Source organism: Haliotis rufescens, unplaced genomic scaffold, assembly GCF_023055435.1.
Source record: "Haliotis rufescens isolate VD_foot unplaced genomic scaffold, xgHalRufe1.0.p SCAF_19, whole genome shotgun sequence".
In the NCBI taxonomy this organism is placed as follows: domain Eukaryota; kingdom Metazoa; phylum Mollusca; class Gastropoda; order Lepetellida; family Haliotidae; genus Haliotis; species Haliotis rufescens.
Window position 1 is genome coordinate 9662772 of NW_025963879.1, and position 144179 is coordinate 9806950.

Below are 144179 nucleotides of genomic sequence, written 5' to 3' on the forward strand. Positions count from 1 at the left end.
AACGCGGCGCTCAGCAATATTCCAGCTAAATGACGGCGGTCTGTAAATAATCGAATCTGGACATCCGGTGATTCATATCATGAGCATCAATCCACGCAATTGGGATACAATGACATGCATCAACCAACTCAGTGAGACTGACCACCCGATCCCGTTCGTCGCCTCTTACGGCAAGCATGGGTTGTTGAAGACCTATTCTACCCCGGATCTTCGGGATGTCTATAGAACCAAGTAGGATATCTTTCTTTACCTTGGAGTGCTTGTGAAGAAATCCTTATCGACCATCACGTGATGTAGGTATTAATTTTATATACTTATTAATTGTTTGTCTCACCATGTTAGCTACTCCCCCTGATCTTATCCTTGAGCTCCTGTTTCTGGAGGAGGTAACATTGCCTGTAACATCAACTGTATCACATTCTTCTTCTGTCGAGTAGCCTAGTGGTTAAAGCGTTGGCTCATCACGCTGTGTTCGATTCCCGACATGGGTACAATGTGTGAAGCCCATTTCTGGTGTCCTCTCGCCATGATATTGCTGGATTAGTGCTAAAAGCGGCGTAAAATCAAACTCACTCACTCTCTCATGGTGCAGGGGGCTTCTTCCTGTTTATGTAGCAGAAATGACATTATCATTTGAATATTGCTTACCAGACACTTATGATAAAAGTGGAGGATGTTCAATGATACTGATAAGTATGTAATAATAACCTGGGTCCCGTTCCACAAAGCATACGTAGCGCTACGACAGTCGTATGTCAATGTTAAAGTATTGGAGTTACGATCGTCTTAGCGCTTTCTGGAACGGGGCCCTGGTATTGACCAACAATTCGAATATCGGAAACCTATATTACTGAATTACTGTCACCTTGATCTTGACCTTATGCATTGGTCACATTACTTTTCGGATCTTGGCCCTGCGGTACAGATAACTTGTACCGAGTTTCAGTAACCTAAACTTTATGGATAAATGATCTCAACGTTGTTTCTTTCATCTGACTATAACATTGAAGATACCCTTACACTTGACAGAACTGAAGGTCACTAAATGTCTATTGCTTTTTTGTTTAAAAATAAGGCTATAGACTTTTAGTGACCTTGACCCTTGTATGCGTGTGTTTTTAGTAATATTCAAGAGAAATTATAGACAGGTAAACACGGAATCAAACCCGGATCTTCTGTGTGATGAGTCAACACCTAAATCATTAGGCTACATCACTTCCCCTGTAAACAGAAAACGTTATCCTGACCTACACGGAATTGCTTAAATTGATAGACAACCCTATCTGGATGCCTGCATTTTGAAATGTTAAGACTTCTTTCACATTTAAAAGTTATACGATATACAATCATAAATATCATCTTTTTACAATAACCTCAAAGTAAACCAGTTTTAATTAGAAAAAGGGAAAGAACCAATCGTTCAAAGTAAAAATGGTTGGATAATAAATACAACAAAATTATTTTTCATTTGTCCACGACCGTCAGATAGTGTAGAATATTGTAACGAGAATTCCTTTTTCATCAAGGTTAAAAGGTCACGTGACTTCCTGTTTCAGCCAGGTTCGTACACTTTCAGGTTACACAACCTGTTATACCGTTTATTCGTTTTAACAGCTGAGATGATAATATCGTCCGTGGGAGGGATACAACCAGGTACCCTTTAGGCCACGATGTTACAGACTTCGTAGCGACTGAGGTTTCCAGTTCAGTTGACAGTCTGTATATCTCCATTTTCTGTACAAGTTTTATTCAATTCAGTTCATAATTAAAACTCTTCATTGGACTGTATCATCTTGTTGTCTGGTCTTGCATTTCGCTAGTTTTGACGTTCGCTACTTAGAAGATTCTTGGGATATATTTTTACTAAACCTCCTCTCCAAGTTCTTGTGTTTATTTTGTCAGATTTTTAGCTGTGGCAGCATCCTGTTATGTTATCAGCTGGAATTATCGACCAGTCTTTGGCCGTACCGTTGTAATAGCAATGCTTCTGTTACAAACCACTGATTTGTAAGTGAAACCACATATGATTGTCAGAAACCCGTAATATCAATCTCAATAAAATCAAATCTTAGTTCTCGCTATGCTAAACAAAGATCTGAGGACATCCCATTACGGGTCACGTCAGAACCTTTCGCGAAGTTTGAGGCGTAACGGGATGTCCTCAGATCTTTGTTTAGCGATAGCGAGAACTAAGATCTGTTTTTAATGAGATTGGGGAGTTTTTTCGGTCTTGCTTCACAAACGGTATCCGAAACGTCAGTATAGTAGTGTTATCAATAAATTGTGTCTACTTCAAGCCCAATATTTCTCAAACATGGTCGATCTTGAGAGACCATGGATACCTTTACTCATAAGCATTAACATTTTAAATCAATCGGAAGCTCTGCGTAAGTGGATAAATGTAAGACCAACAAGGGCAAAAGTGAGCGTGGCTCACTAATACCCCCGACCCGCCTAGTGTGTCAGTAGTTTCGAATTAAATAATGGATAGCGTTAGGGTTTGAAAAATTCATTAAAAAATGGAAAATTAATAAAAACATTTTTGTTCTTTTGACTGCCCCCCTCCATATGACACAGATTATAATTTATATGTACTAAGTTTGACATGAATCCACTGAATAGTTTAAGAGAAATCACGCGGACAAAGTTTTCGGACGGACGGACGGAACCTTGGTATAATTATATACCCCCGACCTAAAAGGTCGGGGGTATAATAAAAATACATAAATGAATGGGTAGCATCATAAAAGTTATTTCATACACTAACATCCTAATTCAACATGAGTATATAAGATTGATCATGATCATATGTGTTTACAATAATCAAAAGATCAATGAAACATTCGACAAGCATAATACATTCAAATGTTGTCAACCCGCAACAAATAATGAACCACCGAACGGGTATGGGGGATTTTATGCCACTTCACTCGGTATTCCCGCAGTATCACGTCAGCAACGAAGCTTCATGACCATCACAAGCAGAGAGGCGTCTTAGATTTTGACAAGACTAGTGAAATGGTAAGATGAAAACACCATTGTCTACACCTGTCATGCCCTAATTTAATCTTTCTTGGGTGACAATATGCCAATATCCGATGAGGTTGATGTGTCAACCTACAAAACAGTCTGGGTAATCTTTGTTACTTTAATCTTGAAATTCTTCACCACAATTGCACCCATTTAGAAGACATCTTGGATATCATATTCATGTGTTCCACAAATGATGTTTAGATGACCATGTTCCCCCATTTGTCATATTCACAATCAGCCTCGGTGTAGGTTTTTTTTACAGCTGACAATGAAACGTGCAGACACACAAAATTGCCAATGTTCACAACAGTAATGTGAGTGGCCATATTACTGATTAACATTTTTGTAGATGAGACAACATATTTCTCATTTTGCCTTATTGTCTGCTTATCTTGAGCTGCACACAGTTGCCATGGTTTATGTTAACAGAAAATAGATGAGTTGAACCTATAGCATAAAAACATATGAACATGAAGCAGATTTCTTTGGATAAAAATGGATGTTTTCATGATACTTGAGATACTTGAGTTTAAACATCTTTTGACAAATGACAGTAAATCAAATATAACAAAAAAAGAAATCTGAAAACATCATGCTGGTGCTAAAGTATTAGAAACTGGGGAAAGACAAAAAGAAAAATATGTTGCAGAGATATGCGAGTTAGTGAGTGTGGTTTTACACCGCGTTTAGCAATATTCCAGCAATATCACAAAATGTTTTAGCCACATGTATTAGTCACTTATATGTTTACAAGAACTCACAATTCCACACCTGTTTCGTGGCACACAGAACTGCAATGCACCAATTTAATTAGTATAGCCCTACAAAAGACCGGCTTTGATTTTTTCAGCAAGTCTTGAGCAAATATCAGTAAAACATTCCCTAATTGGAATTAAAAACTTCCCAATTCATGTTAATATTGTTAGGACTCATGATATGGCTTTACTGCTTATTTTTATATTATTGGAATATTAAAATACCTGAGAAATTAGTGCCAATGGCACTTGGTTTATAATACAAGATAAATGCCTGTATTGGTGGCAACATATTAATGATGTTAATGATGAGTTCAAGTGTGTATTTTTGGAAAATATAATTAGGGGCTCATCTGCCGGCTTGAAGCATGATTATTTTAATAAATACATTGTATTAGCAACTGCTGTAATGCAGCCATCATGTGGGAGATGGTTATTGTGAATTGAGGCACCTACTGACAAATCATAACAAGTGAAGCCACCAGATTATTGGTGCTGAGTGATAGGTGATGGCCAGCAATACATTGGAGAAACCCTCGGACCCCTAAACACCAGACGTCTGTCAACAAACTATACCAGAAACCAGCTTTTTCCAAACACATCCTCAAGATCATAAAATCATGTGCGAAGCCGACAAAGTCCTGTCTACCAACAACTGGCAACACAGAAAACTTCAAGAAGCCATTGACATCAAGATGTACCAGCCAGCCATGAACCATGACCAGGGAACTATGTGCCCAGTGTTTGGGATTTATTGCATCGATCCTTGTTGGTGCTAATTATTTAGCTGGCTTCCATTTGTCCATTGCTATTTCCGTTCTATTACATATCAGTGCTATAAAAAAACCAGCCTCCCGTTTGCCCATAACCAATCAGTGATAATTTAAGTCCTGGCTTTCAGTTGTCCATCATAATCAACTATCAGCACTAATTTACTGTTAATTGTAAACCTTCCATTTGTCCATTGCTAATCACATATCAGCGCCAATTATCTGTTGGCTTCCCTTGTTAAGTTTCCATCTTTGTTATCTTATTACTTTTGTTGTTCTTACAGGTATACATATATGAGTTCTCTGCCTCATAGCATTTATTCACCCGTTGAAGGAGTAAGTATATATCCTTAAACGTTGTGTTCTTCTTAATAAAGGTCTTTGCATTTGAACCAAATACACAACCAGGCAGTATATTTCTGCAGGCATCAAAGTGACATGGCATTCTCGTTTGATGAAGATGGACAAAATTAGCTGCCACACTATCATCAAGTATCTCCCAACTGAAACTCAACACCTGAACTTTATGCTGCTGCTGCTGCTTCCTTTGCCACAGCTGAATTCAAGAGGGGAAGAGAGCCTTGAAGATGATCCAAGCTCATGCCTGCAACAGCCACCACTCAGGGAAATATTGATAAAATATATCACATGATTATAGACATGATAGACGATCACAAAGGAAATACAGTAGGCATCTGTCATGAACGAGATGAAAACATATTGAGGAATGATCTGAGTATGACAAAGGTATATGCTGGCTTCTAAGGCTTCTGACTCCTTTATCAGAAGTAATCTAATTTCATCATTTGTCATGAGAATTGACGTCATTTGAAGCAGGTGCAGCTGATTTTGATGAGCGATTTGTAACCATGGATCAGCCAGAGACTAAACAGTCAAAGCAGTGGAAACATCTAATGTCTCCTCCAACAAAGAAGGCGATGTCTGTTCAATCGTCAGGCAAGGTGATGGCCTAGGTTTTCTGGAATTCCAAAGAAATCCTACTGGTCGACTATCTCCTGAAAGGTCAGACCTTTTATGGCCAATATTATGTTAATCTGCACAGGCAAAGGTGTGTTGTTCTACCAGAACAATGCACCCAAGCACACAAGTCTGTTGTTGACATGGCTGCAATGCATGATTTGGCATTGTCAGACCTCCAACTCTTCCCAAACGTGAAGAAACAATGGACTGGCAAGGATTATGCAAATGATGATGATGTGATTTCTGCTGTGGAGAATTTTTTTTGGGAAATAATTTGGAAGCAACACCAAGTGCATCTAGTTAGGCTCAGAACTTTTCAGCCACCTCTCTTACAATATACCATTTCACTGTTATTAAACTATTGGTAACATATTAATCAAATCATTTTTGTTGATTGAACAATAATGAATCAAATGATGACATTTATACCTCCACAAATTTTCATTACATATTCCTCACCATCTAATTACTTGTGCACTATGGTGTCTGACTGGGGACAAGAACATCAGAATTCAGTAACAGTGAGTGAGTATGGTTTTATGCCACTTTAAAACATATTCCCACAATATCACGGACACCAAAAATGAGCTTCACACATTGTACCCATGTGGGGAAATGAACCTGGGTCTTGTGTGTGACAAGCAAACGCTTTAACCACTAGGCTACCCCATCCCACGAATTCAATAAGAACAGAAAATGGTAAACACGTTGAGATGGGATCATGTCAGCAAAATGCTTCCGCTGATCTGAACATGACCCTGCTTGTATCTGCACATTATGCTGTATGTAAGATTAACATTATGTGAAGGCCATTTTTAATTATTAAGTAATATTACAATCTCTCTTCAAGCAGCTTCATCTTTTGTAGAATTCAATATTTTTGTCATGTTCCTTCATTTAATATATTTGACTTGAGAGATCATAATTATGGATATTATGTTGAATGGGTTTGGGAGCAACATATGCAAGTATTCATTCTTTCTTATGAGAATTTTTGGCTCGTGCCATATGAATAATATGTTATGAAGAGTGACATGCTTCCTTTTTCTTTTGGCTCATATGAATTCTTTGGCTTGTAAAATATGAGTACAGGTGTTTACTACCTTAAGAAAATATCACAAGTTGACTGGATACATTCATACTGAATCATGATTGACTACTTATGTAGTATTTGTCCAAACGTTTGAATTAAAGTATACATGTGGCATCTCATATATTTTCAATAGCTTTTTCTTGTCCAGAATAAAAAAAACTTGTCCTCAATACAGTAGTATTTTTTTTCATAATTATCAAGTACATTGTACCCAGATGAGGAAAATCCTGTTAATGTTGCACACCCTCACATGATCCGTGACCGCAAAGGGATCAAATTGGTACTTAAGGGGATTTTCAAATCCGTTGTAAAAAAATTGTCATCACTTGTCATATATGTATTCAAATCATATATCCACTACATTAATTTTAAGCCATTTTAGGAAAAAAACTGACCTTGACCTTATGTTGGTTACACACTACCAGCTTAAGATCACAGCCCCACCCACAGGAAGAGGTTCATGTTGCACTGATCTACAGCTAACAGCTAGGAGACTTGACCCTCAGCATGAGCATTCAATGTCAAATCCTTCCTCATAAAGGAGACATACTTTACTTAGTATCATATCCTTGAGATGTCCAACCACTGTATGGTTTCAAATACAAAGCGTGGCAGTGACCGTCTAATTCTGACAAAACCACAATATCTATTTAGGTCCCCAGAAACCTTAATGCTTGCTGTGAGAGGAGATGAAATGCCTTGTTGACTTGATTGCTTGCAGGTCTTTGGATCCCATTTGTGAGGATCAATGCTCCTGCATGTCAATCGCTGGATTGTCTGGTCCAGATGTATTTACAGACCGTCATATCTATGATATAGCTGGAATAATGCTGAATGCAGGGTTATGAAACAAAAACACGAAACTTAATCTATTTTGACCTTGGCAAATGCTATCTATGTCAACTACATTTAGACTACAGTTACTGCAAACAGCTTTGAAATAAATGATCAGTCAGAAGTACATGAACATGAAATGTTCGGACGATCAATCATGATTGATTGGTTTCCCTACAGCCATGCAATGATGTATTGTAAGTGTCCACATAAAAACTGTGCAAAAGAAATATCTAATTAATCGACTGATCAGACTATACCATACATGCTCCTAACTGTAAGAAAAATGTTGTTCATCCATATATTTTATCCTTACTGGTACTCCAACTGCTAAATAGCTCTCAAAGAAGTATCCCCATACAGCAGGACTCTAAGGGTTTGAAGACCCCAATACAGCTTTTGTGAGTGCTTGCATTCCCACATAGTAACAGCATCATAGTTACAAACATTGTACAATATTCTTTCTGGTTTGTTTTTTTCAGTTTACATCAACTTTTTCTTGGTAACCAACTTTTGAACATTTGAAGCGCCTTAATATGGAAAAATTGATGGCAGAGTACTCCCATTTCAAGTGAGTAGACCATGGATTTCATACATCCCTGCAATCGATGATTGTTGACATGGATATTCCAACAAGAAAACAGTCCTGCCACAGGTGGTGAGGATATGTACGCGATATTCCGGTTGATGTATTTAGATACCAGTTATTACAAGGTTCTTCAGATATCAATGCCTTAACTGAGGTTTTGATGGGACAAAGTGATTTAATGCAGATGGATGACATCAGGTCACCGACTGAAAAGCTAGTGGATTAATACAAGATGACATCATATGTGTTTTCATACTGACCTGGGATAGTGAGTGATATGGTTTTACGCCACATTTAACAATATTCCTGAAAGTTCATACAACATGGCAGGGTACACCAGAAATGGGCTTCACACCTTGTACCAATGTGGGGAATCGAAACCAGGTCTTTTACCATGAGGCAATCCCAACGCTTGACCTGGGATAGGTCCTCTGTCAATCACATAAGCCCCAGGCAGGCTGTATTGGCCTTGGACATGCTGTATCGGCTTTGGACAGGCTGTATTGACCCTGAGCAGGCTTAGATGGCCTTTGGTAGGCTGTATTGGCCCTGGATAGGCTGTACTAGCCAATACCGCCTGCCCAGGTTCAAAATAACAGACCAAGGACCATAACCAGGTAAACATGAAAACACCCATATAATAACATAGTAATCAGATATTTCAATTCCAATATGCAACCATTCATTCAACCGATACATAATCACACATAATGAAAATATTTACATATGAACACACTGGCCAGTTTCCATTTAACAATGGTATATATAATAAAGACATTTCAAATCACGATCATACACATGATAAAGGCAGGTACGTTTAAATTTGATGTGGAATATCAGGGAAATGCCCAAAACATGTGACCAATTATAACTGATGATTGATTGTTTATAACACAAAAGATTTATAACATCATCAACGATGAAATGACAGCGGATTCACAACAATAGTCATCAAAGCAGTTCTGGTCTGCTGAAACAAAATGAGGTAATAAAGATACTCATGGTGGTTTCACAGTGTTTGGTCAGGTAGTCAAACATGTCTAAATTTTTAACAGTCACTATTGAAATCCAAATATCTAAACTAAAGATACTAGACTTTTTAAAAACAAAATGACCAATATCAAACAAGTAACTAAACGAAACATGCTGAAGATAAAGAAATGTTTCTTATTATGTATATCCATAACCCAATGTCACAAGTAATATTGTGTAACACTATTGCCATACATTTTGTTTTAATTCATTACACCTGTTTCCAATTGTTTCAAAATATCAATTTATCTTTTGATGGCTTTCACAAAACAAAGTCCATCATAATGGTGACTAAAATCCACATTAAGTATCATTATTAAGCAATCTTATCAGCTGTATCTGAGAAACACTTTCAGAAACAAGAAAAGTGGTGGCATTACACATGTGCTGAATGGAAGCAGACCCATCAGTGGCAATTCCCAACTTGTCCTGAATGTCCCTCACCTTGATACACATTATCATCTCTTAACTTCCTTAAAGAAAAATTGATATGCAATTCTAATCAGTAACCATGGTGAATTCTTCATTCCTATGAACACATTACTAAGAAAACTGTTACTAGGACATTAAACCTAATTTCCAAACAATTTCTGTTTACCTTTTATAGATCACTCAGTGTTCAAAACCAAGTCGGGTTTTGTAGTCCTTGTTGTTGTAGTCTTCTATGGTATTTGAATCTAGTGATCCCTGAAATTGTTAAAACTTAACATTTGTTATGACAAGAAACCCATGATTTATTTTTTTAATAACAGTCACTGAAAATTTCAACGTTGTGTTGGACCAGCAGCATTTTTGCCATGTGTTTTCCACGACAAAGACACGGTTTGAGGTTGGTTTGTGTTGTATTTATATTGGTCTCCACAACCAAGAGAAACAAGGTGTTGTTGCCGATGATACATCCACTTTTGACCATCTCACAGTATGGTAGTACTAATTTCACTAGATATATGACTTAGAAACTGACTATCACACATGTATAGCCTTATCAGTGTGAGTGATGACATTTCAGTTAGGTGAGCTAAATTATTAAAGATCTACCGGGTATATCTAGGTGGTCCCTTATTCATATACTGCAGCAGAATCGTACTCAAATTTCTAATTTCTAATACTGGTCCTGTCTGAACAGATTGGACCTAACCCCATACAACCAATGGCACCTACAAACTACAGTGAAGACAGGATTTTAATTGATTTCACTCCTTTGGTTGCTACATGGTTGAAATAATGCCAATCTCATTCAAATCTGATTTTACTTCTCGCTATCGCTAAACAAAGATCTGTGAACATCCCATTACACGTCAAGTCAGAACGACCTTTTGCGAACTTTGACCGATGAATGAAAAGACAAAACCAGAAGTCAACATTAACCAATCAGAAGCAGCTTTTTCAAGCCTTATGGCATTGTTTCAAACCATTCCATACTTGGCTTCCAAAAATATTCATTCCAAATTTGAAAACTTAAACCAAAATTTTGGAATTTGTAATAGATGGCTGAGATTGTACGGCCGTACTTTCCACTGGCTATGGAAAGTCTCTTTCGTTTCATATGTTTACCCCATTGAAACGAGAAATAGAGTATTTTGGTGGAATCAGTCGTACGACCCATAACTCTCATTTGTAATATCCTGTCTTAACCTTTTTGAGGTTGCACAATTCGAAACCACATCCCAACTGTAACTTTCCCAATCTGGAAAGCGACGCTCTGATTGGTCAAAAGAAAGGTTGTTCTGACGTGACCCTTAACATGCTTAATATGATGTCCTCAGAACTTGGTTTAGTGGAAGCGAGAGCAAAGATCTGATTTTAATGAGACTGAAATAATGCCGACTAAACGTTGAATTCTCACCCTCTCACTCTTTCAATGTGATCTTCAAAGTGAAAAACATAAAGGTACAAGTATCTGTACAGAACATTGCATAGAAAGTCTAAAATATGCAAAATCCATGACACATATGTCCTCACTGGGGTATGTATGTAGATGGCATGAGGATAGGTCCAAACAGTCAAATCTGTCTTCAGAGAGCTGACAGAGCTCCCAAATACAAGCTCCAAAATACCAACAAGATATACCGGTACCACATACGGTGCAATAACAACCAATCTCATTAAAATCATATCTTTCACTCCGACATGTTACATCTCTGCATGAAGATCTGACTCCCCTACCCTACTACATAAAGGTCATGTCAGGTGAACTTTGTGTAATCAGACAGTGTCTATATTCTTGGTACAAGTGAGCAAAGCATTTAGGTCATCATATCTGATTTCTGTATCTTGGAAACAAATTTAAACAACCAGTTCTGAATGTAAATGTTAAGGCCATGGCATCATATTGTTGTTGACATGTTAAACACTGTCATTTCTGAGAGCCATCTACACAGAAGGAAGAACTATTGAAGGAATGTTTGTGTTAGTATGTGTTTAAATTCTGTTGTATAATCAAGGTGGCAAAGAAATTAAATTGAATTGTTTTTAAGAAGCTGACATCTGACTGGCACAAGAAGCCATGTATCCTTCATTTCGACCTGGTGGTCAAAGTTTGCTCAAGGTTCACCTGATGCGACTTTCTATGGAGGGGTTGTCAGATCTTCACAAGAGTGGTATTCAATATTGTGAGGAAAAGATATGATTCTATTTAGATTGCATAACCACAAAGTGAACCATACCAATATATGGATGGTTAGCTGTTCCTCATGTTATGATGAAGAGATTGAACATGTGAACGAATATTTTTGGTTAAATTATTAAATATTTAATTCATGTTATGTTTATACATGTGTTGTGACTTACACATAAGCTGTTTTGATTATCTTTACTAGTAGTCATGGTGTAATGACAGAGCTTAAACTTTGTACTCAATATGTATGGAGATATTGCCCATTCTGATTCAAATGCAAGTGAAATGCTAAAGGTGTTCCTTTCTAAATCAAAATGCTAATCAAGAGACGCTTTCCATACAAAGTTGAACAATCAGCAATGGTCAGAGAAACACAACAATAACAAATCTTACCAAAACTTACAGAAATTTTATGTTGTAAAAACTGGAGCATACATACATATCACGGTGCTATCTGCACTTGCATATCAGGACTGTATTGTTCAAACGGAACACTAGGGAAAAGCCAAACAAAGCTGTTGAAGTATCAGATCCAAGATACGATGATAAAAGAAACTCACTCCATTCTAGGAAGTTTTCACAAACTAAGGTATATTAGCATGAGGGGAAATGAGAATGGTTTTCAATGTTGTTGCATACTTCAACTTAAGTCAAGATATCAACTGAAAGATATGAAAATGGTTAACTAATGAGACTGTAGTTGTGGTTTTGTGCAGATCCATACAAACATTGGCATTTTCTCATATGAGTCAATATTGGTTTTCTTCTATCCAGCCTTTTAAGCTGGTTGGCAGGGGTAACTGTTGAATATGATCATATCGTGTATACTGTCTAATGACAAACCGACACAAATACTGTAAAGACCGAACTTGTGTAAATCTGGACACAGGTTTAGTCAGTCTAACAGGGAATGAAGGGGCCCCCGGTGAACGTGATCTTGAATAGCAAAAGATACCAGTCTGTGAATCATTCATAGAATGTTCTATCAAATCCACTATGGAGGGGTAGCCTTCTGTGTCAGGCTGTGCATAGAAACTAAACATGCCATTACAGTGCTCTATCCTTGTATGAAGAGTCCTGCCATATGATCGAAAGCTTAAACTTAACAAGTAACGTTCATCAGAACTATCTCTCACAAGAAAAGCACCATCTGGCTGGTTTGCCAATTTTTCTTCTGCTTCATTTCGTGTGATAGGCCCCCAATACCAGCCAAATTTTGATAAGCGAAATAGTTCCTGTGTTAGACTCCACACTTTCGGTTGTTCCAATAGATCTTGACATGATATTCCATATTTTTGAGACAATTCATAAGGTTCACATGCTTCATAAGTTGGTATCTCATGACACAATACATGAGATCCACGGATATTCCGTCTGCAGTGCAAATCTGCATCATCATAATCGTCACTATGATAGTCTTCTGATTTGTTGGGACCATCTGGGTGGAATTTTGAAATATCTTTCGTTCTACAACTTGCCTTCTCTTTTCGTACATCCAGATCATGGCTGTCCGTGTTGGAATGCATTTCACTGATCTTAGGAGACGTGTATGTTTGCCCATTTGAGTTCAGACTGTCACAACTTTGAGACGCTGTAGAATTTGACCTCACTGACTTGTCACATAACATAAACAAACGTTTACCTTTCTGTTTGGATTTCTTTGTCTCACATTTCACTGACATACTTTGGCACTCTTCTATATGATTACCTTCCGTTCCCTCCGTTTTTCGATGAACACTTGGTGTAAACTTTCGCCTAAGATTCCAAAAAAGACCAATCTTATCTCTCTTTCTGTGATTCACATCGGATTCGGTCGTTGTCTGGTCGTCTGCATAGCTTTGTTGTGATAACACTTGTGAGTCATTCTGCAACACGGCATTGGGACTATCCGAGTCCCCTTGCTTCTCCCGACCGAGTTCGTTTTTTGGCGATGCACCACGCGGGCGTCTCTGTCCCGAGAGCTTTATACCTTTGAAACTTATTTTCTTCATCATCTTCCAGGTTTATATACCACAAAAGATTGCATTGCAGCGCATATATTAAAGCAATATACAGCACAAAACAAGTATCACCTTGTTCCTTCTAAGGGTGAAGCCACTAGGTCTATCTCTGAGCATGCGCATTCAGCACCTTCCGTATTTTGGCTTCTGCAGAACACGCATTGTTTTGTTTACAATTCGATGAAATCCCAATCAGAACTTATCGTGATCATAGTAATTTTCGGCTTATATCCGAATTATATAATAAACAAGGAGTTTCTTACTGACATTTAATATTTTACTTAACTCTATTACCCAAGTAATTATACCAATGGTCTGACCCAAGGGTTTTAACTGCTGAACAATTTGAAAATGGATGCGCCCATGGATTCGGACGAAGAAGATTCGTTTGTCACTCTGGGGAGACCTCTTGAAATATACGATGATGGTAAATGGAATTTCGTGAGCATTTTACTTCACTGGATAGGAGACGCACACGTCACGCTTGGCTTTACTACTGACGAGTCCATTTTGTCGTGTTTTGTAACCACGAAGACAGCTTCAGGTTTACTCTTATTTAGCAAAGTGAACTTTTATGACGCTTCATTGGTCAGTGCGGTCATAATTTGGGCAGTATTTATATTTAAGTTTTAGGAACGATAACTATTTTTCAGAACCCAAATTATTGATGAAGAAAGAAATTCTAGCCACGTAGGCTTACATATATATTTCTTCAGGTGTATAAAATGAACTGTGTTGACTAGTGATGTCGCGATTGACTGGTGCATCGTAGGCAAACTTTGTACAATGGGATACCCGATACACTTTATACATTGATTCACATTTGCCCCATATGGATTTTCCATGTTGATCTCGTAACGATGTCAACAAACAAGTACAAACTATTGTTTTAATTTCTAGTTTACACCCCGATAACATGTCTGACTTGCTTTCCTTACTGCCTGTCATAATACAGTGGTTGGTTTGTTGTTAAACGCCACACTTAGCAATATTCCAGCTATATGATGGCAGTCTGTAAATAATCGAGTCTGGACCAGACAGTCCAGTGATTAATATCATGAGCATCGATCCACGCAATTGGGATTGATGACATGCATCAACCAAGTCAGCAAGCCTGACCACCAGATCCTGTTAGTCGCCGCTTATGACAAGCATAGTCGCCTTTTAAGGCATAATACAGAGTGTAACCTTGATTGTTTCTTATCATAGTGTTTGACACCCGTATCACGACATCCCCAGTGTTTATGTGCAGTGTTCACACTTGTCATGTGTATGTGAAATTGTCATTTGGCATTAAGGTGTGTCCCAGAAATGACAGGGTCTAACGTAATGACCTAAATACAAAGTAAATGGTTTCTTCTTTTTCATACAAATACTTAGGGGTTTATGTGTTTGCACAACATTCCTCCATAACCCATGAATACCAATGTCCACATTGCAGTGTAGTCACTTTTCTTTAACACCAAACCAAGCCACAGTTTTGGGAGCACCTTTAGAATACAGTACCACAACTTCTGGTGAGGACGGTCTCTGTCGTAGGTCACATGTCTCAAAGACAAGCAGCCAGTTTTTGTGAGAATCCGTCGAACGCGAACTCGTGACCTTCAGATTGTTAGCCCGACAGCTAACCGACTGAGCTATGTCCACACTGTGAAACAAAGTGCAAATTTACCTAGTCATGCCTACGACATTACGGAACTGAACGAAAAGGGTCGAATACGTGACGGACACTTACGAAGGTTAGGGGTAGGCATGGTGTCTTGTGACTTTCGTGACACTTACGGATGATCCCAATGTCATTTGGCACACTCGTCCCATTCAGTAATCTACAAGATACCGAGTGGCGAGGATGATCCTATATGGCGCGAACTGAGACGTCAGACATGGTATTTAATAATTCGTCGGGTGGATTTTGTGACAGTAAAGTGTGATAGGGAACACTGTAAGGATGATGTGGTTAATAGTAAGGTACGAGGGAGGCATGTGCATGGCTAGTGACGACACAACGGTGAGTTCGCTTTTGAATCAGTACTGAAAAATGTAGCTGGTGAAAGTGGCTTGTGTGAATGTTCAAGGACAGTTTCCAGTAGCCAAAGTTTTCAACACAAAACCATTTCATCCTTTTCACTCGACATTTTTGTGTGAAGAATATTAGGAGCCACTATATAACTATATAATCTATGATAGCCACTGAACCGGTAGATTTACCTAACCCTAATGATCGTAAAGGAAAGATTGATCGTAAAAGGGATCCAAGGCCTGAGGACAGAGTTCGGGTAATCTAATAGCCACCAAACGGGGACCTAACCCTAATGATCGAAAGGGGGTCATAGGTCGTAAAGGGAATCCAAGGCTAAGTATAGAGTTCGGGGTAACCTACCCTAACAGTAGCGATATTTGGATGTGTTCAGCACCAATAAAATATCCCTGCATAAACTGCATTCTTGTGCATAATAATGAAAATTAATGAAGCGAAAAAATAATATATGTATATTAGTTCCCATTTATAACCATTTTGGCCACTTGAATTACGAGAAAAACGAAATAAATTTTTTTTTAAAAAATAAAAGTGCTTTCGTAAACTAGCGCTTGCTATAAAATGCGCCGCCGCAGGTTATATTTTGTAAAGAAATATTCCACCTTTCCACACCGCTTGGCGTATTCAATGACATTTAGTGTAGAGAAGATAGAACACTGGGAGGAGCTTATGCACACTCGATGACCCCTGACGTCACAGGGCCTTGTTTCGCCGGTGTGACTGGCAACAAAATACTACAAATTACGTCATATTGTCACGTGTTTGAAAAGTTTGTGGTACTGCATTCTAAAGGTAAGGCCAGTTTTGTTTTAGCAAGAGGGAAACCAGTGTGCCCTGACCAATGAGCCATCACACAAATTGCAAATATCCTGTGCATTGCTCGTCATGCCAAAGACCCGGGTTTGATTCCCCAAATGGGTGAATGTGTGAAACCCATTACTGGTGTTCCTCGCAGTGTTAACATGGTTAATGCTGGAATATTTCTGAAAGCATCTTAAAACAATACTCACTCTCTTGCTGCCATCTACTCAAAAACAAACTTTCAAGATCATGCCAAGGTTGGGCTTGCACACAATTCATGGATAGTGTAGGGCCCATTTGATTTCCACAAGCTATTGAAAGAAGACTCAAGTCGCCGGTCAACTCAAACATTGTTTTCAGATCAAAACAATAACTGACAACACAACGGTATTACTATGATGACATCATCACAACACTCATACAACCATTTCAAACAAGGTTAACATTTGCGTTCTATTTATAGAAATACTTACGGGTTTAGAGTTACCTCCCTTACATCATTCCTCCCTCTCAGATACAATCATACATACTAAGAAATTAGACATTGATTAAACAGATAATAATACAGTATTATTTACAGGTAAGCATAAAACAGGTTAATTTGAAAATTACAAATTCAACACTATTAATAATTAATTGCATTTACATATTGTCAAACATGCCAAAAAGGGCATTTTCACTAGAAATACAGTCAATGTAAACATGATAGTCACTCTGCCACTTTGGGGGCTGGCGATTCCAATTGGAATGTCTCTGGCAATTGTCTGTTGAATGTTTCACAACACTTGCTTGGAACACATCATCAAGTCCCAACACAATGTCACTTGCACCTCCTGGAATGTTGATGCTGCCTGTAGAGTTGTCAATGTCCGGTGAATCTGAAGATTGACATTCATTGTCCACATTCACAACACAGTCCCTAGCACTATCACTACCACAACTGCTTGTAGTCAAGCAGTCCGGTCTCTCAACATGTCTTTACAGCTTTCGATGATTGATGGCACGTGAGAGGCCATTTCCTTCACATGCGTGAATACGGTAAGTATTTTCACCGATTTGGCTATCAACGCGGAAAGGCCCTTCCAATCTTTCTGAGATGAGTTTCCGCACACTTGCTCAGGATGATATAGCCACACTTTTTCGCCTTCTTTGAATGGAGTAAACATGGTATGTTGTTTCTTTTCACACCTCTGCTCTTGATCTTTCAAAATCTTCTCTCTCACAGTCTTCTGCAAATCCAATAATTCACTCAGTTTAAATAGTCACTGGTTTCTGATTTCCGCTTACATCGCTGTCTGTTTTGTCTCTAGGGGATTGGCCAAACACAATCATGAATGGGGTCTCTTCTGTAACCTTATTTGTTGATGTGTGAATAGCTGACAATGCTGACAGTAATTTCTCATCCCAATCCTTTTGGTCATGAGCTTCTATTAGAAGAGCAAGTCTTTCAGCTAGAGTTCTTTTCATTCTTTCAACCTGTCCACTGCACTGTGGGTTGTATGGAGAGGTTCTTGTTCTTTTAATGCCGAGCTTGCTGCACAACTCTTGGAGCAGTTTAGCTTCAAAGTTCCAGCCTTGGTCAGAGAGTGTAGTTCCTCCGGCAGTCTATAGCGGCACACAATTTCGTTATATATCAGGCACAGCAAATGCCTCTACCCTTCATACTCCTGTTTGCCTCACTGCCGCTGTTGATTTGAAGACAGCAATAACAATAACAATGCAATAACAGGTGAATCATCAGAAGTGGGTGAAAATGTTGCAACCACCAATCCAGCAGTTAACTCTGTTGTGGTATTGTAGGGGTTCTGTTATAACGCTAATTTCAGCACCACAGTCAAAAAGCCAATTCAATTTGTATCCCCCTAATTCACCTTCAGCTTCAATTCTTCTCGCATTTTGTGAATTTACACATGTCGCCGATACCACCTTGGTTGCCAGAGAGTCTCGGCTATCCTCACTAGCAACATCTAGTTTTCCTGACCTCTTTTGCCTGAGACTGGAAATCTAGCTCTACAGTCACTTGCCATATGACCCATTCTTCCACACCTGTCACACTTGCCGTTAAATCCTCTCCTCCCTTCCTGCTGATTGCAATTACATGCAAAATGTCCCAGCTGATTACACTTGTAACATCTATCTATCTACCTTGTATTATTTCTTGAAACTGCTGCCACTGAAGCTGATAATTGTTCTTGATAAAAATTAGTTATTAGATCTTCTTAGCTAATTCCAACAAAATAGCATTTTGTCCCTCACTAACACTATTCCCATTTGATTGAATCATGTTAATGCAAGCAGTTTCCCTCACTACTTGTTCTGCTTTCCTAACCAGTTCATCAAAGGTTACATCATCTGACACTAGCCATGATAATTTTTGTCTCACCTCAGGTGTCAGTGCTCTCCTGTAATGAGCAATCTGTAGTGCTGACCGTGATGCATCATCAGTAACATCCGGAAATGCATTGGTAACTAGATCCATGATTGAATATTTGAGTTTCATAGCAGTTTCTCCCTTCTTCTGCTTCCTATTTGACAATTATTGTTGAAAAGACACTGATGATCTCGCCGGTCTGAAGCGCTCCACGAATGCTAATTTTACTGATGCATACCTTGACCGTTGATCCGCCGATAATGTGGTGAAAAACCGCTTCGCCTCACCTTTTAATGACAAATGAAAGCAAGCATCCTTCTTCCTGTTTTCCATGATGTCTTTCACAATGAACATACTTTCCAGATGGCTAAAATGACTATCAATATCTCCAGAATCACACTCGTCCCACTGCGATACTCCGGGCATAGCCATTTCCAAGTGAAAATTTCCGTTAGTTCACTGCTGCCACCAATGAAAGAAGACTCAAGTCGCCGGTCAACTCAAACGATGTTTACTTGTTCTGATCAAAACAATAACTGACAACACAACAGTATTGCTATGATGACATCATCACAACACTCACACAACCGTTCCAAACAACGTTAACATTGCGTTCTATTTAGAGAAATACTTCCGGGTTTTGAGTTACCTCCCTTACATCACTATATAATTATGTCAACTGTATATATTCAATAGGAACATAATGTATGCATTACAATTTAGGGACGGAAAAGTCTACTTGTAATTAATAAATGTGCCTCTGATAATATGTCTTCAGTTTCTCAATAAGATTCAGCCTTTATGTACAAAGCCATGTACAAAGGCATTGCTAGGATGGGTTGATGTAAAGTGAAGTGAATAGGTTAAGACCTTGTAAGAAAAAGGTGTCCGTGTTACTTATTTTATAATGCAGCGGCAAGAAAAAGATCTGACTCCTCCTTGTTTTCCGATTCCTTACTCTCAACAAAAGTATCATAGTTTTTGTGTGTATCTGATCATGTTAATGGGAAATGTTTTGGAAATATGTTGGGTATAACAATGTCCAAGATATTCTCAATATTTACCTTGACAACACTTCTGAAGGCTTGTGCAGAATCAGCTATGCATTTGTAGCCAATATATGTCAGAAAGCAAAACAGGTAAATATCTGTAATTCGTTGATATATGCAATTTCATGTACGTATACACTGGACTCTGTCTAAATGGAGTGGTTAGTGGTTAAAGCGTTCGCTCACCATGCCGAAGATCCGGGCTGATTCCTCAGATGTGTGAAGCCCATTTCTGGTGTCCCTTGCTGTGATATTGCTAAAAGCGGCATGAGACCATTCTTAAACATTTTGTCTAAACTGGCATCACCTGGTAGTGGAAAGGAATGCCAGTTTCAGTCATAATGCTAGTTCATGCAGAGAATGCCGATCGTCGATGAGATATGAGACAATGTATTTCCCTGTCTTCTATATTTTATTTACAGATAATACAAAAACTCTCATGTAACAACAAATCACATCATAAAAAAGGCACTGACATTGCTCAGTACTTCCTTTGTGTTTTTATCTAGAACTATTTTCTCACCAACTGCTTCCAGATCTTGTTTGTTTCGAAAGTATTGCCTCTTCTGTAGCTGTGTAGTGCTTGATTCGCACACACATTTTCGGGAACATCAACTAGTAGTAACAAATGTTATATTTGGGAAAACACTTTCTTAGTAAAGTACAGATTCTAGTACTTTTGGGGGTTGAGTCCCATCCAGGATTCAAACCCACACTGCTAATCATCAGCACACAAAGTCAGCGATCTAATTCACCCAGCCACCAAGGCTTCCATAAAAATGAAAGTCGACTAGTGGTAGTGCTTACGCATTGTTAGTTGATTTTTTGTTTATGGCTTATGAGTGATTGTTAAAGTGCAAATCTCATGGGTATATACAACTTTGCAGAAATGGATAGATCATAACATTATCAATGCAAATATCGTATTGAAAACATTGAAAGCAGCGTGTAAATAAGTTTATCAATTTCAAAGGCAGAAATGAAAATACAGCGGAGGCAGGGCCTTTATATAAAGAGGATCTAAATATGGTCATGTTTCGAGAGATGAAAACAAGCAACCCTCCATTCAAAGTCAGTTGTAAACATCTAGGCAAAACAAAATGGTTCTTCACCCTTTTTAACCCTTAGACAAACTATGTACTTTCCTGCATACGAGTCGGATTAAAGGATTAAAATATACCCCTCATTCTTTCAAAATGTGACAAAAGCCATTTATATCACAATTGAGATCACTTTTCAGTGAGAAAATGATGTGCGAAACATGCTATTTCTTCAATTGTGTTCATTGTTCACATTTCAGTGCTTTCTTTTATTTTGTTTTGAGACCTTTGTTTGTTTAAAATATTCGCTGTGTATAAAATTAAGAAAGATGAATGATACTTACGCTGTTCCTTTTTGCAGTAAAATAAATCATAACTTGCCGATATGCCCGACTCTGACAATGACAATAGCTTTCACGTTATCATGGAATGTGAATGTTTCTTGGAAGATGAATTGGTGATTTCTGAGGAAGAAGTACAAGTGAACCCCTACATGTTTGAACCTGTGACCGACAATAGTGACGGAAATAACTAGGATGATCACCATGGATCACAAGAGATTGCAAAACATGGATTCTTTAGTTTGTTTGATCTATTTTCTCCCAATCACAATATCATGTTACAAGCTTTGAAATAACATGACAAAGATGAAACAACATGTCCTAGACTCTGTGAATCTGTGTGTGTTGATTGCTAACGCGTTGCAATACACTATACACATGAGATTTATGATACCTGAACTGATTGCTGGCATGCATAATGCAAAAATCTATTATAATCTAAATTATTAAACTTATCCTATCTCACTCTTTGCATTTCATCCTTCTTCTTCCGATCCCTTGTGTGGAAACATCCTTGAACAAAGTTTCAAGCTTCTGAGCTTCATTTGCCCAAACACCCCAGCAACACCATGGCGACCCTCCCAGCAATCAGATCATGCACCCGAATCCCTTGCAGACTTGACCTCTGTCTCATCATTCTCTTTCTCTTCGTATCCCTGCATCTTCTTCTTCTTTACAAGTCCAGTTTCCACCCTTGCCGAACTAGGCTGGAATTCCTGGGCTCAATCGTAGCACCACTAGTGGCTATTACGAGTTATGTCCATTCTATGCCTCTCCCATATGGACCAATCAGATTCCACCTCTCGTATCGCATGCATTTGCTTCAAACAAAATTGTGGCGCCCAGTCAAGACGATCTGATCGATCAAGATCTTTTTTGTGATAAAACGGTTCTTACTTCGTTAAGTACATCAAATCACGTGAGCACCTTGATCAAAAACATGAAAAGATTTGGAAAATATCTGTTGACAACGAGTTCGCGATGCACATCGTGCAATCGACCAAACTCTGCCTGACAGTTTACGAACCGGATTTCGATTTCGGTGCACGGTTTTGATTGGACTATGCATAGACTCGTTAGTCCAGGCAAAATGTAACTCCATAATCCCCGCCAAGTTCGGCAAGGGTGGAAACTGTACTTCTGTAGTCAGTTAACTCTCTTGCCTTGGGAAGATGATCTCCCTGTGGATACATGCTTTTTTTAAAAGAATATTTAGGCCTATATTTTTCTCAAAATTATGGGAGTTTGGGTCACTTCTTACGCCTAAGATATGGGCAAGGATCATGCAAAATGGCCAGTTTGCACGAAGTGTTGCCACATATTTTTTCGCCGGTGGATCCTCACAAATTATGCAGTGACTGTCGGGGCGTCTGTCAGCCAGGTTTACAGTGTTTGGAATGCACTCATCTGTCCCAGAAGGCATTCACTGACTATTAAGAAATGCCAGAAGAGAGGCATTGATCGCCGATCAAATGTTATAGATTCAGAACACAGACCCTCATTGTCCAAGAAACCCAAGTGTGTGACGAAGACTAGCAGTCGTCAATCTGTAACATCCGTGGTTAGGCAACCAACACCAGCCACGATCACTTCCCTCTCAGTGGAAGAAGATACAGTATTGGACAGTTTTTTTTTCACGACAAAGTTACCGCTGTTTCTTCACAATCTGTTATCAGTGATCCGCCGACTATGACGAACTCCCAGTCAACAAATTCGTAGGACACACTTTTGATGCTGGCAGTAAAGACCATCTCCATCTACTCAGACCCTATCCATTGGAAGTCAATCATCGACTTCGGAGGTTGTAGTTCGACCAGTCAATCCTGCTACGAAAGGCCTCTTCTCTACTCCGATAGATCCAGTTACTCCGGTTCCACCTATTTTGCGACTAATATTAACTCTAGTCGGATAGCGACAGCACCAACAGGACACAGGAAGAGTAGAGAGCGATTTCGACCCAAGGATGATTGACATCGTGACAGGGGTCGACATTCAAAGTTGACTTTGAAGGGTGGAATTCTACAGATAGGTCGACATCTAACCAGGGTCCAGCCTCTAAGGGTCAACATTTGTCAGATCGATCTTCAGAGGGTCAACATTCTACAGAGAGGTTGACATCGAAGGGTTGACATTCTTCAGAGAGGTCGACATCGAACCAGGGTCGACCTTCTAAGGGTCGACATTCGTCAGATAGATGTTCCAAGGGTGAACATTCTTCAGAGGGTCAACTTTCCACGGATCAATATGACAGGGTCGACATTCCAAGGAACGTGCTTCCTCCAGTCATACATCTTTTAGATCGATCTGAGAAGACTCTACATTCTACATATAGACATTCTTGGGTCGACTTTCAGATCACTCCCCTTCAGGTCAATCATCTATAGAGCACACTTTGACATCGAAAGCCAAATGAGAACCATATTGGTTCAGATCGTCATCATTCTATGGATCGACCTATTATTATGATCATGGCCATATCCATTCTACATCACCTCGACCGATTACGTTCGTCGGACTCAGACTCTCAGTGTTATCCTTATTGACACTCATCTCAACTTTACGGATACAACAGGGATATCGACTGGGATCGACATCGATCTTCATCCCAGCGATACCAGCCCCTGTGATACTACCGTTATCCCACATCTGATCGATATTGGGATCATCGATATCTGCCCAACCCCATTACACTTTGACACCGGATTACTATCATGATCTGCTCCTCCCGATTGAGATCGACATCGACATGAGGATGGACAGGAAGATCCACATTGACCTTCCTTTCATTCACGTTCCAACTGATATACATCCAGACTAGTGATCACCCAGCGATCACCCGACAAGTAGCATTCCCTGTCAGTGGCGCCTCCTTCTCAACTTACTGTGACGTATCATTTGACAAGTACAGTTCATCCAGCGACTGGGCCCTTACTGACTTCATGGGATTATAGAGATCAGACTGCTCTCTTGGCTTCGCAATTTGGATCTCTTTTATAATACCTATGGGTGGCCCATCAGCAACTCTCTGAACAATCAACTGTACCTAGCAGGGACATTACAACCACGACTACATCGCAGGCGGCCCGACATCATGACTACACTATGCCTACTATTGATTGTGATCTGTACTATATCAAGTTTGGACTGGAAAATCCAGTGATTGACATCATGAGCATCAAGCTATGTCTTGGGATACGATGATCTGCCTGGTCCTGTTTGTCACCTCTTACAAACATGGTCACCTCTTATGGCAAGCTGGAGATACTGAAGACCTATTCTCTACCGGGAGCTTCACGTATCTAGTCCACGCACCCGCCAGTTATGGATCGTCTTACGCAGCTCACTGAAGATAAATCACCATATAGATTATGACGATTGAGACAAACAGCTACTCAGCGTGCTTCTCTTCACTTCTCCAGAAGGCTGGAATGCAGTGTCTGGAACGCATGCAAATTTTCTCACCAGGTTTAAATAGTCAGACAGATCGACATCATCCTGAGGTTCAATATCAAGTTGCTTCCAAGACATGTATGACAGTACTCATCGCTCCAGTCTTATCATCGACAATCTCTCAGCCTGATATGCAAGTTTGGTACATATTATGTCTCCTGGTGTACATGGCTTGTATTGTACCACTTATCCCACATAATATTTCTACGAGAGTAATATTGGCCCTGCCGGGGTCAACCTACACCATTCAAACAGGAAGACAATGTTTTCTGACATATGAGGATTTTTTCTAGCATCATATAGGGCTCAACTTGCTACTGCACCAGTTTCGACCCATATTCTACAAGGAACTGTCTGCCTATACCCCGTTATTCTTTGGAACTCAGAACACCGCTCCTTTGTATGGAGCTTTCGAACACATGTTCGGCAAGACAGCACAGTGTTTCTGTTGCTGCGCAAGGTTGAGTCACATATCACGTGTCAAGATTTCCCTGTTTGAAAACAAGACCGAGATGCTGGGACAGACTGACCTCAAGGGAACCGTGCAGTGCATATACTCTAGTATTTCGATGACTACGTGTGAAGTCTTGAAACAATCTTCTTCGCACCTCATTTGTCGTCGCTTGATACAAGATGGACAGGATTTCGTACAGCTCCAAGGGATAGAATCCATTGCTTCATCGCCACTTCTACACATCGACATACCGCCGATCAACCAGGTAGGACAAGTCATCCCTCACCTATTCAAGACGGAGTTGGCGAATATAGACGTTTGATTCAGCATATACTCCTAATGTTCTCTACGTCCCTTCAAGGCACAGTCTCTGGTACTGTCGCAATTCCACGAGGTGCCGATCACGCGGCTTCGTGCGACCATTCATCCAGAGAAATATATAATCAGTCAACTAACTTGGACAAGCGCATGGTTTCACCACGTCCTGTCTCCTTTCTTCAGGTTTCGCCGGGTTTATCCACCATGGCTACTATTGGCTCTTCCGTACAATTTCGACATCCTCTACTGGTCAGCCTGATTGATCGCGGTCATTTGAATCTGACTCGACACTATCGACACTCGTCTCGAAGCTATGGATGTCCGACGCCGCTTCAGTTGTTTGGTATATCAACAGGATCGTCAGACGGCAGAACTCTGGTTGGCAATAGAACTGACCCTCCACACCAACAATCCTGAATTCAAGGTCTTTCTAGCGATCTCTCATTGGGTGGAAGTTCTTTGATACAGTCCGACAACACCTCAGTCGTTTGGTACATCAACAAGATGGGATCCACCAAGTCAGCCTCCCTGTTGGCCCTGATGATGGACTTCTTTCTGCTGATCGATGCATTGGGCGTCAACTCCCGAGCTTGACACTTTCTGGGAGTATGCAACGTCATAGCAGACTCCCTGTCCAGTCTGGATCGACCATCCTCGACAGAATGGCCTCCTCATCCGAAGATCTTCAAGGAGACTTGCCACCTCTTCCAACACCCGAGATCGACTTATTAGCCACCAGGTGCAAAACACAACTCTCCAGATTTGTCTCTTCTCTCAATTCCGGATCAAGAGGCATGGGAGTAAGACGCTCTGGCCATATCATGGGAGAATCTCAACACTTACGCTTTTCCACCAACAGCGCTTCTACCACGAGTAATGTCCTATGCAAAAACACACAGGCGCTTGTTATACCCGATTACATTACTCTGTGTCCTGGTAGTGTAGTGGGGTTTTCAAGATCACTCAACAGCAGTGATTCACCCATAAAATCACAAGAAAATATCTCCAGACATGGATATGTAACAGTCCTAGGATTGAAGTATGTTGGCTCCAGCTTTCTTGTGTACCGATACATCTCAGGTTACAAGACGAATACAGACTAGGGTAATCTTTGACCCACTGTCCAACCGTGGGATAAATGCATAGGATAGCTATAATATATAAGTTTAAAAATTTGTAAATTTTACAATAAATTGTATATTTATAATATTTATCCTATCTCACACGATCTATGCCCTCCCATATAGACAAATACCGTTCTGAATATTTGGCACTAACTGCCTGTGCCCCTATAAATGAATTTATTATACACGCGACCTAAAAGGTTAGGGGTATATAGTTATACCAAGGTTCCATCCGTCTGTCCGTCCGTCCGTCTGAAAACGTTGTCCACGCGATTTCTCTTAAACTATTCAGTGGATTCATCTCAAACTCTGTACATATAATCTGTGTCATATGTAGGGGTGCAGTCTAAAGAAAAAAAATGTTTTTATTAATTTTCCATTTTTAAATGAATTTTTCAAACCCTAACGTCTGTCCAATAACTTTGTCTGCTTGATTTCTCTTAAACTATCCAGTGGATTCATCTCAAACTTAGAACATATAATCTGTGTCATATTGAGGGGTGCAGTCAAAAGAAAAAAAATGTTTTTATTAATTTTCCATTTTTTTATGAATTTTTCAAACCTTAACCCTATCCTAGCTATTAAATTTGAAACTACTGACACACTAGGAGGGTCGGGGGTATTAGTGAGCCACGCTCACTTTTGCTCTTGTTATTTTTAATATTATACAATTAATGTTCCATCAAGGTTAATTGACAAGTCCACCCACCCCTAGCCATACTCTTGATATACATAGAATCCATACCGGTATTATATATATACAACACAGATCTCCCCACAACTAATGAAACAATAAGTCTGTACCCAGCAGATGGTAATAACAATCAGCTTGCATGCCTAGCCAGCTGTGGCTGTTTAAGCCACACCACCTCATCAGCGCTTTTAATATTTGATACAGACCTCAAAATAGGTATAGAATATTGCTAAGTTTACATTTTCAGAATTTATTTTCTCACCGATCATATTGTATATCATACTGCCTACATAATGAATAAAGGAAAATCTATTACTATTTTTCATGATATTTGCATTTTAAGTGCTGGATTACAGATAGGCATTTTCTATAAAAATTGATAATTGGGATTGACAAACAGTGCTGGAATCTGGAATAGACAAAGGCTAGGTTATACAGAGATCTATTGATGACATTATCATTATTTACAGAGTGCCGAACGAGACAAAGTTGCTGATGTGGTGAATTCCCGGTTGTCTTAAACTCACCTTCCAGTCCCTGTGAATTCCTCCTATTTTTAACAAAATATATATATTTGGATATGTTGAATTGGATGTGTCCAATTCCTGGTTGTCATTTAGGAGTCCAAAGTATCCAGATCAAGCGTGAAGTTCCCACTCGAACATCCATGCACATGTACTCACTTGCAACTCTCTTTACCCACAACTCACTGATGTCACTCTCGATTGCCACAATTACAGCAAAGGCAATGAGTCAGTATCCAATCTAGCCTAAATAACAAGCACACGTTACATCAATGGTTCAAGCTGATTACTGTATACACATCAGCAACGTTTATGAAGTGTTCTCACGTGTTTGCCATTGTCATGTGGAAATTGAGAAATGAGTAAAATGGATAAAGATTATGTTAGTAATTCTATTATTTGAGAGTAATGATTCGCCTCAGTTTTCACCTTTTATCTATCATCAGCCTCGGCACTGAAATTTACATATGCCTTGAAATCAAGAGTTGCGCCTGGACCTGATTATAAACTCTCAAAACATGATGAAAAGTCAGCTTGTTGGTTGTCTCACTCAAACTTTTATCCATCTTGACTTCTGAATGTCAGCATCCCCAATTGTCATCTCACTGACACTGTTTTGAACTGGCCACTACTCCCAAAAAGTACAGCTTTGGTTTTTGCTCCTCATTCAAGTTCAGCGTCTGTGCTGTCACCACTGTTGTCATCAATAGCTTTTAGTGTTGGTTTTTAGTTTTCATTAATAACAATGTGGACACCATGTGTCTTTGTTGACATTTTCGACTTGTTCTTTCATAGCCATTCCAGTGGAAATTACAGTGGCAGTGGCCATAACTTTCTTCACTGATCTTAAAGACTTCAATTTCTTTGGTGCCAGAGAAATAGAATGGTGCCATTCCATGGATTCACGTTTTGACTTGGGATCAAAGTGGTAGACCCATGTTTCATCACCCGTTATTAATATCTTTTTGAATTTAACTAAATCCTCCTCAGATTATCTCCAAATTTTCTCTGGCAATGTCAATTCTTTTTTCCCTAAGATCAGAATTTAGAAACATTGGAACCCAACGAGTAGATATCTTATTCATCTGTAAATGTTCATGAATAATAGTTTCAATGGGTCCACCGCTGAGACCTGTCTTCCTCAAGTTCAGCAATGGTAATACGTCTATCTGACAAAATAATTTTTTTCCATCTCCTTCATTGAATTTTCATTTATGGAAGTTGAGGGATTTCCAGACCTAGGGTCATCATCAAGGCTTGTTCTCCCAGTCTTAAACACAGCTGCCCAACATTTAACAGTGGAAGAGCTAGGGCACATATCATACACTTGTGACATGTGGTCATGAATTTCTTGGGGAGCACATTTCTCTAAAGTCAAAAACTTGATGACTGCTTGGTACTCATTCTTTTCCATTTCTGTATCCATTTGGACCCCTATCACGTTCAACTGGCTGTCACTAATACACAAACGGCCTCAACAGACCAAGTACACTTGCAATGAACAACTCAAACTATGTACTACATTGACCAGTTCACTTTGTTATGGCCCATAGTTGAAAGTTTGTCAGACTTATTGACCAGCCCTTGAATATTTCACATTGCTTTGTGATTACCTTTAAAATGATGGTCCAACTTTATCATGTTGACAATTTACAGTTTGAGATTACATGTATGAAAAGAAATTTTGTAAAAATTCTATATGATAGCATCCTATTGTCAGTATTCAAAACAAGAAATCCTTGCTATTTTGTCGTGATATAATTACAATGACATGTTCTGAAGGTATAAAGTTGAAAATGGTAATTTTTTTCTTCTTCTATTCATATCCGTAAATTAATATTTTGGCACCTGATATGAAATGCAATACATTTGTGGAAATGCCAATATTATGAACTTTGTCACAATAATAATCTCTCATATCCTTCTTTGCATATTGCTTACAGTAGGCTAAAAAGAACTTGTTTAATCAAAGAAATTCAAGCCAGAATTATACTGAACTTACTTTAAACTGTATGTTATTTAGTAAAGGACACAAATAGTTTATACTTTAAATGAAAGTCAAATTTCTTCGAGGCTTCTTTACTGACTTCTAATGAAAAAAACACTTGTTATTGTACTAGATGAAGCCAGGAAGAAACCAGTGTCTGTTCATGATCTCCCTGCCAAGGATAGCCATGGCCGTACTAGGTTTCACGGAGCTTTCACAGGTGGCTTCTCTGCAGGCTTCTTCAACACAGTGGGCTCAAAGGAAGGTGAGTTCAGATCATGCTTCACTGCAGATTTCTTCAATGCAGTGAGCCCAAAGTAAGGTGAGTTCAGATATGCTTCACTGCAGGCTTCTTCAAGACAGTGAGCCTAAAGGAAGGTGAGTTCATATCATGCTTCTCTGCAGGCTTCTTCAAGACAGTGAGCTCAAAGGAAGGTGAGTTGAGATCATGCTTCTCTGTAGATGTCTTCAAGACAGTGAGCCTAAAGGAATGTGAGTTGAGATCATGCTTCTCTGTAGATGTCTTCAAGACAGTGAGCCTAAAGGAAGGTGAGGTCAGATATGCTTCACTGCAGGCTTCTTCAAGACAGTGAGCCTAAAGTAAGGTGAGTTCATATCATGCTTCTCTGCAGAGTTCTTCAAGACAGTGAGCCTAAAGTAAGGTGAGTTCAGATGATGCTTCTCTGCAGGGTTCTTCAAGACAGTGAGCCTAAAGGAAGGTGAGTTCAGATGATGCTTTACTGCAGGGTTCTTCAAGACAGTGGGCCCAAAGTAAGGTGAGTTCATATCATGCTTCAGTGCAGGCTTCTTCACGACAGTGGGCCTAAAGGAATGTGAGTTGAGATCATGCTTCTCTGTAGATGTCTTCAAGACAGTGAGCCTAAAGGAAGGTGAGGTCAGATATGCTTCTCTGCAGGCTTCTTCAAGACAGTGAGCCTAAAGTAAGGTGAGTTCATATCATGCTTCTCTGCAGGTTTCTTCAAGACAGTAAGCCCAAAGTAAGGTGAGTTCAGATCATGCTTAACTGCAAGCATCGTCAAGACAGTGAGCCTTAAGTAAGGTGAGTTCAGATCATGCTTTACTGCAGGGTTCTTTAAGACAGTGGGCCCAAAGTAAGGTGAGTTCATATCGTGCTTCTCTGCAGGCTTCTTCAAGACAGTGAGCCCAAAGTAAGGTGAGTTCATATCATGCTTCACTGCAGAGGTCTTCAAGACAGTGAGCCTAAAGAAAGGTGAGTTCAGATCATGCTTCTCTGAAGGCTTCTTCAAGACAGTGAGCCTAAAGGAAGGTGAGGTCAGATATGCTTATCTGCAGGTTTCTTCAATGCAGTGAGCCCAAATTAGGTGAGTTCAGATCAAGCTTCTCTGCAGGGTTCTTCAAGACAGTTGGCCTAAAGGAAGGTGAGTTCAGTTGATGCTTCTCTGCAGTCTTCTTCAAGACATTGGGCTCAAAGGACTGTTTTTTCAAATCATCTCCATCAAAACTCTAGTTTCATGCCTAGTATGCCGTAGATTATTTTTTATCCTGACACAACACATCCTTCTAGTGTGCCTCTCCCTCCTTTGGGTAGTCCCCAGCCCTCGGTTACCAACAGGAGTTATGTGTCCCTGATCCCTTCTCTGTCCTATGGGGGATTTGTCCATACTTATTCATGTTTTATATGCTGCAGAGCATGGCAGAGATGTCTTTCACCATTCGGGAGGATGGGCGAGTATAGACAACCGTGTGTGCACAACTACTGTGCTTTACACGTCACGGGAAATCTTGCAGTGATCCACATGTGTATGACTTCGTTTCTAGGTGTACTGAATGAAGCACGTTATCCAAAAAGCTGGTTGAGGAAAAGAAAAAGAGAGACCACAACAACTCTGTCGACTTGGTCATTGACTGCTGTGATTACCTGTCCGTTTCAGACATCCCCATGCTCTAGGCCAACAAGCGATCTGGTGTCACCCATCGTTATTTATCGTGTGTTGGTGACGGTCATTGCGACGACTGAGGAGCTGACTGTAACTTGCACACCGCCTCGTCAGGAGGTTGGACAAGGCACTGGAAGATGCTTCAGCCCCGGCACCTTTGGGTACATAATGCTTTGTTTGGACGCCAGCTGCGTCGGTGCAGGATACTCCTTCAAAGCATCTGCACCAACGACAGCTTCAACACCAGTGCGGTTCTCGAGAGATTACCCAGGTGAGCAGACAGGCTTGCGTATCAACAGCCTCAAGATTTTTGCTGTGATCCTGACCGTAAAACAGAGGAGACAACGTGTTGACTTTGCCCAACGTCAATCTTTTCTCAACACGATACAACCATCAGTTCTTCATGTCGCGTCTTCCCGATCCACTGGCTTGGGATCACAATCCTCTCGCCATCTCCTGGGTAAACCTTCATGCGTACATGTTCCCAACACCAGCAGCACTCCTGCAGACATTGAGGGAAACCAAGCAGATCTATCTGCTTTTGCTAGTGCCTTATTGGCCCAGGAGATTGTGCTCCCAGAGCTTACAAAGGCCGCAGGGTTTTGTGGCTAAAAATTAGCAGTTAGGGGAGAATAATCGGCGGTTCATTATATTTCCCTTATCGTCCGACAGCTCTGAGCATGTGTCCTCTTGATGTGTCCTGCATGAGCGCTCAGCATTATTTGGAAGTGATGAAGAGTTCCAGGAAGCAGGGGAAGAGATAGTTCTTACTTCTGTCGACCAGAAGTAGAGCGGAGGTGACGAAGAATATCATGGCGTTTTTGGCTTCATGCTACAATTCTGCAGGCGTATCAGCATGCAGGATTGGACCCACCTCAGGTGCACATTCCCCATGAAATCAGAGCCCTGGCATCCACAGTTTCACTGCATTCCAACTGTATGGTGAAGGATGTCATCAAGGGATGTTTTTGGTACACTGACACTTCCTTCGCCAACTACTATCTGAGGGACCTCTGTGTCAGAGACGTAGAGGGGGTTCATCAGTTCGGGACACTTGTCCCGGCGCAGCAGTTATCTGTCCTATGATTGATTGATGCCGTATATTCACAGACTATTCATGAATGAATATTGTTTGACAATATCTTATGGTGTTCCTCTGTTTCTGTTCACTTCACGAATAATGTCGGATCCTGCTGTGCATTGTAGACTCCTCATCACTACTGATGCACTGATGAGAAGACATAGAAGGGATCAGGGACAGATAACTCATGTTGGTAACCAAGGGCAGAGGAGGAAGAGCCACATTTTTGGTTTGGTTTTATGGGAGGGAAGTCCAGAAGGAAATTGCAATGTGTTGTGTCAGGATAAGTATATTATCATGTAGATTTCAACATAAATCTCTTGTTTGCCAGTTATTTTTCACTTAACTGCATTTTTGATCTTCAGGAAAGCTTCAGTAAGAGCTGGTTGTGATAAAAACCTTTGACTATATTTTATTTTACTTTCTTACAATTTGAATGTGTTCCTGCCAGGTTTCCGTCCATCCAGCTTTTTGTCGTCAAGGTCCTCGAAGGGGGAATCAGTGGCTCAGAGGCCAGAGGACTTCATGGATGATGAGGTCAGTAAAAATAACACACTGATGGCATATGTACCAGTATACAGGATGAATGAAGCTTTTCTTAGTATATTGGACTTATGATTGCTAAAATTGATTTGATTTTGTTTGTTGTCATTCTCTTTGATGGCTTACTAAATAAACTATACATATTGATATTCTGAGAAAAATAAAACACATATTCCTACTGCATTCAGGACTTTTGTGAACATGGCATCGCTCCGAGGAAGTTGGCAACAAGCTCCACTTACACATCAGAGGAACGAGGACGGAAGAGGAAGGTGATGACAGCTGCTGCTGTCGCTGGTTCCTCCCTCATCCCGGGAGTGGCAGATGCACTCACTGACCTCATCATACCAGATAGGTGACTAGTTTCTGTGTATCATCTTGATCCATAGTATGAGACAGGTGACTGTAGTTTCTGTGTATCAGCTTGATCCACAGTATGAGACAGGTGACTGTAATTTCTGTGTATCATCCCCGTGGGGACCCGGGGAAGATAAACAAGAATGTGTCCTCAGTACCCAAATGCTGGTAGTAAAAGGTGACCGAATTGGGCAGCCTGTTTGCCGTGGGCTGCGACCCTGTGTCGGCAGAGGAAGGGATTCTTGTGGTTGAGGGCGACGGAGCCGGCAAATAGTGCTCCTTAGTCCAACACACCACTTCGACCCTAGCTTTGCCTAGACGGGCGGTAGAATGGGCCCGATTCTATCAATAGGCTGGTCACGTCATGCCCTGTGCATAAAATATTTCATGCACACTTTTGATGCTAAAAAAAATTAATGTAACCTAAATGTATATCATATCTAACAATCTATAAAACTTGCTTAGAGCCCTATGCCCAGAAGGCGGTGGCTCATGGGCCAATCTGGTGATGCTGACCTCCGAATTCTGTACTTCTCCAATTGATTGTCATGGGCCGAACCAGCCTGACCTTTAATTTGGTAGAATTCTATAGCTCTTCGTGTCAAATTTGCTGGAGTATACCACCCCTTTATCCCCAGTCTTTGCAGCTTGGAAATCCGCTGCAGCATAAGACTGTCCTTGTAGACATTCCATGGTGGGTGGGGAAAAGGGGTGCCGAATCATTTTCCTTTCGACATGGCTTCCCAACACCCTGGTTCAAAACGTAGATACATAGAATCTGACAATTCACCTGACAAAAATACCACCAACCGATCTGACTATTGGCCACGTTTTTTGATTATCGAAGCTTGTGACAAAGAACCAATAAAACTAAATCCGTTTGCAATCTCCAAAGGTATCGCTGGTGCCTGCGGAAAGGTTACAAATGTCACCAAGCTTCGATCCGGTTCTCTCCTTGTGGAATGTGCACAGAGACAGCAATCCATCAATCTTCTCGGTTTGAAAGAGTTTGTAAATATCAAGGTTGCTGTCTCTGAACACAGGACACTGAACTCATGCAAGGGAATTGTCCGTGACAGGGCTCCCTGCCTGTCCGGCATGACCGAGGATGAAATAGTCAAAGAACTTGTCCAACAGTCTGTCACAGCTGTTAAACGATTCACGGTCAAAAAGGATGGTGTGGTTGTAGATACCAACACCTATCTCTTCACTTTCGCCCGTTCGAAGATTCCACAATCGATCAAAGCTGGTTATTGTAACATCGGAGTGGAGGTGTATATCCCCAATCCACTCCGGTGCTACCCCTGCCAAGCGTTTGGACATGGATCCAAGTCCTGCCGTGCCTCTGCTGTCTGTTACCGCTGCGGTGACAAACATGAGGCCACTGACTGCAGGAAGGATGTGAAGTGTTCGAACTGTGGTGGGAGCATCTTCCAAATCCTGCCCTGTCTGGCAACATGAATTACAGATCATGAAAATCAAGACTGAGCAAAACCTCTCCTACTATGAAGCTAAGAAGAGGGTTGCAGGTTCTACTGCCACCACTTCTTCTATCTCTTACTCTGCTGCTGTCTCTCGTCCTCCTGTCACCACTGCCTCTATCGACTGCCAGACTGATCTGACATGGGTCAAGTCTGTGCAGCCACTTCCTACTGCTTCACTCGTTAAACCAGCTGTGACACCTACGTCTGTGACTCCTAAACAAAAAACTGTAAAAAATGTTGAGTCTCAGACTCCTAAAGCAACATCAGAATCAGAACCAGAACCAGTTAAACTGTCAAACAGGGAAAAGAAATTATTGAAAAAGAAGCAGCTGAGAGAACAGCTGCAAACACCAAAGGCCACCTCTCCTTTAGAGGTCCCAGTAGAGGTCCATAACTCCTTTGGTCCTCTGGACATGGAGGTAACTCCATCTCCTCATGGTACCGATAGGAGTACCACAAAGTCTTCCTCACGTTCGCGTGACATTTCTCCCGTGGAAGCACCACCTTGAATCCACAAAATATAATACAATGGAATTGCAGAGGTCTTAAGAAGAATTTTAATGAAATACAACTTTTAATTCAAGATTTTAAACCGTCAGCTTTTTGTCTCCAAGAAACATATCTAAAAAACACAGATCTATTTGATATCCGTCAGTACAGTTCTTACCACTCGTTTTCCCCTCCTGGTGATAAAGCTACAGGAGGTGCCTCTATCCTGGTGAAGCAGGGCACTATCCATAGCCCTGTTCCACTCAATACTACGCTACAAGCCGTTGCTGTCCGTGTTACTTTAAACATAGTGTTTACATTATGTTCATTGTATCTTCCACCTTCCTCAACTATCCGTCAATCAGATCTTCAGACTTTGTACGATCAGCTCCCGAAGCCCTGTATCATCATGGGCGATTTAAACGGTCATAATCCCCTATGGGGGAGTACTGACATAAATAAAAAGGGAAAAGTCCTTGAAGATTTTATCTCAAACAATGATTTATGTATCTTCAATGATGGTAATACAATGTACCACATATCTTCATCCCGCCACTGGCACATACTCTGCCCTTGACCTTTTACTGACAGATTCAAATATTTTAAATGAATTCGAATGGTCGGTCCATGATGACCTTTGTGGAAGTGACCATTTTCCAACAATACTTAAAACTATAAATCCGTCTGACGAACCACCTTCAACAAGGTGGAACTTTACAAAGGCCGATTGGTCTTTATTCCAAACACTATGTTCTGAAAAACTAAAACCTGAAAGTTTCAGGAATGTTCCTGATCCTATACAACTTTTTTCAGATAAATTAAATGATATTGGAGACGAAAGCATTCCTAAGTCCTCTGCAAACCCCCATATACGTAAACCATGGTTCGATAACACTTGTAAACAAGCTAGGAAAAATAGGAAGAAAGCTGAAAAATATTTCCGACTACATCCTACCGTCCACAATTTGAATAACGTTAAAATCACGGGCGCTAAAGCGAGACGTACCTTTAAACAGAATAAACGTCAATCATGGAGGAACTATGTTTCAAAAATTAATTCCCGAACACCTATGTCCAAGGTGTGGAACATGATTCAAAAGATTAAGGGAAAAGGGTCAAAATCTGGAGTTCACCATCTCAAAGATGGTAATACACTTTTAACAACTAAATCTGAAATAGGCAACAAACTTGGTGACACTTTGGCAAATCATTCCTCATCATCAAACTATAATCCTCAATTCCAGAGGTTTCAAAAACAGCAGGAAAAGAAAACAGTAAATTTTAACTCTGATAATGGTGAGGACTATAATGAAACATTTTCACTCCATGAATTATATACTGCCCTAGGGCAATCTCATGACACTGCTGCAGGAGCCGACAACATCCACTATCAGCTCCTGAAACACTTGTCCGATTCATGTTTGGAAACTTTACTTAATATATTTGATGAAATATGGACAACCGGAAATTTCCCTCCTTCGTGGCACAATGCTATTATTATTCCTATTCCAAAGCCTGGACGGGATCACACAGATCCATCCAACTACCATCCAATATCATTAACTAGCTGTGTTTGCAAAACCATGGAAGGAATGGTCAACAATCGATTAGTCTGGTACCTGGAGACCAATAACCTCCTGAGTGACATCCAGTGTGGTTTCCGAAAAAACAGAAGTACCATTGACCATTTGGTGCGTTTAGAATCGTTTATTAAAAATTCCATTGTCAACAAACAACATACTGTATCAATCTTTTTCGATCTAGAGAAAGCATTTGATACAACGTGGAAACATGGTGTTTTAAAAGATTTGCATGAATTTGGATTGAGGGGCAGATTACCTCAGTTCATGTCTCAATTTTTAAACAACAGACAATTTCAAGTACGAGTGGGCTCTACCCTGTCTGATCAATTTGATCAAGACCAGGGCGTCCCTCAAGGCAGCATTCTGTCAGTCACCCTTTTAAGCATCAAAATTAATAGTCTCACTAAAGTATTAAACAATAGCGTTGATGGTTCACATTTTGTGGACGATTTCAATATTTCTTGTCGTGGTAAGAATATGAATACAATAGAAAGACAGCTACAGCTCTGTCTTAACAAAATTCAGAAATGGGCCAACGAAAACGGCTTCAAATTTTCTAAATCCAAAACAAACTGTATTCACTTTTGTCGTAAATACAAACCTCACAAGGATCCAGATTTATTTCTAGATGGTACTCCTAATAAGGTAGTAGAGGAGGCCAAATTCCTGGGCCTCATATTTGACCGTCATCTCACATTCTTACCACACATTTAATATCTCAAGGCAAAGTGCCTGAAGGCTCTCGACTTGTTAAAAGTCGTTTCAAATTCCGAGTGGGGAGGGGATCAGACCACCCTCCTTCACTTGTACAGATCGTTAATACGCTCCAAACTGGACTATGGTTCCATTGTCTATGGTGGAGCCTGCAAAAGCAATTTAGAAAAATTGGACACTGTACACCATCAAGGCCTAAGACTCTGTCTTGGAGCTTTTAGGACCTCTCCTGTGGACAGTTTGTATGTGGAGGCCGATGAACCTTCACTCGAACTGCGCCGCATTAAACTTTCACTGCAATATATCACTAAATTGCACTCAAATAAATCTAATCCAGCATACAATTGTGTGTTCCACCCTCAATATGAAAACCTGTTTCAAAATCTATCAAACCTGGTTCCACCACTTGGAATCAGAATTCAACCACACATCACTACAGCTAAATTGGATTTAAATATTATTTCACCTCACCGTCTTCTGTCTTCTCCTCCCTGGCAGATGGTGAAGCCAGAAGTAGACCTCACTCTAACCAATCTAAAAAAGTCGGATACCAATCCTTTGGTATATCAACAATCATATAACCAATTACGCTCCAAATATAATTCTCACAGGTCCATTTTAACAGACGGGTCCAAGGATGGTGGCAAAGTTGCAAGTGCCACCGTCATTGGATCCAGAACTGTCTCCTCAAGAATACCAGATACTAGTTCAATTTTTACTGCTGAGGCCAAAGCTATCTTTACAGCTTTGACCTATATCAAACATCAAAACCAATCCAAAAATTTCATCATTTTCTCCGATTCATTATCATGCCTTCAGGCACTTAAAAGTATCTCCTCAAATCATCCTATAATCCTTGACATTTTAGAACTCTATAATGATCTTTCTACTGGCCAATGTGACATCGTCTTTTGCTGGTTACCAAGTCATGTAGGCATAACAGGTAACTCAAAAGCCGATACTGCAGCTAAAGCAGCTCTTGAAAAACCGTTGTCTCCACTCTTTATCCCGTACAGTGATTTCAAACCAACCATCAAATCTTATACTCGGGATCTCATGCAAAAGAGGTGGGACACCCAAGTAGGAAGCAATAAACTACACGAATTGAAACCAACAATCGGTCATAACTACTTGGGTTGTCAGTCAAGACATGACGAGGTCGTTTTACGACGGTGTCGTATTGGCCACAGTCGGTTTACACACGAATATCTGCTTAAGACAGATGAGGACGAACCTCCTAAGTGTATCCCTTGCGATGAAAGGTTTACCGTCAAGCATATATTGCTTGACTGTGTGGACTTTGCAATCGCAAGGGATTCACATTATCAAAGTGTAAATCTAAAAGATCTCTTTTCCCGTGTCAACGGGCATCTCATCATAAATTACTTGAAAGAAATTGGTCTGTATAATAAATTTTAAATATGTATGTGAATAATTAAATGCTTGTTTTTAAATTTGGTGTGATGCTATTAGCAACTGACATTATTAAAGGCTCTGTCCATTAATTGTCATCAATTGTTTTTAAATACGACATTGCATAAATAACTAAATTGTGTATATATTAGCTTGGTCTCGTCGCTATATGGCTGAAATAATGCCGATGCGACGTTAAATTTTAACTCACTCACTCACTCTGTGTATCAGTTTGTTCCACAGTATGAGACAGGTGACTGTAGTTTCTGTGTATCAGTTTGTTCCTCAGTATGAGACGGGTGACTATAATTACATTAAGTAATACGTTACCACTGTTATACCGAGGCTGTTGTCTCCCACAACTGCTTCTATAGCGAAATCTACCACAGAGATCTCAATTACCTAATGCAGCACGTGCGTAGCCACCCAGCTGCCATATGACACCCTTCACTCTTGTCTCTTCGCTTGCGCTCGCAAGACGTGTTATAGACTGCTGAAGCGTTCCAGTTTCCTCAAACAATTCGGTGATTTTTATTATGGTTTATAAAACTAATAAACTGTGCTTGTACGGGGTATTTGCGGTAGCTACGCTTGGATATAATTTTCCCGCAAAACGGAAAAAAAATTCCTCGCGGGGTTCTTGTATGCACGTTGTGTCTTACGTTCCCCTACTATAGTATGCTTTGGGGGTTAACATCACTTATTTCTCTATATGTTCTATGTGTATGTTCTATATTCACATTGCTCGTTTATTTTCCTTGTGAAAATGCTCGTTTGTGAATATTTGTTGTGCATGTGTTGTAACCATGTTTTGCTCTTTTGTTCATAGTACCAAAATGTCTGACATGGATGTGTCGCCGTTGTCCACCCCCTCTACCCCTGCAACCCGGCGTTGCCATGACCTTGCCTTTCCCGAGGCTGGTCCTACCGCGGAGGCCCATGTTGAGCGGTTGGGTGTCCGTGCCCCACCGGCTGCTATGGTAACGCAAGCTACCTTGCAGCAGCTGGACACCCTCGCTCGGCACTCCATGCTTGCCATGATTCATGGAGACACTTACTTGGCTGCAGCGGCCAGTCTGGTCGAAGGTTCTCCCACGGACCGTGACCAGCGCATTTACAGCTGCCTGCTCGGTTTAAATGCTTCCCTGGAGTACGTTGCCGGGGCTTCGGCCTTTATTTCCGGCACATTCCATTTTCTCAGGCGCCGGTCGTATCTTTCCGCCTCGGGGTTGGACGCTGCCAACCAAGAAGTGCTCCTTTCGCAGCCTTGGTCAGCGCGGACCATTTTCAATAACAAGATCCCTGGGGTTCTGAAGGAACAACAGGCTGCTGTGTCTGCCGAGGCCTCTCGGCACACACTTGATCTTGTGGGGTCCCTGCATAGGCGCCTGGGTGCCGCTCCTAAGTGGAGCGCGCCCCAGGATGCTGCGGCCGGGAAGAAGCCCCGCCCTGAGGGCTCCGGTAAGGGCAATCAGCAGCCCTTTCGCGGGAAGAAGGGGAACTGGGGGAAGCCCAAATTGTCTAAGGACGGCAAGGGCTCCTCCAGGTGACTCTCATTGGAGGGGTTCGTATGCCGACAGCGCCAACTTTGGTTGGCCCGTAGGCGAACCCGAGTCACTTGGCCCTGGACAGTTGCGCCTGCCGCAGCCTGTCAAGCCCCCCTCTCCTTCCCCAGAGGGAGCCAGACTCCAGACTTACTGGGAGAATTGGGAACAAGTGTTCGACGACCCGTGGGTGGTCAACACGATCCGGTATGGCTATCGGCTAGATCTCAAAGCGAATCCTCCGCTCACCATTGCCCCGTTGGCCCGTTGGCAGGTTTCTATTCGGAAACCGATCTTCCAATCCTCGCCGATGCCATCGGCAGGTTGGTGGAGAAGAGGGCAGTACGGGAGTTAGCCCTACCAGAAATAACACCGGGGTTTTACTCCAGGATATTTCTTGTTCCCAAGAAGGACAGTGCTGAACTCAGAATGATTCACAATCTGAAATCGTTCAACGAGTTGTACCTGCACAAGCCGCCCAAGTTCAGAATGTTGACCTTGGCGGACCTGAAAGCTCTAATCATGCCGGCCGACTGGCTCGCTTCGATCGACCTGAAGGATGCTTATCTGCATGTTCCGATTCACTCGGACCATCACAAGTATGTCAGGTTTGTCTTTCACGGCAGGCACTACGAGTGGGTTGTACTCCCCTTCGGCCTTTCGTCCGCTCCCTGGCTGTTCACCCGGTTAACCACCCCCATAGTGGGGTTCCTCCACAGGAGGGGTGTCAGGTACTTCGCGTACCTGGACAACTCGCTACTGGCCAATCGAATGACGGACACCCTGTAACGCCATCTCGATTTCGCACGTCGGCTCTTGGAGCAATTGGGGTGGATTGTCAATCTCCCCAAGAGCCAGTTAACCCCCTCACAGAACTTGAAGTTCATCAGAGGTCGGTTCGACACGGTGACACAGTGACCCATCGCCTCTTTGTCCCCCCAGACTGGTGGCACAAGATTCAGGCGAAGTCTAAGCGGTGCCACAGACTGTTCACTTTTGGGAACAGCTGTTAGGGCTACTTGTGTCAGCCCAGGACTGCACCGAACGGGGTCCCCAACTCCGCCCAATGCAACGGTTTTTAATCCAGTTGTTAGCACAGGAGGAGAACAGGTTACAACGTCTTATCAGGAGTCTCTATGTGGCCCTACCGGGCCACGTTGAACCTGTATACAGACGCCTCTCTAGTGGGCTGGGGCGCCCATCTAGAGGGGGAGGTGAGCTCGGGGTTGTGGTGCGTAGACGAACTAGGTCTTCACATCAATTGTCTCGAGTTCAAGGCAGTGATCAACGCAGTCAATCACTGGAAGCATCGTCTCGTCGACGCCCGGCTCATGCTGGCAACCGACAACACGATAGTGTCCTCTGTGAACAAAACTTGGGGGAACCCACAGTCACTCGCTACTCGATCTCACGTTCGAGTTTTACGCTCTGGTGGACAGTGTCCCGTGCCAGGTACGCGCCCGTCACATCCCAGGTGTGCGGAACATACTGGCCGACGCTCTATCGAGGCCTCGGGATCCGAGCCCCACAGAGTGGATGCTGAACCCAGTAGTGTTTCAGTGGCTGTGCAAACGTTTGGGTCGTCCGATGGTCGACCTGTTCGCAACACGGTTCAACAATCAACTCCCGTTGTTTGTATCACCAGTCCCGGACCCGAGGGCCATCGATCACGATGCTCTCGCGTTAGACTGGACGGGCATGGACGCTTATGCTTACCCACCGACGGCGTTGATACCACTCATTCTAAGCCGGCTTCGAGGAGTTCGCTGTCGAATGTTACTGATCGCGCCCATGTGGTCGAACAGATCGTGGTACCCCGACTTGCTGACCCAGGTCACGCAGTCGCCACTTCCACTGCCTGTGAGACCGGATCTCCTAAACCCCCCTCACACCTGTCAACTTCATCCAAACGCAGGGCAGTTCAATCTGCACGCGTGGATGTTGTCACCGAGCGTCTGAGGAGTAAAGGTTTTTCTCGTCTGGCGTCTCGGGCATACGTTAGTATGCATCGTGATTCTACCCAGAAGGTGTATAATGCACGTTGGGTTATTTTCACGAAGTGGTGTTGTAAACATCACATTCATTTGCCAGATAAGGTATCTGTGCAGGATATTGCTCGTTTCATGTCTCACTTACGAGAGACCCGGAAACTCTCCGGGGGTTCCATTGCCAACTATGTCTCTTCCCTTGCTACAGTACGGGACGTTGCTATGGATACCAGTCTCTCCAAAGAGCCGGTGATTCAGGGTATTATCAAGGGTTTCAAACAGCACGATCTTAAGAAGGGCCGCCTTTGGGCACCGGCCTGGGATCTTTCCCTAGTTTTGAAATCACTTACGGAAGCTCCGTATGAACCCTTGAGTAGTGCTCAGTTTCGGCATGTAACTTGGAAAACAGCATTTCTCCTCTCCTTTGCCACGGCGGCACGAGTGTCCGAGATTCATGCACTCGATGTCGCTAAAGAACGATTCGATAGGGGCGACTAAGGAGCGGTCCGCCTGGGCCTGCTCATGGGCTTCGTCGCCAAGAATCAGAAATTTGGTCAAACGGAGAGAGAATTCACTGTAAGATCACTCAAGGAAATCTTACATCCTGCTGATACTGAGGACAGATCGCTGTGTCCGGTTAGGGCCCTTAAGTATTATCTTAAGGCTTCGAATGAATGCAGAAAAGGGCGTGGCCGTCTGTTCATATCTCGTAACCCTAATCGCACTGTTGACATAACTCGCAACTCGATTGCGTTATGGCTTCGTTCTGTCATTAATCTGCCGTACCGGTCTCGGGGGTTACCAGTAGCGGGGTCAATCCCGCACGAGATCAGGGCGCTAGCGGCAACATTTGCCCTACACTCAAATATCTCTGTTCACAGAATATTACGAGATTGTTACTGGTGTTCTGACTCGGTTTTTGCCAATCATTACCTCAGAAAGGTTTCTGATGAAGACGTGGAGGGGGTGCACTGTCTTGGGCTGCTGATCGCGGCACAAGCGGTCATCTGAGGGGTGTGTCCAGCGCAGTTCAGAACTCAACAGGCATCAGACCTTGCACGGTGGTCAATCTGGGTAGTCTCCAATGTTCCCACCGCCGTGGGTACAGGAGTGGGGGTCCCGCAAACCAGCGCACTCACACCACAGGTGAGGCGGCTTTTTGTGTGTTTTGTCCTTATTTGTATTTTGACAATTATGTATTTAATTGTCTGTCGTGTATTCCAACCTTGTGATACATGCTTACGAATACTGGAATTAGGTCACGCGCCTAATGCATACTTTAAGTAGGCTTGCTCGGGGATATACGGTCTGAATGAAATTAATTTCCCTCTTTTCGACTGTTTAACCTGATCTAAGATTTAGCTCACACGGATACTGTGTTCTTATCCGCTGCGGCAATGAAATACCTATACAGTGGGGCCGTTTGGAGTCACCAATCGTTTGGCAATGACGATTGAACCTTACGGTATGCGCTTGACAGTGCTTTGGTATTCCTATAGGGTAACGCCTAGCTAGGAGCATGTGCATCGAGTGCTTCCGCCTTGTTGTATACTTCCGCTGGTCGGAAGAAACACGAGCAGTCAGATTTCGGGTTGTAGGTGCTCCCCACCGCCTACTGTGGTAGTCAGCCTCGGTATAACAGTGGTAACGTATTACTTAATGTAATTTGTAGAATTTTCCTATTCAGAATATTCTATAAGTAATATGTTACCACTGGGCTGCTGCCCGCCCGTCCGTCCCCCGAGCACTTGCTCTCGCAAGAGACAAGAGTGAAGGGTGTCACATGGCAGCTGGGTGGCTACACACGTGCTGCATGAGGTAATTGAGATCTCTGTGGTAGATTTCGCTATGGCAGCAGTTGTGGGAGACAACAGCCTCGGTATGACAGTGGTAACGTATTACTTATAGAATATTCCGAATAGGAAAATTCTACAAGTTTCTGTGTATCAGCTTGATCCACAGTATGAGACAGGTGACTGTAGTTTCTTAGTTTCTGTGTATCAGTTTGTTCCACAGTATGAGAGAGGTGACTGTAGTTTCTGTGTATCAGTTTGTTCCACAGTATGAGACATGTGACTGTAGTTTCTGTGTATCAGTTTGTTCCACAGTATGAGAGAGGTGACTGTAGTTTCTGTGTATCAGTTTGTTCCACAGTATTAGACAGGTGACTGTAGTTTCTGTGTATCAGTTTGTTCCACAGTATGAGACAGGTGACTGTAGTTTCTGTGTATCAGTTTGTTCCACAGTATGAGACAGGTGACTGTAGTTTCTGTGTTTCTGTGTATCAGTTTGTTCCACACTATGAGACAGGTGACTAGTTTCTGTGTTTCAGTTTGTTCCACAGTAGGAGACAGGTGACTGTAGTTTCTGTGTATCAGTTTGTTCCACAGTATGAGAGAGGTAACTGTAGTTTCTGTGTATCAGTTTCTTCCACAGTATGAGACAGGTGACTGTAGTTCCTGTGTATCAGCTCAATCCACAGTATGAGACAGGTGACTGTAGTTTCTTCTGTATCAGTTTGTTTCACAGTATGAGACAGGTGACAGTAGTTCCTGTGTATCAGTTTGTTCCACAATATGAGACAGGTGACTGTTGCTTCTGTGTATCAGCTTGATCCACAGTATGAGACAAGTGACTGTAGCTTCTGTGTATCAGTTTGCTCCACAGTATGAGAGAGGTGAGTGTAGTTTCTGTGTAACGTTAAGGGACAAACAATTTCTTAAAATGGATATTTGATATCAATGAATATTTTAACACAAAATTATCCATGTTAATTTCTAACTTTGTAAATGAAAAGGCAGTACATGGGTTATTAGCCATTGGTAAGGGGTCATTGGGACAGACAATTGTGATTGTTTTTATCTGAATCTACCAATGATTTGAAGTTTGTGGATTCAGTCAAGTTCAATAGCTATTCTGATGCTACTGTACTGAGTAGTGAGTTCTTGTCGTAACTGTTACATCAATGAGTCCTGACATAATTGGCATATCAAACGTTTTTTAGTAAGAGTGTGTTCAGGATCTAGCATTTCCTTGATAAATCTAGTCAACATGTTTCAGGTGCTTTAAATGTTTAAACAGGTCAGTTACACTGATAACTGTTCTAGCAAAATGTGTTTTGCAATTCTTAAGGTAACTCACCAAAGAATGAATTATTAACAGCTGGATAAGTGTGTGTTGTAGAATAACTAAATATTCAGAGTCCGCGAAATAAAAACAATGCTTACATTCAGGTGTTCGCATTTATTCTTCATCATATACAGTATCGCAGTATTGATAAATCTTGTAATCCACGCACACTGTCGACTGTTTACTTATGCAAATCTAAACACGAGATACTTCATCGTATAATCGAATACAGGACTTGTTGCAGTATGTCGCGGCTACTTGCAAGTATACACACATTAACTTTTTTATCATAGTTTCTGGAATGTTTTTGAAGTGGAATTACCCCTACCTCAATTCGAAATTGATTAGAAAAGAACCCATTTGTTCAGACGAAGTCCCTTGACCCAACCTCAATCATATGCATACTGATTAAAACAGGAAGTGATGTAAACCACATAATCCACACAGCCTTACTGTGGTAAGATTCACTAATGACAGGTACTTTGTCTACTGAACTTGGTAAAGGAAATCAGCATCGATCAATCCTAATTTATGTGTCATAAAAGTTGTACAAAGAAAAACAAACATTTTGCGTATCACATATTTAATAAGTTTGTAAGCGTGCCCAATGACGATCCATTATAAATTAACTACCGCGATAATATAGCGTACCATCCTACACGGTCACCTGATCTCGCGGGTCACTGTAACCACATTCTGTAGTATACCCTTGATGTGCCTTGCTGTATTTTAGCTTGACAGGAGGTCATGATGTTTTCGACCAATCACCAAGCTAAAAGAATTACGAATGTATCCGAGCAGCTTAATATGCGGCACCTGAAGCAAACCTACAGACCATAGTGAACATTAATACATGCATAATTGAAAATAGATAAAGTTCAAGAAACCGGTTTGGGTATTTGTCATAAGAAGGGAGAGAATAATGAAACTGGTTTGATTTAGCATATGGAAGTGTTAATCAACATGCTTCGCGGTCTTATTTGGCAACAAATACCTTTACGCAAAGACGTACGGCATTGATTTACAATAACGGTGGCCATTTGATATGAATTAATTATGGTCCAGTCACTGCGTCCACGAGACCCATACATGTGACGCAGGTGCGTTCAAACTCATTTTTGTGCATCCAAGACGCAAAAACACGCTCTTTAGCCAACACTGGGTGACTGTAGTTTCTGTGTATCAGTTTGTTCCACAGTATGAGAGAGGTGACTGTAGTTTCTTAGTTTCTGTGTATCAGTTTGTTCCACAGTATGAGACAGGTGACCGTAGTTTCTGTGTATCAGTTTGTTCCACACTATGAGACAGGTGACTGTAGTTTCTGTGTATCAGTTTGTTCCACAGTATGAGACAGGTGACTAGTTTCTGTGTATCAATTTGTTCCAGAGTATGAGACAGGTGACTGTAGTTTCTGTGTATCAGTTTGTTCCACAGTATGAGACAGGTGACTGTAGTTTCTGTGTATCAGTTTGTTCCACAGTATGAGAGAGGTGACTGTAGTTTCTGTGTATCAGTTTGTTCCACAGTATGAGAGAGTTGACTAGTTTCTGTGTATCAGCTTGATCCACAGTATGAGACAGGTGACTGTAGTTTCTGTGTTTCAGTTTGTTCCACAGTATGAGAGAGGTGACTTTAGTTTCTGTGTATCAGTTTGTTCCACAGTATGAGACAGGTGACTAGTTTCTGTGTATCAATTTGTTCCACAGTATGAGACAGGTGACTGTAGTTTCTGTGTATCAGTTTGTTCCACAGTATGAGACAGGTGACTGTAGTTTCTGTGTATCAGTTTGTTCCACAGTATGAGAGAGGTGACTGTAGTTTCTGTGTATCAGTTTGTTCCACAGTATGAGACAGGTGACTAGTTTCTGTGTATCAGTTTGTTCCACAGTATGAGAGAGGTGACTAGTTTCTGTGTATCAGTTTGTTCCACAGTATGAGACAGGTGACTGTAGTTTTAAGTCATCAGTTTTGGGGTGGAAGTGTAATGGTATGGGGTAACATCATGATTCATGGGAGAACACAACCTATCATTAATGATGGCAATGTCAAAAACGTACGCTATGAATGTTCCCCTTTATACAGGCAGGGACATAACATCACGTTGCATGTGTTATTACATACATTATGAGTCAGCATGACATTGATGCTCCCCCATAGATCATGTCTGGGATGAGATGGTATGCCAACTATGAGAGGACCAGAACCACCCGGTAATGCTAGCTCAGTTGGGCCAATCTTTGTTAATTGAATTGTTATACCACCCTCTTTTAGGGCATATGGCTGTCTTCTGTTACCAGGTCAATGAATTTGTTATCTTAAAACATTGATCAGACCAATGACCATATACTATTTGACAAATCAGTTTCATTAGCATAGCATTTACACAACTTTATTTTTTAAGCACAGTTACTTTTTTCCTTTTGTATACAGTGTTAATACAACAAAAATAGTGTGATAAAGGATTTATTCTGTTTCAAAATCAAATATTTGAATAGCAAATGTTTGTGACCATTACTCTCCCACTCTTGTTGAGGAAACTTTAATTCTTGTGTCGGCGTACCATGTAGTGTGGCTAAACATACAGATGAGTTATTTATGCAGTAGTTTCTAGGACGAGGTAGAAAAGCATACAGTTTACATGAGTATATGGCGTGTATGGCCACTTGTAAAGCAACTCATTCTCCGATGTCTAGTGTACCCATCGGAGTGTCCCTGCTGAGGAAAATGGGCTGGAAGGAAGGGCAAGGGGTTGGACCAAGAGCCAGGAGGAAGAGGAAGAAGGACAGTGAAGTGAAGAAAGGTGGGACATTTTGCTCCTTTTGTTTCAGATAATCATAAGAAGCTGCTTTCGTTGTATTTATTTGTCCTATAATTAAGCAATCATATATAAATTGGGATTTATGCTTTGTCAAAATTTGACCGCCACTGTCACCCTTTGTTTTGTAATTCACATGGTGCTCTGACATCTCAGGGGTATCATATCATGTAAGTCTCCATTACAGCCCTGGGAAATTGCTTTGAGACATTGAGCAGGCATGTATATTGTTAAGGTCATCCTCAAGATCATATCCTGAAAACATTTGTTTTCCACCAAACTCTGGAAGCATTTAATGTAGGTCAATCCAACCTGGTATTTGTCACACTTAGGGTGAGGCTAAGATCATAAAAGCTTGTGGTCACCTATGTGTAAGGTCAAGGTCATGGTGAAGGTCATTTACAGAGTATTTTCCTGCAGATATTTTATATTCTTATGCACATACTGGTTGTAAGATTTGAATACTTACGTATGACAATTGATGACTCTCTTATGATAACAGTAGTAGGTGACAGTGATTTGTTGTAAATGAGTGGCAGATGCTATGTTTCTGTTGATACATTACACATCACTAGAAGCTCTACTAATAGTGAAGGTAAAGTTCACTCTATAAGTCATTCACTCAATGACATGTATTGACATGTTAGTGATAACTCAACAAGGGTTATTGTAGGAGGATGTGATGGTACATAGGTGAAAATCTCAGTTTGGGCACAAATCTCAATAATATTTTTCAGAAGTGGAAGTTGTCAAACCTTTAAACCAAGTTACAAGAACATTGTCTTATATCAATTGATGATATAATATAGTCAGCAGTGCTATAATTTAATAAATGCTAGACTTAGTAAGTGGATGAGGTTTTATTGATTCAACTCTTGTTACAAAATGACAAAAGAGCCAAGATAAAAGATATAATAACCTTATATTAAATCTCAAGCTCAATAAAGTATACTTTCTCTTGAAAAAAATTCAGTTGAGTATCAGTTTGTTGTCTCTGAAATAATCATGATTATAGTAAGTTATGCTTTGTGAGGTATGTGATAATTAGGAGATAAACATACTGTGTTTTCAATGTAGAGCTAGGTTACCGGTAGATTTAACCCCGCTAAATTGAATTTGTAACCGAACACGTAGCGTGAGGTTTCAAATGTTTGTTTACACCGTAATACTTCACTCGAACACATGACAGGCATTGAAAGCATAGAAGCACGGCAACTTGGTAAGCTAACATGAGGTGGGCAAAGGTTTGCAAGTTTTGCAAGGTTTTCGCTCTACATCACGCGTCAACATTATGACGTCATATCGCTCATTGTGATGCAAAAGATATGACGTCACAGTCGTATATAGAAAAGCGCCAAGATTCCAAGCTCTCTGTTGTCTCCAAAACGTAAATACATTCCCTTCTATCCTGTTTTCTGCACATAATGTATTGCCACACATCCTTTGAATATTGTAGTAACTGCATCTGTGCTTTTTGTGTCCTGTAATTGTAGATATAATTATTTAAATATGCCTACCGACAATGACTGAAAATAGTACTATTCTATGAATATTAGCTTCCGCGGTGATGCAGCCATAAAACCAGCTGTTTCAATCAGAGGGTTTTTTTTGTGATTTAATAGCCTCTGATTGACCAATCAGAATCGAGTAAATTTCAAATTCATGGTAGAATTTTTGTGTTACCCACGCTTTTACATCACACTTTGTTTTGGTTTGTGGTCACAGAGATTATAAGTACAACATGTATGTCAAAATCATTTACTTTTTCATGAAAATAAACTTTTTTGGACCAGGGTTTTACCTTTATCTACAAAACTATGGGTCCAGGGGTACCCCAACTACTAATTTCAACGGTCTACAGGCAATATGAGGGTCCTTACAGGAAATATAAGGGTCCTTCCAGGACATATGAGGGTCCTTACAGGAAATATGAAGGTCCTTATAGGACATATAAGGGTCCTTACAGGACATGTGAGGGTCCTTACAGGGCATGTGAGGGTCCTGACAGGACGTGAGGGTCCTTACAGGACATGTGAGGTTCCTAACAGGACATGTGAGGTTCCTAAAAGGACATGTGAGGGTACTTACAAGACAAATGAGGTTCCTAACAGGACATGTTAGGGTCCTTACAGGAAATATGAGGGTTCTTACAGGACATGTGAGGGTCCTTACAGGACATGTGAGGGTCCTTACAGGATATGTAAGGGTCCTTACAGGAAATATGAGGGTCCTTACAGGACATGTGAGGTTCCTAACAGGACATGTGATGGTCCTTACAGGACATATGAGGGTCCTTACAAGTGAGGTTCCTAACAGGACATGTTAGGGTCCTTACAGGAAATATGAGGGTTCTTCAGGACATGTGAGGGTCCTTACAGGACATGTGAGGGTCCTTACAGGATATGTGAGGGTCCTTACAGGATATGTGAGGGGCCTTACAGGACATGTGAGGGTCCTTACAGGATATGTGAGGGGCCTTACAGGACATGTGAGGGTCCTAACAGGACATGTGAGGGTCCTTACAGGACATGTGAGGGTCCTTACAGGACAAGTGAGGTTCCTAACAGGACATGTTAGGGTCCTTACATAATAATATGAGGGTTCTTACAGGCAATATGAGGGTCCTTACAGGAAACATAAGGGTCCTTCCAGGACATATGAGGGTCCTTACAGGAAATATGAGGGTCCTTACAGGACATATAAGGGTCCTTACAGGACATGTGAGGGTCCTTACAGGGCATGTAAGGGTCCTGACAGGATATGTGAGGGGCCTTACAGGACATGTGAGGGTCTTTACAGGACATGTGAGTGTTCTTACAGGAAATATGAGGGTTCTTACAGGACATATGACGGTCCTAACAGGACATGTGAGGGTCCTTACTGGACATATGAGAGTCCTTACAGGATATGTGACGGTCCTAACAGGACATGTGATGGTCCGTACAGGCCATGTGAGGGTCCTTACAGGAAATATGAGGGTCATTACAGGTCATATGACGGTCCTTACAGGACATGTGAAGGTCTTTACAGGACATGTGATGGTCCTTACAGGACATTTGACGGTCCTAACAGGACATTTGATGGTCCTTACAGGACATGTGAGGGTCCTTACAGGACATGTTAGGGGCTTTTGGACATATGAGGGTCCTAACAGGACATATAAGGGTCCTTACAGGACATGTGAGGGTTCTTACAGGAAATATGAGGGTCATTACAGGACATGTGAGGGTTCTTACAGGACATATGACGGTCCTAACAGGACATGTGAGGGTTCTTACAGGACATATGAGGGTCCTTACTGGACATATGAGGGTCCTTACAGGATATGTGACGGTCCTAACAGGACATGTGATGGTCCGTACAGGACATATGAGGGTCATTACAGGTCATATGACGGTCCTTACAGGACATGTGATGGTCCTTACAGGACAAGTGAGGGTCCTAACAGGACATGTGAGGGTCCTTACAGGACATGTGATGGTCCTTACAGGACATATGAGGGTCCTTACAGGACATAGGAGAGTCCTATAAAGTAATGAAAGGATGAAGTGTACTGTCCTGTAAGATTTAATAATTATTATATTTAGAGGAACTTTGTATTTCAAAATTTGGTACAATGAATATTATTGTGTGTCCTTTGGGATGTAATATATACATTTTTCTGCATCTATTCTGTATATTTGACCAAAACCAGTCTAAGTATGCTCTTTATCTTCACTGATTGATTCACTATAGTCACACACAGAGTTGTGATATGTAGTTGAGTATGTTAAGTAATTATATTGAGTATAAATGTGCAAACCTTTGCATGGAACTTTTTTTGGAGGTACATTTCAAGTCCACAAATACTGAGTGTGAGTCATATGATTTCATGCAAGAAACAAACGATTAAGAACACTTATTCCAAAAAGATCACAAAACACCTTAAATTTATTTTGAATTTTCCAAAACTCTATAACTTTACAGTTATCAGTTTCCAATTTTATCATATGATTTCCCAATCACATAGCTATATTTTGCTGACAGTAATAGCATGTCTTGCCTCCCCAGCTCCAAGTTTGAAAGTGTATGGCTGTGCACTGCCCCAGTCTGGTAGCAGTGAGGAGGTGAGTTAGACTGGGAGGAGCAGATGGTAGGTATCAATGTGATGTATGGGGTGGTGGTAAGGTAGACTAGGTTCTGTTAGTGTGGATGGGAGTTGTTAGTGTGGACGGGAGTTAGACTGGGAGGAGCAGATGGTAGGTATCAATGTGATGTATGGGGTGGTGGTAAGGTAGACTAGGTTCTGTTAGTGTGGATGGGAGTTGTTAGTGTGGATGGGAGTTAGACTGGGAGGAGCAGATGGTAGGTATCAATGTGATGTATGGGGTGGTGGTAAGGTAGACTAGGTTCTGTTAGTGTGGAGGAGTTAGACAGGGAGGAGCAGATGGTAGGTATCAATGTGATGTATGGGGTGGTGGTAAGGTAGACTAGGTTCTGTTAGTGTGGATGGGAGTTAGACTGGGAGGAGCAGATGGTAGGTATCAATGTGATGTATGGGGTGGTGGTAAGGTAGACTAGGTTCTGTTAGTGTGGATGGGAGTTGTTAGTGTGGACGGGAGTTAGACTGGGAGGAGCAGATGGTAGGTATCAATGTGATGTATGGGGTGGTGGTAAGGTAGACTAGGTTCTGTTAGTGTGGATGGGAGTTTGACTGGGAGGAGCAGATGGTAGGTATCAATGTGATGTATTGGGTGGTGGTAAGGTAGACTAGGTTCTGTTAGTGTGGATGGGAGTTAGACTGGGAGGAGCAGATGGTAGGTATCAATGTGATGTATTGGGTGGTGGTAAGGTAGACTAGGTTCTGTTAGTGTGGATGGGAGTTGTTAGTGTGGATGGGAGTTAGACTGGGAGGAGCAGATGGTAGGTATCAATGTGATGTATGGGGTGGTGGTAAGGTAGACTAGGTTCAGTTAGTGTGGATGGGAGTTGTTAGTGTGGATGGGAGTTAGACTGGGAGGAGCATATGGTAGGTATCAATGTGATGTATGGGGTGGTGGTAAGGTAGACTAGGTTCTGTTAGTGTGGATGGGAGTTGTTAGTGTGGATGGGAGTTTGACTGGGAGGAGCAGATGGTAGGTATCAATGTGATGTATGGGGTGGTGGTAAGGTAGACTAGGTTCTGTTAGTGTGGATGGGAGTTGTTAGTGTGGATGGGAGTTTGACTGGGAGGAGCAGATGGTAGGTATCAATGTGATGTATGGGGTGGTGGTAAGGTAGACTAGGTTCTGTTAGTGTGGATGGGAGTTGTTAGTGTGGACGGGAGTTAGACTGGGAGGAGCAGATGGTAGGTATGAATGTGATGTATGGGGTGGTGGTAAGGTAGACTAGGTTCTGTTAGTGTGGACGGGAGTTAGAGTGGGAGGAGCAGATGGTAGGTATCAATGTGATGTATGGGGTGGTGGTAAGGTAGACTAGGTTCTGTTAGTGTGGATGGGAGTTGTTAGTGTGGATGGGAGTTAGACTGGGAGGAGCAGATGGTAGGTATCAATGTGATGTATGGGGTGGTGGTAAGGTAGACTAGGTTCTGTTAGTGTGGACGGGAGTTAGAGTGGGAGGAGCAGATGGTAGGTATCAATGTGATGTATGGGGTGGTGGTAAGGTAGACTAGGTTCTGTTAGTGTGGATGGGAGTTGTTAGTGTGGATGGGAGTTTGACTGGGAGGAGCAGATGGTAGGTATCAATGTGATGTATGGGGTGGTGGTAAGGTAGACTAGGTTCTGTTAGTGTGGATGGGAGTTGTTAGTGTGGACGGGAGTTAGACTGGGAGGAGCAGATGGTAGGTATCAATGTGATGTATGGGGTGGTGGTAAGGTAGACTAGGTTCTGTTAGTGTGGAGGAGTTAGACTGGGAGGAACAGATGGTAGGTATGAATGTGATGTATTGGGTGGTGGTAAGGTAGACTAGGTTCTGTTAGTGTGGACGGGAGTTAGAGTGGGAGGAGCAGATGGTAGGTATCAATGTGATGTATGGGGTGGTGGTAAGGTAGACTAGGTTCTGTTAGTGTGGATGGGAGTTGTTAGTGTGGATGGGAGTTAGACTGGGAGGAGCAGATGGTAGGTATCAATGTGATGTATGGGGTGGTGGTAAGGTAGACTAGGTTCTGTTAGTGTGGACGGGAGTTAGAGTGGGAGGAGCAGATGGTAGGTATCAATGTGATGTATGGGGTGGTGGTAAGGTAGACTAGGTTCTGTTAGTGTGGATGGGAGTTGTTAGTGTGGATGGGAGTTAGACTTGGAGGAGCAGATGGTAGGTATCAATGTGATGTATGGGGTGGTGGTAAGGTAGACTAGGTTCAGTTAGTGTGGATGGGAGTTGTTAGTGTGGATGGGAGTTAGACTGGGAGGAGCATATGGTAGGTATCAATGTGATGTATGGGGTGGTGGTAAGGTAGACTAGGTTCTGTTAGTGTGGATGGGAGTTGTTAGTGTGGACGGGAGTTAGACTGGGAGGAGCAGATGGTAGGTATCAATGTGATGTATGGGGTGGTGGTAAGGTAGACTAGGTTCTGTTAGTGTGGATGGGAGTTTGACTGGGAGGAGCAGATGGTAGGTATCAATGTGATGTATGGGGTGGTGGTAAGGTAGACTAGGTTCTGTTAGTGTGGATGGGAGTTAGACTGGGAGGAGCAGATGGTAGGTATCAATGTGATGTATGGGGTGGTGGTAAGGTAGACTAGGTTCTGTTAGTGTGGACGGGAGTTAGAGTGGGAGGAGCAGATGGTAGGTATCAATGTGATGTATGGGGTGGTGGTAAGGTAGACTAGGTTCTGTTAGTGTGGATGGGAGTTGTTAGTGTGGATGGGAGTTTGACTGGGAGGAGCAGATGGTAGGTATCAATGTGATGTATGGGGTGGTGGTAAGGTAGACTAGGTTCTGTTAGTGTGGATGGGAGTTGTTAGTGTGGACGGGAGTTAGACTGGGAGGAGCAGATGGTAGGTATCAATGTGATGTATGGGGTGGTGGTAAGGTAGACTAGGTTCTGTTAGTGTGGAGGAGTTAGACTGGGAGGAACAGATGGTAGGTATGAATGTGATGTATTGGGTGGTGGTAAGGTAGACTAGGTTCTGTTAGTGTGGACGGGAGTTAGAGTGGGAGGAGCAGATGGTAGGTATCAATGTGATGTATGGGGTGGTGGTAAGGTAGACTAGGTTCTGTTAGTGTGGATGGGAGTTGTTAGTGTGGATGGGAGTTAGACTGGGAGGAGCAGATGGTAGGTATCAATGTGATGTATGGGGTGGTGGTAAGGTAGACTAGGTTCTGTTAGTGTGGACGGGAGTTAGAGTGGGAGGAGCAGATGGTAGGTATCAATGTGATGTATGGGGTGGTGGTAAGGTAGACTAGGTTCTGTTAGTGTGGATGGGAGTTGTTAGTGTGGATGGGAGTTAGACTTGGAGGAGCAGATGGTAGGTATCAATGTGATGTATGGGGTGGTGGTAAGGTAGACTAGGTTCAGTTAGTGTGGATGGGAGTTGTTAGTGTGGATGGGAGTTAGACTGGGAGGAGCAGATGGTAGGTATCAATGTGATGTATGGGGTGGTGGTAAGGTAGACTAGGTTCTGTTAGTGTGGATGGGAGTTGTAAGTGTGGACGGGAGTTAGACTGGGAGGAGCAGATGGTAGGTATCAATGTGATGTATGGGGTGGTGGTAAGGTAGACTAGGTTCTGTTAGTGTGGATGGGAGTTAGACTGGGAGGAGCAGATGGTAGGTATCAATGTGATGTATGGGGTGGTGGTAAGGTAGACTAGGTTCTGTTAGTGTGGATGGGAGTTAGACTGGGAGGAGCAGATGGTAGGTATCAATGTGATGTATGGGGTGGTGGTAAGGTAGACTAGGTTCTGTTAGTGTGGATGGGAGTTGTTAGTGTGGACGGGAGTTAGACTGGGAGGAGCAGATGGTAGGTATCAATGTGATGTATGGGGTGGTGGTAAGGTAGACTAGGTTCTGTTAGTGTGGATGGGAGTTGTTAGTGTGGATGGGAGTTAGACTGGGAGGAGCAGATGGTAGGTATCAATGTGATGTATGGGGTGGTGGTAAGGTAGACTAGGTTCAGTTAGTGTGGATGGGAGTTGTTAGTGTGGATGGGAGTTAGACTGGGAGGAGCATATGGTAGGTATCAATGTGATGTATGGGGTGGTGGTAAGGTAGACTAGGTTCTGTTAGTGTGGATGGGAGTTGTTAGTGTGGATGGGAGTTTGACTGGGAGGAGCAGATGGTAGGTATCAATGTGATGTATGGGGTGGTGGTAAGGTAGACTAGGTTCTGTTAGTGTGGACGGGAGTTAGACTGGGAGGAGCAGATGGTAGGTATCAATGTGATGTATGGGGTGGTGGTAAGGTAGACTAGGTTCTGTTAGTGTGGACGGGAGTTTGACTAGGAGGAGCAGATGGTAGGTATCAATGTGATGTATGGGGTGGTGGTAAGGTAGACTAGGTACTGTTAGTGTGGATGGGAGTTGTTAGTGTGGATGGCAGTTTGACTGGGAGGAGCAGATGGTAGGTATCAATGTGATGTATGGGGTGGTGGTAAGGTAGACTAGGTTCTGTTAGTGTGGATGGGAGTTTGACTGGGAGGAGCAGATGATAGGTATCAATGTGATGTATGGGGTGGTGGTAAGGTAGACTAGGTTCTGTTAGTGTGGATGGGAGTTAGACTGGGAGGAGCAGATGGTAGGTATCAATGTGATGTATGGGGTGGTGGTAAGGTAGACTATGTTCTGTTAGTGTGGATGGGAGTTTGACTGGGAGGAGCAGATGGTAGGTATCAATGTGATGTATGGGGTGGTGGTAAGGTAGACTAGGTTCTGTTAGTGTGGAGGAGTTAGACTGGGAGGAGCAGATGGTAGGTATCAATGTGATGTATGGGGTGGTGGTAAGGTAGACTAGGTTCTGTTAGTGTGGATGGGAGTTAGACTGGGAGGAGCAGATGATAGGTATCAATGTGATGTATGGGGTGGTGGTAAGGTAGACTAGGTTCTGTTAGTGTGGATGGGAGTTGTTAGTGTGGATGGGAGTTTGACTGGGAGGAGCAGATGGTAGGTATCAATGTGATGTATGGGGTGGTGGTAAGGTAGACTAGGTTCTGTTAGTGTGGATGGGAGTTGTTAGTGTGGATGGGAGTTTGACTGGGAGGAGCAGATGGTAGGTATCAATGTGATGTATGGGATGGTGGTAAGGTAGACTAGGTTCTGTTAGTGTGGATGGGAGTTGTTAGTGTGGATGGGAGTTTGACTGGGAGGAGCAGATGGTAGGTATCAATGTGATGTATGGGGTGGTGGTAAGGTAGACTAGGTTCTGTTAGTGTGGATGGGAGTTAGACTGGGAGGAGCAGATGGTAGGTATCAATGTGATGTATGGGGTGGTGGTAAGGTAGACTAGGTTCTGTTAGTGTGGATGGGAGTTGTTAGTGTGGACGGGAGTTAGACTGGGAGGAGCAGATGGTAGGTATCAATGTGATGTATGGGGTGGTGGTAAGGTAGACTAGGTTCTGTTAGTGTGGATGGGAGTTTGACTGGGAGGAGCAGATGGTAGGTATCAATGTGATGTATGGGGTGGTGGTAAGGTAGACTAGGTTCTGTTAGTGTGGATGGGAGTTAGACTGGGAGGAGCAGATGGTAGGTATCAATGTGATGTATGGGGTGGTGGTAAGGTAGACTAGGTTCTGTTAGTGTGGATGGGAGTTGTTAGTGTGGACGGGAGTTAGACTGGGAGGAGCAGATGGTAGGTATCAATGTGATGTATGGGGTGGTGGTAAGGTAGACTAGGTTCTGTTAGTGTGGATGGGAGTTGTTAGTGTGGATGGGAGTTAGACTGGGAGGAGCAGATGGTAGGTATCAATGTGATGTATGGGGTGGTGGTAAGGTAGACTAGGTTCAGTTAGTGTGGATGGGAGTTGTTAGTGTGGATGGGAGTTAGACTGGGAGGAGCATATGGTAGGTATCAATGTGATGTATGGGGTGGTGGTAAGGTAGACTAGGTTCTGTTAGTGTGGATGGGAGTTGTTAGTGTGGATGGGAGTTTGACTGGGAGGAGCAGATGGTAGGTATCAATGTGATGTATGGGGTGGTGGTAAGGTAGACTAGGTTCTGTTAGTGTGGACGGGAGTTAGACTGGGAGGAGCAGATGGTAGGTATCAATGTGATGTATGGGGTGGTGGTAAGGTAGACTAGGTTCTGTTAGTGTGGACGGGAGTTTGACTAGGAGGAGCAGATGGTAGGTATCAATGTGATGTATGGGGTGGTGGTAAGGTAGACTAGGTACTGTTAGTGTGGATGGGAGTTGTTAGTGTGGATGGCAGTTTGACTGGGAGGAGCAGATGGTAGGTATCAATGTGATGTATGGGGTGGTGGTAAGGTAGACTAGGTTCTGTTAGTGTGGATGGGAGTTTGACTGGGAGGAGCAGATGATAGGTATCAATGTGATGTATGGGGTGGTGGTAAGGTAGACTAGGTTCTGTTAGTGTGGATGGGAGTTAGACTGGGAGGAGCAGATGGTAGGTATCAATGTGATGTATGGGGTGGTGGTAAGGTAGACTAGGTTCTGTTAGTGTGGATGGGAGTTTGACTGGGAGGAGCAGATGGTAGGTATCAATGTGATGTATGGGGTGGTGGTAAGGTAGACTAGGTTCTGTTAGTGTGGAGGAGTTAGACTGGGAGGAGCAGATGGTAGGTATCAATGTGATGTATGGGGTGGTGGTAAGGTAGACTAGGTTCTGTTAGTGTGGATGGGAGTTAGACTGGGAGGAGCAGATGATAGGTATCAATGTGATGTATGGGGTGGTGGTAAGGTAGACTAGGTTCTGTTAGTGTGGATGGGAGTTGTTAGTGTGGATGGGAGTTTGACTGGGAGGAGCAGATGGTAGGTATCAATGTGATGTATGGGGTGGTGGTAAGGTAGACTAGGTTCTGTTAGTGTGGATGGGAGTTGTTAGTGTGGATGGGAGTTTGACTGGGAGGAGCAGATGGTAGGTATCAATGTGATGTATGGGATGGTGGTAAGGTAGACTAGGTTCTGTTAGTGTGGATGGGAGTTGTTAGTGTGGATGGGAGTTTGACTGGGAGGAGCAGATGGTAGGTATCAATGTGATGTATGGGGTGGTGGTAAGGTAGACTAGGTTCTGTTAGTGTGGATGGGAGTTGTTAGTGTGGACAGGAGTTAGACTGGGAGGAGCAGATGGTAGGTATCAATGTGATGTATGGGGTGGTGGTAAGGTAGACTAGGTTCTGTTAGTGTGGAGGAGTTAGACTGGGAGGAGCAGATGGTAGGTATCAATGTGATGTATGGGGTGGTGGTAAGGTAGACTAGGTTCTGTTAGTGTGGATGGGAGTTAGACTGGGAGGAGCAGATGGTAGGTATCAATGTGATGTATGGGGTGGTGGTAAGGTAGACTAGGTTCTGTTAGTGTGGATGGGAGTTGTTAGTGTGGATGGGAGTTTGACTGGGAGGAGCAGATGGTAGGTATCAATGTGATGTATGGGGTGGTGGTAAGGTAGACTAGGTTCTGTTAGTGTGGATGGGAGTTGTTAGTGTGGATGGGAGTTTGACTGGGAGGAGCAGATGGTAGGTATCAATGTGATGTATGGGGTGGTGGTAAGGTAGACTAGGTTCTGTTAGTGTGGATGGGAGTTGTTAGTGTGGATGGGAGTTTGACTGGGAGGAGCAGATGGTAGGTATCAATGTGATGTATGGGGTGGTGGTAAGGTAGACTAGGTTCTGTTAGTGTGGATGGGAGTTGTTAGTGTGGACGGGAGTTAGACTGGGAGGAGCAGATGGTAGGTATCAATGTGATGTATGGGGTGGTGGTAAGGTAGACTAGGTTCTGTTAGTGTGGAGGAGTTAGACTGGGAGGAACAGATGGTAGGTATCAATGTGATGTATGGGGTGGTGGTAAGGCAGACTAGGTTCTGTTAGTGTGGATGGGAGTTAGACTGGGAGGAGCAGATGGTAGGTATCAATGTGATGTATGGGGTGGTGGTAAGGTAGACTAGGTTCTGTTAGTGTGGATGGGAGTTGTTAGTGTGGATGGGAGTTAGACTGGGAGGAGCAGATGGTAGGTATCAATGTGATGTATGGGGTGGTGGTAAGGTAGACTAGGTTCTGTTAGCGTGGATGGGAGTTGTTAGTGTGGATGGGAGTTAGACTGGGAGGAGCAGATGGTAGGTATCAATGGGATGTATGGGATGGTGGTAAGGTTAGACTAGGTTCAGTTAGTGTGGATGGGAGTTGTTAGTGTGGATGGGAGTTTGACTGGGAGGAGCAGATGGTAGGTATCAATGTGATGTATGGGGTGGTGGTAAGGTAGACTAGGTTCTGTTAGTGTGGATGGGAGTTGTTAGTGTGGACGGGAGTTAGACTGGGAGGAGCAGATGGTAGGTATCAATGTGATGTATGGGGTGGTGGTAAGGTAGACTAGGTTCTGTTAGTGTGGATGGGAGTTGTTAGTGTGGACGGGAGTTAGACTGGGAGGAGCAGATGGTAGGTATCAATGTGATGTATGGGGTGGTGGTAAGGTAGACTAGGTTCTGTTAGTGTGGATGGGAGTTGTTAGTGTGGACGGGAGTTAGACTGGGAGGAGCAGATGGTAGGTATCAATGTGATGTATGGGGTGGTGGTAAGGTAGACTAGGTTCTGTTAGTGTGGATGAGTTAGACTGGGAGGAACAGATGGTAGGTATCAATGTGATGTATGGGGTGGTGGTAAGGTAGACTAGGTTCTGTTAGTGTGGACGGGAGTTAGAGTGGGAGGAGCAGATGGTAGGTATCAATGTGATGTATGGGGTGGTGGTAAGGTAGACTAGGTTCTGTTAGTGTGGATGGGAGTTGTTAGTGTGGATGGGAGTTAGACTGGGAGGAGCAGATGGTAGGTATCAATGTGATGTATGGGGTGGTGGTAAGGTAGACTAGGTTCTGTTAGTGTGGATGGGAGTTAGACTGGGAGGAGCAGATGGTAGGTATCAATGTGATGTATGGGGTGGTGGTAAGGTAGACTAGGTTCTGTTAGTGTGGATGGGAGTTGTTAGTGTGGATGGGAGTTTGACTGGGAGGAGCAGATGGTAGGTATCAATGTGATGTATGGGGTGGTGGTAAGGTAGACTAGGTTCTGTTAGTGTGGATGGGAGTTGTTAGTGTGGACGGGAGTTAGACTGGGAGGAGCAGATGGTAGGTATCAATGTGATGTATGGGGTGGTGGTAAGGTAGACTAGGTTCTGTTAGTGTGGATGGGAGTTGTTAGTGTGGATGGGAGTTTGACTGGGAGGAGCAGATGGTAGGTATCAATGCGATGTATGGGGTGGTGGTAAGGTAGACTAGGTTCTGTTAGTGTGGATGGGAGTTAGACTGGGAGGAGCAGATGGTAGGTATCAATGTGATGTATGGGGTGGTGGTAAGGTAGACTAGGTTCTGTTAGTGTGGATGGGAGTTGTTAGTGTGGATGGGAGTTTGACTGGGAGGAGCAGATGGTAGGTATCAATGTGATGTATGGGGTGGTGGTAAGGTAGACTAGGTTCTGTTAGTGTGGATGGGAGTTAGACTGGGAGGAGCAGATGGTAGGTATCAATGTGATGTATGGAGTGGTGGTAAGGTATACTAGGTTCTGTTAGTGTGGATGGGAGTTGTTAGTGTGGATGGGAGTTTGACTGGGAGGAGCAGATGGTAGGTATCAATGTGATGTATGGGGTGGCGGTAAGGTAGACTAGGTTCTGTTAGTGTGGATGGGAGTTGTTAGTGTGGATGGGAGTTTGACTGGGAGGAGCAGATGGTAGGTATCAATGTGATGTATGGGGTGGTGGTAAGGTAGACTAGGTTCTGTTAGTGTGGATGGTAGTTGTTAGTGTGGATGGGAGTTTGACTAGGAAGAGCAGATGGTAGGTATCAATGTGATGTATGGGGTGGTGGTAAGGTAGACTAGGTTCTGTTAGTGTGGATGGGAGTTTGACTGGGAGGAGCAGATGGTAGGTATCAATGTGATGTATGGGGTGGTGGTAAGGTAGACTAGGTCCTGTTAGTGTGGATGGGAGTTGTTAGTGTGGATGGGACTTTGACTGGGAGGAGCAGATGGTAGGTATCAATGTGATGTATGGGGTGGTGGTAAGGTAGACTAGGTTCTGTTAGTGTGGATGGGAGTTGTTAGTGTGGATGCGAGTTTGACTTGGAGGAGCAGATGGTAGGTATCAATGTGATGTATGGGGTGGTGGTAAGGTAGACTAGGTTCTGTTAGTGTGGATGGGAGTTAGACTGGGAGGAGCAGATGGTAGGTATCAATGTGATGTATGGGGTGGTGGTAAGGTAGACTAGGTTCTGTTAGTGTGGACGGGAGTTGTTAGTGTGGATGGCAGTTTGACTGGGAGGAGCAGATGGTAGGTATCAATGTGATGTATGGGGTGGTGGTAAGGTAGACTAGGTTCTGTTAGTGTGGATGGGAGTTGTTAGTGTGGACGGGAGTTAGACTGGTAGGAGCAGATGGTAGGTATCAATGTGATGTATGGGGTGAACCTGTGCTCCATGTCGCCTGGTTTTGCTTGTTTTTGATAATTTTTACAACATTCATCAACATGTAGTCGTAGACAACTGGGATGTTTTTTGGGGTTCTAGTTTTGAAGAAGATGGCTTCCTTTCTATCAGTAATGGTGACTAATGGTGACCCTTCAATAGTTGTGTTTATTTTAAAAGGACAGGAACATAATTGTTTGTTCTTTTTAAATGTTTCATTAGGAATCAGATGATGAGGCATTACAGAACATCACATTTGCCCCGAAGGACAGGAACCCTGTGTCCTTGAAGGCAAAAGACAATGTTCATGGTTTGGGATACAGTGGTCTGAACCCAAGAAATGCCCTACCTTCAGGTCATATAAACCTGTTTTCCCCTCCTCCCGTGAAGGGCAAAGGACGCAGAGGAATTCAAGGTCATGTAAGTGTGTAATGTATCTATCTTTTCTGCTATATTGATTTTCATTTGTCTTCTTAATAGTGTTTCTATTTCATGTTAGGCCAATTTTTAGCTAAGCTGGTGTGAAGCAACATGGTTACACAATTTTTCTATTTTTTAACCTATCCTCCATTACTCCTCAATGCATCTACAACTTACTTTATGACAGAAACAAAGCTGTTCCAATCAAGCCTCAAGCCTGACCCTTACACAGCTGCCACGTGACAAAACGGAAGTGATTACATCACAGGATCTTCATTTTCCTACTTGTCACCGGACAGACAGGTTTTTGTCTACTTTTGGTCTCCAACTAATGGCTTTAACATGTGTTTGCGCTCTTCCACCTAAATTTGTTGTGCGGCAGGTGGAGTATACATTGATATATTTATTATGCTTGTATTTGTGTAATGATATGTAATTATTGTAAGTGAAGAGACTCTTGTCTTTTTTTCTTTGCATGTTTGTTGTTCTAATACGCAAACTTGAATTTGTTAACATGTCTCGGTCTTTCTTGCGTGGCAGCTGTTTCTCTTTCATTTGCTTGCTAGGTAGTTAATTATATAATAATAACCTTTAGCTGTTGTTGGCTTAGCAAGTGTTTCATGCTTATTATTTGATACAATAAATTCTGTACTTCCGATTTACACTTTAGTTTATTTCTCAGTTCTCATTTTCCAATACAACCTCAACCTTTCATGTGTAAATTATGCATGCACATTGTATAAATTGCCATGGTAAAAAGACTGCTAAAGATCCAAACCTACGTTGTCTTTATTGTACTCAAGTTTGTACACGAGATTTAAAATGTAACATTTGCTCCCCTCTCTCCCCGTCAAGCTTTACGAGATACAGACAGGTATCACATAAGTGTATTGGTCAGCATTCCCTACAGCAAACTAGAAGGATGTCTGACTCACAGGATTCTTCTAACAGTCCCCGGTCATCACGAATCAGCCCTCTTCTTTTGGTTGGGCTCTACCAGGCGTTCCGCGGACGGTCAACATTCCTTTGCACCTGGGCGCTGGGCACAGTTGTAAGTTCAACACCTGTCTCTACCTTTAAGGCACAACAACTGTTGACAACTGCCAGAGTAGATGGCTGACCGGTTGATTGTGATAGCACCGGCCCCGAAGACAACAAAGAGGACACCATTTGGTCCCATCCTACATCCATACCACCTGATCCTATGTTACGGAATATGCTCAGGGTGTTTGACAAGGTTTTCTCCAGAATAACCCACATCCCAGCGTTCAAGGCTCCAGGTTTAGTAAGGATGGCTTTCCTATCCACACCTTTGAAGTAGGTGACCAAGTGCACGCCTAGGACGAGAACCTCCAGAGGATGACCTAGACGTCCAAGTCGACCACTCTTAAGATTCCACCGTGGTCTAGTGGTAGAGCGTCCGCCAGGAGAGCGGAAGGTCCGGGGTTCGATCCCCGGCCGCGTCTTACCAAATGACGATAAAAGATGGTACTTGTTGTTACCCTGTCTGGCGCTCGGCATTAAGGGGCTAAAACAAGGACTGGTCGGCTCGGATTCAGTATACTGTGTCTGAGTGGGGTATTCATGTTAAACTGCGGCATGGTATCTCAGTGGGCTAGCACTATAAATTGGCATCAGTCCGGACTAGTACAAGCAGCCACACACACACAGGTGCATGCACGCCACTATATAAGTGCAATAATCTTGGATGCGACGTTAAACCCAATTTTCACCTCACCTTATGATTCCAGATACTCAGTTCGCCTTCATCAAGACTGATGTCAGGCACTCACTTAAGCCCATGTTTGCTCTGGCCTCCTCATCCCGGGCCATGGAACAGGATGTTAGTGAGACCAACACTAATCGTCTAGACCATTTACAGTTACAGTGCCAGACTACCAGCAGAGACAAATAGACCGCATAAGGAATCACCTCAGGGCAGCTATCATGGAGATCAACACCAGCTATGCTACATGGCTTTATCTAATTGTGATTGCAAATTCAAACGTGAACCATAGTTGGCCTCTTCATAATTTAATGATATAACATTTGCCATTTCTTGAGGCGGCAAGCGTATGCTTGCCGCCTCTGGGTTGGACGCTGCCAACCAAGAGGTGTTACTTTCGCAGCCTTGGTCTGCGCAGACCCTGTTTAATAATCGGATCCCTAGTGTTCTAAAAGAACAGCAGTCTGCTTCGTCTGCCGCGGCTTCGCGTTGGATCTGGTTGGGTCTCTGCACAGACACCTGGGTGGTGCCCCTAAACAGAGTGCCCCTCAGGGGTCCAAGGGGTCGGTGTCTTCTTCCTCCAGGAAGTGGTCCTGCCCTGAGGTCCCCGGTAAGGGCAACATGCTGCCCTTTCAGGGGAAGAAGGGACACTGGGGGAAGCCTAAGCCGTCTCGGGACGGTAAGGGCTCCTCCAAATGACTCTCACTTGCAAGGTTCGTGTGCCGACAACGACGAAAGGTCTCTGATGAAGACGTGGAGGGTGTGCACCGTCTTGGGCCGCTGATCGCGGCACAAGCGGTCATCTAAGGGGTGTGCCCGGCGCAATTCCGAACTCCTCAGACTTCAGACCTTGCACGGTGGTCAATCTGGGTCTACTCCAACGTTCCCACAGCCGTGGGTACAGGAGTGGGGGTCCCACAAGCCAGCGCGCTCATCCACAGGTGAGTGTGGCTTTCTGTGTGTTTCTTTATTTTGAATTGACAATTATGTACTTAATTGTCTGTCCTGTATTGCAACCTTGTAATGCATGCTTTCAAATATTGAATTTAGGTCACGCGCCTATTACATACGTTAAGTAGGCTTGATTTTGGGATATACAGTCTGAATGAAATTAATTTCCTTCTTTTCGACTGTTTCACCTGATGAAATACCTATCCAGTGGGGCCGTTTGGAGTCACCAATCGTTTGGCAATAACGATGGCCTTACGGTATGCGCTTGACAGTGCTTTGGTATCCCTATATGGTAACGCCAAGCTGGGAGCAGGCGCATCGAGTGCTTCCGCCTTGTTGTATACTTCCGCTGGTCGGAAGAAACACGAGGAGTCAGGTTTCGGGTTGTAGGTGCTCCCCACCGCCTACCTGTGGTAGTCAGCCTCGGTATAACAGTGGTAATGTATTACTTAATGTAATTTGTAGAATTTTCCTATTCGGAATATTCTATAAGTAATATGTTACCACTGGGCTGCTGCCCGCCCGTCCGTCCCCCGAGCACTTGCTCTCGTAAGAGACAAGAGTGAAGGGTGTCACATGGCAGCTAGGTGGCTACACACGTGCTGCATGAGGTGATTGAGATCTCTGTCGAAGATTTCGCTATAAGAGCAGTTGTGGGGGACAACAGCCTCGGTATAACAGTGGTAACGTATTACTTATAGAATATTCCGAATAGGAAAATTCTACAAAACGTCATCCAAACCCACACCAAGGTCTCAAGTTACACATGAGACGAGACAGCACTCGAAGCCTTTCACATCCTCTCACAACCAAATCAGGAAATTATCGTCCAAGACGTTCCCTCAAAGAGCAGAAGCATGAGCAGCACTCTTTTCGTGGCAGAGGACGACACAGAGCTCAGGGCTCTTATTGGTCCCACAGTGGCAAATTCCAGGGCAGGAATGGGGATAAGTGGGGAAAGCAATGAACCCTAGACAATCACGACTGGCAGCTCCCACCCCTAGTTGTCCCAATCTTTGACACCCCTGTAGGTAGTAGGCTGGGCCTCTTCTGACAGAACTGGATCGGTTTGGCAGACCCATTCATACTAAATGTACTATGCTACGGGTATTGCCTAGACCTGGCCGTGGACCCTCCGCTGAACATGGCTCAACCCCAGAAAGCAACATCAGCCACTGGGGTCCAACATGGGTATCCTGTTGAAAAAGCCATAGAGACTGTATACACCCCACCGTTAACACCGGGCTTCTACTCTCCCATCTTCCTGGTACCAAAGAAAGACAATCTCTCCGTGTTCAACGAGTGCTACTTAGAGCATCCACCATACTTTCACCTCACAACTTTGAGACTGCTCAAGATTAGCATCAATGCTCACGATTCCCTGATCAGTCTTGACCAGCAGGATGCCTACCTGCATGTACCAATCCATCCCAACAACCACAGGTTCCCCAGGTTCCGGTTCAATGGGGACCCTTGGTATTTCAGTGGCACAGTGGCTATTAACAGACAGACAGACAGACAGACAGACAGAGAGACAGTTTTATTTGCATGAAGGCCATCAGACCCATAGTATGAAAAGGTTTACAAGTACCATTTTACAGAGAGTTATTTCTTAAGGAAGATAAACAGGTGCCTTATCTCCCTGTGAAGATACTATTCAGGAACCAAGTTTAACATGACATTAACATTTGTTGACTGACATATTCTTTGTAATGAATAATAGTTATCAGTTACAGTTTTGGGAATTAAATATTTCCGCTCACTATCGTAGAGCACACAGTGGTATATAACATGTATTTCGTCTTCAATTACATTACAATGCATGCACAAAGCATTTTGGTCATCACATAAACCAACTGGATACCAAGGGTGTTATGACCACTTCAAAATTTAGTTAGCAGTCGTTTATACTCACAAATATTAGTATTTAAAAGACAATGTTCACAAGTTAAATTCAACCTATGCGACTTAAAAAATTCAAGTGATGTGGTATCTAGTGATGCATGCCAATCTTGAACTGTACAGTCATAAACTCTTTCACTAAATTTATAAACAAATAGATTGGTATCACCCACATCTTGTGCAAACCAGAAGAAGCCAAAACCATAACAAAATAGTAAATGTTGCAATAAGTTGCCCAATGAGGGAGTTTTCTGTTGGCCTTTTATAACACTGTAATGGATGGACCTACTTGTGTGAATTTGTAATCTTTTGAGCCAGTACTTAAAACATTTAATATGATAAATAGTATGCAGTGGAACTCTACAACATTCTCCATAGGCTACTGCATTGGCTGTTCTGTACCCTGTATGTAACAAAAATTTGCAAAACTCTCCGTGTACAATTTCGATATTTTCTCTTTTCTCAAAACCCCAGATTTCTGCTCCATATGTTACTATTGGTACAATCTTCTTATCAAATATATTAAAAGCATCTTTAATCGGTTCGAGTCAAACAAAGACACTGTCTCTCCATCGGGACTTTACCAGACTTCAGTTTATAGGGGTCGTGTTCTAGACAGACCGGGACCAACTGACAGTGCCATGGGACAGATGGCTCAAGATACTGCGCCATCTGTCACCTGCCCTTTGACAAGTGTTGCTGGGCTTGCTCACATCAGCCCAGGATTGACAAGCTGAGGTCATCTGCACCTACGCCCAATACATCAGACATCAGCACCCCTACGTAGACATCACTCTACTGTCTCACCTCTGGACGCATCTCAGTTGTTGGACGATATGGTCGAACGTCTTAGGAGGGTCTCCTTAACAGATTTGGCTCCAATGCTACGCCTGTATGTAGACGCCTCTCTATAGGGTTTGGGTGCACATCTACAGGACCAGGCAGGATCAGGGCTGTAGTCCGACACACAGCACACATGGCACATCGCACCCATTTAAGCAATTTCACATTTGTATCTCCACTGACAACAGCATGTTGGTTTGTTTCCTGCACAACCCAAGGGATGACACACTCTCACTTCCTGCTTCAACAGACATTAGGTTCTTTCATCTGGTTGATTGTCTGGGTCTATGATTTCTAGTCCAGTACATCCCCAGGTGTCGGAACATTCTGGCTTGGGCAACATTGAGACCATACAGGGTGGCTGCCATGGAGAGTCAAGCCAATATTGACCTCTTTGCCATGCATAAAAACTACTACTACCGAGTACCTCCTACATTTGCTCACCAAACAACACTTGAAGGACAGCACCATTACGACTTACCTGTACTTGCGGGCCCTTAATTCAGTGTTGGCAATTCCGGAGGATTGTAAGATGACCAAAGTTCTGGGACTACAGGCCCTCCTACGCTCATTCAGGCTTGAGGATCAGAAGGCTAACTTTCAACCTGCCGCTTGGGATTTGAATGTGGAACTTCAAGCCTTCACGTAACTTCCTTTTTTAACCTCACCAAGAAGACGATCTTCCTCTTGGCACTAGCCTCAGCAGCACAGATTCAGATGAAATTATGTGTGTGTAATATGACAACCCTGTGCCATCATCATTTCATTTTGGTCACTTGGCAGCTGTTTCACAGCTTCGTTTCTGTCATAACTTAAGCAGTAGATGCCTTAAGGAGTAATGCAAGATAAGTACACAAATGTTAAAAATATTTACATTTTACTAAAAAAATAATTAAAAAGTGAGAAATAATCAAATCTTTGGCCTTAGGGATTATGATCACCACAGAATGTCTTGTGTACACCCAAACATTTTTAACCTCATCCTTGCGCTTCATAGTCCTTTATTTGAGTAATAAAAACACTCAATCCTTCAACCTTGTTGTGATATGAACTTGCACTTACTCTAAGCACCCACCCAGATTTATGGAGCTTTCTCCTGATAAGAAAAAAAATCCTATATTTTGGCTTCAATCACACTAACTAAAGTTTTCAGATTTTTTTAAACTGTAGTCCTCTTCACTGTCAATTACACACACAACTAGTTGTCGCCAAGTAGTCTCGTAACTACCCAAGCCATGATGTCATAATGGTGGCAACCTCACTTTTTTCCTGTGTGTGCTAGCGTTAACACCTACTATAATAGTAGTAACAATCTAGCACTTGGTAGTAAGTCACATTATTCTAATATTATTCTAATAAGTTTTCTATAATAACAGACATATAAGTATAAATTAATAGTGCTGCTGTGGAGACAAACACACACCTAAGTATAGCTCATGTTTGGTGTTGTTGTGAGGTCGTCATGCAGTCTACATTCAAACCCCCGGGTGCAAGAAGTGTGGCCGGTTCATGGTCACGGGAGATCCTCATGAAAACTGCAAAGTGCAGAGAAAAGACCTGCAGCATGGAGAAGAGATGTGTGCAATGCAGTAACACATCCGAGAAGATCTTCTCCAAGATGTCAGAGGTCGTGACAAAGGCCAAGAGGCGCGAGGCTGCCAAGAAGAAAGTGAACAACATCCTTACTGAGAAATAAATTTCCACTCCTCCACCCTCTCCAGCCAGCCCACCATCTCCTGCACTCACCATGAGTCTTATCCACTAACTGTTAAAGAACAGCAGAAGATGGTAAAGGACAGGCTGGAGACTAAGCTGTCAGATATGGGCAATATCATCAAGGAGATAGCTCTGGCAAAGACTATAAGATCTTCGTCCATGGCCGTAGGCCCATCTACACAACATCAACAAACTGAGCCGCACAGCCAGCCTATAGACCAGTCATCTAGCCAGCCAGCAGCAGACTAGCCGGATATGAGCCAGCAGGCTTTATCCACCCATTAGACAATACCAAACGGGAGCCACACAGTATCCATGGACAGGCCGTCCATGGCAACCAAGCCTTCCAGCCATACCAGCCAGACACTGTATGGCCCATGGGCCTGCTCTCAATGGCAATCTAGCCAGCCGGCCGCAAATAAACCGTACGACCACCTCACAGACTGCATGGGCCAGCCTACAGACCACGGCTTACCATATGACCTTCATCAGCCAACGGGTCCCAAGCCAGCCGCACAGACTCCACGGGATTACCCAGCCAGCTGTCCAGCCAACTGGCCAGCCAGCCGAGAGGACAGTAACCGCTTGGATACCGTTACCAACGGACCACAAGCCCAAGGAGACAGATTATACTGGAATCATGGTCACCGGAGGATGACGAACCCTACGGGGTAGACTCTGAGTTCTACAATTATCCACCCCCCATGGGAGGTGCCCAAGGCCAATTGGAGGCGGAGTCACCCCAACGAGATTACACCGAAGGCTATACTTTTGTGGAACTGATTGATGAACTATCACCTTGTGCCTCTGCTTCAGCCATATGTGACAGAGGATTCACCATCCCAGATGCCTGAATACACGGGATGTCATGCTCCTACACCATCTCAACATATTCCTCAGACATTACCTTGGCCCAGTTACGCTGGCAAGGTTGTTGATCAGTTGACAGACAACATTCACAGGCTCAAGCATTATGAACGACTTGCTGTACCACCTATGAAACAGAGTTATACAGGAACACGATGCGGAATTTCCAAGTTTGGATGAGGATTTCTACAAGTTGGTGCGTTACTTTACCAGCATCATGTTTCAAGGATCTGACATCTGTCTCCAGATACTCTATAGATATCGGAGCATATATAAATTGTTTTGTCGCTGGAATCAGACACATCATACCACCTTTACAACCCATGACTATTAGGACCGGTCAAGTCAGACTCATCCATAGCCTCCTTGACTTGATATTCAGGATTCAGGAAAACTTGTTCTCTTCCCAAGTCTGGACTTCTACACAATTACTGAGGCTACAACGACAACAACTCTTAGCCCAGATCAGATCAAGCCACGGCAACAGCATCAAGAGTTTCAGAATTACATGCCGTAGACTATTTTAGCCTTACCCATGATCAATAATGGATCACAGTAACTCTAAGATCACTCCCAGACTTTGTATCCAAGCATCAATCCACCACAATGGGACCGTTTGGTCATAGACACTATACAATTCCTGCATTAGGACCAACAGTGGATCACCCAGACAGACTCTTATGTCCCATCAGAGCTCTCAAGTTCTATCTCTCAGCTACAGAACCACATAGATGCCATTGGAGCAGACTCTTCCTATCCTTTTAGACCAACTCAAACAAGGATATCATAAAGGCTACTTCAGCAGGATGGATGAAATCCACAGTTGCGCAAAGTTACACACAGGCTCAGAATTCCATGCAACGTCTCGGATCCTGCTCAGCTCAAGAAATCAGAGACCTAGCCAAGACTCTCGCTTCATGGACTACAGTCTCAGTAGAACAAGTAGTTTCTAGCTGTCAATTTGTCAATAGGCCTCACAAAACACCTTCACCAGCTTTTACTTACGTGACATTCACTCGGACTTAGAGGGCATATATTCCCTTGGTCCGGTTGTTGCGACACAAACTATCGCCCGCTATCGGAAAAGGGGCGAGGATCCAACACCAGCAGCATCAGAGGGTGAGCAAACCATTGATTATTCTGCCTATTGGGTGTAGGATGGATTAGAAGCACCTTAAATGTCAACTGTCACCATTAAACCGGAAGTGACGTCATTACCAAAAGTGATAGATTAACCGGAAGTGACGTCAGCACAGGAAATAGCCGAACAGAGTCCTTCTATCCAGGAAATTATGTCTTTGGGGTAGAAATAGACCTAGAGATAGTTCATAAGGGGAAGTGACACACTGGAAGTGACGTCAGAACCGGAAGTGACGTAATTCTCCCCAATTCATCTACCTCTAGTAGGAGATGAGGGAAAAATGTGAGGTTGTCGCCATTATGATGTCGTGGCTTGGGTAGTTACGAGACTACTTGGCGACAACTAGTTGTGTGTGTAATTGACAGTGCAGAGGACGTCTGTGAAAATCTATAAAAAAAATTAAAAAGTGTGATTGAAGCCAAAATACAGGATTTATGGCAGATATGTAATAGAGGTAGTATTCTTAGAATTAATAACAATGATAAACTATTGTTCAATGTTTTTTGTCAAATTCAGGCATTTGGAGTTGGTGCTCTGGAAGATGATGATGAAGATATCTATGCAACTGACCACATGTCTGACTATGATATGACTATGGGTTCCGAGGAGAAAGATGATAAGTTTGGCTGGACTGCCCCAGGACATTGTGAGAAAGGTTAACAATAATTTGACCTACTTTCAAGATGATTTTACCTTGATTTCATAAGTAAACTGGAGAATAAACTGAATATGATTTATCATGTAATGGATAGGTAAAGCGAATGTATAAAAATTTGTTGGGGTTATTTACAGATAAATATGCAAATATTAAAGGTCAGGTAAGTACTACTTTCCGTGTTTACAAGCAAATATAGCATTGCCTTGGAGTCAGAATCGGGAACCTGGACAAATTACTAGGATAATTGCTGTCCATCTTAAAAATAAGAGTCTAACATACCAAATATCGTCTAAAAGTGGCATAGCTGAGGCCTTTCACAAGTGTAGGCAACTTTGGAGATATATATTGCTCAGAAATGTAGTGGGGACAGTCAGGATATCAGTTCACATATCTGTTTTTGAAGGCCTCCTTTCCAAATTATGGACAACGGGGTTTGGCCAAAATATGTCTCAAATTTTACCCTGTTTCATTTTATCTGTATGTGGGATATCTGACTGCTTTTCGTAATCTTGACATACCAGACAGGGAACCTGTATTATGAATAAGCACTATGTATTTATGTATTAGCTTGCCAAGACTTACTAGTCACTAAATAAAACATTTAATCATAATATAGGATATTTACCATCCCTAAACACACATACGTGATAACTTATGTGTTCTCTTTGTTTTCTACATCAGGAAAGCAACACATTCCCATTGGATATATTGGGAAGCTCCTTGAAGGGTTTAGGATATCCTCCAAATCTCTGAAGCCAAAGAAGGTTTTTAGGCACCCGCCTCTGCCTCCTGGATTCCGCCTTGTACATACGTTCCTTAAGCCACGTGGCTCATCCTTTGCCTCAGGCAGCACAGACAAACACAATGCCATCAGTCGAGGGCTTGTCTTAGGAGAGACACCTATATTTCGTAAGTGCTGTGTCAGTTGTACAATTCATGCAGGCTGTTGACAGTAAAATCAGTTGTAAAAAAGTGCAGTTGTATGAGAGATAATTTCTATGTGCACATTATTCTCTTGATTTGTTTACAGATTATATTATGCAATGTGATAATTACTGAATAATGAGATTTGAATCACTAATATGATGTCACCAAATTACTCACTCAAATCTACAGGAGCCAATATTGCTAATATAGGTGTAACATTTTTTCTCCAGAATCAGTATTTGATTTGATACCAAAAGATGATCAGAAGAAGCTGGAGAGGGCCAAGGACCCACCTCTGCCTGGACCCCACTCTTCACAGCAGACGTCCAGGGAACACCTTGAGACCAGCCCTGGTGAGACCCCTGGCCACACCCCCACCACAGCTGTAGGAGTAGCTACAGGGCCGACACAGACAATGTATAAGGGAAATCCCACTTTCCAGCCATTTGCTAGGGACCAGGACAAACAGAGGAGGTATGACAAGTACCTCAGCAACTTCAGACAAGGAAATAAAGGTACTATCATGTTGTGGGGGATGATGTTTTCACTTACAAAATGTACAATGTTAAAAAAAAAAATGTTGAAGCTATTACTTTTATAAAAATGGCAAGAGAGGCCTATTTGTTTGGAGTTTTAGCTCACCCTGCCATAGACAGTATGAGCTTTTGGCATGGGAATCTTCTATCCTTTGCCCATATATATATATTCATGACGACCTTGTCTTCCCCAAAACAGTCTGGCACATCATTATATGCACAACATTTTTTATACATCTCTGGTCATGAAAACGTAGGGGTTTTATTTGTAATTTTCAAATGGACACCTCCGAGATCATAATTGATCACAGATTTGACCCTATGGTCTTAATCCATGAAGATGTTGGACACTGTATGTTAAAATTCTTGCAGGTGGCTCATAAAATCATCCTTTACAAAACATTGTTTGTTTTTGATACATTGAAATGGATGCAATGACAACCACCAGAAATTGGGTGTCTTAAGTGAGCAGAATGTCAAATTATTTCTTCTACATGTTATAAGTTTCCTTTTTTGGTTTATAAGTTAGATGAAACACTTACCCTTTCTGTTATAATGTAACATTATCTTGTTCTGACTAGACCTGTATGAGGAGGTTGTGGAGGGCAGCATGACAGAGTGGGAGAAGGAGAGAGAGAAGGAGGAGTTTGCCAGGGCTGCCAAATTGTACAAGCCCCTCTCCACCATGATGGCATCGCGCTTCACCTCAGCCAAGTATACTGATGACCTGGACACGCCTGAGATGCCAGCCGACCCTCAGGTTTGTCAGCCATCATCATTGATAGATATACTGCTTCTGGTTTGACCAGTTGCACAGGTTGGGGTCTCCTCTATGCCAGCACCTATTGCTGACAACAGAATGACAAGACTGTATCAAGTTGTTTCCTTTTTTTTATATGAACATACATTTCAGACACGCAACTACATTAAAAATAATTTCAATATTCTGTATAGCTGAGGAGGATGGTGCAAGCTGTTTATTGGCAGCTTGTTGGGAGGCACTTTCAAAGTTAGATGATCTGGATTGACCTAAGATGATGGTACAGTTCTGCTGCATGTTGAAGAATCTCTGTTAATTGGCTTGCTTCTTGTCAGCAAATAAGGCATACATACACGAGAGGAAACATTTTCTGATCAACGTAAGGCATCAACAGTATACAACTGATAGAACAGTTCAGAACAGATGTAGAATGCAGACACAATGGAGAAAGTCGGCATTCCTGGAAGTATATGTGTATTAGTGGTGGGATGATTTTTTATCCCCCGCCAAACAAAGTTGTCAGGGGATAAAGAAACGGGCTCCGTCCATCCGTCCGTCACGTTTCGTTTCCGGAGCATTACTCAGAAACCATTAAATATTTTTTCATCAAACTTTGCAGGTCTGTCAGGTACATGCTGAACTGGTGCCTTTTGCTATTTAGAAATTTAAGAAATTTTTATTTTTTACGTTTCCATGGCAACAAGATGGACTTAGGTTCCAAACTCTTCTTTTTTTTACAATTTCCATGACAAGTTCCACCTCGGTTAAAAAAGGTTAGGGTTTGTTGAGATATATTTATGTCATAAATTCTGCAACAGGGGCGGGGGATATATGAACACTGAACCGCGCAAGTTAAAACCTTGTAAACACTGGAGGTTGCGACACATGATGTTAACTTGCATGGTTCAAATCGTTCATAAGCCTTCGGCTCTGGTGAGTGGTCTAAAACCTAACATGGAATGCATAAAACCACATGTACCCCGAGTGATACTGCTACAACCCTGCATGTTACATACCCCATCATACCCTGTGTTACATATCCTGTATGTTTCATACCCTGCCATTCTGTTTGATGAGTTTGTTGTCCCCTTCAGGTGGAACAGAGTGACCAGGCCAAGGCTGTGGAAATGAAGATGTTTGGGCAACTGACACGGGAGCAATTGGAGTGGCACCCAGACAAACTTCTCTGTCAACGATTCAATGTCCCTTACCCATATCCAGGGTATGTAGTTCTTATGTTTCATAACAATGGATGATACACAACTGTTTATTTGGTTACATCCTAGATGGAAAAAAAAGAAAAAAGACCCCGCTCGCCTGCACTATATTTTCAAAAACCATTACCATAGAACCAATTCTTTGTTTTTTAAGCCCAACAAATATCAGCAAAAGACATTGAAGCCTCTGCAATCATGTTGAGATGTACATAGTAAGATCAAGTGACTTAGGTTCTGCTTGTCACTGGCAGGTCAACAATCACAGGCCTCACAAGTGTGAAGAGAGACAAGTACTCTGTGTTCAACTTCCTGGAGTTCTCTGGTGCCCATGCAGTCAACACAGAACAGCCCTCAGCAGACCCGGAACCAGTTAAAGCTATTGAAAGTAAAGGTGGGATGTCATGATTCATTCATCCTGAACTCATATTGATAAGTACCTTGTTTTTTTTAACAATATTCATGAAACTCCTTCCTCACTTATTATTTCAGAGTCAGTGAGCAAACAGATCACAAGTGATAGTGTTCCTCAGAAACGAGGCATGAAGTCTTTTATGATTGGCAATAAGTCAAGTGTAAAGCCAGCATTTAGTTCCATCTTCAGCGTTCTGTATGAGGATGATGACAAGAAGCAGAAGGCCAAGCAAGCCCACATGGAACAGGAGAGAGTCATGGAAAGTGTAGGACACCAAAACAAGGAGAGAGGAGAGACACAGAGAGATTCACAGACTCGGGTAGGCCATGTTCATGCTGTATTCTACCATGAATTTGGAAATTACTCAATTCTGCTTGGTCAATCAGAGTTTGTTCAATGACAATAAATTTACTCTGATTGAAACGGCCATTTTGACGGCCGCATCAACACGGAAGCTTATATCCATAGAATAGGCAGGCATTCTAAAATAATTGTATCTACAATTATAGGTTACAAAATGCAAAGTTGCAGGTACTATGATATTCAAAGGATGTGTGAAAACATGATGGAAGTCTACAAAGAGAATGTATTTTAAGTTTTGGGAACAACAGAGACCTTGGAATTTAGGTGCTTTTCCTTATTTGATTGTGACGTCTTATCTTTTGCGTCACAATGCGTGATATGACATCATAATGGTGACGTTTGGTGTAGAATGAAAGCTTTGCATAGCTTGCTTAGTTTTCTTCAGGGTTACCCACCTCATGTTAGCTGACCAAGATGCCTGCTTATATGCTTCAATGCCTGTCATATGTTGAGTGAAGTATCATTGTGTAAACAAACTGAGCATATAAAGCACTGTATTTTGTTTACAGGCTGTTGGTGATTCCAACAACCCACTAAAAAAACTGGAGTCAACCCATGCTGCATCACTCAATTTGTTTGCCAACACCAAAGAGTTCGCTTTATTTAGTCATGGCAGAATGGAAATAAACATACTGTGTTTTCAATGTAGAGCTAGGTTACCTGTAAATCTAACAACGCTAAATATAACATTTGAAACCACACACTGCAGGTGCGGTTCCAAATTTAATGTGGCGCAGTTACATCTACAGGTAACCTGGCTATACATTGAAAACACAGTATGTTTATCTCCTAATTGTATCAGTGTTGTTGACATTTTTCACTGTTTTACTGACTGGTGTTCTTCATGTGGCACAAAGCATCTTCACTCATATTTCATCAACAGACAAACATTTCCAAAGGACATAGTGATGTACCATCCATGGATCTCTTCAAAGCTGTTTTCAAAAACTCAGATTCAGAGGACAGCTCTTCTGAGTCAGAACAGGATCAGAGTGAAACCCAACCCGAACCAGTTGCCATGGAGGTGTCATTAAGTGAAGGGAATGCAGAAATGGATATTGGAGATGGCAAATTACCAGGTTTGTTGAAAGCTTTGTGTGGTGGAGGAGCTTCTTACTGTATCAGTTTATACAGTTCATGGGTCAGCTGGGCAATTTCTGTTCCCGATGATTTTGTGAACAAATTCGTTTAATTGGCAAATTATATAAACTTTATATAAAATGAATTTTGTTTGTAGGCAATCCTGAATTATATTTATTGATGTGGAAGCTTTAAAACTATTTCTGAATTTGACTACCACCACACATTGTATTTGAAACGATGTGGTGCTTGGACATTCCAGGGTTATCATATCATGTCTGTCTCCTTTATAGCTCTGAGAATTTCTTTGGACACATTGACCACTCATGTCATGCGTAAATTTCATCCTCATTGTCATAGCTTGAAGAAAAGTTGTGTAAATGATTGCTCAAGTAGGTTTTACTGTTTGTCAATGGAACTTGGTACATAACCTTGAGGTGGGACTGTGATTTGAAAAGGTTGTGAGTGACCTACGTATATGGTCAAGGTCATTCTAAGAGTAGTTTTCACTGAAATGCCTTTTTGAGCAGATTTTTTAGCTCATATGGCCTGAAAGGCATCAAAACTGAAGCAAGAGACTATGTGGGTGAGATGGTCGCCATATGTAGTTCCAAGTTTGTTCCAATATGACTGCAAGCATCTTCTCAGAAACCACGAGACCAGTGAAGCTGAAATTTTGCATGTTTGTTCCTACCAATGATGATGCCCCAATTCGTTCAAGATGTTTTGATGTTTGTTAGTTTTACGCTGGACTCAGCAATATTCCAGCTATATGACGGCAGTCTGTAAATAATCAAGTCTGGACCAGACAATGCAGTGATTGACATCATGAGTATCGATCCACACAATTGGGATACGATGACATGCATCAACCAAGTCAGCGAGTCTGACCACCCGATCCTGTTAGTTGCCTCTTACGACAAGCATAGTCGCCTTTTACGGCAAATTGGGTTGCTGATGACCTATTCAACCCCGGATCTTCATGGGTCCAATTTGTTCATGACATTAGAAACTGATTTTCAAAATGGCTTCCCTTGCAGCCGTATGAAAAACCCTAATTATGGCCGTTACTGAGCTATTTTCTTTCAAAGTGTAATGATAATTGGTCTATATGTAGTTTGTAGTGAGGCTCAACAGATATGTTTATGGTGATTATATTAATTTGGACCTTTACACTTTGGACCTCATATTCTCACACTGTAAACATCCTCCTCCCTATGCAAAAGTCCAGTTTCCACTGAAATTGACAGTTCTTTCGTGAAACAATTTGAAAAATACTATGGCATTCAAAACATTAGTCTTATTTGGATGAGTTACAGGGCCATAGCGCTCTATTTCTAAGATCTTATGCTTGTGGTGGTTATATTGCTTAAGTACTTATGTATGTAAATTGATGACAGTCATTTCATGACATCAGAAATAGGTCCTTATTTCAATGAGTAGCATATGCAATTTCATTTTGTGAAAACATGATATGTCTTAATGGTCAAGGTCATCCTATAGGTCAGAACCTGAAAAAAACTTGCCTCACTTATTGACTTCAGGTCAATAAAACTAGATTCATGCCTTCCTTAGGGGTGGAGCCCAGATTTGAAAAGCTCAGTGAAAATGTAAGGTTAGGAGTGAAAATGTAAGGTCAAGGTCACAGTGAAGGCCATTTGTAAAGAATGTTTGCCGTTTTCACATAAATGCTTTTTTTGGCAGATAATTTTTAAATCTTTTGCATGTAGGGCAGTTTTGAAGAGGCACTGAATATGGCATGCATTTATCCCAAACATAAGGGGTAAGGTTCAGGTTATCTGACATTCTTATTAGGTAGCTAGGGGCATAGGACTTAGGTTTCAAAGTTGTGCTGGGTTTAACATGCATGAAGTTATGTTGTTTAACCGGAAATGATTGTTATTTTGTTGCTAAAGATTTCACTTCTTATAACAAACCGCTCACATTTAAAGAGTAACAGTACAATGGCAATATATCTACATGTTTTCAATTACCATTATGTTTTGACCTTAATGATCTATTGTTGCTTTGTAGATTGTTTAATTACATAAAGTAATACGTTACCACTGTTATACCGAGGCTGTTGTCTCCCACAACTGCTGCTATAGCGAAATCTACCACAGAGATCTCAATTACCTCATGCAGCACGTGCGTAGCCACCTAGCTGCCATGTGACACCCTTCACTCTTGTCTCCTTCGTCTGCTTAGCAAGACGTGTTTTCTCCTGCTGAAGCGTTCCTTGAAGATTTGGTGATATTTATTATAGTTTATTCTCTAATAAACTGTGCTTTTATGGGGCGTTGCGGTAGCTACGCTTGGTTATAATTTTCCCGCCAAACGGAAAATTTTTCCTGCCCTTTTTTCTATATACTTGCGGGGTTCGCGTATGCACGTTGTGTTTTACGTTTCCCCTGTTCTTGTATGTTTTGGGGGTTAACATAACTTATTTCTTTAATAAAAGTTATATGTGTATGTTATATGTTCACATTGCTCGTTTATTTTCTTGTGAAAATGCTCTTTGTGAATCATTGTGGTGCGTGCGTTGTAACCATGTTTTGTTCTTTGTTTATAGCAAACAATCAATGTCTGACATAGATATGTCCCCAGTATCCACCCCCTCTACCCCTGCTCCTCGGAGTTGTGGGGTGTGCAGAAAGTTTTTGTCTTCCCGGGATCCCCACGATCGTTGCCCGCGGTGCAGGGTTCCTTGCGGGGACACCCGGTGCATCCTGTGCGAAGGTCTGGGGCCTGCGGAGTTTGAGCGGTACCGGCTGTACGTACAGTCCGTCTCCACCCCTGTGGTGGCCGGTTCGTCCGGTCGGGGTCCCCGTGCGGGTACCACCTCCTTGGCTGCGGCGGATCCCCTTGCGGCCCTCGGGCTGTCTGGGGATTCCGTCGCCGCATTATTGTCGAAACTTGTGGACTCCAAGCTGGCGGCCTTATCGCAAGATAGGCCGCTGGCTGTTCCGTCCCCGGCCTCTTCGGTGGCCGCGGGTTCGGACGCGGGGTCCACCGGTACGGCGGCGGCTGCCGTGGTTACCGGTCCTTCCCCCGAACCGTTGCTTCCGCTATCGGTTAAGGACCGCGTGGCCATGGTGTATGACCTCTTCGAGGACATGCCAAAGCCCCTGCCGATACCGCGGGGAATCCACGGTTCCGTGGGTTCCTCCGAGGTATACGACGAGGCGTCCGACAAGGCTTTCCCGGCATCAACCTTGCTGCGCGGGATTAAGCCTTCTTTGGAGAAGGCCTTCACGGCTGCCTCCGGTCGGGGTCTCCCGTTACCTCCCCCGTCGTGGAGAAAAGGGTCTTTCCCAGTACATGACCTTGCCTTTCCCGAGGCTGGTCCTTCTGCGGAAGCCCATGTGGAGCGTTTGGGGGTCTGTGCCCCACCGGTTGCCACGGTACCTCAAGGTACCCTGCAACAGCTGGACACCCTCGCTCGACACTCCATGCTGGCAATGTCTCACGGAGACACATACCTAGCTGCAGCGGCCAGTCTGGTCGAAGGTTCTCCCACGGACCGAGACCAGCGCATTTACAACTGCTTGCTCGGTTTGAATGCTTCCCTGGAGTACGTTGCCGGGGCTTCGGCCTTTGTTTCCGGCACGTGCCATTTTCTTCGGCGCCAGTCGTATCTGGTTGCCTCAGGGTTGGACGCTGCCAATCAGGAGGTGCTCCTTTCGCAGCCTTGGTCTGCTCGGACCCTGTTTAATAACAAGATCCCTGGGGTTCTGAAGGAACAACAGGCCGCTGTGTCTGCCGAGGCCTCTCAGCACACACTAGATCTTGTGGGGTCCTTGCATAGGCGCCAGGGTGCCGCTCCGAAGCGGAGCGCGCCCCAGGATGCTGCGTCCGGCAGGCCTAAGGGGTCGGGTCCTTCTTCCTCCGGGAAAAAGCCCCGCTCTGAGGGCTCCGGTAAGGGTTCTCAGCAGCCCTTTCACGGGAAGAAGGGGAACTGGAGATAGCCCAAGTCGTCTAAGGACGGCAAGGGCCCCTCCAGGTGACTCTCATTAGAGGGGTTCGTGTGCCGACAGCGCCAACTTCGGTTGGTACGTAGGCGAACCCGAGTCACTTGGCCCTGGACAGTTGCGCCTGCCGCAGCCTGTCCGGCCCCCCTCTCTTTCCCCAGTGGGAGCCAGACTCCAGACTTACTGGGAGAATTGGGAACAAGTGTTCGACAACCCGTGGGTGGTCAACACGATTCGGTACGGCTATCGGCTCGATCTCAAAGCGAATCCGCCGCTCACCGTTGCCCCGTCGGCAGGTTTCTATTCGGAAACCGATCTTCCCTTCCTCGCCGATGCCATCGGCAGGTTGGTGGAGAAGGGGGCAGTTCGTGAGTTAGCTCTACCAGAAATAACACCGGGGTTTTACTCCAGGATATTTCTCGTTCCCAAGAAGGACAGTCGCCACAACTTGAAATCGTTCAACGAGTTCTACCTGCGCAAACCGCCCAAGTTCAGAATGTTGAGCTTGACGGACCTGAAAGCACTGATCATGCCGGCCGACTGGCTAGCTTCGATCGACCTGAAGGATGCTTATCTGCATGTTCCGATTCACTCGGATCATCACAAGTATCTCAGGTTTGTCTTTCAAGGCAGGCACTTCGAGTGGGTTGTACTCCCATTCGGTCTTTCATCCGCTCCCTGGCTGTTCACCCGGTTAACCACCCCCATAGTGGGGTTCCTCCACCGGAGGGGTGTCCGGTACTTCGCGTACCTGGACGACTCGCTAGTAGCAAATCGAATGTCGGACACCCTGTCACGCCATCTCGTTTTCGCACGTCGGCTCTTGGAGCAATTGGGGTGGATTGTCAATCTCCCCAAGAGCGAGTTAACCCCTTCTCAGAACTTGCAGTTCATCGGAGGTCGGTTCAACACGGTGTCCCATCGCCTATTTGTCCCCCCAGACCGGTGGCACAAAATTCAGGCGATGATTGCCAAAGTCTTAGCGGTGCAACAGACTGTTCACTTTTGGGAACTGCTGTTAGGGTTACTTGTATCAGCCCAGGACTGCACCGAACGGGGTCGTCTCCAACTCCGCCCGCTGCAACGGTTTTTAATCCAGTTGTTAGCAACGGAGGTGAACAGTGCGACCGTCGCCCTCCCGGATCGGCTCCGACCGCATCTGGAGTGGTGGACGCTCCCTTATAATGTCTTATCAGGAGTCTCTATGCGGCCCTACCGGGCCACGTTGAACCTGTATACAGACGTCTCTCTAGTGGGCTGGGGCATCATCTAGAGGGGGAGGTGAGCTCGGGGCTGTGGTGCGTAGACGAACTAGGTCTTCACATCAATTGTCTCGAGTTCAAGGCAGTGATCAACGCAATCAATCACTGGAAGCATCATCTCGTCGACGCCCGGCTCATGCTGGCGACCGACAACACGACGGTAGTGTCCTATGTGAACAAACTGGGGGGAACCCACAGTCACTCGCTACTCGATCTCACGTTCGAGTTTTACGCTCTGGTGGACAGTGTCCCGTGCCAGATACGCGCCCGTCACATCCCAGGTGTGCGGAACGTACTGGCCGATGCTCTATCGAGGCCTCAGGATCCGAGCCCCACAGAGTGGATGCTGAACCCAGTAGTGTTTCAGTGGCTGTGCGAACGTTTGGGTCGTCCGATGGTCGACCTGTTCGCAACACGGTTCAACAATCAACTCCCGTTGTTTGTATCACCAGTCCCGGACCCGAGGGCCATCGATCACGATGCTCTCGCGTTAGACTGGACGGGCTTGGACGCTTATGCTTACCCGCCGACAGCGTTGATACCACACATTCTAAGCCGGCTTCGAGGAGTTCGCTGTCGAATGTTACTGATCGCGCCCATGTGGCCGAACAGATCGTGGTACCCCGACTTGCTGACCCAGGTCACGCAGTCGCCACTCGGATCTCTTGATCCACCCTCACACCCGTCAGCTTCATCCAAACGCAGGGCAGTTCAATCTGCACGCGTGGATGTTGTCACCGAGCGTCTGAGGAGTAAAGGTTTTTCTCGCCGGGCGTCTTGGGCATACGTTAATATGCATCGTGATTCTACCCAGAAGGTGTATAATGCACGTTGGGTTATTTTCACGAAGTGGTGTTGTAAACATCACATTCATTCGCCAGATAAGGTATCTGTGCAGGATATTGCTCATCTCATGTCTCACTTGCGAGAGACCCGGAAACTCTCCGGGGGTTCCATTGCCAACTATGTCTCGTCCGTTGCTACGGTACGGGACGTTGCTATGGGTACCAGTCTCTCCAAAGAGCCGGTGATACGGGGTATTATCAAGGGTTTCAAACAGCACGATCTTAAGAAGGGCCGCCTTCGGGCTCCGGCCTGGGATCTTTCCCTAGTGTTGCAATCACTTACGGAAGCTCCGTATGAACCCTTGCATAGTGCTTCGTTCCGGCATGTGACTTGGAAAACAGCATTTCTCCTCTCCTTTGCCACGGCGGCACGTGTATCCGAAATTCATGCACTCGATGTCGCCAAGGTACGATTCGATAGGGGTGACGAAGGAGCGGTCCGCCTGGGCCTGCTCATGGGCTTCGTCGCCAAGAATCAGAGAGTCGGGCAAACGGAGAGAGAATTCACTGTAAGATCCCTCAAAGAAATCTTACATCCTGCTGATACTGAGGACAGAGCGCTGTGTCCGGTTAGGGCCCTTAAGTTTTATCTTAAGGCTTCGAATGAACGTAGACAAGGGCGTGACCGTCTGTTCATATCGTGTAACCCTAATCGCACGGTTGACATAACTCGCAACTCGATTGCGTTGTGGCTTCGTTCTGTCATCAATCTTGCGTACCGGTCTCGGGGGTTACCGGTAGCGGGGTCAAACCCGCACGAGATCAGGGCGCTAGCGGCAACATTTGCCCTACACTCGAATATCTCTGTTCACAGAATTTTACGAGGTTGTTACTGGCGTTCTGACTCGGTTTTTGCCAATCATTACCTCAGAAAGGTTTCTGATGAAGACGTGGAGGGGGTGCACCGTCTTGGGCCGTTGATCGCGGCACAAGCGGTCATCTAGGGGGTGTGTCCAGCGCAATTCCAAACTCCGCAGTCGTCAGTCCTTGCACGGTGGTCAATCTGGGTCGTCTCCAATGTTCCCACGCCGTGGGTACAGGAGTGGGGGTCCTGCAAACCAGCGCACTCACACCACAGGTGAGGCGGCTTTTTGTGTGTTTTGTCCTTATTTGTATTTTGACAATTATGCATTTAATTGTCTGTCGTGTATTCCAACCTTGCGATACATGCTTACAAATACTGGAATTAGGTCACGCGCCTAATGCATACTTTAAGTAGGCTTGCTCTGGGATATACGGTCTGAAGGAAATTAATTTCCCTCTTTTCGACTGTTTAACCTGATCTAAGATTTAGCTCACGCGGATACAGTGTTCTCATCCGCTGCGGCGATGAAATACCTATCCAGTGGGGCCGTTTGGAGTCACCAATCGTTTTGGCATTGACGATTGAGCCTTACGGTATGCGCTTGACAGTGCTTTGGTATTCCTATAGGGTAACGCCTAGCTAGGTGCATGCGCATCGAGTGCTTCCGCCTTGGTGTTTACTTCCGCTGGTCGGAAGGAACGCTAGCAGTCAGGATTCGGGTTGTAGGTGCTCCCCACCGCCTACTGTGGTAGTCAGCCTCGGTATAACAGTGGTAACGTATTACTTAATGTAATTTGTAGAATTTTCCTATTCGGAATATTCTATAAGTAATACGTTACCACTGGGCTGCTGCCCGCCCGTCCGTCCCCCGAGCACTTGCTCTCGCAGGAGACAAGAGTGAAGGGTGTCACATGGCAGCTAGGTGGCTACGCACGTGCTGCATGAGGTAATTGAGATCTCTGTGGTAGATTTCGCTATAGCAGCAGTTGTGGGAGACAACAGCCTCGGTATAACAGTGGTAACGTATTACTTATAGAATATTCCGGATAGGAAAATTCTACAATTTAATGTGTAATTTAATGTCTGTAAGACATTGGAAGGGTTGTAAATCTGTGATCTGTCATTCAACAGAAACTGGCAAACAAAAAAGAATTGCCCTTTATAGAATAAAACCTCAATCCAAGAAAAGTGTATCTTTTGTTTTCGAAATTCTTGCATTACATGTCATGATTTTTCAAATATAGTTACACAGGATACAAATAGTCATACTCGACACTACCTCCCTGGAGCTCCAGTTGCCATAGAGACAGTTCCACAGCGTCTTTCACCACTGATGTCTGACACACCACAGTCAGAGGATGAGATGGCATACGGACCTGCTCTACCTCCTCCTCAAGGTAAGTTGTCTCCCTTAATGTGTAGTTTGACACCCTGATGTCGCTCATTGGTTGTCTGAAGTGGTAAGCATCACCTCAGACTTTAATTGCTCCCATATCAAGCTGTTGTGATGTAACTGCAATTCAGTTCAAAGTTGTGTTAATTAAGCAAACTCACTCACTCATTCACCGAGATGGCATTCATGTATACATGCCTGCCTGCTCTACCTCCAGGTGAGTTGTCTCCCTAGTAGTATCATTGTAATAGTATTCAGAACCAATTATTTAGAGTAAATATATTTTCTGTTAGATTTGTAACATGATTTATATTTGTGAGCTGCAGATCATGAATACAACCTTCAATTTAGTTGGGACTCCATAATAATTACTTTATATTATCTTAGTTGGACGCGACTTGTTCATATATGCTGTTATGATGTTTGAGCATAGGCAAGGATCATATTTGTTTGTTTATTGTTCATTGTCAATGGTATTCCAGCTATACCATGTCAATCTGTAGATTATAAAGTCTCATCCTTACAAATGTGTGGTTGACATCATGACTAATCCAGTCTGACCACCAGATCCTACTGAGACACCCCATACAAGCAGTAGAGAGCTGGGGGACCTATTCTAACCAGGCTCCACACAAGGACTTTTGTTTCACATGATTAAACTAGATAAAGTAGCAAATAAAGGCAAAGTACAAATTTCAGTTCACAGATTCGATCAACCAGAACCTAAATCCACACTGTCAACTTTTTCAAAAGCAATTGATCAAATACAATGTACACGATGTATGTAGTTTCTGGCCACTGCAAACTGCTAATAAAAAGAGCATATAACACCCTGCAAAATAAGATGACATTTTGAGCAGCACAAATTTATTTCAGATTTTGACCAACCCAAACAAATAGAAGCAGTAATCTGCAAACTCTAAAATCAATAGTTTTGCCTAAGTACCTATTAAATATATGTAACTGAAGACAAGACTGATCTTGCTGTTACAGGTAGTGGGAATGCTGTATCAGCCACTGCATCATCTTGCTCTCAGGCCGACCTGACACACGCAGCTCATCACCAACACAGGCAGAAACATAAAGACAGGGATAGCAAGAAGCACAAGAACGAAAAAAAGGTATACCAAATGGTTGAGGCTTACTCTTGCAGAACTTTGTTGGTGCAGCCAGCAAAGTACCTGGGTACTGTCTTTTGCATCACTGATTCATAATTTTTTATTTTTTCTACTCCTTATTGCATTTACTGCTTGTTCTAACAGAAAGAAGACGTGGTGTGAGGCCCAGCTGAAGAAGAAGTTGTTCCAACTAGATGTGAGGCTAATCCCATAAACACATGGACAATCACATGACTGCTGTCAGGCAGACTGAAAAGTCATGTTAGAGTTCTCAAATGCAAATTAATGCATTAATATTTAACACTTGATGATGGCTTTTTGCCATGGTAAGTATCGGGCGTTTTGTTGTTTCAATTAGCCACGTTTTTTTCATGTCATGCAGGTTTTTATTCTTTGTACTGCTTTGTACTTCTTATGCATTGTTGTACCTATGCTTACTTATGCTAAGCCTTAAAAAAGTAAAAGAATTGGTTCTCAGTCAATGGATTTTGAAAATATAGTGCAGGCGGGCGGCCTTATGGGGGCGGGGGGTGGGGGTTCAAACTGGTATGTAACCAAATATTCAGTTCTGTACAATCAATCTGGGAAAGGGCCTCCCTACATAACTATTAATACACAATGCCATTTAGAAAGTGGTCAAATGTAACAAATGTTATATTTGGGATAACACTTTCTTAGTAAAGTACAGATTCTAGTACTTTTTTGGGGTTGAGTACCGTCCGGGATCGAACCCACACCTGCCAGGGTGAGGCGCCTAATCGCCAGCACACAAAGTCAGCGATCTAACCCACTCAGCCACAGAGGCTTCCACAAAAATGAAAGTCAGACAACTGGTAGTCTAGATCACATACTTTGAGTACCCCCCTGACAAGTGGAAATTGGCACGGCTCCCATGGCCGAAAGCTATGAATACACAATGCCATTTAGAAAGTGGTCAAATGTAACAAATGTTATATTTGGGATAACACTTTCTTAGTGAGGGTACTCAAATTACGTGATCTAGACTACCAGTCTGACTTTCATTTTTGTGGAAGCCTTTGCCCTTCCCGAGGCTGGTCCTACCGCGGAAGCCCATGTTGAGCGTTTGGGTGTCCGTGCCCCACCGGCTGCCACGGTACCACAAGGTACCTTGCAGCAGCTGGACACCCTCACTCGACACTCCATGCTGGCAATGTCTCAAGGAGACACATACCTGGCTGCAGCGGCCAGTCTGGTCGAACGTTCTCCCATGGACCGAGACCAGCGCATTTATAACTGCTTGCTCGGTTTAAATGCTTCCCTGGAGTACGTTGCCGGGGCTTCGGCCTTTATTTCCGGCACGTGCCATTTTCTCCGGTGCCAGTCGCATCTGGTTGCCTCAGGGTTGGACGCTGCTAATCAGGAGGTGCCCCTTTCGCAGCCTTGGTCTGCTCGGACCCTGTTTAATAACAAGATCCCTGGGGTTCTGAAAGAACAACAGGCCGCTGTGTCTGCTGAGGCCTCTCAGCACACACTGGATCTTGTGGGGTCCTTGCATAGGCGCCTGGGTGCCGCTCCTAAGCAGAGCGCGCCCCAGGATGCTGTGGCCGGCAGGCCTAAGGGGTCGGGTTCTTCTTTCCCCGGGAAGAAGCCCCGCCCTGAGGGCTCCAGTAAGGGCCATCAGCAGGGAACTGGGGGAAGCCCACGTCGTCTAAGGACGGCAAGGGCCCCTCCAGGTGACTCTCATTGGAGGGGTTCGTATGCCGAAAGCGTCAACCTCGGTTGGCCCGTAGGCGAACCCGAGTCACTTGGCCCTGGACAGTTGCGCCTGCCGCAGCCTGTCCGGCCCCACTCTCCTTCCCCAGTGGGAGCCAGACTCCAGACTTACTGGGAGAATTGGGAACAAGTGTTTGACGACCCGTGGGTGGTCAACATGATTCGGTACGGGTATATCGGCTCGATCTCAAACGAATCCGCCGCTCACCGTTGCCCCGTCGGCAGGTTTCTATTCGGAAACCGATCTTCCCATCCTCGCCGATGCCATTGGCAGGTTGGTGGAGAAGAGGGCAGTTCGGGAGTTAGCTCTACCAGAAATAACACATGGGTTTTACTCCAGGATATTTCTCGTTCCCAAGAAGGACAGTGCCAAACTCAGAATGATTCACAACTTGAAATCATTCAACGAGTTCTACCTGCACAAGCCGCCCAAGTTCAGAATGTTGAGCTTGGCTGACCTGAAAGCTCTGATCATGCCGGCTGACTGGCTCGCTTCGATCGACCTGAAGGATGCTTATCTGCATGTTCCGATTCACTCGGATCATCACATGTATCTCAGGTTTGTCTTTCAAGGCAGGCACTACGAGTTGGTCTTTCGGGCCATTCGGTCTTTCATCTGCTCCCTGGCTGTTCACCCGGTTAACCACCCGCATAGTGGGGTTCCTCCACCGGAGGGGTGTCCTGTACTTCGCGTACCTGGACGACTCGCTAGTAGCAAATCGAATGACAGACACGCTGTCTCGGCAGCTCGATTTCGCACATCGGCTCTTGGAGCAATTGGGGTGGATTGTCAATCTCCCCAAGAGCGAGTTAACCCCCTCTCAGAACTTGCAGTTCATCGGAGGTCGGTTCAACACGGTGACCCATCGCCTCTTTGTCCCCCCAGACCGAAGGCACAAGATTCAGGCGATGATTGCCAAAGTCTTAGCGGTGCAACAGACTGTTCACTTTTGGGAACAGCTGTTAGGGTTACTTGTGTCAGCCCAGGACTGCACCGAACGGGGTCATCTCCAACTCCGCCCGCTGCAACGGTTTTTAATCCAGTTGTTAGCACAGGAGGTGAACAGTGCGACTGTCGCCCTCCCGGATCGGCTCCGACTGCATCTGGAGTGGTGGACGGTCCCTTACAATGTCTTATCAGGAGTCTCTATGCGGCCCTACAGGGCCACGTTGAACCTGTATACAGACGCCTCTCTAGTGGGCTTGGGCGCCCATCTAGAGGGGGAGGTGAGCTCGGGGCTGTGGTGCGTAGACGAACTAGGTCTTCACATCAATTGTCTCGAGTTCAAGGCAGTGATCAACGCCGAACAGATCGTGGTACCCCGACTTGCTGACCCAGGTCACGCAGTCGCCACTTCCACTGCCTGTGAGACCGGATCTCTTGATCCACCCTTACGCCCATCAGCTTCATCCAAATGCAGGGCAGTGGATGTTGTCACCGAGCGTCTGAGGAGTAAAGGTTTTTCTCGTCGGGCGACTCGGGCATACGTTAATATGCATCGTGATTCTACCCAGAAGGTGTATAATGCATGTTGGGTTATTTTCACAAAGTGTTGTAAACATCACATTCATTCGCCAGATAAGGTATCTGTGCAGGATATTGCTCATCTCATGTCTCACTTGCGAGAGACCCGGAAACTCTCCGGGGGTTCCATTGCCAACTATGTCTCGTCCGTTGCTACGGTACGGGACGTTGCTATGGGTACCAGTCTCTCCAAAGAGCCGGTGATACGGGGTATTATCAAGGGTTTCAAACAGCACGATCTTAAGAAGGGCCGCCTTCGGGTACCGGCCTGGGATCTTTCCCTAGTGTTGCAATCACTTACGGAAGCTCCGTATGAACCCTTGCATAGTGCTTCGTTCCGGCATGTGACTTGGAAAACAGCATTTCTCCTCTCCTTTGCCACGGCGGCACGTGTATCCGAAATTCATGCACTCGATGTTGCCAAGGTACGATTCGATAGGGATGACGAAGGAGCGGTCCGCCTGGGCCTGCTCATGGGCTTCGTCGCCAAGAATCAGAGAATCGGGCAAATGGAGAGAGAATTCACTGTAAGATCACTCAAAGAAATCTTACATCCTGCTGATACTGAGGACAGAGCGTTGTGTCCGGTTAGGGCCCTTAAGTATTATCTTAAGGCTTCGAATGAACGTAGACAAGGGCGTGACCGTCAGTTCATATCGTGTAACCCTAATCGCACGGTTGACATAACTCGCAACTCGATTGCGGCGTTGTGGCTTCGTTCTGTCATCAATCTGGCGTACCATTCTCGGGGGTTACCGGTAGCAGGGTCAAACCCGCACGAGATCAGGGCGCTAGCGGCAACATTTGCCATACACTCAAATATCTCTGTTCACAGAATATTACGAGGTTGTTACTGGCGTTCTGCCAATCATTACCTCAGAAAGGTTTCTGATGAAGACGTGGAGGGGGTGCACCGTCTTGGGCCGCTGATCGCGGCACAAGCGGTCATCTAGGGGGTGTGTCCAGCGCAATTCCAAACTCCGCAGTCGTCAGTCCTTGCACGGTGGTCAATCTGGGTCGTCTCCAATGTTCCCACGCCGTGGGTACAGGAGTGGGGGTCCTGCAAACCAGCGCACTCACACCACAGGTGAGGCGGCTTTTTGTGTGTTTTGTCCATATTTGTATTTTGACAATTATGCATTCAATTGTCTGTCGTGTATTCCAACCTTGTGATACATGCTTACAAATACTGAAATTAGGTCACGCGCCTATTACATACTTTAAGTAGGCTTGCTCTGGGATATACGGTCTGAATGAAATTAATTTCCCTCTTTTCGACTGTTTAACCTGATCTAAGATTTAGCTCACACGGATACTGTGTTCTCATCCGCAGCGGCAATGAAATACCTATCCAGTGGGGCCGTTTGGAGTCACCAATCGTTTTGGCAATGACGATTGAGCCTTATGGTATGCGCTTGACAGTGCTTTGGTATTCCTATAGGGTAACGCCTAGCTAGGTGCTTCCGCCTTGGTATTTGTTTCCGCTGGTCTGAAGGAACGCTAGCAGTCAGGATTCGGGTTGTAGGTGCTCCCCACCGCCTACTGTTGTAGTCAGCCTCGGTATAACAGTGGTAACGTATTACTTAATGTAATTTGTAGAATTTTCCTATTCGGAATTTTCTATAAGTAATATGTTACCTCTGGGCTGCTGCCCGCCCGTCCGTCCCCCGAGCACTTGCTCTCGCAAGAGACAAGAGTGAAGGGTGTCACATGGCAGCTAGGTGGCTACGCACATGCTGCATGAGGTAATTGAGATCTCTGTGGTAGATTTCGCTATAGCAGCAGTTGTGGGAGACAACAGCCTCGGTATAACAGTGGTAACGTATTACTTATAGAATATTCGGAATACGAAAATTCTACAAGATTTGCATGTTTACTTGTACATAATACTGCAACCACTCGCTCAGACCACTGTACCAATTGTCACTAACTTCAGTAGAACTCCAATGCCATCACACTTCGATATATGAAAGGGAGCACTAATATGACACCCAGGGGATGGAAATGATCACCATACTTCATATTATATATATATTCAACCTTATATACTAGATACAGTGTCAAATTTATCATTCTTCCCACAACTGTTTTGTCAACCTCCAAAGACTACATGCAGAGTAACGAAGCACCTCCCTTCATCGTCACCTCAATTTAACAACAGGTGTGCTTATACGATGCCCAGGGGATGAAAATAACTTTGTATGGTGCAAACTTTCAGACCAAAGTTTAATATATATTCAGCCTTATCTACTGGATACAGCTTTGACTTCGATACCTACTACCATTGCCCACTCAGCAATCGGTTGAGGAGCGAGTTTATTTCATCATATTTCATGGGATTTGGCATTGGTTATGGAAGATAAGAAAATTACCAAAATCCCCGACCTACAGGCACTTTGATGCTCATTGCGCCTCAAAGATCAGAAGGCTGAGTTTCGCCCTCCGGCATGAGATTTGAATGTCGTACTTCGGTGTTTGTGTACTCCCCTGTTAAGCATCTTCATGCTACATCGTTTAATAACCTCACCAAGAAAACAATATTCTATTTGGCACTGGCCACGGTGGCAAGGGTTACCGAGCTTCACGTTCTCGACATTACCCATGTACACTTTAAGCGTGGTACACACAGAGTCGTTCACCTCGGACTGTGCTATGATTTCATTGCCAAGAATCAATTACCAGGACAACCCGAATGATCTTTCTCCATCCTACCTTTATCATCAATTGTTAGAGCCAAAAGCGAGAAAGAACTCTTATTATGCCCTGTGCACACATTATGAGGTATATCCATTGCTCCAAGCGTGGGGCTCGAAAATAAATTTTTATGCCTGTATCTCGCCTTCTCCTGTAGACAGGATTGTTCAAAGTAGTTACAGATCTGCACAAGTGATGCACTCAACGACTGAACAACTGGAGAGTTTATGTCACTGAGGTCAGCTTGTGAAGGTATGCCCTCCGCCATACCGTCCAATAAAAATGCATTAAGGAGAAATGCAGGATAAGTTAGAAAATCTAGTAAAATCTAGATATTTTTTATATTTGTATTCTTATCATGCATTACTACGTCTAAAGTGGCCCACCCGTCACAGAGCTGCCTCCCCAGAATGTCTTCAGATGTTACGATCTTGCAGTAATGTGATGGTCCATGACATCATCACTTGAGATGGGATTAGCCACACAACTAGTTGGATCAACTTCTTCTTCAGCAAGACCTCACACAGCTTCTTCTTTCTGTCAAAACCAGCAGTAAATGCATTAAGGAGTAATGCAGGATAAATACACAAATATTTAAAATATTGAGATGTTACTAGAATGATCACTATATACCACATAATAGTGCGGCATACATGTATCCCTGAAGGTTTGGACTTAGCAAGTATTACTTTCTTAATATCAGTCCCCTTTAATGTGTTTCTCATATTCGAGCTCTGCCATTGCAGACATGTTTTTGACAAATGATTGAGCCGATTTACCTTATATACCTCCTGTAAACACATGGGGAGCTTTTCTGATATAATAAAGGATGACATTGATGGACAAGGTTACTCAGTATGAACTGCACATAAAATGGTATGTACCTAATGGAGTATTTGTGATTGGAACTTTACACAACTTAGTATACATGTACTCCAACTTCTAAATGCCTCTCAAAGTAGTAAGTATTCATGATCTTTAGGTTGGGGTCTCAAATCGCATTCCCCTTGGGTAACGTCTGGATAATATTTAGGTCACTATAGGTAACATTATGAAACATCAATTCATGAAAAAGAATTTCCTATAAATTATGATATATTCTATAGAACTATGTCAGTACCTACCACGTCATGGTTGTGTCAAATGTCGAGGTCACGTTCCAAGATCATTCACTCATGAACTGGCATGTATATGGCGGTTTGTAAATGATTGAGTCTGGACCAAGCAATCAATTGATTGACATGATCATTAACCTGTCCTTCGTTTCTGTTGTGGCTGTTATAAACTCAGAGTGAATACATGAAGGTGAAGACCCAAAAGAATGTTTACGTATGTTATGTTAATTGTACAAATTTTGAAATGGACTATGTCGAAAATTTGGACCAACATTAGTTGCCATGGACCCAGGTTCCTACCCAGAATCCCCACTTTGCAATAAGAAGTTTCTAACAGGTTGTTGGATGACCTTTAAAGTTCCTGTCACTCAGTATAATCGAGGTGTCAAAAAGCATGAGTGTTTTCAGCTTACCTGACTGAAAGACAGACAAGCTTATGTCATGGTCTGTCTGCATCATCTGTTGTGGACATCTCCTTGGAAACCACTCGAAACTTCACATACTACTACCCATCAATGGTGACAACCAATTTTCTCCCAGAGGTTTGAATTAGTCTTCAGAAATAACTTACAAAATAACCACACATAACACCAGGCATATCCGGAAACAAATAGACAAACTAGTCTAAGTTGTTCTGGAGAATGGTGAGTTAACTTTAAATTTTATACTTAGGGTTAGCTATCTCACCGAAATCATCAAAGTTCACATGCTCACTGTTATCTGATACACGAGAAACAGTAGCAATAACTTTTAGTGGTACATTTTCAGCTCTATTGCAATATACTTTGATCAGCATCCTGTGGTTTGTACAATATCGTCATGAACACACAATATGCCATTTAGAAAGTGATCAAGTGTAACAAATGTTATATTTGGGATAACAGTTTCTTAGTAAAGTACAGATTCTAGTACCTTTTTGGGTTGAGCCCTGGAATCAACCCACACTGCCAGAGTGAGGCACCTAATCGCAAGCACACAAAGTCAGTGATCTAACACACTCAGCCGCCATGAAAGTCCTATAACTGGTAGTCTAGATCACATACTTTGTGTACCAGTACCTCTCTGACAAGTGTCAACTGGCACGGCTGTCATGACCGAAAGCTATGAACACACAATGCCATTCAGTACCTTGGTATCAAGCCCTCAAAGTTGACCGGGGATGGGTACCAACACTGAAACTGTATCGTCAGTACTCATCTTCCTATCTTTAGATTTTCTGTCATAGTTGGCTTTCATTCTGTCCTACAAGTACTTCAGTAGCCTTCAGAAGACTGGTTCAGAAAGTGGACGCATAGTCCAGTAAGGTCAAGTTGGGCAAGTACATAAGATGCAAGTCAGGTTGCTGAAGGGATTGAAGCATTTGTCTAGCTCTAAATACATGTACAGCCACCCTTTTAGAATTTGTTACCTCACGAAACTTCTCAAATGTTGTAGTAAAGTTTGCCGTCAAGGACCAAAGGGAGGTAACTCTCAACTTGCACTCCCAATGGGGACGCCACTAAAGAATTGTTTTCACCTTGCCACAACAGCTAAAAACATTTTATGAGCATTTCACTTGCTGCAACTAACAATCATCAGAAATGTTAATGCTCTGTTACTCAACCAATATCCTGTGAATAATGAATATACCACTTTGGGGATATTGAAATGTATATTTCAAATACTGCTGTTAAGACCTTGTCTAAACGTGGGGTAGAATGTGTCCCCTGCACCCCATTGCTGGTCTAAGAGGCAACCGAATTGGGCACCCTGTTTGCCGTGGGCTGTGCCCTGTGTCGGCAGAGGAAGGGAGTCTGGTGGTTGATTCTGACAAGACTGCTACGCCATTCGATCTGACTATTGGCCACGTTTCTTGGTTACTGAAGCTCTCGACAAAGAATCAATCAAATTGAAACCATTTGCAATCTCCAAAGGTATCTTTCTTATCTGAAGAGAGGTTACAAATGCTTTGATCTGGTTCTCTCCTTGTAGAGACGCCAGCACCTATTGCCTCAAACTTGCCTCTGCAGACGCCTCTCCTAGCGCCTATACAGATAGCGCCTATCCATCTGACAACGCCTATACAGACGCTCGCACCGCCGCCACAATACACCTCGTCGGATGCCTATACAAACGCTATCTCTTCCATTGGTCGTTGATGTATCATCTACCTCCCATTACTCCTTGTACTCAACTTCACTCAGTATATCCTCATGTCGGAATGACATTCATTCGTCTTGCCTTCGCTCTAGCAGTTACCGTTCAGACTGATGGACTAGACCAGGTAGTAGACTGGTTTGCCAACAGACTTGAGACAGTCGCTCCCCCTCCTGGCCTAAAGGTCAATAGTAAGACCGCCATCCAATCGGACCCTACCTGACCATCCCACCGGACCCTCAGATCAAGGACATGATCTTGGCCCTGGACGAGGACTTTAGCAAGCTCTCTCTGACTCAGTCCTTTAGAGCCCCACGCAATAAACTAAGCGACTATCTGGTTCACTCTCTCCAGGTCGCGGACAAAGCTCACGTATTAGACGAGGATCTGCACCGCATGACCAGGTCCAACCGTCCCATGTTTCAGACAACAAACTCGCTTACACGGAGACAGAGATTGGTCGCACTCTCAAGCCACTCTCACTTATGGTGTCGTCCTCCAGTGCCAGGACCTGTCAAAGCATAATCCACATAGGATAGACCACCTAACCAACGTCATATCCTACCTCCAACAACAAATAGAGCATATGAGCATATCCAATATGTAAGCTGCTCTGATTGAACTTACAACCACACAACGCCTGTGCTACCTTGCTCTATCGGACTGGGACCCAGAATTTTAAGAGAGACCTCCTTCGTCAACCCTGGTCCTCCTCTGACCTATTTAACGGACATGCCTCCAAGACCCACTCCCATGTTTCTTCGCCTGAGACGAGACTAGTCTCAAGACCCTGGCTAGGGTATCACAGCCAGCCTTTTGTAAGGCATCCCAACCTGGCTCCTACCAGCCCCTGGGGCTGGGCTCCACCTCAACCTTTCGGGGCAGAGTCAAAGGCATGTCCTCGGGCTCATACCAGTCCCCCTGCGGCCACTCCAAGGGAGGAATTGGCGACCGCAAGGACTTGAAGTGAATCAAGCTCTCTCTGACTCTGTCATCGACGACTGCCTCCTGAATCATTGGGACACGGTCACTATACTTCACCACAGGGACTTCACCCTCGGGCTCCTGTACCAGTTGGGTTGGAAGTTGAGTTGACACCCTCATATTGCCTTCAGTTCATCGAGGATTTCTTTCAGACACACCTCGACCTCCTCTCTGTACCCAGGGTCCAATGGGAGTGCTTGCAAACACACCTGATTCAAGCCCTCCACCTACCACGCACTCGGCGCCAATGGCAAGTCCTCCTAGGCCTCCTAACCTCAGCGCAGGACTTGACATACAGAGGAAGACTTCAACTGCACTCAGTTCAAATGTTATTGGCTCCCTACATCAGGCGCCAGGACCCCTCGGTGTCCATCGTCCTCCTGGATCACCTCAAACAGCGTCTCCGGTGGTGGGCGGTGGAATCGAATGTCTTAGGCGCAACTCCTTGACAGGGCTTACGACCTCACTGCGCTTATTTGTAGATGCCTCCCAGCAGGGATGGGGTGCACATCTAGAGGGTGAGGTCACCTTGGGGCTGTGGTCCGCCGATCAGTGCCTATCACGAACTGGAGGCACTTATCTTAGCCATCGCTCATTGGAAGCAGGCACTCAGAGACATGCACAGCTCTCCATCTCGACGGACAACATAACCTCATCTGGTGCCTACAGAACCAAGGAACAATTTGCCTCAATTCCTTGCTCTGTCTTTGCCACATTTAGGTTGGGAGACAAGAAGGCAAAATTTCGTCCACCAGCTTGGGACTTGAACATCATTCTCACCTTGCTGAGAGACACACCCTTTGAGCCACTCAATGCGGCATTGTTCTACAATCTGACGAAAAAAACAGTCTTCCTCCACACACAGCAGCCTGTGTCAGTGAGCTACATGCCTTGGACGTCACTGTGAGCATGGAGGGCACGGAGCCGTGCATCTGACAGTGCTGGGACTTCATTGCCAAGAACCAGCTCCATGGACAGCCCAATAGATGATTCCTTATCCCTCCTTTATTTTCGGTTGTGGGCGCAGAAGATAAATAAGAGATCCGTCTGTGCCCGGTAAGAGCACTCTGTTGCTAGATCCGTTGAACCAAGCAACGCCATAGACAATGACGACGCCTCTTTATACTGGTATCTGCAACCTCGCGAATGGAAGTCGGCTACAACACAATCGCCAATGATTCTCCAGGCCTACAAGGCCAAGGAATTCCAACAACCTGCTTGAGATCCGGGCAGTCACCTCCACCATGGCACCACACAGCAACTGCTCTCTACTTGCCATCATGGTGGGGTGTTTCTGGCGATCACAGTCTTTACCAGTCACCACCTGCGTGACGTCGCATTGGAGGATGTGCAAGGCACGCACAGTTTAGGTCTGTTAGTAGTGGCCCAACACTTAAGTGCCCTGGAGTAGAAGGTTCATGCTCATCCTGCATACGGCTCGGTACACCAGCCTACAACATTAACTTGAGTAAGGTTATCCTCTATGGCTGTGTAATACCTTGACACACCACATACCTGATTCTTAGTTCTCATTGATGCCGACCATACAGCCGAGGACTGGCAGAGGGAAACAGATTTTCCCATATATGGATTGGTCACTTGATGCTGACCACACAGCCGAGGATTGGAGGGAACAGAGTTCTGAGATGAAAGTCCACATCTGAAGGTATTCCCACCACCGATTCTGTCGGATAAAGATGCATTAAGGAGTAATGGAGGATAAGTAAAAACTCTAGTAAAATCCTAGATATTTTTAATATTTGTATACTTTTCCTGCATTACTGCATCTAAAAAGACCCACCTATCGCAGAGCCGTCTCCCGATGTTCTGGACTCCAGAGTAATGTGAGGATCCGTGACGTCACTTGGGACGTCATTTGGTCACATGGGAGCTGTGTGACAGGGTTGGCCTCTCAGCTTGTTGGAACAAAGATCTTCACACAGCTCTTTTCTCTGTCAAGAACAAGCAGTGATATCCATTAAGGATAAGTATACAAATTTCAAATACAAATATCTAGGATTTTACTAGTTTTCCTTTTCAGCTGAAACATTTTTGCAATGGAGCGTGGTCCATAATTTTGGGGTGTTAATGGGGAAGCCATCAGACTTTAACAAGTTTGTGGTTACTAAAATTTGGGAATCCGTGGAAGATTCTCACCCATGTATATGATCTCTTAGAATGTGTCCCCCTAAGTATTAATAATGACCCCATGTATTTATGCTGAAGGGGTCCCTGTCCCCACTTGTTCAAGTTTCTTGGCAGAATTTGACATATACCTTCAATTTGAAATTTTCTCACCTGTTCAACTCATGGCTGAGATTGAAAGTCAAGGTCATTAAAGCAGAGGTATCATTTAGTTTTTAAGGTACCAAGAGGAATTGAAATATTGTATTCAAGATGTACTCCATTGGGCATGTATTCCCAGTCTCAAAGTGATGTTTTAGACTAGCAAGTGGCAGTGGACTAAGTTGTACAGCATTAGACAACATTTTGGTATCAAATATGAATATGGATAGATATTGTTGAGGTCAGGTGTCACCTAATTTGGTAGACTGAAAATGGTTCATGACTCATGTTTGTGGGGATAATGTTCCGGGGCACCTTCAGGAAAAGGTGGTCGGGGCTGCTTTTGTTTTGGCATGAATGCAAACACCTTTCTCATCTAGTCTGAACATGTGATAACATGTCAATCCTGATCAACTGTTATTACCTACTAGGCCAAATACAAGAAGAGTAAACACAAGAAGGAGAAGAAGAAGAGGAAGAAGAAGAAAACAGAGAGGAAAGTGAGCTCCACTGAGGATTCTGACACCTCAGGCTCCAAGAGTGATACAGTTGGGTCCTCAGACCACCAACTCCTGGAGAGGTAGGCAGTGTATTGTGTGGTGGATGTGTAACCTCCCCATAGTCCTCATGACAGGTACAAACATCCAACATAACATCTCAAATCATATTTGGTTAAGAGTACAGCTAACACAAGTTGATGTGAATGTCAGGGTTGTCCTATCCACATTTTCTCAGTGCACTCATGAGTGATGGTTTGCCATTAATTGCCAAATGTGAAAGTAGATCTAACTGAAGTTGTTCGGGGCATCAAAAGACCTAAATATTTGTATCCAGATACTACCTGTACTAAGTAGCCCACAGTTTGATGTTCGAGCATTTCACTTGAGACAATCATCTCTAATTATTCTGATTACTGTTGTTTGTTCCAGACTGAAGTCTCTCGAAGGAAGTAGACTAAAAGCAGCAGACTTCATGTAACCCAGCGCTTACTGGCTTGCATGGCATGTGGAACCCATTGAATAAATTAATGATGTTTTTATGCTTGCTCTTAACATTTTTATTCTGTTATGAATTGGTTTGAGTAAGATCTCTTTTGACTTAGCAAACCCTCTCCATAACAGTATCAAATTACAGGTTTATAATAAATAAGATGGCAATAAATAACTTGAGTAGAGCAAGAACAAGAGAAATGACAGTTGTCAAGAATAAGCTACTTTATGGTGCAAGTCAATTGTCACTTCTAGGATTTTAAACATAAGTGTTTGAATGAGTGATATATTTGAAACATTCACATTGATTGTGACTGGGATCACTGTTGTTTGTGTGCAAACAACTAATTGCTAAACATAGTGCCACACCACTAGCTCACCTGGATATGAAATCAACATTTAAAAGAACATAAACAGCCACTGAATGAAGATACTGTCAGCATTGATATAAAGAACATTTCTGCATTAATAAAAACTTAACACTAATATATAAGATTAACAAAAGATGATGTAATCATGAACATATTTAGGACAGCATAAGTTTCGGAGGCAAATATGCATTTGGAGAGAATTTCAGAGCATGTTCAATTTAAAATATTTGGAAAAAAACAAACATTTATGTTGGGCCCCATTTTTATCATGTCTAACTCCACATGTACCACATTTTATAAAAGTAGCCATAAATAGCTCTTTAAATACAGGGCTTGGGAGACATTGGGGTGTCGTCAAGCTTGAAGTTACAGCTTAATTGGGTCAAGTAGTTGCTGAGGAGATGATGTTAATAGTGAGAATAAAAGTATTTAAAGGCATCATAAGGAGGATGTCAAAGTGCAAAGGTCAAAATAAAGGTCATAATTTAAAATATGACTAAAAGTGGGGAACATGTTGAGCCTCACTGTGGTGGTCAGAGTACTGGCTATGAGAAGGTTTAGCTCATGGTATGGTTCAAGTGCAATGGTCAAATCAAGGTAAATATTAATAACATCTTAATCACACTTTTATTTTAACTATTTAATGCAATAAGAAAAAAAGTTGCAAAATTTACAATAGATGTTATGTTTCTCATCCTAATGAGCAGACTCAAGATGCTGTATTAGATCTCATTCTTTTACGTATTGTAGCAGTTCACTTCTGGGGTCATGTGTCATGGTGTTCAAGATGCGGAATAGTTAAGGATTATATTTTAAAAATTGAAGTAATATGATGATGCAGGCGGTGCATGAGAACGAAGTCTATTAATTTTTTAGCCTTACTTTACCTTTAGCCTTAGGTGTGTATTCACTACGTTCCTCGATCACACATGTAATCTGTGTTGTGATTTAGTAGTGTCTAAGTTTAGTCAGCAAATGAAATATGGCTGTTATTAGCTTGTGAGCCATACTGCTTGCATAAACTTAGTGTGAAACCTATTATTGTCTGATATTGAAGTAATGTAAAAATAGGATGTCTGCAAGGCACATGCTCCAAAAGAACTATTGAAATTTCTGCAGTGTAATTACTGGTTTCCCTCTCAGTGGAACCAGGTCCTGTCTTGATTTGTGAAACTACATTGAAAATCAGCAGTGTGTGTTCACAAAGATTTCAATTGTCCCAGAAAATGATCCAAAAAGAATTATGCTTCAGACTAATGAAAAAATTCAAATTCTCTGCTGCAAAAAAAATATTTAGGCACATAGTTTTAATTAATAATGTATCTGGTTTTGCAGCTGTAGCTGAAAACATAACCAGTCTCCATACAAAATCCAAGCCCCCTCCCTCAATATCAAATAGTTGGTCCCTTAGTTGTCTAATTCAAACAGAAACAAAATTGTAAATATGATTGTTTTATTACATATACACTTAGTACACATGTTACAAATATCAACATTTTCATGATTCAAATTAAGGACAAATTATCTCTTTTATGCTTTAATTTCAAAACAAACTAGACGTTAGCATCCTACATATACGAAATCATCTGTGAAAGTTTGATACACAATATAAGTAACAATGGAATGCTTTTGAAATGCCTGTGCATCAGTTTGTAATGATTTTGATGTTGACTCCTAATGAGAATGAAAGTCATGAATCAGAAGAGACACTAAAATGGTTTGGTGTAATCAAAGCCTCCCATCCTTGGACGGACTGGTGAACATTAATTCCATGGGCTAGGCAAGTTTCCACACACCACATGACACATCTACGAAAGGCCTCCTACAACACATGTCTCCATTACAAGGAGACTGTCACAGCCATTGTATTGAAAGAAGTGACTTCATTGCGATGACATCCTCCATGACTTCATCACACACGACCATCCTCAACTCCAGCTTGGGTCATCAGGTCAGCAATATTCTTCTCAAGGTCATCGATGCGGTTTCCCATATCATCAAGTGAGAGAGTTAAAGAAATCCAATAGGAATGAATAAATAATATCCTACCGATACTGGACAAAACACAAGTGATATACCTTTAATTTACAGTCAAAATTGGATGTGTCAAATTTTCCGTTTATCTCAAACTTATACAAAATTCCCCTGACGACTCAATCAGTTCAAAAGAGAAATAATGTCCACACACGCCAACTCTCACCAAACTTTTAACTTTCTTCACTCTTTAGTTGTCTGATCTAATTGCAATTTCCACAATTACATCAAAGGCAGGATGCTTTCTAATAACAGGCCAATATCCAATCAATTCAATATACTTTGTTGGATGTCTCAAACCCAAATGTTCTTCCAGATCACAGCGAGCTTGACTTTTGATTGTTTATAACGGTGGACTCAAAATAATAACACTCATCACATGTTAATCCCCTTCAAAAAGTACCAAAATGTTGTAAACCTTTGGTTTTTTGGTTGGATCAAGGTGATGGGAAGACTGACTAAACTATATGCATTGATACAGAATGAAACACAAGATGTGTTGCATCATTTATATCATGTCACACCAGTGTATAGTTTCAGCCACAATTTGTTCTACAACACTGCATTAATGACATGATATGCTGATGAACCTCCCAAAGCGGAGACAAGGGATGTTTGCTTAAACAATTGATAACTGAAAGGATATTTCTTGTGATGATCTGATCTGACATGACCTGGAACTTGTCCTGCATCTGTTGGAGTAGGTTCTGCACCTGGAATACACAAGTCATATTGACTAACAAGTTTTGTAATGTCACCTTATCACAACTCTCTCACATGTTACCAAATATGAGAGCACTGTGGTTCAGGCGATATTATTATTAACTGTATGCTGCTACTATATGTCTTCATCCTTCCATGCTATCATATCACTACCATAAATGTGCAAAAATGAAATGGTGTCTGAACTGATTTGAGGGATATGACAGGGATACATAATCCAATTGGCCTACAATACACCTTAGACTAGCAGGCTTGTAATCATGTTAAACCCTGTGTACAGTAACCATAGCCAGCTTTAATTATGTGGCCCAGTAGTCCAAGACCCACGATTCGCTGTGCAGGGTTGCAGTCCTTGGCGCGCCAGAAACCTATGATTGTCAAAGTTAAGGCACAGTAGGAATTGGCAATTGGAAAATGAAGACTTATAAAGATATATGTTAACCCTTCAATCTTTACCTTAAATTAATCACATTTACATTTTACTCCTTCCAAGCCACAAATGAAACCTGTACTCTCCAAACCTTAGTTCCTGAATTGCAAATTTGATTGAGAATGCCATTCAGATGTGAAAGTAAGTGCGTCAGATGTTACAGTATTTATCCATACAAAAATTTCACATTCAGAAATATAATATACATGAATACATCTATATTCATAACTACCAACGGAAACAAGTTCACTACAGTCCTTGAAGCCTTGAAGATACAATCATAAACTGACTATGTAATACGGTAGACTTTGTATGCTTCAGCCCATGTACAATATTGATGGAACTTGCAATAGCAATTACAACATCAGACAATCCATAATCTAGCTTGGATACAGACAATGGAAGTGAACAACACCAGTTTGTGTCCTATCTTTGCTTGCCTGGTTACCACCAGCCCCTGGATAGCAAACACCTTAAAGTTGTTTCTACTTCGGATCAATAAAAGTAACTCCCATTGCAAGCACTCTGAGGAAGTTAAAACAACAGTCTTGCCTTGTCCCCTAAAGCACATACATGCATAATGGTTTTCTTCCTACATCTACTGACAATGTGCCAAAATAAACCATAATGACTAGGCCTAGATCTAGGCCTATTGCAGAATCCAAAATTTAACAATCTTGACAACTTTAAATCATGATTAACAGTGAGTTATCTGAACATGCTGAAAGTTATGAAGAATCGTAGTTGACGAATGGGGACGGACATGTCTGGCAGATCTGTACTGCTGACATCATGGACATAAATGTCAACTGCTGTAGGAGATCGTGACCCATCGGCTCTAGTAGGTTTTATAAGAACACAATTAAAAATGTCAACACGTTAGGCCAAAATCTAGTAGATCTAGTATTCAGTAGGCCTTTTGGACGATTCTGAAGTGGCACATTTATCAATAGGCCCAGCGCAAGTAACAATTACGCCCGAATAAACATGGTAGTTATTGCAAGAGTGTCTAACAAAGCTGCCAGTGACGAACTGTATCATGCAAGACGATATTAAGTTACCTGTCAAATCACCAAACAAGTTGACACATGACGAGAATTCAGCCTAGAAGTAAGACGAGGAAACCAGGAAACCGATGCGCCCAACATTTGTCTGCTGCGTGCAGATGACTACTGTGCACGTAGTTAGGTTTCAGTGCACACCACTATTTATATACCTTGTTGGATATCGGTTTGAAATTACTTACAAATGTGGTCAAATCCTGAATGTTCTTGGGATCAGAACCGTTTGCAGCGTAGTCTTTCCCTAGGTCCGCCATTCTGTAAACTCGCACTGACTGACTGACTGGCGAACCACGCATGCGCTCTGTATTATAGGAACTGCGATCTAGCAAATATACACAGCAGTTGTTTCCCCTTTTCAATGTTTTCGCAGTACAATAGACGTGTACTGGCGCTATTCAGGCAAGGAACAATGCCTGTTCTGACTTGACACAACAGCTTCATCCCCGTTGCTTAGTAAACATGATTGGATTAGCACTGGGAAATTACCCACCTGATTAGATACGCATGAATCAAATGCAGGCCTGCACTGTAGCCATTGATACGTGAAACTGCTAATTTGCCCATTATTCAACTTAAGAAACAGGTTGTGGGAATAATAGCAATTAATTTGTAATCCTACATTAGTAGTCACACTCGTCAATGTAATTCTGGTTACCATAGTGATGTATGTAAACTTGTATTTGTACTATCATAGTTAACAGAAAATATAAGGAACGACAAAAGAACGTTCGCCAATAGACAAATGTTTGTTATTCTATACCAACATGGCAAATCTTCTGGCTTCTATAAAAGTAGATCTAATTGTTTTGACATTATAATGCAATGAAACACAGTTATTTGTTTATTTTAAATCACCCCTTGACTTGAGCTTTTAAAAATCTTTAAGAATCTTCTGCCCAGAAACACAAGGTCCAGAGGGTGTTTGAATTCAAACATATCTTTGACAATCAATAGGATTGGCAAAAGGCTCCAGGAACTTGCTCGATCATTTCCTTTTCAAAATCACAGAGTGATTCATATATCTACACGTGCTATCAACAGTGTCATTTACAACAAACATAATTGGAGACAAAATCATGATTTTGTTTAAGTTTCAAGTTGACAGAATTTTATTATGTACATCATTTAAAAAAGAAGGCATTGACGGTCAGAATTACGTCACAATATATAAATTATATTGTGATCAAATTTTGTTCCAAATTTGGAAAACGTAATGTTGTGTAATAGTGATCTACGAGATCTTACGTAATTGCGACATACGAGGAAATAATGTGAAGAAAACACGATTTAAAATGACTACATACATTCCTCATTCTTGCTGTAAAAGGCGACTATGCTTTTCGTAAGAGGCAACTAACGAGATCTGGTGATCAGGCTCGCTGACTCGGTTGATGGATGTCATCTTATCCAAATTGCGTGGATCGATGCTCATGATGTTAATCACTGCATAGTGTCTAGTCCAGACTCGATTATTTACAGACCGCCGTCATATAGCTGGAATATTGCTGAGTGCGGCGTTAAACAACAAACCAAACCAAAACATACATTCTTCAGTGTTTTATGTAAATACGTAGAATCTTGCCTATGCGGTAAAACCAAGGAACAGTGTTTTGTGAGTGGCGTATTTTAGGTTTAACACCACCACTCGGTGGTACAAGAACATGTGTACAATAATGGAGAAAGGTATAATTGTGGTTCATATAAAGTGCAACAAAGATAAATATATTCTGAAATAAAGTAATGCATAGTTTCAACACATATTCATGTAGACATTAATGCCGTGATTCACAATTTGCTCATGCACATTCATGCACGGCCTACACTTTGGATGATTTTGTGTTTTGTTAAAACGTAAATATATCGTTTACGAACCACAACACTACCGTAACTGTCATATATGAACATGCACAGCCTTATTGCTGCAACACTACCGTAACTGTCACACTTGAACATACACAGCCTTAGTGCTACAACACTATCCTTACTGTCACACTTGAACATACACAGCCTTATTGCTACAACACTACCGTAACTGTCATTATTGAACATGCACAGACTTAGTGCTGCAACACTACTGTAACTGTCACACTTGAACATACACAGACTTAGTGCTACAACACTATCCTTACTGTCACACTTGAACATGCACAGCCTTATTGCTGCAACACTACCGTAACTGTCACACTTGAACATACACAGACTTAGTGCTACAACACTACCGTAACTGTCACACTTGAACATACACAGCCTTAGTGCTACAACACTATCCTTACTGTCACACTTGAACATGCACAGCCTTAGTGCTACAACACTACCGTAACTGTCACGCTTGAACATGCACAGCCTTAGTGCTACAACACTACCGTAACTGTCACACTTGAACATGCACAGCCTTAGTGCTACAACACTACCGTAACTGTCACACTTGAACATACACAGCCTTAGTGCTACAACACTACCGTAACTGTCATTATTGAACATACACATCCTTAGTGCTACAACACTACCGTAACTGTCACACTTGAACATGCACAGACTTAGTGCTACAACATTACCGTAACTGTCACACTTGAACATACACAGCCTTAGTGCTACAACACTACCGTAACTGTCACACTTGAACATACACAGCCTTAGTGCTACAACACTACTGTAACTGTCACACTTGAACATACACAGCCTTGGTGCTGCAACACTACTGTAACTGTCACACTTGATAATGCACAGCCTTAGTGCTACAACACTACCGTAACTGTCACACTTGAACATGCACAGCCTTAGTGCTACAACACTATCCTTACTGTCACACTTGAACATACACAGCCTTAGTGCTACAACACTACCGTAACTGTCACACTTGAACACGCACAGCCTTAGTGCTACAACACTACCGTAACTGTCACACTTGAACATACACAGCCTTAGTGCTACACCACTACCGTTACTGTCACACTTGAACATACACAGCCTTAGTGCTACAACACTACCGTAACTGTCACACTTGAACATACACAGCCTTAGTGCTACAACACTACTGTAACTGTCACACTTGAACATACACAGACTTAGTGCTACACCACTACCGTAACTGTCATTATTGAACATACACATCCTTAGTGCTACAACACTACCGTAACTGTCACACTTGAACATGCACAGCCTTAGTGCTACAACACTATCCTTACTGTCACACTTGAACATACACAGACTTAGTGCTACACCACTACCGTAACTGTCATTATTGAACATACACAGCCTTAGTGCTACAACACTACCGTAACTGTCACACTTGAACATGCACAGCCTTAGTGCTACAACACTATCCTTACTGTCACACTTGAACATACACAGCCTTAGTGCTACAACACTACCGTAACTGTCACACTTGAACACGCACAGCCTTAGTGCTACAACACTATCCTTACTGTCACACTTGAACATACACAGCCTTAGTGCTACAACACTACCGTAACTGTCACACTTGAACATACACAGCCTTAGTGCTACAACACTACCGTAACTGTCACACTTGAACATACACAGCCTTAGTGCTACAACACTTCTGTAACTGTCACACTTGAACATACACAGCCTTAGTGCTGCAACACTACTGTAACTGTCACACTTGATAATGCACAGCCTTAGTGCTACAACACTACCGTAACTGTCACACTTGAACATGCACAGCCTTAGTGCTACAACACTATCCTTACTGTCACACTTGAACATACACAGCCTTAGTGCTACAACACTACCGTAACTGTCACACTTGAACACGCACAGCCTTAGTGCTACAACACTACCGTAACTGTCACACTTGAACATACACCGCCTTAGTGCTACACCACTACCGTTACTGTCACACTTGAACATACACAGCCTTAGTGCTACAACACTACCGTAACTGTCACACTTGAACATACACAGCCTTAGTGCTACAACACTACTGTAACTGTCACACTTGAACATACACAGACTTAGTGCTACACCACTACCGTAACTGTCATTATTGAACATACACATCCTTAGTGCTACAACACTACCGTAACTGTCACACTTGAACATACACAGCCTTGTGCTACAACACTACTGTAACTGTCACACTTGAACATACACAGCCTTGGTGCTGCAACACTACTGTAACTGTCACACTTGATAATGCACAGCCTTAGTGCTACAACACTACCGTAACTGTCACACTTGAACATGCACAGCCTTAGTGCTACAACACTATCCTTACTGTCACACTTGAACATACACATCCTTAGTGCTACAACACTACCGTAACTGTCACACTTGAACACGCACAGCCTTAGTGCTACAACACTACCGTAACTGTCACACTTGAACATACACAGCCTTAGTGCTACACCACTACCGTTACTGTCATTATTGAACATACACAGCCTTAGTGCTACAACACTACCGTAACTGTCACACTTGAACATGCACAGCCTTAGTGCTACAACACTACCGTAACTGTCACGCTTGAACATGCACAGCCTTAGTGCTACAACACTACCGTAACTGTCACACTTGAACATGCACAGCCTTAGTGCTACAACACTACCGTAACTGTCACACTTGAACATACACAGCCTTAGTGCTACAACACTACCGTAACTGTCATTATTGAACATACACATCCTTAGTGCTACAACACTACCGTAACTGTCACACTTGAACATGCACAGACTTAGTGCTACAACATTACCGTAACTGTCACACTTGAACATACACAGCCTTAGTGCTACAACACTACCGTAACTGTCACACTTGAACATACACAGCCTTAGTGCTACAACACTACTGTAACTGTCACACTTGAACATACACAGCCTTGGTGCTGCAACACTACTGTAACTGTCACACTTGATAATGCACAGCCTTAGTGCTACAACACTACCGTAACTGTCACACATGAACATGCACAGCCTTAGTGCTACAACACTACCGTAACTGTCACACTTGAACATACACAGCCTTAGTGCTACAACACTACCGTAACTGTCACACTTGAACACGCACAGCCTTAGTGCTACAACACTACCGTAACTGTCACACTTGAACATACACAGCCTTAGTGCTACACCACTACCGTTACTGTCACACTTGAACATACACAGCCTTAGTGCTACAACACTACCGTAACTGTCACACTTGAACATACACAGCCTTAGTGCTACAACACTACTGTAACTGTCACACTTGAACATACACAGACTTAGTGCTACACCACTACCGTAACTGTCATTATTGAACATACACATCCTTAGTGCTACAACACTACCGTAACTGTCACACTTGAACATGCACAGCCTTAGTGCTACAACACTATCCTTACTGTCACACTTGAACATACACAGACTTAGTGCTACACCACTACCGTAACTGTCATTATTGAACATACACAGCCTTAGTGCTACAACACTACCGTAACTGTCACACTTGAACATGCACAGCCTTAGTGCTACAACACTATCCTTACTGTCACACTTGAACATACTCAGCCTTAGTGCTACAACACTACCGTAACTGTCACACTTGAACACGCACAGCCTTAGTGCTACAACACTATCCTTACTGTCACACTTGAACATACACAGCCTTAGTGCTACAACACTACCGTAACTGTCACACTTGAACATACACAGCCTTAGTGCTACAACACTACCGTAACTGTCACACTTGAACATACACAGCCTTAGTGCTACAACACTTCTGTAACTGTCACACTTGAACATACACAGCCTTAGTGCTGCAACACTACTGTAACTGTCACACTTGATAATGCACAGCCTTAGTGCTACAACACTATCCTTACTGTCACACTTGAACATACACAGCCTTAGTGCTACAACACTACCGTAACTGTCACACTTGAACACGCACAGCCTTAGTGCTACAACACTATCCTTACTGTCACACTTGAACATACACAGCCTTAGTGCTACAACACTACCGTAACTGTCACACTTGAACATACACAGCCTTAGTGCTACAACACTACCGTAACTGTCACACTTGAACATACACAGCCTTAGTGCTACAACACTTCTGTAACTGTCACACTTGAACATACACAGCCTTAGTGCTGCAACACTACTGTAACTGTCACACTTGATAATGCACAGCCTTAGTGCTACAACACTACCGTAACTGTCACACTTGAACATGCACAGCCTTAGTGCTACAACACTATCCTTACTGTCACACTTGAACATACACAGCCTTAGTGCTACAACACTACCGTAACTGTCACACTTGAACACGCACAGCCTTAGTGCTACAACACTACCGTAACTGTCACACTTGAACATACACCGCCTTAGTGCTACACCACTACCGTTACTGTCACACTTGAACATACACAGCCTTAGTGCTACAACACTACCGTAACTGTCACACTTGAACATACACAGCCTTAGTGCTACAACACTACTGTAACTGTCACACTTGAACATACACAGACTTAGTGCTACACCACTACCGTAACTGTCATTATTGAACATACACATCCTTAGTGCTACAACACTACCGTAACTGTCACACTTGAACATACACAGCCTTGTGCTACAACACTACTGTAACTGTCACACTTGAACATACACAGCCTTGGTGCTGCAACACTACTGTAACTGTCACACTTGATAATGCACAGCCTTAGTGCTACAACACTACCGTAACTGTCACACTTGAACATGCACAGCCTTAGTGCTACAACACTATCCTTACTGTCACACTTGAACATACACATCCTTAGTGCTACAACACTACCGTAACTGTCACACTTGAACACGCACAGCCTTAGTGCTACAACACTACCGTAACTGTCACACTTGAACATACACAGCCTTAGTGCTACACCACTACCGTTACTGTCATTATTGAACATACACAGCCTTAGTGCTACAACACTACCGTAACTGTCACACTTGAACATGCACAGCCTTAGTGCTACAACACTACCGTAACTGTCACGCTTGAACATGCACAGCCTTAGTGCTACAACACTACCGTAACTGTCACACTTGAACATGCACAGCCTTAGTGCTACAACACTACCGTAACTGTCACACTTGAACATACACAGCCTTAGTGCTACAACACTACCGTAACTGTCATTATTGAACATACACATCCTTAGTGCTACAACACTACCGTAACTGTCACACTTGAACATGCACAGACTTAGTGCTACAACATTACCGTAACTGTCACACTTGAACATACACAGCCTTAGTGCTACAACACTACCGTAACTGTCACACTTGAACATACACAGCCTTAGTGCTACAACACTACTGTAACTGTCACACTTGAACATACACAGCCTTGGTGCTGCAACACTACTGTAACTGTCACACTTGATAATGCACAGCCTTAGTGCTACAACACTACCGTAACTGTCACACATGAACATGCACAGCCTTAGTGCTACAACACTACCGTAACTGTCACACTTGAACATACACAGCCTTAGTGCTACAACACTACCGTAACTGTCACACTTGAACACGCACAGCCTTAGTGCTACAACACTACCGTAACTGTCACACTTGAACATACACAGCCTTAGTGCTACACCACTACCGTTACTGTCACACTTGAACATACACAGCCTTAGTGCTACAACACTACCGTAACTGTCACACTTGAACATACACAGCCTTAGTGCTACAACACTACTGTAACTGTCACACTTGAACATACACAGACTTAGTGCTACACCACTACCGTAACTGTCATTATTGAACATACACATCCTTAGTGCTACAACACTACCGTAACTGTCACACTTGAACATGCACAGCCTTAGTGCTACAACACTATCCTTACTGTCACACTTGAACATACACAGACTTAGTGCTACACCACTACCGTAACTGTCATTATTGAACATACACAGCCTTAGTGCTACAACACTACCGTAACTGTCACACTTGAACATGCACAGCCTTAGTGCTACAACACTATCCTTACTGTCACACTTGAACATACTCAGCCTTAGTGCTACAACACTACCGTAACTGTCACACTTGAACACGCACAGCCTTAGTGCTACAACACTATCCTTACTGTCACACTTGAACATACACAGCCTTAGTGCTACAACACTACCGTAACTGTCACACTTGAACATACACAGCCTTAGTGCTACAACACTACCGTAACTGTCACACTTGAACATACACAGCCTTAGTGCTACAACACTTCTGTAACTGTCACACTTGAACATACACAGCCTTAGTGCTGCAACACTACTGTAACTGTCACACTTGATAATGCACAGCCTTAGTGCTACAACACTACCGTAACTGTCACACTTGAACATGCACAGCCTTAGTGCTACAACACTATCCTTACTGTCACACTTGAACATACACAGCCTTAGTGCTACAACACTACCGTAACTGTCACACTTGAACACGCACAGCCTTAGTGCTACAACACTACCGTAACTGTCACACTTGAACATACACAGCCTTAGTGCTACACCACTACCGTTACTGTCACACTTGAACATACACAGCCTTAGTGCTACAACACTACCGTAACTGTCACACTTGAACATACACAGCCTTAGTGCTACAACACTACCGTAACTGTCACACTTGAACATACACAGACTTAGTGCTACAACACTACTGTAACTGTCATTATTGAACATGCACAGCCTTAGTGCTACAACACTACCGTAACTGTCACACTTGAACATACACAGCCTTAGTGCTACAACACTACCGTAACTGTCACACTTGAACATACACAGCCTTAGTGCTACAACACTACCGTAACTGTCACGCTTGAACATGCACAGCCTTAGTGCTACAACACTACCGTAACTGTCACACTTGAACATGCACAGCCTTAGTGCTACAACACTACCGTAACTGTCACACTTGAACATACACAGCCTTAGTGCTACAACACTACCGTAACTGTCATTATTGAACATACACATCCTTAGTGCTACAACACTACCGTAACTGTCACACTTGAACATGCACAGACTTAGTGCTACAACATTACCGTAACTGTCACACTTGAACATACACAGCCTTAGTGCTACAACACTACCGTAACTGTCACACTTGAACATACACAGCCTTAGTGCTACAACACTACTGTAACTGTCACACTTGAACATACACAGCCTTGGTGCTGCAACACTACTGTAACTGTCACACTTGATAATGCACAGCCTTAGTGCTACAACACTACCGTAACTGTCACACTTGAACATGCACAGCCTTAGTGCTACAACACTATCCTTACTGTCACACTTGAACATACACAGCCTTAGTGCTACAACACTACCGTAACTGTCACACTTGAACACGCACAGCCTTAGTGCTACAACACTACCGTAACTGTCACACTTGAACATACACAGCCTTAGTGCTACACCACTACCGTTACTGTCACACTTGAACATACACAGCCTTAGTGCTACAACACTACCGTAACTGTCACACTTGAACATACACAGCCTTAGTGCTACAACACTACTGTAACTGTCACACTTGAACATACACAGACTTAGTGCTACACCACTACCGTAACTGTCATTATTGAACATACACATCCTTAGTGCTACAACACTACCGTAACTGTCACACTTGAACATGCACAGCCTTAGTGCTACAACACTATCCTTACTGTCACACTTGAACATACACAGACTTGGTGCTACACCACTACCGTAACTGTCATTATTGAACATACACAGCCTTAGTGCTACAACACTACCGTAACTGTCACACTTGAACATGCACAGCCTTAGTGCTACAACACTATCCTTACTGTCACACTTGAACATACACAGCCTTAGTGCTACAACACTACCGTAACTGTCACACTTGAACACGCACAGCCTTAGTGCTACAACACTACCGTAACTGTCACACTTGAACATACACAGCCTTAGTGCTACACCACTACCGTTACTGTCACACTTGAACATACACAGCCTTAGTGCTACAACACTACCGTAACTGTCACACTTGAACATACACAGCCTTAGTGCTACAACACTACTGTAACTGTCACACTTGAACATACACAGACTTAGTGCTACACCACTACCGTAACTGTCATTATTGAACATACACATCCTTAGTGCTACAACACTACCGTAACTGTCACACTTGAACATACACAGCTTCGTGCATTCATACCTACACGTGCACACACCAACACCACATCCACCAGCAGCCTCACAGACACATATGCATCATACCCACTGAACCACTCACATATCCATCCGTCCTTCCGACCCACATCCAACCCATGCATCCATCCATCACACACCACACCACACACATCTGATATGCAGGCTTCATCCACGGTGTTGCAGCTCCGTGATAAACGACATTGAATCATACAAACCCAGTGGCTGATACCACAGACAATCTTGGCCGGCTCTTCAAATGCCAGCAATGGCAGAATAACTGTCTTACAAAAAGTATTGCTGTTTATTGGATATGATACATTAACGTCAAACAGAAGACGGACCTGCGCGTGTGAGGCAAGCTTGATCACATAGTCGTGACCCAGTCATCTTTCCAAGTCTACTCAAAGATGAATGTTCAAAGAAAAGGGATATGAACCACTTTTGAAACCTGTCTTCTTTAAAAAAGAGCAATCGACATGTGGTCACGCCAACTATCCAGCAGCCGTAAATATGAAGTAATAAATAAGAAAACTACAGCGAAACGCTCTTAAATCACAGTGGACAGAATATTGATTAAATATCCTTTTCTTCGATCAGACAATTCTTAATTTTCATGTTCACCGAAAAACATATTATTGACAGGGCTGTGTTATCTTCGTGGCAAGAATTGACAGTAGCTGAAAGGCAAATGCCTTGTTATGAATACACGCACGTCTTCAACCACTGGACATTATTTGTTGGAATAAATAAACAGAAATGAAATTGAATAGATTACTTTAATATTACACGATAAAGCCGGAAAATGGAAACGAAGTCCCTTGCAGTACTTTTGAGGAGAGGGATGCAAGGCCGATAAGGTTACAATTGGTGAAATATGCATGGCGAAATGTTTGATCTTCGATGCCAATAGTTGTTGTTATGTTTATCCTATATTTCAAATACAAAACCGTGGTTTTCCGTGTATGGGCAATGGCAATGGGCAGTCGTTATTAGAGGTTTGGGAGTACAGCATATGAGACCTACTATTCATTTCTTCTTTAACCTAGCCAAAAGTCACGTGGTATATCTGACGCAGTGTTCGAAATAAGCGCCTGTCCGTAGCCCCTCGGCAGGTAGATCTCATGTCGGGCCCGTAGTTTCAAAGTTGTATGGGTACTTATGGCCTGCATTAAATTTACGTGTCGATTTATTTGTCACAATAAGATGTAGTTGTTTTTACTTAAATGAGGGCCTGCACCTTCTAATGTCTGTGGATCCTGATGTCAGTCTGGCATTTGTTTAATTTCAACTGACGTACTATATGTAGTCGCTTTGACACCTGCGAATGTCCACATCCTCATGTACACATGTCCATCGTAACAACGAGTGGTCTAACTTGGTGATTAGATGCCCATCTGCCTTACCGATAATACCCGGATAACAAGTTAATATATCTGATCTAATAACCTCGTTTCTGAAAATTAAAAGATAGTCATGCGGCACAATACTATAGTCAACCACTGTCTGACCTCTAGATGGTACGTAAAATCATTCAGAAGGGTGTTTCTCCCATTGAGGGCATTTCATTTATTTCTGGTGGAAAATTCAGGGGGTAAGCGGCATTCACACTTGCGTTAGTAGCTGTTGTTATCCTTAAGGATATTAACGTAGCCAAAATAACACTATCGTGTCGAAATATGTCAAAAAAAGCTTGACTACATCGAACAATGTTTCTATATCAAAGTGTTACCAGGGAAATGTCCGTCCAATTACAGACAAGTACGTTGTACTAGAGTGAACAACATTGAAGTACGAAAAGGGTGCATTCTTTCACTTTTGAATTCCCGACAAAGCACATATATAAATTATTTCATTCCTTTCGTCATTTTGGTCTTAGTTAGGGTTAGCTTAACTAAAGTCTAGCTATGAGGAAAACAAGAAACAGGAGAGGTCAAACCCCAGCTTCTGACATTGCTGAGGTTACTGAGTTTCATGAGAATCCTGAGGTTCCTCATGTTTCTGGGGTTGCTGAGGATCCGATCTATGAAGACTTCCAGGATATTGATAAAGTTGATGCTACTCCCCCAGATCCAGAAAGCTCTCAGAATTGCAATGTCCAGGAAGAGGCAGGTGGCGCAAGTACAGGCACAAGCGAGGACTCACGCGAGGACTCAAGCAAAGGCACATGCACAGCAACAACAGTCACAACCTCATCCACATATGCTATTTCAGACGCAATCACAGCATCAGCAGCCACACACCATCCCTCCTGTCACATCATCCACCAGTGGGGACTACCAGATGGCTTCAAATATTGCGGTTTCACAGCAGCAACAGTGCCCAACGGGATGGATGCCACCCTGGCAGCATGTTTATCAACCACAGCAGCCGCAGCAGGGACAGTCAGAGCGGTCTTCAAGTTCACCTCCAGCACACTCTCTATAGGAGTTCCTTGAATTCTAGAGTGTAGGTTTTGAGGAATGGATTGACCTTTGTTCCTGTTTGGCAACCACTGTCACCACTGTCACCACTGCCTGGAGGATCAAAGACTGTTGATGCTTCTCTGTATTTTTATTTTGTATGTTTGTTTGTATTTTAAACATAAAGTTGAAAAAAAAATACAAATGTGATGTTGTTGATATGATATGATATGAAAACAGCCAAATTATTAATTAAGAGAGTTGTGCTAGCAAACCAAAACAACCTGCTTGTTCCTATTAAAAGGCCATTTGAAACAAATTGTGTAAATAAGGTCCTATTTTCAAATATAGATAGAATCTGAATTGAAAATAGATGTTGGAAGACCCTCATTTCAATTAAAGGTATAGCTTATACATAGTTAAAGCTGCTTTACTGTATTTAATCGGTCAAATCTCACCCTTTAAAGGTTTTCAAATATTTTGATAGAGACAACTTTGCTTAGTATTCACGCAGAATCTGAGATCATTTTGTCGATTTTTAAGGGGTGAAAAGGAGGGTCAGAACTATTGGGTCGTACTCTACATTTTGGCTGCAAAGATTAAATTTTGATACCTTATAGCACGTGCAAAAAGGGTGTGTGGTCATAATAAAAATGACTATTTGTTTGGATCAAAAACTCCAACATGACAATTTTACTACTTAATTAGGTAAATAGTTTCATTTCATGAAGAAAACACAGTTGATGATTTTAGTCTGAAACCAAACAGTAATGCAGCTTTAACGCGCCATATAGTTAATAAAGTTTTATTTTGACTACATGCAGCTCCTTTGATTCATGAGTTGGCATAATCAAATGTAACATTGTGATAAAGATACAATTTCAAAGAAAAGAAATTGGTCTGTCCAAATCACCTTTATCTTGTTAAGTTATAATATGCCTTTATTTAACATGAGAGTTTCTTTCAAAATCATGAATTCAAAGTACCATATGTTGAAAAGAAAGGTGTGAAATTACTTTGTAAATTATATATTTTCTAACATCATTATTGTTTGTTCTTGTTTAGTCTTGAATATAACAAAACTACAAGGACACAAACAAATACAAATGCACAGGTCTGATATTTTAATGAAAGCTGGTACAATGGCATTAACTTAAAAGAGTAAAACAACGATTCAGTATTGGTGAAGATGTGTATCCTGCCATGGAACAAAGGAGCAAAGGTAATGTTTCAGGTAAATCCGCTGCTTCTTGGCTACTACTGTGTCACGGTTACCCCAATAAGTGTGATTCGTGTCCTCCAAGTTTAGCCAGGCACCAGGTACCAAGTTGTGGTTCGCATCTTCCACAGCCAACTTGGAGGACATGAATCACACTTATTGGGGTAACCGTGACACAGTAGTAGCCAAGAAGCAGCGGATTTACCTGGAACATTACCTTTGCTCCTTTGTTCCATGGCAGGATACACATCTTCACCAATACTGAATCGTTGTTTTACTCTTTTAAGTTAATGCGCTTGTACCAGCTTTCATTAAAATATCAGACCTGTGCTCCTTCAAAGTGGGTCGTCAGAATGGTTGTACAGGTAAGGAGTTCCTTCAAAGTGGGCCGTCAGAATGGTTGTACAAGTAAGGAGTTCCTTCAAAGTGGGCCGTCAGAATGGTTGTACAAGTAAGGAGTTCCTTCAAAGTAGGCCGTCAGAATGGTTGTACAAGTAAGGAGTTCCTTCAAAGTAGGCCGTTAGAATGGTTGTACAAGTAAGGAGTTCCTTCACAGTGTGCCGTCAGAATGGTTGTACAAGTAAGGAGATCGTTCAAAGTGGGCCGTCAGAATGGTTGTACAAGTAAGGAGTTCCTTCAAAGTAGGCCGTTAGAATGGTTGTACAAGTAAGGAGTTCCTTCAAAGTGGGCCGTCAGAATGGTTGTACAAGTAAGGAGTTCCTTCAAAGTGGGCCGTCAGAATGGTTGTACAAGTAAGGAGTTCCTTCAAAGTAGGCCGTTAGAATGGTTGTATAAGTAAGGAGTTCCTTCAAAGTGTGCCGTCAGAATGGTTGTACAAGTAAGGAGGTCCTTCAAAGTGTGCCGTCAGAATGGTTGTACAAGTAAGGAGTTCCTTCAAAGTGGGCCGTCAGAATGGTTGTACAAGTAAGGAGTTCCTTCAAAGTAGGCCGTTAGAATGGTTGTACAAGTAAGGAGTTCCTTCAAAGTGTGCCGTCAGAATGGTTGTACAAGTAAGGAGTTCCTTCAAAGTGGGCCGTTAGAATGGTTGTACAAGTAAGGAGTTCCTTCAAAGTAGGCCGTTAGAATGGTTGTACAATTAAGGAGTTCCTTCAAAGTAGGCCCTCGGAATGGCTGTACAAGTAGGTGGTTTCTTCAAGGTGGGCCGTCAGAATGGTTGTTCAAGGAGGTGGTTTCTTCAAGGTGGGCCGTCAGAATGGTTGTACAAGGAGGTGGTTTCTTCAAGGTGGGCCGTCAGAATGGTTGTATAAGTAAAGAGTTCCTTCAAAGTAGGCCGATAGAATGGTTGTACAAGTAAGGAGTTCCTTCAAAGTAAGCCCTCGGAATGGCTGTACAAGTCGGTGGTTTCTTCAAGGTGGGCCGTCAGAATGGTTGTGCAAGGAGGTGGTTTCTACAAGGTGGGCCGTCAGAATGGTTGTACAAGGAGGTGGTTTCTTCAAGGTGGGCCGTCAGAATGGCTGTATTAGTAAGGAGTTCCTTCAACGTAGGCCGTTAGAATGGTTGTACAAGTAGGTGGTTTCTTCAAGGTGGGCCGTCAGAATGGTTGTACAAGGAGGTGGTTTCTTCAAGGTGGGCCGTCAGAATGATTGTACAATTAGTTGTCTCCTTCAAAGGGGGCCGTTAGAATGGCTGTACAAGTAAGAAGTTCCTTCAAAGTAGGCCGTTAGAATGATTGCACAATTGAATGACATTCGATCCCTCGTGAATAACAAAGTGTTGCAGCAAGCCCAATTAAAATGTCAAGTAAATATGCCACGTCCAAGTCCACGTCCACGTCCAAATATGCCTGTACAAGTAAGGAGATCTTCGAAGTGGGCCGTCAGAATGGTTGTACAAGTAAGGAGTTCCTTCGAAGTGGGCCGTCAGAATGATTGTACAAGTGGGTGGTTTCTTCAAGGTGGGCCGTCAGAATGATTTTTCAAGTATGGAGCTCCTTAAAAGTAGACCGTTAGAATGGTTGTTCAAGTAAGAGTTCCTTCAAAGTAGGCTGTCGGAATGGTTTGACAAGTAAGGAGATCCATCAAAGTAGGCCGTCAGAGTGATTGTACAAGTAGTTGACTCCTTCAAAGTGTGCCGTCAGAATGGTTGTACAAGTAAGGAGTTCCTTCGAAGTAGGCCGTTAGAATGGTTGTTCAAGTAAGAGTTCCTTCAAAGTAGGCCGTCAGATTGGTTGTACAAGTAGGTGGTTACTTCAAGGTGTGCCGTCAGAATGGTTGTACAAGGAGGTGGTTTCTTCAAGGTGGTCCGTCAGAATGGTTGTACAAGGAGGTGGTTACTTCAAGGTGGGCCGTCAGAATGGTTTTACAAGGAGGTGGTTTCTTCAAGGTGGGCCGTCAGAATGATTGCACAATTGAATGACGTTCGAGCCCTCGTGAATAACCGGAGCAGCAAGTCCAATTAAAATGTCAAGTAAATGTGCCACGTCGAGCTGTGTTGTCATACAGGACACAGCAGGAGCTTGATGACAACATCAGGCGGATCTGTGTCTTCATGTACTTCAAACTTCTCTTCTTGATTAGCGTCCAAACATGTCGCACCATAACATGCGGTTGTAATGATTTAAAGAAGAAAGGAATATTGAAAGTATTTATCTGTGTGTTCACATCTATACTTAGTTCTCCCAATGTGATACTTCCCAACCCGCTTACACCACCTTAAGCTGTCCCAGCGCGACATCTGGCGTAACCCCGGCTGGTTAAGCAACGGCAGTCCCGCTACTTTCTTTTCACACGCCATTCAAACGTAACATCAAATGTCACTTACACTTGCTAGAAGGATAGCCATAATGAATTGATACAATCTAACTGTCAAGTCTATGTAAAGAATAATACCAATATCCCCGAGGCCCTCAAAACCCTTTGTTCTCACCGCAACCCCGAAGTCAAGCTGTGTCCGTTCAGTTGGAACCATTCAAACACATCTGGCAGCAAGCCAAAATCAGAAGTTCATAAACAAATCTACCTGTCGTTACCCATGTTTCGCCACCCAGGCAGTTATCCCCCTTCCTATTGTTATACCAACCATTATTATACATATACCAAATGGAACATTCACTGCCACTTATGCAGTTTGTTTGCCTGCAGTCACACAATTTTATTGCTGTGAAATAGTATTTGGTTTTCTCATTTAGTTTTGGAATGTGATCAGGTCTCAGGCGAATGAGACGTCGAACGGGGCTTAGAATCCGGACACTACCCGAGCGACATGTAGCGGCGGTAAATCAACGCAAGGACGCTGTTGGTTTAAGGCAGTGCACACAAGCAAAAAGAAAAGACGTAAGTTGAATGAATGCTGAGGACTTTCTATGTCATGTTAAGGTACTGTGTCAGCGTACACACACATATACCTTTATTAGTCGCCTGCAAGGCTGTCTAACAACCAGTTGCATATCATTAACGTCTATCCATCGAATACTAACTGGTTTGTTGAGACATATTTACTGAACAAATCTCGTCCATAAGGCTTCGTGACATCATGAAAGACTCTCGTAACTCCAGAATAGGTTTATATTTAGTACATGAAAGAATTAGCTACCTGTGGAGTGGTTAGTGGGGCCCTTCTCGTGGTTTATGATACGCTCGCATAATAAGCCACTGAAACGGACGTGGAAAGCAAAATTCGGTTCACGATTAGTTAGAAGGTAGTATGTTTTCATTCAAACTTTTGATTTGACAGTGTGAGGTTGACAAAGGAGTGAAATGTAATGCTCGATATTGTGCATATGCCGCCTTCGTTACTTGGTCATTTGGTCACACACAAAGAGCACCCCAGAAAGAGAACGTCCTATGTACTCTCCTTCGGATATTTCAAGGGGTTTATTGCTGTATCGTTAACATGTAATTGCCGTTTCGGTTAATAGGTTTGTCAATCAGAAAAAAACGACATAAAATTTGAAATTGTTGTCTTGTATGTGACAGCATCTGACACCCTGCATAGATCACGCCACTTGACACTCTGCATAGACCAAACCACTTGACTCACCTGCATAAATAACACCACTTGACATCCAGCATAGATCACAGCACTTGACACCCTGTTGAGATCACAGCACTTGACATCCTGCATAGATCACACCACTTGACACCCTGCATAGATCACAGCACTTCACTCCCTGCATAGATCACACCACCTCATTCCCTGCATAGATCACATCATCTGACACCGAGATCATACCACTTGACACCCTGCATAGATCCCAACACTCTGCATAGATCACTCCATCTGACACCCTGCATAGATCGCACCACGTTACACCATGCATAAATCACACCATCTGACACCGAGATCATACCACTTGACACCCTGCATAGATCCCAACACTTGACACCCTGCATAGATCACACCACCTGACTCCCTGCATACATCACACCACCTGACACCCTGCATAGATCACATCATCACACACTCTGCATAGATCCCATCACCCTGCATAGATCAATCCATCTGACACCCTGCATAGATCCCAACACTTGACACCCTGCATAGATCACACCACCTGACTCCCTGCATACATCACACCACCTGACACCCTGCATAGATCACATCATCACACACTCTGCATAGATCCCATCACCCTGCATAGGTTACACCATGCATAAATCACACCATCTGACACCGAGATCATACCACTTGACACCCTGCACAGATCCCAACACTCTGCATAGATCACACCACTTGACACCCTGTTTAGATCACACCGTCTGACACCATACATATGTAGCGGCTATAAAATATCCGAGTCCCGTGACCTTGACACCCTGCATAGATCACAACACTTGACATCCTGCATAGATCACACCACTTGACACCCTGCATAGATCACAGCACTTGACATCCTGCATAGATCACACCACTTGATACCCTGCATAGATCACACCAACTGACACACTGTATATATCACAACACTTGACACCCTGCACAGATCACAACACCCTGCATAGATCACAACACCCTGCATAGATCACAACACCCTGCATAGATCACACCACTTGACACCCTGCATAGATCACAACACCCTGCATAGATCACAACATCCTGCATAGATCACAACACCCTGCATAGATCACAACAACCTGCATAGATCACACCACTTGAAACCCTGCATAGATCACACCACTTGACATCCTGCATAGATCACAGCACTTGACAGCCTGTTCTAGATCACACCGCTTGACACCCTGCTTAGATCACACCACGTGACACACTACATAGATCACACCACTTGACACCCTGCATAGATCACACCATCTCACACCTTGCATAGATCACACCACCTGACTCCCTGCATAGATCAAACCACCTAACACCCAGCATAGATCACATCATCACACACTCTGCATAGATCACATCACCCTGCATAGATCAATCCATCTGACACCCTGCATAGATCACACCACGTGACTCCCTGCATAGATCACATCACTTGACAGCCTGTTCTAGATCCCACCGCTTGACACCGTGCTCAGATCACACCACGTGACACACTACATAGATCACACCACTTGACACCCTGCATAGATCACACCATCTCACACCTTGCATAGATCACACCACCTGACTCCCTGCATAGATCACACCACCTGACACCCTGCATAGATCACATCATCACACACTCTGCATAGATCCCATCACCCTGCATAGATCACTCCATCTGACACCCTGCATAGATCACACCACGTGACTCCCTGCATAGATCACATCACTTGACAGCCTGTTCTAGATCACACCGCTTGACACCGTGCTCAGATCACACCACGTGACACACTACATAGATCACACCACTTGACACCCTGCATAGATCACACCATCTCACACCTTGCATAGATCACACCACCTGACTCCCTGCATAGATCACACCACCTGACACCCTGCATAGATCACATCATCACACACTCTGCATAGATCCCATCACCCTGCATAGATCACACCACCTGACACCCTGCATAGATCACATCATCACACACTCTGCATAGATCCCATCACCCTGCATAGATCACTCCATCTGACACCCTGCATAGACACACCACGTGACTGCCTGCATAGATCGCACCACGTTACACCATGCATAAATCACACCATCTGACACCGAGATCATACCACTTGACACCCTGCATAGATCCCAACACTCTGCATAGATCACACCACTTGACTACCTTTTTAGATCACACCGTCTGACACCATACATATGTAGCGGCTATAAAATATCCGAGTCCCGTGACCTTGACACCCTGCAGAGATCACACCAACTGACACCTTGCATAGATCACACCACTTGACACTCTGCATAGACCACACCACTTGACACTCTGCATAGACCACACCACTTGACACTCTGCATAAATCACACCAACTGACACCTTGTTGAGATCACACCACTTGACACCCTGCATAGATCACAGCACTTGACACCCTGTTGAGATCACAGCACTTGACATCATGCATAGATCACACCACTTGACACTCTGCATAGACCACACCACTTATCACTCTGCATAGACCACACCACTTGACACACTGCATAGATCACACCAACTGACACCTTGTTGAGATCATAGCACTTGACATCCTGCATAGATCACACCACTTGACACCCTGTTGAGATCACAGCACTTGACATCCTGCATAGATCACACCACTTGACACCCTGCATAGATCACATCACTTGACACCCTGTTGAGATCACAGCACTTGACATCCTGCATAGATCACACCACTTGACACCCTGCATAGATCACACCACCTGACTCCCTTCATACATCACACCACCTGACACCCTGCATAGATCACATCATCACACACTCTGCATAGATCCCATCACCCTGCATAGTCACTCCATCTGACACCCTGCATAAATCACACCACCTGACTCCCTGCATAGATCGCACCACGTAACACCATCCATAAATCACACCATCTGACACCGAGATCATACCACTTGACACCCTGCACAGATCCCAACACTCTGCATAGATCACACCACTTGACACCCTGTTTAGATCACACCGTCTGACACCATACATATGTAGCGGCTATAAAATATCCGAGTCCCGTGACCTTGACACCCTGCAGAGATCACACCAACTGACACCTTGCATAGATCACACCACCTGACACCCTGCATAGATCACACCACTTGACATCCTGCATAGATCACACCACTTGACACCCTGTTGAGATCACAGCACTTGACATCCTGCATAGATCACACCACTTGACACCCTGCATAGATCACACCAACTGACACCATGTATATATCACAACACTTGACACCCTGCATAGATCACACCACTTGACACCCTGCATAGATCACACCACTTGACACCCTGCATAGATCACACCATCTCACACCTTGCATAGATCACACCACCTGACTCCCTGCATAGATCACACCACCTGACACCCTGCATAGATCCCAACACCCTGCAGAGATCACACCACTTGACACCCTGCATAGATCACACCACTTGACATCCTGCATAGATCACAGCACTTGACAGCCTGTTCTAGATCACACCGCTTGACACCCTGCTTAGATCACACCACGTGACACACTACATAGATCATATCACTTGACACCCTGCATAGATCACACCATCTCACACCTTGCATAGATCACACCACCTGACTCCCTGCATAGATCACACCACCTGACACCCTGCATAGATCCCAACACCCTGCAGAGATCACACCACTTGACACCCTGCATAGATCACACCACTTGACATCCTGCATAGATCACAGCACTTGACACCATGTTCTAGATCACACCGCTTGACAACCTGCTTAGATCACACCACGTGACACACTACATAGATCACACCACTTGACACCCTGCATAGATCACACCATCTCACACCTTGCATAGATCACACCACTTGACTCCCTGCATAGATCAAACCACCTAACACCCAGCATAGATCACATCATCACACACTCTGCATAGATCCCATCACCCTGCATAGATCACACCACTTGACACCCTGCATAGATCACACCACCTGACTCCCTGCATAGATCGCACCACGTTACACCATGCATAAATCACACCATCTGACACCGAGATCATACCACTTTACACCCTGCATAGATCCCAACACTCTGCATAGATCACACCACTTGACACCCTGTTTAGATCACACCGTCTGACACCATACATATGTAGCGGCTATAAAATATCCGAGTCCCGTGACCTTGACACCCTGCAGAGATCACACCAACTGACACCTTGCATAGATCACACCACTTGACACTCTGCATAGACCACACAACTTGACACTCTGCATAGACCACACCACTTGACACTCTGCATAAATCACACCAACTGACACCTTGTTGAGATCATAGCACTTGACATCCTGCATAGATCACACCACTTGACACCCTGCATAGATCATAACACTTGACACCCTGCACAGATCACAACATCCTGCATAGATCACAACACCCTGCATAGATCACACCACTTGACACCCTGCATAGATCACAACACCCTGCATAGATCACACCACTTGACACCCTGCACAGATCACAACACCCTGCATAGATCACAACACCCTGCATAGATCACAACACCCTGCATAGATCACACCACTTGACACCCTGCACAGATCACAACACCCTGCATAGATCACAACACCCTGCATAGATCACAACACTCTGCATAGATCACAACACTTGACACCCTGCACAGATCACAACACCATGCATAGATCACAACACCCTGCATAGATCACAACACCCTACATAGATCACATCACTTGACACCTTGCATAGATCACAACACCCTGCATAGATCACACCACTTGACACCCTGCATAGATCACAACACCCTGCATATATCACAACATTCTGTATAGACCACACCACTTGACACCCTGCATAGATCACAACACCCTGCATAGATCACACCGTCTGACACCATACATATGTAGCGGCTATAAAATATCCGAGTCCCGTGACCTTGACACCCTGCAGAGATCACACCAACTGACACCTTGCATAGATCACACCACTTGACACTCTGCATAGACCACACAACTTGACACTCTGCATAGATCACACCACTTGACACTCTGCATAAATCACACCAACTGACACCTTGTTGAGATCATAGCACTTGACATCCTGCATAGATCACACCACTTGACACCCTGCATAGATCACAACACTTGACACCCTGCATAGATCACAACACCCTGCATAGATCACACCATTTGACACCCTGCATAGATCACAACACCCTGCATAGATCACACCACTTGACACCCTGCATAGATCACAACACCCTGCATAGATCACAACACCCTGCATAGATCACAACACCCTGCATAGATCACACCACTTGACACCCTGCATAGATCACAACGCCCTGCATAGATCACAACATCCTGCATAGATCACAACACCCTGCATAGATCACAACACCCTGCATAGATCACACCACTTGACACCCTGCACAGATCACAACACCCTGCATAGATCACAACACCCTGCAGAGATCACAACACCCTGCAGAGATCACAACACTTGACACCCTGCACAGATCACAACACCATGCATAGATCACAACACCCTGCATAGATCACAACACCCTGCATAGATCACATCACTTGACACCTTGCATAGATCACAACACCCTGCATAGATCACAACACCCTGCATAGATCACACCACTTGACACCCTGCATAGATCACAACACCCTGCATAGATCACAACATTCTGTATAGACCACACCACTTGACACCCTGCATAGATCACAACACCCTGCATAGATCACAACACCCTGCATAGATCACAACACCCTGTATAGACCACACCACGTGACACCCTTAATAGATCACGGCAGTCGGGTAGCCTAGTGGTTAAAGCCTTGCATCATTATATTATGGTTCTGTTCTGATGTACAAAACCTTCCAAATGGCTTGCTGATTTTCTTCGGGGAATTAGTCAGAAAAGAGCCGGAGTCACAGGAGACTCATTACAATTTATTTACAAGAATAATGAACAATTTCTCAACTATGGTTGTGGATGCCGCAGAGAGTCGGTACAACCCTCTGGGCCATGGGCGAGAGGTCTGCTTGGTTTGAGCGCCAAACCCGAAACATTTTGCTTCTGTGTGTATCTAACAAAAAATAGCACAATAAAAAAGAATGTGATTGGTGTCGACACACAATGAATGGCTAGGCAGAGGGGAATACTTAGTCCTGTTGGACTGGCACTAATCTTGTTGACATATTTTCTGGGTGCTTGGAAAGAGATTATGGTATCACAATAGACGAGCTTGTATGGGGCTAATCCTTAATGAGTCTAAATTGAAGTATTTGCTGAATGCTTTTCTAATATAGGTGATGACAGATTTACTTAAATGAAATAGTTCAAGGCAATCTATAAAACTATGTAGACATAACTTTTGTCTTATTGAACAGTATGTCTGGTAGATGGGATCTTATTATCTTAAAAGCTATAACTGAAACTACTAATATTTTCTATCTGCATTTTTCCTCGATAAATATGTATTATTTGCTGTTCTATAATTATATGCAATTTTGTATACATGTTACGCCATGATAACTTATAAATGCATTTGTTGTGGATCTAATTATCATATGAAAACTTAGTAAAAATGTTATATCATGATAATTATAATCTCACCTCCAGACAGGTCTTCTTGTGTTAGCTTTGTAGTTTTTCGCCCAAATGCTTAAAACAAGGATATGTAAATATGTTATTTTAGGCTTGTAAGATTTGGAATTGTTAAGACTCAGTTTAATAAAATAACAAGTCCACGTGATATCAGCTATCTGCTGGTCGTTCAAGTGGCGTGACCTTATCCCGTCACACTATTCATGTTGGGGCCAGTCCCGGTAAGTGTTTCATCACAGGGCGGGTTGAGCGGTGTATAAATAACCACTCATATTTTTCGAAGTGCACACCTTTTCTGGTGAAAGTGTAATGCAGGGTTTCACTAACTTAACAGCAGCATCGTCTCAGTCCTGTCTGTTGATGAGATAAAAAGCACAATGGCTTGATGGATTTATTTGCATTATTCTCTGTTAGACATTACATGTTAGCTTAGCATTGTCTATCTTTGGCCTAACATAATATAGTTCATTGATTAAACACGTGATGTACATAGGAAATCTTCGAATGATGGCAAACATGTGGTAGTATTTTCCATGAACATGTTATGGTAGGTAAATATGTTACAATGTTACATGTGAAGGCTGTGTGTGTTGTGGAGAGACTGGAGTGTACATTGCTAAACTGCTCACAATAAGAATGAACGTGCAATTACATACAGGTATGTGTTTACAGACGTGTGAATGTTGTGTCGTCGGGTCAGATTCTACAGGTATCGCGGGGTATGCTGGACAATAACTCAGTATTACACATGTTGAGCAATAACTCAGTATTACACATGCTGGTCAATAACTCAGTATTACACATACTGGACAATAACTCAGTATTACACATGCTGGACAATAACTCAGTTTTACACATGCTGGTCAATAACTCAGTATTACACATGCTGGACAATAACTCAGTATTACACATGCTGAGCAATAACTCAGTATTACACATGCTGGACAATGACTCAGGATTACGCATGCTGGACAATAACTCAGTATTACACATGCTGGGCAATAACTCAGTATTACACATTCTGGACAATAACTCAGTATTACACATGCTGGACTATAGCTCAATGTAGCACATTCTCGACAATTAATCAGTATTACACATGCTGGACAATAGCTCAATGTAACACATTCTGGACAATAGCTCAGTATAACGCATACTGAACAATTACTCAGAATTACACATGCTGGACAATAGCGCAGTATAACACTTACTGGACAATAACTCAGTATTATACATACTGGACAATAACTCAGTATTATACATACTGGACAATAACTCAGTATTACACATGCTAGGCAATAACTCAGTATTACACATGCTGGACAATAGCTCATGATCAGTATTACACATGCTGGTCAATAACTCAGTATAACGCATACTGAACAATAACTCAGAATTACACATACTGGACAATACCTCAGTATTATACATACTGGACAATAACACAGTATTACACATGCTAGGCAATAACTCAGTATAACGCATACTGAACAATAACTCAGAATTACACATGCTGGACAATAGCTCAGTATTGCACATGTTGGACAATAACTCAGTATAACACATACTGGACAATACCTCAGTATTATACATACTCGACAATAACACAGTATTACACATGCTAGGCAATAACTCAGTATTACACATGTTTGACAATAGCTCAGTGTAACACATTCTGGACAATAACTCAGTATTACACATGCTGGGCAATAACTCAGTATTACACATACTTGACAATAGCTCAGTGTAACACATGCTGGACAATAACTCAGTATTACACATACTGGACAATAACTCAGTATTACACATGTTTGACAATAGCTCAGTGTAACACATTCTGGACAATAACTCAGTATTACACATGCTGGGCAATAACTCAGTATTACACATACTGAACAATAACTCAGTATTAGCTCAATGTAACACATGATGAATAATGAATCCCAATTATTTGGCAATACCTGCGTAATAACTCAGTCTCATGAGCTGAAACGTAGGAACACAAATGCTGAAAAATTATTCAGTATCATACATGCATAGCAATTATTCAGTATCACACATACTTGGCAATAATTCAGTATCATACTGGGTGGGCAACAATTCTCCATCATACAGGTTGGGAAACAATTAAGTGTCAGTATCATACATGCTGAGAAACAATTCAGTATCATACATATTGGGTAATTATTCCGTATCATACATGTTGAGCAATTATTCAGTTATATACATGTTGGGCATTATTCAGTATCATACACGTTGGGCAATTATTCAGTATCATACCCGTTGGGCAATTATTCAGTATCATACACGTTGGGCAATTATTCAGTATCATACACGTTGGACAATTATTCAGTACCTTACATGTTGGGCAATTATTCAGTATCATACATGTTGGGCAATTATTCCGTATCATACATGTTGGGCAATTATTCCGTACCATACATGTTGGGCAATTATTCCGTATCATACATGTTGGGCAATTATTCCGTATCATACACGTTGGGCAATTATTCAGTATCATACATGTTGGGCAATTATTCCGTATCATACACGTTGGGCACTTATTCAGTATCATACATGTTAGGCAATTATTCAGTATCATACATGTTGGGCAATTATTCAGTATCATACATGTTGGGCAATTATTCCGTATCATACACGTTGGGCAATTATTCCGTATCATACACGTTGGGCAATTATTCAGTATCATACACGTTGGGCAATTATTCATTTATATACATGTTGGGCATTATTCAGTATCATACACGTTGGGCAATTATTCATTTATATACATGTTGGGCAATTATTCAGTATCATACCCGTTGGGCAATTATTCAGTACCATACATGTTGGGCAATTATTCAGTATCATACATATTGGGCAATTATTCAGTATCATACATGTTGGGCAATTATTCAGTACCATACATGTTGGGCAAATATTCAGTATCATACATGTTGGGCAATTATTCAGTACCATACATGTTGGGCAATTATTTAGCATCATGTTGAGCAATATTTCAATTGTTAGAAAAAAATGTATTTATATATCAAAATGAAGGGTAAATGTGTAGATCTATATATATATGGGGATTTTAATGCTCGCATTGGAACAAAAACTGATTAAATCGAGGGAGTTGACATTGGGTGAACGGGGTGGGTAGGATAATTGCCCTCAAATATAATTATCGTGGCAATCTTTTTCTTGACTATCTTACTGAGCGCAGCATGTGTGTGCTGAACGGTTGTGTTTGGCAAGCAGGACTATACCTACGCCAAGAATGGCTGCTGAGTCGTTGATTATATTGTTACTGCCCATAAAGAGTTATCTCGCTTTTCGAACTTTAACGTACTAAAGATGTCAACATGTATCTATGGTGCAAACGTTCCAGATGTTGTTCCGGATCATTCAGGTCTGAGGTGAGGTGAGGTGAAATGGGGTTTAACGTCGCGTCCAAGATTATTGCACTTATATAGCGACGTGCATGTACGTGTGTGTGTTTGTATGGCTGCTTGTACTAGTCCGGACTGATGCCGATTTATAGTGCTAGCTCACTGAGATACCATGCCGCAGATTAATATGAATACTCAGACACAGTATACTGGCTCCGAGCCGACCAGTCCTTGTTTTAGCCCCTTAATGCCGAGGGACAGACAGGGTAACAACAAGTACGATCTTTAAACGTCTTTTGGTATGACGCTGCAGGGATCGAACCCCGGACCTTCCGCTCTCCGGGCGGACGCTCTACCACTAGACCACGGAGGCGGTCTCTAGGTCTGATGTGTGACATTCGGGTGTCTTGTGCCTATCATGAATGTAATAAGCCTGCTGAGGATAAGACTTCACCTCACCAGTTCATTGGCCTTACCGGCTGTATAACTTTCCAAATGAGTTTTTATCAAGTGAAGAATTTTTAATAATGACAAACAAAACTGTTAATAACATTGAATTCCACCTGTCTGGTCAACATGATATTAATGCTGCATATGATGAATTTTTGTCATGTATGCATATGTAATTAGATAAGGTAGGTAGTTTGCCAGACAAACCTAGAACTTCCAGTGGTAAGACATTTTATAAGCCTCATTGGAGTGATGCACTTCAGTCTCTTTGGGTGTGAACGAAAGTAGTTAAAATATAAGTCTCCTTTCGCACTGGAACAAAAGTATGTTTTTGAAAGAAAGTCTTTTGATAAGCTGTTGAGAAAGTCAAAATTCTCTTATCAGCTGCAGGAACTAACGCCTATACGACAAATACCAGCATAAAGATTCTCTTGAGTGTTTGAAAATTTGGTATTACCAAAGATCGACGTGGTTCTATACGATGGGAGGTAATTAAGAATGGTGTGGTTGTAACTGACAAGGATGTTGTTCTGGAGAAATGGCAATCAGACTATTGTTCACTGTACAATACCGTCCCTGCTGGTTGTTTGATTGACAATTTCTAGAGAATATTACGGAAGATGTTAATAATGTTTCTGTCAATTCCGATACTGATGACATCAGTAGTCTTCATGCACCGATAACCCGCGAGGAAGTATTGAATGATATCAACCGTGTTAAACGCGGTAAAACATCTAGTATAGATCGTATTCCTGCTGAAGCTCTAAAAAAACAATTCTTGAGTTGCTTTATTATTCAACAGTTTTACATATTGTCTTGATAATAACATCTTTCCTGAAGAGTGGCGTGATGTGTAATATCGCCTGTCAGAAATGATGATCTTGGTAATCGTGTTATATCATTGATATCTATTCCATGTAAACTATATTATGATTTATTGAATCTCCGTTTTACCTATTGGCTTGACTCTAATTCGATATTGGCTGAAGAACAGAATGGCTTTCGCGCTGAACGAAGCACTACTGAGCATATATACCAGTATATACACTCTATTCCGTTATCAATAACAGGAAATTAATAAAACATCCCACTTTTGTTTGTTATTTTGGTGCTATAAAGGCATTTGACCGAGTAAATCGAAACTGTCTCTGGTATAAATTGTTGAAACTAGGTATAACTGGTAAAAAATCAAAAGAAAAATCAATGAATGGAAGTCATGTGTATTTGTCAATAGTCGTCTGACTGATATGTTCCCAGTATCTAGCGGAGTCAGGCAAGGTTGCGTCTGGTCTCCGACATTCTGTATTCAACAATGATTAGCGCAAGAAATTAACCATCTGCAGTGTGGCGTAGATACTGACAGTAACATGCTGAGTTTATTGTTACATGTTGATGATATTGCTCCCATAGCAGCGGATGAGCGCTCGTTAATGTTAGCTTGTGTTGCGGATTGGTGTAAACCTTGGAGATTGCACATTAATTAAAAAAAGACAAACATTGTTCATTACAGACCGTTAAATATATCCAGAACAGATTTACCTTCTCTTGTGGTGATGATTCCGTTGACATTGCACCTTGCTATAAATGTCTAGGAACATGGCTGCAGGATCATCTTGATCTGAATTATACAGCCAAAGAAATAGTTAAATCTGCTGGAAGAGCTCTCGGTGCGATAATTAGTCAAGTTAAGGCTTTGGCGGAATGCCGTTTGATGTTTTCAACACGATGTACAATAACCTGGTTCAACCTGTTTTGTGGTACGGTTCTGCCATATAGGGGAATCAAGAGTTTAGCTGTATTAACACGTTTCAAAAAAGAGCTTGGCGGGTTTTTTTTGGTGTGAGCCTGAAAACTCATAGCTTCACAATGCGGGGCGAGATGGCATGGATGTTGCCGATCACAGATCACAAAGCAGAGAATTGATATTGTTCGTTTCTGGATAAAGTTGAAAAAGGCTTCTCCTGATCGATTTATCTAAATTATGGTCCATTCAGTTTAGAAAGTCTTGGGACAACACTGTGTAGAAACTGTTTCATAGTTTGCAGTCATCTTTTCCTTATGTTAATAATATCTCTTCCAGAGTAATAAGGAAAGATTAATTGTTATTGATTATGAAATATGTTACAGTGCTCTTTGAGATGATTCTGGGCAATGCAATGGTAAAAAACTAAGGACATTCCGGTTGTTTAAAGATAGCCTCTGTACTTCATACTATGTACGTGATATTTGGAATTGTTCGGTCTCTTTGATGTACTCTAACCAAGTTGCCAAGTTGTCGTGAACCCTATGTTTAAGCGGAGGAAATGTCATCCCTCTCAATAGTTCTACACTATAAATTCTCTTAGTTGAATTAAATTGATAAGGTTGATGTGATATGTTTGTGACATGTTTGTATCTGCAAATATTTTTAACCACTATTTTTAATATGTATTTATATTTAAGCACGTTGAGTGCTCTTATTTTATCATCAAGTTAATATTGAGTCTCATAGACCTTTTAGGCCCGGATGGTATATTATGCTTCTGTGATAATTGTTTTAATTCCAGTGTATCATATGCCGTGTGGCACATTAATCCTACCCTACCCTACCCTACCCTACCCTACCCTACCCTACCCTACCCTACCCTACCCTATCCTATTCCAAACATTTTAAAACCTCCGTGCCACAGCAGCAACACAGTTGTTCGAGGTTGGCGTTGGTGCCCAAGGAATATTATGTCTGTCTTTGGACACAGGAATGAACAATACTTGAATAGTTCCATAACATGTACACCTGTTGCTCCGAGTAGGGAATTTAGCAACATTACCCGTGAAGATCCGCGTTAGAATAGGTCTTCAGCAACCGTGCGGCAACCGGGGGACAATTCGCTGTGCAGAGTTGCGTCCCTTGGGCACCCCAGAAACCTGTGATTGTGGGTTCGAATTCCGGTTCGCCCCGTATATGTTTCTGGGTTTATCAGCACCATACCCGTGCTTTTGGGTTTCACCGAAGTGGTAAACGTCTGAGACCTGCATCACTTTGGGCTTTACTCACACATAAAGATGACACGCCGCGATGTAATTGGAATACTGTTAAAAGCGGCGTTAAAACCAAACTCACTCACTCACTCTTCAGCAACCAATGCTTGCCGTACAAAGCGATTGTGCTTGTCGTAAGAGACGACTATGGGGATTGGGTATTCAGACTCGCTGACGTGGTTGATGTATGTCATCTTATCCCGATGATTGCGTGGATTGATGCCCATGATGTCAATCACTGGATTGTCTGGTCGAGACTCGATTATTTACAGACCGCCGTCAAAGAGTTGGATCTTTGCTGAGTGCGGCATTAAACAATAAACAAACAAACAAACAAACAAACATTTAGCAATGTACTTCAGTCAAACAAAACGACCGACCGCTGTTTCTCTTCCTCCTTTATGTTCTCCAACCGGACGTAATTTCACACCCCAAGCCGCCGTTTCACGTCGGTTACGTTATCATATAGCGCAACCAACTCGGTGGACACTCCATTTCATGGCTTGCAGTTACTGCTGTCTGCTAACATTAGTGATGGAGACAAAGTTTTAATGGATAATCACAAACTGAACGTATAGTAAATGTGATTTATTTTACCATTAACTATCCATTTTATTGGCGTTTTCTCACGTTTAAAACATTAAGGGTGCAGGAAATCAGGTGGATTAGTTCGTCAGTTAGCCCTGTTCGTCGATTTTCAATTTTCGGCACCACTCATTAAAGTAATCTTAAACCCATCGCCATGAAACATAAAGTTAGTTAAAGTAATAAAGTTTTCAGTATCCCCATCTGTAGTGTAATAAAGTGTAGTTTCAAAAACTTTAATACACATCTTTATTTCTTTATTCCATGACAAATAACTATTGTAATACATACACTTATATTGTATTCTACACATATGTCGCTAATGTTGGCACATTCTGTACTGTATTCTGTCCAATATTTGCTTTGTCTCGGGATTGGAAAGTTAAAATAATGACAGGCTATTAATTAGGGATTGGTCTTATTTCAAAAGATCCATTTACAATAGTTATTAGTCATTTGATGCATTTATCACTGCCATCAATGTCAAGCTTGACTGATCTGCATACAGTTTGCATTTGGTTTCCATTCAGGAGTACGTTGTAATTCATAAAACAGAGGATGTGTCCTGAATGCCCAGTATCATGTCGGCCTGACAATTACTGCGGCAGTCTGGAAGATTTCCCTCAAGCATATGTCACATTGGACACTCACGTCAATCGTCGCTTTGAATGATGGTCATTAGTCACACAATGTTAATATGTAGGATGGGAAGGCATTTCTAAAGCTGGCCTATTCGACAGCAACTCAGGGTGGTACATGTATCACAGGTAAACACTCAGTTGGTGGAACGTTGTCCTGAAGGTGGTCAGCGGGAGATGGCAGACTCTCGTACTGTCCACACGTCACTACAGTGTCACTAGCCCTGTAACGTTGACCACGCGTCACTACAGTATAATTAGCCCTGTAACGTTGACCACACGTCACTACAGTGTCACTAGCCCTGTAACGTTGACCACACGTCACTACAGTGTCACCAGCCCATTAACGTTGACCACACGTCACTTCAGTGTCACTAGCCCTGTAACGTTGACAACACGTCACTACAGTGTCACTAGCCCTGTAACGTTGGCCACACGTCACTACAGTGTCACTAGCCCTGTAACGTTGACCACACGTCACTACAGTGTAATTTGCCCTGTTGCGTTGACCACACGTCACTACAGTGTCACTAGCCCATTAACATTGACCACACGTCACTACAGTGTCAATAGCCCATTAACATTGACCACACGTCACTACAGTGTCACCAGCCCTGTAACGTTGACCACACGTCACTTCAGTGTCACTAGCCCTGTAACGTTGACCACACGTCACTACAGTATAATTAGCCCTGTAACGTTGACCACACGTCACTACAGTGTCACTAGCCCTGTACCATTGACCACACGTCACTACGGTATAGTTAGCCCTGTAACGTTGACCACACGTCACTACGGTGTAATTTGCCTGTAACGTTGACCACACGTGACTACAGTGTAATTTGCCCTGTAACGTTGACCACACGTCACTACAGTATAATTAGCCCTGTAACGTTAACCACACGTCACTTCAGTGTCACTAGCCCTGTAACGTTGAAAACACGTCGCTGCAGTGTCACTAACCCTGTAACGTTGACCACACGTCACTACAGTGTAATTTGCCCTGTAACGTTGACCACGCGTCACTACAGTGTCACTAGCCCTGTAACGTTGACCACACGTCACTACAGTGTCACTAGCCCTGTAACGTTGACCACACGTCACTACAGTGTCACTAGCCCATTAACGTTGACCACACGTCACTACAATGTCACTAGCCCTGTAACGTTGACCACACGTCACTACAGTGTCACTAGCCAATTTACGTTGACCACACGTCACTGCAGTGTCACTAGCCCTGTAACGTTGACCACACGTCACTACAGTGTCACTAGCCCATTAACGTTGACCACACGTCACTACAGTGTCACTAGCCCATTTACGTTGACCACACGTCACTACAGTGTCACTAGCCCTGTAACGTTGACGACACGTCACTACAATGTTATTTGCCCTTTAACGTTGACCACGCGTCACTACAGTATAATTAGCCCTGTAACGTTGACAACACGTCACTACAGTGTCACTAGCCCTGTAACGTTGACCACACATCACTACAGTGTCAATAGCCCATTAACATTGACCACACGTCACTGCAGTGTCACAAGACCATTAACGTTGACCACACGTCACTACAGTGTCACAAGACCATTAACGTTGACCACACGTCACTACAGTGTCACAAGACCATTAACGTTGACCACACGTCACTACAGTGTCACTAGCCCTGTAACGTTGACCACACGTCACTACAGTGTCACTAGCCCTGTAACGTTGACCACACGTCACTTAAGTGTCACTAGCCCTGTAACGTTGACCACACGTCACTACAATGTCATTAGCCCTGTAACGTTGACCACACGTCACTACAGTGTCACTAGCCCTGTAGCGTTGACCACGCGTCACTACAGTGTCACCAGCCCTGTAGCGTTGACCACACGTCACTACAGTGTCACCAGCCCATTAACGTTGACCACACGTCACTACAATGTCATTAGCCCTGTAACGTTGACCAAACGTCACTACAGTGTCACTAGCCCTGTAACGTTGACCACACGTCACTACAGTGTAATTTGCCCTGTAACGTTGACCACACGTCACTACATTGTCACTAGCCCTGTAACGTTGACCACACGTCACTACAGTGTCACTAGCCCTGTAACGTTGACCACACGTCACTACAGTGTCACTAGCCCTGTAGCGTTGACCACACGTCACTACAGTGTCACTAGCCCTGTAACGTTCACCACACGTCACTACAGTGTCACTAGCCCATTAACATTGACCACACGTCACTTCAGTGTCACTAGCCCTGTAACGTTGACCACACGTCACTACAGTGTCACTAATCCTGTAACGTTGACCACACGTCACTACAGTGTCACTAGCCCTGTAGCGTTGACCACACGTCACTACAGTGTCACTAGCCCTGTAACGTTGACCACACGTCACTACAGTGTCACTAGCCCTGTAGCGTTGACCACACTGATGGATATCGCGGTCGAGTCAGATGCAGTGTATTTCACACAGGATGATCCATCGTGTACGATATGATCCCCGGCTCTGTATGTTCAGGATTACTGTGGCTCTGTTGTCTGGAGTACGGAACGCCAAGAACATGTGGACTGTTTACGTACATCACAAGAGATTTCTCATCGTCCAGCAATCAGTCGCTTAAGTGACAAAAGTATTGTATGACATTTCTTAATCACGCGTGAAACATCAAAGGTACAGTTGCCCTACCGTGCAGGCTGGCGATGAGGGGGATATACCACGCGAATTGTCGATGTATTGGAGTAAAACGGAGACGGTATAACTAGCCTATCCTCTGACACAGAAGGATTGATTGTATGAAATAATTGCCCAAGAGCAGATAAGAAGTGCACTTATCTTACGTACCCACGATAGCATGGGGTAGTAGGATAGAATATGTCATTTCAACACTATAACCGACAATACAATATCGATACTCTTCTAACGTATAAGTATATTTTTCGGGCTTTATAGATTACCAGAGATAGACGACATCTAACACTCTTTAATGTTTTTAGTTTTGAATTTTTCCATTTTCCCTGTGTTTTCAGTCTGGAGAATGTCGTCCATACTAAGCTGCTTCTGTGTGCAACGTCGACGCACCTTCGTCACGCGCAAGAGGAATAGCTGTAAGAAAATTCTGACCAGGAAGTCCGACTGGAGCGACGTGAGCAGCGACCTCTACACGCCACACAGCTCGGACTCGATACCCCGGGGCCAGGACGAGGACGGTCAGATACTCGCCAGATTGTTGGAAAATCAACACTCGCCACGACGCCGGCATGTGAGTGACATATTCCGCCACGAACCTCCCGCGACGACAACAACGCCAATCCCGAACCGCAGCGTCTTCAACGGCGGGGCAGAGGACAATATGTGCGGCTATGTTCCAAAAGCTGTGGGTGAGATGTCAGCCTCTACGGCTTTGACTGGTGCCAAATTCGATGACTTCTTTTCTGACTGTCGCCTGTATCCAGCATTAGGAAAGTTTGCCAAATCCACAGACTTAAGTGACCAGTCTGCCAGTTATTATACGTTAGACAGAAGTGAAGACAAGTCATCACTTGTCACGCTGGGCACTGCTAACGTGTACACGACCACACCTACACACGTACAGATCGAAATTGGGAGAGTTGAAACGCAGTTTGATGATGTCATCAGAGGTAGTATGTCGTCAGCGTCTCCCTCTCCTGTTCCGTCACAGGCCGATAACCTTGAAAACCCACAGCAATCATATGTGTTGGAAATCGGTACCCCAACCAGATATATGGGTTCTTATGCAAAAGATCTGGAGAACATGTTTGCGTGTGACGGTGATATTTTGTACTAATGCTTCTCCACATGTCGTTCGGCTACAGTCAGGTGAATTCAAACCTAATATTCTTCGTAGGAGTACATCTCGATTTGAATATGAACTTTATTGACGACCCTTCACGCTTAGACATTTGATTGAATTACTGCGTGTATCTAGTCAGCTAGGCGTCGAGATGTGACAGCACATTGTCTTCCGGATTAAAATGCGGCTGTCCACACGGGTTCTGGTGGTCAGGCTCGCTGATTTGGTTGATACATGTCATCGTATCTCAATTGCGTGGATCGATTTTCACAATATCAATCACTGGATTGTCTGGTCCAGACTCGATTATTTACAGACGTCCGTCACATAGCTGGAATATTGTTGAGTGCGGCGTTAAACAACAAACAAACATAACAAAAATCTCGATGAAGATCCTATAAACAGTACCAGTGACATAACAAATCCACGTGAAGTATGGATATAGTCTATACTGTGTTGGATGACGGTTTTCGGGAGCAATTGTAAATATTGTGTCCTCATAATTATAAATTTTGAGGTACTCTTCGCCCGGTGGGACATATATTTCACTTATATGTGTTTACTTTAATAATTATCTTGTCACATTGTAAGTCTTTATTCGTTAAGTTTCTCACTACGACATTTGTGTATCGCATGTCTGTCACTGACACAAGAGTCAGCAGAATAATACGTCATCTGGACAGTTCTTCAAAGACAAAAGGAATGCAGACAAAATACCAGACAATAATAATAATAATGCTTACAATGTATTACAGTGTGTTTGTACAAAAAGAACGAAGTATACGCTGTTAGTAACTTCGTCTGCGAAAACTTCATGCCAATCGAGGCAAAGAACCTTCACGTCCAGGTATGTCGCAGTTTGCAGTCATTCTGTACGTGACTTTTCTAATAACTTAACTACGTGGTATGGAAATGACTGGAAGCGATCATCTATACCGGGATCATTTGATATGCTTGGGTGCATACACACAATATTAAATACAAATAAACATTATTATTTTGTAAACATGTGTCATTTGCCGTTTAAGCAGCCGGCGTGTGTTGCCATATAGTGAGATACCACAGAATCCAGTCCCATCTGGGGATACAGTGTGATATTACAAACTGATACCTATGGAATACTGTAAGGGACATTCTCGCGATCTCGCATTCTCGCATAAAATCTCGCAATCTCGCAATCTCGTCTTGTCAAATTAGGCCACAAAAACACGAAATCGTGAGAACGCGAGAATGCGACATTTCATTTTCTAGCGATCTCGCGATCTCGTGTTCTCGCGTTTTAGACGCTGTCCGTGCGCATGCGTAATATCATAAGATCAAGGCGCATGCGCATGTTAGTAGTCCTTTGGTCATGCT

General features: G+C 43.0%; 4 protein-coding genes across 5 annotated transcripts; 2 read left to right on the forward strand and 2 right to left on the reverse strand.

Annotated features, from left to right (window-relative positions):
- Positions 1-12093: 12093 nt before the first annotated feature.
- LOC124113327 (suppressor of cytokine signaling 4-like) lies at positions 12094-13832 on the reverse strand. The gene has a single exon (XM_046473609.2). The coding sequence runs from the start codon at positions 13696-13698 to the stop codon at positions 12454-12456; it is 1245 nt and encodes a 414-aa protein (XP_046329565.1). The 5' UTR covers positions 13699-13832; the 3' UTR covers positions 12094-12453.
- A 186-nt stretch (positions 13833-14018) lies between these two features.
- Positions 14019-101905, forward strand: LOC124113329 (G patch domain-containing protein 1-like). The gene is made up of 19 exons (XM_046473610.2): positions 14019-14131; positions 30029-30160; positions 33347-33432; positions 33627-33793; positions 48833-48939; positions 53005-53060; positions 63702-63899; positions 73562-73700; positions 74385-74612; positions 74861-75145; positions 75748-75926; positions 77021-77148; positions 77395-77534; positions 77633-77874; positions 78802-78997; positions 87126-87278; positions 88268-88395; positions 101298-101446; positions 101796-101905. The coding sequence occupies exons 1-19, from the start codon at positions 14056-14058 to the stop codon at positions 101842-101844; spliced, it is 2838 nt and encodes a 945-aa protein (XP_046329566.2). The 5' UTR covers positions 14019-14055; the 3' UTR covers positions 101845-101905.
- Positions 101906-103662: 1757 nt separating this feature from the next.
- Positions 103663-106811, reverse strand: LOC124113332 (heat shock factor-binding protein 1-like). The gene is made up of 3 exons (XM_046473612.2): positions 106660-106811; positions 104907-104973; positions 103663-104227 (listed from the first exon to the last, which is right to left on the reverse strand). The coding sequence occupies exons 1-3, from the start codon at positions 106771-106773 to the stop codon at positions 104139-104141; spliced, it is 270 nt and encodes an 89-aa protein (XP_046329568.1). The 5' UTR covers positions 106774-106811; the 3' UTR covers positions 103663-104138.
- A 16503-nt stretch (positions 106812-123314) lies between these two features.
- LOC124113333 lies at positions 123315-143572 on the forward strand. Of its 2 annotated transcripts, none has more exons than XM_046473613.2 (2): positions 123315-123565; positions 142039-143572. In XM_046473613.2, exon 2 carries the CDS (start codon positions 142047-142049, stop codon positions 142815-142817), a length of 771 nt encoding a protein of 256 aa, XP_046329569.1. In that variant the 5' UTR covers positions 123315-123565; positions 142039-142046; the 3' UTR covers positions 142818-143572. The 2 variants fall into 2 exon arrangements, with proteins under 2 accessions (XP_046329569.1, XP_046329570.1); XM_046473614.2 differs by having other exon boundaries at positions 123551-123607.
- Positions 143573-144179: the final 607 nt, after the last annotated feature.

What these genes read in the sequence shown, in the direction of transcription:
- LOC124113329 (XM_046473610.2), top strand. Translation starts at nt 14,056, where the DNA reads ATGGATGCGCCCATGGATTCGGACGAAGAAGATTCGTTTGTCACTCTG. An exon ending in CCCAGGACATTGTGAGAAAG is followed by an intron (nt 73,701 to 74,384) that starts GTTAACAATAAT and finishes TTTCTACATCAG; the next exon opens with GAAAGCAACACATTCCCATT. An exon ending in GACCACCAACTCCTGGAGAG is followed by an intron (nt 101,447 to 101,795) that starts GTAGGCAGTGTA and finishes TGTTTGTTCCAG; the next exon opens with ACTGAAGTCTCTCGAAGGAA.
- LOC124113333 (XM_046473613.2), top strand. Translation starts at nt 142,047, where the DNA reads ATGTCGTCCATACTAAGCTGCTTCTGTGTGCAACGTCGACGCACCTTC.
- LOC124113327 (XM_046473609.2), bottom strand. Translation starts at nt 13,698, where the DNA reads ATGATGAAGAAAATAAGTTTCAAAGGTATAAAGCTCTCGGGACAGAGA.
- LOC124113332 (XM_046473612.2), bottom strand. Translation starts at nt 106,773, where the DNA reads ATGCGTGGTTCGCCAGTCAGTCAGTCAGTGCGAGTTTACAGAATGGCG. An exon ending in TTCAGGATTTGACCACATTT is followed by an intron (nt 104,974 to 106,659) that starts GTAAGTAATTTC and finishes TGTGTATTCCAG; the next exon opens with GTGCAGAACCTACTCCAACA. An exon ending in AGATCAGATCATCACAAGAA is followed by an intron (nt 104,228 to 104,906) that starts ATATCCTTTCAG and finishes TAACTCTCTCAC; the next exon opens with TTGATGATATGGGAAACCGC.